This window comes from Gouania willdenowi, chromosome 21, assembly GCF_900634775.1.
Source record: "Gouania willdenowi chromosome 21, fGouWil2.1, whole genome shotgun sequence".
In the NCBI taxonomy this organism is placed as follows: domain Eukaryota; kingdom Metazoa; phylum Chordata; class Actinopteri; order Blenniiformes; family Gobiesocidae; genus Gouania; species Gouania willdenowi.
This window is the reverse complement of record NC_041064.1, coordinates 1,439,517-1,583,695: the sequence shown is the minus strand read 5'-3', so window position 1 is coordinate 1,583,695 and position 144,179 is coordinate 1,439,517. Positions and strand designations below refer to the sequence as shown.

The window sequence follows — 144,179 nt, the reverse complement described above, 5'->3', positions numbered from 1 at the left end:
GTGAAATATTACAGTAAACAATACATTTGTTCCTTCAACAAACAGTGACAAACTGTCTGTGAAGACGTACCTGTACATTTTAGTGAAAAAGCAGAAAAGGTGCGAGCATATCAATAATTGATCGTGAGAAAAAATATCGCAATATATATCGCTGTATCGAGATACCTTAGGTTGAGAATCTGTGATTTGGATCATTTAAACCTTGGATGGAAACAGTGTTTCTCTTTCAACAGGATGAAACTCAACACAACCATCAGTGATGTTGGGGCTTAAACTACATTTCTATAAAAACTTTGCAATGACAGATTATGATTAAAATTATTAGCCAAATACAGTATACATGTAATATTTCCCACCATGTCCACTGTAACTTTTCAGTGTGAAAATGACCCTGACCTTTGATGATTGACTCACAGGGAGAGAGAGGCTTCATTACATCAGATCTAGAGACAGATGACTACACAGTGTTTGTATCATTAGCCTCAGTCCCACAGGGATTGGTCCAATCAAAGGTGTGAAGAGAAACAAGTAAACACATGAAGTGAATCCCAACACTCGATACAACCAACATGTTTCACTGAGCAACCAACTTCATCAGTGACGCAACCATGTTGCTCTCCTGATAATTAAGTCTTCTCAAGTTATGATGCAAGAAGACAGTTTCATGTGTGAAATAGTAGGAATTTTCTGACTCTGACCTAATAATCTGAATTTAACACATTCCTTTGTGTCTGCCTGTCTGGAGCTATTACCATTAATATTTACTACACTGATAAATACAGTAATTAGTAGCTTTTTCTTTCAAAAATGTTCTTCCATGAAGTCCTGGAAGATTCAGGTTAAGATCTCAAAACTTTGGAGGCCCATTGATTTTTACTTCCTTTGTCAGTTTGAATGAGGGCTGGCCAGACTTGTAAGTTTTAGGGTCACATTTGGTTTTTAAAAGTGATCAGGTAGCTCCCCAGAGTCATGCAGTAATATTATACAACTATGCACAAACAGGATGTAATATTAAAGCTGTTATCCAGAGTTTGAGAAATCTATGTTTATGTATCATTCTTTTGAAATGCAAAAAAATACCTCTTTCACTATGGTCACAATTGTTCCCCCCCCCCCCCCCCCCACTACAGGGGGAGCTTTTTATTAATCAAAGATATCTGATTGGCTATCAACTGACTGTGTCCATTCACTGACACAGGGGAGTCTGATCCATAGATATTATATACTGTGGTGTAATTGTTTTACAACCCTAGAGCTGTTGTGTAGAATGTGTATATGTCTATGGCCTGCTCTGATGATTCACGTCATGTCACTCACATTGCTGCATCACGACAAAGTGAGAGCCTTAAATTCAGATGGAGAACAGGAAGTGAAGTAGCTTTGTTTTGTGTAGTTTACGGCTGCTTCTATCGTTCTAACCGAGAAAAGAAAAATTAATTTTATTGAGAACCGAAGATTGTCGTTCACAAACGTGAGAAATGTAAAAAGCTCACAGAACCCCCCCCACACTCCCCCCCCCCTTTATTTTTCTTTCCTTGTGGTGGCTCAATGAAAATGATGTAATGTGTTTATTGTTGTTGAGAGAACACTGACATATTCAAAATGTTTACATTTCTCCACTTGATTGTCCTGTTGAATTCTGAGGTGATTTCTGTTTAAAATGAGCCGAGGAACTAAATAGTAGTTGATTTTATCAGATTATGGATTTTTATTTTGTGTCTTGTCTGTGGACTTCCTCTGTGATGTTCTATCAATTCAATACATTTGTGTTGGCAATAAGTGTTGTTAAATAAATACAGGATGCTTTATTTTTTCTGAAAATGGAGGACACGTCCCTCCCTTTCTAATGTGGTGGGTCAATTTTGCCAGATTATACTAATGTGTTTTATTTTTGTAGCATCATATGTGAGTGAGTGGCTTTGACAAGAGGACTTAGTGGTGCATTCATATTCTACGAGCATTTGCACATCTGTACAACAAAATGCATTTGATGACAGTTAGATATTGGTGTATTGAGTATATTTATGTATATTACTGGAATTATTTTATTCTTTTGCCATATTATAGTAATCCTGGAGTCGTGAAAATGGGGCCCTTGAATATTGTTGCCCAGGGAACAGTGAAGGGTTAATCTGGCCCTGCTTGAATCTGTTTGTCCGAGCTCATGGAGCTCATGGAGCTCATGCAGCAATTAAAGCCGACATCCTCTGTTCCATAAGGAAATAAATATGCTGTTACAACAGGAGTTGAAGAGAGCTGTGGCGGATGACTTCCAACATTTAAAACAGGAAATTATCTCAGTTAAAACCAAAATCTCCGACAACACAAGCGCCATACACACAGAGATGGACCATGTAAAAGCTAACGCCAATGCTGTCGAGGAGGGATTGTCTACATGGTCTGAAGAAGCAGTTACAGTTCGTATTACATAGAAGACCTTAAGTAAGCAAGTAGAGTACATAAAAAACAAATATGAGAAAATGGAGGGGAGGATGAGGAGAGGAAATATTCAAATTATGGGAGTCACTGAATGTCCAAGACCAAGATTCCCCGCAGTAATTTCTAAACTGCTGAAGGAAAAAGCTGTGGTGGTTGAACGCTCACATCGAAGCCTGGCACCAAGACAACAGGAAGACAAGCCACACAATCATTGCCAAACTGAGTAACGAGGGAGAGGCCATGGATATCCTAAGAAGAGCATGTGACCACGGAGGCCAACTCAGCTACAACAGCTGCTAAATCGCTATTCTCCCAGATAGGGCTGCAGCTAACGATTATTTTAATAGTCGAGTATTCTATCGATTATTTTGGCGATTAATCCGAGTAATCCGAAAGGATTTTTTTTTTTTTTTGAGAGCTTTTACTTTCACTCTACTTTTTCAATCAAATACCTGTGCTTTCTACTTTTTTTCTGTTATACAGTTTAATGGTTAACATTTTCAAGTTTTTTTAAATATTAAACTCAAAGCTGCTCTGGGTTTTATTGAGCATTTGCACTTTTACTTGACACAATTTGTTTACAAATTGTATTTATTATGAGTGCTAAATTCTCCTGAGGTGTGTTCTATAAAGGAGGGTTAACAAACTCTGAGTCTATCCATAAACTCTGGGTCAACATACTCCGCGATGGGAAACTCTGTTTATCTGATTCCATTAAAGCTGGTATGAAGTGGATTAATCAACCCTGAGTACGTAAACCTTGGGTTACTGACGTGCACGCTCGCCACAAAAAGCCATCATCAATGGATCAGAGATTTATTCGAGCTGCCATGGCAACCACCCGGAAAATAGTGATTTATTCACCGTAATGGGTGAAATAAGCTGGTGTTTGATGAATATGATCCTGTTCTAAAGGTGTGTTCAGTCTTCAGTGACTATAGTGGCTTAAATCACCTGTAATTAGTCACTTTTTGGTCACTTCATCACTTTATTGCTTCAGTGACGTGACGAGCGGTGAATAATATGAATAAAGTGTGTCTGAGGAGACGTGTCAGCAGCATAGGATGTCCACATAGAGAGTCCTCCTGTTACACTGGATATAAACACAGTGAATGCTGCTTGATATCACATCATTTATATTGATTTTTAATGTAATATTGTCGCCAGAGTCATCTCTACGTCCTAAAAAATGTCATAAAGATATCACTGAAGCGGGACGCGAACCCGCGATCAATCGCTTTCAAGAGCAGCGTCACACTTCACTGTGACATCATACCTTCAAATATACATGATCTACAGATTTAACTGTATAACAATATAAAAAAATAATCGAGCCTTAAAAGTGGATTTATTTAAATGATCATCTCCTCCTTTATATTATCTACAGGTTTGTATTCAGAGAACTTTACTACAGACGTCAGTAGATGTTTTAATGCAGATCAACCTCTCAGTGTGTTTTACTAAATGATCTATATCTACAATGTTAGAAAGAAAATTACTGTTCACACAAAAAAAAAAAAAAAAAAAAAAACGTAAAGCAACACAACATTAGTAATGATGTGAACACGTCTGTGGTGTGTGATGTTACTAATGTGTTTCAGAGAAAAGTGTTAAGGTTTATTAAAGTGTTCAGAAACGGTGTTCAGGTGGGCGGAGCCAGGTAGAAACCCAGGGTTTCTTTCATAAACGCTGCCAGCGACCAGGTTTAGTTCACGGACAATGTTGCCATGGTAACATACTCAGAGAAGAACATACATCACGTTTAGGAATGAGATACTCAGAGTTTCCCTCATTTGAGCCTGAACATACTCAGAGTTTGAACATAACCTGTGTAGTGGCAACACACAAAAACAAAGTTTTACCACTTCCTTGCAGGACATGAAGTTTTCTGACTCGTCTGTTCCAAACATATTAATATTTAAACATAAAAATACTATGACATAATAATGATATGGCTCTAACATTCCGGCCCCTAATTGTGTTTGTGAGCCACAAAACAATTATTTTTACATAATATACAAAGAAACCATATATCTATTAACTGTATGCAACAAATAACCGAACAATGAAATTTGCATAAGTCACATCCCAGCTGGTATTTTTACGCAGACTTAATTACATTTTTAACTGAGTTTAACCTTTAAACAATAACACCAGTGGGATCCTGGTAAAAACAAAAAATGCGACTGGAGTCAGAGGTTCCAGAACATGACTCACCGTTGGAGAATAGCTTTTACCGCTTTCTCTTTGAGCAAAATGTCAATCATGGGAACCTACATATCGCTTTCAAGCAACATGCAAAGCTTAGTCACTGGCCGCAGGAAAACGCTTGAGCTTGTCTTAACCTTGGCTTGACGAACTCGTCCCCTGCTGTCTTCAAATACTTGGATCACACGAGCCATCACCCAGAAGTTCCGTGGAGCTGTGTCGTCGACAACGAGAACAACGTCACCTTCCATGATGTTTCTTGTTGGATGAGTCCATTTGTGTCTCTGCTGCAGATCCGGTAGGTATTCCCTAGTCCAACGTCTCCAAAACAAATCTGCTAAGTATTGGACTTGGCGCCATCTACGTCTGGAGTATAAGTCAGTCTTGTTGAACAAGCCTGGTGGAAGCGGAGTTTTGACCTTCATCAGAAGTAGATGGTTAGGACTTAAAGCCTCAAGATCGTTTGGATCATCAGAAACTCTCGTGATGGGGCGGCTATTGATGATCGCCTCAACCTCGCACATCAGAGTGTGCAGCCCTTCTTCATCGATTGTCTGCTGCTTCACAACAGAGTTGAGAGCCTTTCGGATCGTTCTTATCTGACGTTCCCATATGCCACCAAAATGAGATGCTGCAGGAGGGTTGAATAACCAAGTGATGCCTTTTGTCACCAAAGTACTTTGAATCTTAGCATTGTTCATTGCCTGCACCGCCTCTCGCAGCTCACGTTCTGTGCCTACAAAGTTAGTTCCATTATCGGAACGAATCAACTTAACCTGCCCTCTCCTGGCTACGAACCTATGCAGGGCATGAATACATGAATCTGTGTCCAAGGAGTTCGCCAACTCAACATGCACAGCTCTTACAGTCAGGCAAGTGAAAACGACCCCGTACCTTTTAACAATAGTCCTTCCTCTTTTGATCTCAAAAGGACCAAAATAATCCACACCAACATTTGTGAACGGTGGATCATCAGGTGTTAGTCTGTCACTTGGAAGGTCTGCCATCATTTGTCTTTCAGGTTTTCCATGCTGCCTTTTGCATGTTACACACTTTGATAGAATTGTTCGAACAGCTGCATGAGACCTTAATATCCAGTACTTCTGTCGTACCTTTGACAAAACATGGTTTCTGCCACTGTGACCGAGGTCCTCATGGGTAGATCTTAGGATGAGAGAGGTAATATGCATATCTTTAGACAGGATAGCAGGGTGTTTGGATTCTTCCTGCATAGCTGACTTATCCAGTCTGCCACCCACTCTAAGGATGCCTTCCTGTAAGGCTGGTGAGAGTTGACAGAGAGGGTTACCTTTTGGAATGACTTTTCCTTTCTGAAGCATGGCTATTTCATTTGAAAACCTTTCCTTTTGGCTGAAACGAACAATCTCCAACTCTGCCTCTGCAATATCATTTACTGAGGGAGGGTAAGTAAGCATAGACGTAAGCATAGACGCTTTGAAGTTGGCCATTAGTTTCTTAAGCTCTGTTGTTTGGCTTTCTTTGTCCATTCTTTCTTTAAGAGATGTTACCAAATCTTGTCTTTTTCGGGAATGGAGTTTCAGTATGCCTTTTAACTTAATAATCCATGCCACACCTCTTTTTAATGATTCCAACTCGAATAATGATGAATGAGCTGGGAGACGGGGCTCATGCTCTCCTCAGCATGAATTGCATAGACTGAAGCTTCTTTAACCTCCGGGTCATTGCAAAGTGGCTGGCAAAGTATGTTGCCTGGCGTTTCTGGCCACTCCGACTCTGATTTGGTGAGGAAGTCTGGACCCATTATCCACGTCTTTTCTTTAAGAAAAGCCTCAACTGTAAGCCCTCTTGAAGCAAAGTCAGCTGGGTTGATAGAAGTATTAACATATCTCCACTGAGAAATATTTGAGCTTTCTCTGATTGTGGCAACCCGATTGGCGACAAATGTACGGTATCTCGCAGTCTCATTCTTGAGGTACTGAATAACTGACGTACTGTCTGTCCAAAAGACAGAGTCTTTCAAATCCAAATCCAACTCCGTAGTCATTAATGTGTCCATCTTTACTGATACGGTTGCTGCAGTAAGCTCAAGTCGCGGAATGGTGACTGGTTTCAATGGTGTGACTCTAGCTTTTCCAATGATGAAAGCACTAAACACTTGGCCCTGATCATTCTTGGAGAGCAGATACGTAACTGTCCCATACCCTGTTTCACTTGCGTCACAGAAATGGTGGAGTTGAGCATAAGTGGTTTCACCATGGCTGGTAGGCTTCAGACACCTCTTTACCTCAAAGTTTGCAAGCTGATGTAAGGTTGCCAGCCATTTTTGCCATTGTTTGGTGAGAGCCTCTGGCATTCTATCATCCCATGCATGCTTTGTTCTACACAACTCTTGTAAAATTTGTTTCACTGGTAGTATGAGAGGAGCCAAGATTCCAAGGGGATCATATATTGCGCTCACCATCGAGAGAACGCCTCTTCTTGTTAATGGCTTACTCTGTATGACGACTCTGAACTTCAACGTGTCAGATTCCACGCACCACTGAACCCCTAACGCTCTCTCAACAGGTAATCTATCCTTCTCTAAGTCAAGCTCCTTGACTTCTTTGGCTCTGTCATCCTCATGAATAGAAGCAAGAACTTCTCCGCTGTTGGAAATCCATTTTGTGAGTTTGAAACCCCCTGTTGCACACAAAGCTATGAGTTTCTGAATGAGAATAACTGCCTCCTTTTCTGAACTTACAGACTTCAGGCAATCATCTACATAAAAGTTTTTGAGTACGGTATTTACTGCTTCTGAGCAGAACTCTGCTTGTTTGTCTTGTGCACATTTTTGTAAAGCATAGGTTGCACAGCTTGGTGACGAGGTTGCCCCAAACAGATGAACAACCATTCGATATTCTTTCAGCTCTTTATGGAGGTCTCCCTGAGGCCACCATAAAAATCTCAGCATGTTGGTGTCTTTAGCTGGAACTTTGACTTGGTGGAACATACCTTCAATATCAGACATGAAGGCTACTGGCTCTTGCCTGAATCTTGTCAGCACACCGATGAGCGAGCTGGTGAGGTCTGGCCCTTGTAACAACTCTGTATTTAGGGAGATGCCTTGATAAGTAGCGGCACAGTCAAATACCACCCTCAGTTTGTGCTTTGTTGGATGGTAGACTCCATGATGTGGTACGTACCAAATCCTGCCACAATCCTTTTGAATTTCTGGCAAGGGGATCTCTTCAGCATAGCCTTTTTCGAGTGTGTCGTTCATGAACTTTGTGTAGTCATTACGAAATTCCAGGTTCTTTAGCATTTTACGTTTAAGACTTTCTGTTCTCTGCACTGCAACAGTACGGTTGTTTGGGAAAATAATGTCTTTGTTTTTTAAAGGAAGTCCAATGCAATAGTGACCGTCGACGAGCTTTGCTGACTGCGATACAGACTCCATAAACCGCTTATCGTCTGAAGACATTTCCAACTTTTCAGTCATGTTGTGCTCAGGAAAGTCAAATTGTATCTGCTGCTGTGTAAGCTCCTCCAGCTTTGCCACGGAGATCCTGTTCACTGTCAACTGTGGCCACTCAGCGTCTTCCTCATTGGATCTACCTACTCTCAACAGAGGGCCATTGATTGTCCAACCTAAGGCGGTCCTTACAGCATAAGGACCCTTGCCTTCACTATTAACAACTTTCCATGGCTCGAGTGCCTTTGGAACATTTGTGCCTATTAACAAACCGATTTCTGCCTCGATCTGCTTGAGCTGAACCTCCTTTAAATATGGCCAGCTTTGGGGCGGTGTGTAGCTCAGTGGGTTGAGCGCCCGCCCCATGTACGGAGGCTGTAGTTCCTCACCTGCAGCGGGTCCAGGTTCGATTCCCGGCCTGGGACCCTTTCCTGCGTGTCATTCCCTGCTCTCTCTCACCCCCTTCCTGTCAAGCAACTGTCATATAAAGGCCACTAGAGCCAAAAAAATCCTTTAAAAAAAAAAAAAAAAAATATGGCCAGCTTTCCACATCGGTTTATCGTGGAATGTTGTCCTTTTTGACTGGGATCTCTGCCTGCGAGTATACTTGAGGGAGCTTCAAAAAATTGTCATTGTCCAAACTGCTCACTTCAAGCCCTGTGATAACACACGTAATGGAAGCCTCATTTCCCATTGTGCGGAGCAAAATGTTAGTCTTTTTTCCTGTCACTCTCAGTTCTTTCATCAGCTCCTCTGAGCAGAAGGTTCCTGTGCTGCCTGAGTCAAGGAAAGCGTATGTTTCAACAGTTCTATTGCTCTTCCCACACCTGACTCTCACTGGAACAATTGAAAGAGCACAAGCTGTTTCACCGGCCCCAGTGCAGCCACATGTTTCACTGTCGGTTGCTGTTGGTAAGTTGGACGATGGTGATCTGACAGCAGCGCTTTCACCAGCATGGCTAACTTCTTTGTCGTAGTGCAGAATGGTTGGATGTTTCAGTGAGCATGTATGACAGATGTGCCTTTGCTGACAGCCCTTGCTCATATGTCCTTGTGACAAACAACCAAAACATAAGCCCTGTGATTTAAGAAAATCAAGCTTTTCCTTGTGAGCCTTTTGCTTAATAAGCTTGCAAAACTCTAGATTATGTCCTCTTTTGTTACAAAAGATACACTGTCGTTTGTTTATTTTGTCTGCAGTATACATGTCCTTTTTAGCTGCCTCTGTTTGCTTTACTGCAGGTGTGACATCAATAGCAAAGATGTTTTTCTTTTCTTTATATCTTGGTGCACTTTCTTTTCTAATTGCCTGCTTGTTCACATCCTTTGATGCGACAGAGTCCTGTATGTTGCCGAACAGTGGGTGTGAAGCTATTTTGGCCTGCTTGTCCACAAATTTAACTAGATCTTTAAACCTAGCTCTCGCGCCGGTATTTTCCTGAATGTCAAAAGCAACTCCTCTCCATTTACCTCTTAACCTGAAAGGAAGCTTGGATATCACTGATCGCATATTTGTAGGACTGTCCATTTCTTCAATAAACTCCATACTGTCCACTGTATTAAAGCAGCTAGTAAGAAACACCGAAAACTCCGTAAGTGCTTCTGCGTCTTCTGACACAATTACACGCCATTTCAGTGCCTTTTCAATGTAGGCAGAAGCAATAGTGTACTCATTCCCAAAATGTTTATTTAACAGCTTCTTGGCCTCCACGTAGCCTCTGTCAGGATGCATGTGTGAACAGCTGCGCACGAGAATTTTAGGTCTGCCGTTAGTGAACTGTACGAGGAAACGTAACCTGTCCCTATTATTGTCTGTACGTTCCTCAATCCCGTGCTCAAATGCTTTCATGAAGAAATCAAACTCCAGAGGATCACCTCTGAAGACTGGGACTTCCAGTATTGGGAGAGTGAATGCTCTTTGTTGCTTGACTAAAAGCTCTGTTATGTCATTTTGTCGCTGCATAACATTCAGCAAATGTCCAATATTAGCATCACTGCCACGGCCTGTGTCCGCATTATTGCTGGCTGAAGCAGATCTGCCACCTCTTCTTGAGTTATTTTCAATTACGGAGCTCTGAGGCACATTAAGCATGTATCTTTGGGAAGGATTTTCAGGCTCCGATTTCACAGCATTGAAACTGTGCACCTTATTCTTTTGTGCAGCTTTCATTTGATCAGCCATTCTAATCTTGTGTTCGAAAGAAGTGTTTAGAGATGACTCTTTTCCGATAAACACCTCAAGTTTTGCATTAGCAGCAGCAATAGCTGTTTGCAGCTCCCATTCCTCCTTTTTAGCTTTAAGTACAGCTTCTTCTCTCTCAATTTCTTGTTTTCGCTTTAATGCTTCTATACGTGCAGCGAGAGCTGCTCGCTCAGCTTCTAACTCAAGCCGAGCAGAGGATGTAGAATTAGACACACCTGAAGCACATTGGCTGCTGCATCCCCGGTTACTATGTCTGGCTGATATCATAGAAGCACTATCTGCAGGCTCAACTTCAGCTTCAAACATTCTAGCTTCCTCTTCCTGTTGTTTCACTCTATTCAGCCACCCTTCTACTTGTAAAAGGCGTTTAATTTGGCGGATTTTGGCTCAAACCACTGTGTTTGATCTTGATAAAACTCTTCCTTAGTCATATGATCTTTTAAAGCATCATTCACCGCACAGAAATCCATGAACAAATTTGAAAAGTCAGTGGCTAATTTAGCATTGACCATCTCAGCGTTGCAGTTATCTTCCATGAGGGCATCAATTTCCTTCATTACTCCATTGAGATGACTTAACTTAGTTTTCCTTTTTCCTATTAACTGGTTAAGCCTCTCCTCAAGTACTTTAAAGGTTGGTTTTGACACTCTCTTTGCTGAAGCTCCAACATCACTTGACTCCATGCTGACTGAATTTCTTCTTACTTTAATGCAGATAAAATAACTTTATAAACTTGACTCACATGACTGAAGTTTCCACACAGCAGCTGATCACAGTTTCCCAGCAAGCAGAGCACACCTATTATTGTCCTTTTTCCTTTGAATAATATGAGTGATGCTTACGCTCCTTGACCAACTTCTTGTTCGAAAAGTCCGGAATAAATGTTGATTATCCTCAAACACAGGAATGTGCACGTCCAATTATCCAGGTGCAGCGGCAGCGTGCATCGATGTACTCCAAAGAAACAATGTCCAGTTTTCTTAGCAATGTTTCCATCCCCGGAGCAGTGTTTCTGACTTAATGTAGTGGCAACACACAAAAACGAAGTTTTACCACTTCCTTGCAGGACATGAAGTTTTCTGACTCGTCTGTTCCAAACATATTAATATTTAAACATAAAAATACTATGACATAATAATGATATGGCTCTAACAACCTGCTTTATAGAATAAACCTCAGCTCTTCAATAAATTGTTTCCTTCTTCCACAAGTTCTTAAATGAAAAAAAAGAGAAAAAGATATGAAATTTACTGGTTTAAAACCCCTGTTTTATTATTGAAGGGGCACTTGTTTTAATTTGTTACTTAAGAAAGTTTAGTAGCATGTACCTTTTTACTTTTACTCAAGTAAGGGAGCAACGTCAAAACTTCCGACTTCTACTAGAATCATTATTTTATTCAAGTATCTATACTTTTACTTGAGTTCTGAATACTAGTACTTTTGCTACCCTTGCTCAGTTTTAAATGTCATGTTTAGCCTGAAACAGGAGAAGGATGATGAGCTTAGTCCTGTCCTCCTCTCAGGATGATGTTAGCTTTGTGCTAGCTAGCTAGCTGTGGCCAACACACCCAAACTGTCGAGCAGGTCACATAAACTGTCACAATTTGGTGAGTCCTGTACGCACAATTTCAGCTGATAATGACCGAAATGACACAGAAGTCAGACACGTACGTGTCTCTATAGAAGCGTCCAGAAGAATGAACGTGACCCACGTAGAAGAAGCCGCTTCGTCCGCCATCTTGCCTGGGACTACCGCCAACATCAGCTTCTGCCCACGTAAACAAACCGCCCCACGAACAAATCCGTCACAGTAAAAGTATATTTTGTCATTTCTAACAATGTGCAAGACTTGCAACATGTCTAATAGTTTTATTTTACATGATTATGGTGTTATGATTTTTTTTTTTTTTTTTTTTAAACGAAAACTGCATCAAAACCTGTAATGTTTACAGTCGTAGATATTATATGAACATATTCGTATTTATTATACAGCATAGCTTGACATAGACTGCTTATTTAGTTTTTTTTTTATTTTTAAATATTTACTTCCTTGTAAAGTTATTATAGTTTCTTATTTAATCTATAATAATAATGATAATAATACATATTATTTAATCTATAACAATCAATAACAATCAAGATACATGTGTGTATCCTGAATTACTATAATGTATACTAATATGTTATCTACTGTATAGCACATAAAAGTGCTATATAGTAGTAAGAGTTCCGGATTACATTTACTCACAATATTGTAATTTTGTAAATGTTTTGTGTCCTTGTAGTTTTCAAATGATTTCCTTTTTTAAAATCTGTAATTTCACTTTTACTGGTTAATGTTTTTTTGCTACATTTTAATTTGCATTTGGCATAAAAAGAAAATGAAATGCGTACTCCATATATTCATTGTTTTATTTTGTTCATTATGGTCATATTTAGTGGAGTATGTATGTCTCGACTGGACAAGGTTTCATGAAGCAACGTTTATTTAGAAACCAATGTGAAAAAAGCTCAGAGCTACAAACAGCGTTACAGTGCGCAGGCTGATGGAACATTTACATAAAGACTGAAATACAATAATAATCTCCAAATATTGTCAAAAACACAGAGATGTCAGTTATTATAGGGACATGAAGACAATCAACTCATTAAGCACAATCAGGTCTAATAAAGAGACAGTGATGTTATATTTAACATATAGGCTCCGTACATCACCACCAGGAATCAAACACACCTTTAAAAAAGAGCCAGGCAGCATTTCTGATTTACTTTGGACTTTTAGAACCAGGTTGACTCATTCCTGGTTCCTGAGGGTGACTGTTCTGCATGTTCTTGATGACCCTCTGCTCCAACATAAATACATCTAAAGTGCATTCACCTAAACAGTTCAGCTGAACGTCTAAAGTTCTGTTAAAGTGTGTTAAAGCTGAGAAACACTGAAAACAAGCTGGACAGCAGCTCTCAAAAACCAGGAACAAACACTGATAATCAGTGAAGGACACATAGAAATGAGCAACATTAACCTGGTTTAGAATTAAACAATCATTGGTTTAAACTTTACTGCATTAACAAAAAAATAATAATAATAATAATTTATTTTGGCATACAAAATGCTGGAAATTGTGTCATTGTTTAAAGCATTAGGGGCCTGACTGTATACAGCCTAAATTAGAAAATAAATATGGTACATTATGCCCTTGACAAACTTAAGGAGTCAGTGTGTTTCTCCTGTAGCAACATTTGATTTGATGACACATTCATTTTTTAATGTCAAATTAAAGATGATGATGGTGAACAAAGGCTGCTTTGTCAGCGTTTCCGCTCTCTGTGCAGCAGGTTAATATCACTGGAGCCATCCTTCATTATCTGAAAGGTAACAATGAGCTTGATGGACTTTCTGAACCAGGGGTAAAACAGTGCATAGATCAGAGGGTTGAAAAGTGAGTTCAGGTAAAACAGAAACATCACGAAAGTGGAAGCATTTAAAACAGAGTCTGCTCCAGTCATAGAAACACAAAAATATGGACAGATGCACAGGAGGAAAACCACAATGACAACGCTGATTGTGCTGAAAGCTTTAAGCTCAGATTTCTTTGTGGTGAATTGGGACTCGTGTGCAGGTCTCACAGATGCAACATGAGAACGCATAGAATGAGCATGAGACAAAGCCACCACAAACACCCTCAGAGACATCAGTACGATGACAATAACAGGTCCAATAAATGACAGGATAACATCTACAATACTACCAACATAACTGACAACTACTACACACTCCCCAAGGCACGTGCTGTACTGGCCTGGTTGTTCCAGGTTATCTTTAAGAAGAAAAGATTGATAGAAAACAGAAATTATCCAGCACAGAGAAACACATACTTTCACTCTGTTTGCTGTGACTTTAGTGGGATACTGCAGAGGTTCACACACTGCCACGTAGCGATCCACTGAGAGCAGAACCATTGTTCCTATTGAAGCTGAGGTGAAGATAAAATCCAAATAATAATACACAATACACAACAGCGCCCCAAACAACCAACAACCATCAATAAGTGATAATTGGAAGATCATAAGGATGCCCACGAAGAAATCTGAGATAGCCAGAGAGAGGAGGAGGAGGTTGGTGGGAGTGTGGAGCTTCCTGAAAAGTGAGAGATAAAGAAAAGTCAGATCAGATTTTATGAAAACAGAACCTCCTAAACACTGTGAAAGAATATTTAAATACCTGAAGTGTGAGATGGAGATGATGACCAGCAGGTTGAGGTTCACAGTCATCACAGAGATGGAGGAGAGGGTGATATAAATCAGCACAGAGACTGAGTGAGGACGCACGATCCTCCTGCACGATGAGTTAAGATTTGAAAAGCAGAACTCAACGTCATCAACGGTTGCCATCTTTGACCCCTCTGCCTCTCACTCTAATGTTGCACTGATTTATAAAACCTTTTCTCTCATTGCTCCGCCCTCCTTTGATCTGGTAACTTCCTTTTTGAATGAATATTTAGATGATTTGACCTCTGGGTTGTTTTTGCTTATTCTGTAAGGTTGTTTGAAAAGACCACCCACAAATTCCAATTCCAGAGAAAAGTGACCCGAAATGAAAAGTTGCTGCTTAATCTACCTATAAATTCAAGGGAGGTCTGTGGGGATGTGGGGATTTGTGTGTGTGCAGCAAATATCTCCCCGATGCGGTGCGAGTTGGACCTGAAACTCGGTCGACGGGTTCCAAATACCCCGAGTGTGTGTATCTGTTATTTTGGAGTAATTTGGTCATTTCAAAATGTTTATTTTAATTTCATTTCACTTCTGGACGGCCCTGAAATGAAACCTATTCAGCTTTTGACCTCAGGGTGTGAGGGGGCGCTCGCGCACCATCTTCACTGCACAGCTCAAGAGTAAGCGCAAGAGTCACATGTGCGACCAGAGCCAATCGCTGCACACACAGCTAAGCAGCTGTAAACACGAGCGATAGAGAAGAAGATAGTTTAGACCGAGACACGGAGCTCTCTGAATAGAACGTTTGAAACCATCAGCCACTGGTGAGTCTTTTAGAGACACGTTTCCCAACCCGTTCAATTCTCCATCTGGAAAACTGCAGATTCTCTGTGGTGCCGTGCTTGGAAGATACGCTCTGACCACTCGGTTCAAAGGTAAAAAATGATTTTTGTTTTTTAAAAAAAGACAGCCGAATTGTAGATAATACTTTAATTTATTACTCACTCATGTAGTTTGGAACTTTACATTTGGTTTTGCGCAGTTTTGTTACTTTTCTGATTTGCACTACAATGTCTATGGAGTTTTGTAATCAGCGTCTCAAACATTCACGGGAACACACAAGGTATTTATTTATTTGATGCACGTTCACGGAGTCGGATGTAGACACACACACACACACACGGCTGATGCGCGTAAACGGAGGAGATGGATGTAGACACACACACACTCACACACACACACACAGTATTTATATTAAAAAATATACTAAATGAGTAAAATAAAACAAAAACTAAACAATATTTATACACAAAATACACAAAATAATTCCAGAATCACTACAATGGCAACAAAAACAATAATTATACAAATAATGCACAAAAACACAACAGAAAGATACAAAAATACACATTATGACTCCAAAAAACATACAATACAGAAAAATACACCAAACAAAAAAATATAAAAGTGAGTAAAAAAAAAAAAAACTACAAACACATTTATCATGCTCATATCCCACAAAATGACTCTAGAGGGGTGTTCCATAAAGGAGGGTTAACAAACTCTGAGTTTATCCATAAACTCTGGGTCAACATACCCCGCGATGGGAAACTCTGGGTATCTGATTCATTAAAGCTGGTATGAAGTGGGTTAATCAACCCTGAGTATGTAAACCTTGGGTTACTGACGGGCACGCGCGCGATAAAAAGCCATCATCAATGGATCAGAGATGACTTGAGCTGCCATGACAACCACCCGGAAAATAGTGATTTATTCACCGTAATGGGTGAAATAAGCCGGTGTTTGAGGAATATGAGCCTGTTCTAAAGGTGCGTTCAGTCTTCAGTGACTATAGTGGCTTAAATCACCTGTAATTAGTCACTTTTTGGTCACTTCATCACTTTATCGCTTCAGTGACGTGACGAGCGGTGAATAATATGAATAAAATGTGTCTGAGGAGACGTGGCAGCAGCATAGGATGGCTACATAGAAAGCCCTCCTGTTACACTGGATATTAAGACAGTGAATGCCACTTGATATTGCATAATTTATATTGATTTTTAATGTAACATTGTCTCCAGAGTCATCTCGACATCCTAAAAAATGTCATAAAAGAACACTGATGCGGGACGCAAACCCGCGACCCGTCACTTTCAAGAGCAGCGTCACAATTCACTGCACCATCATACCTTCAAAGAGTCATGAGTTACAGACTTAACTGTATAACATTATAAAAAAAAACAATCGAGCCTTAAAAATGTATTAATTTAAATCATCTCCTCCTACTTTATATTATCCACAGGTTTGTATTCAGTTAACTTTACTACAGACTCCTTAAGCGCCCACTATATGAATGCATACTTCCGACGGGCACTGTACTAGTCCTGTAAAAGACAACTTTTAGGGGAAAAAATTATAGAGTTTAAACAAATGCCAAAAGGTTTGCAGAACACAATCTGTTTGTAGTTTAATGTTGTATGTAGCAAGACTGCTAACGAGGTGAGAGTTCCGGACACAGCTCCACAGACAGAATGTTTGTTTTTGTGGCTTTTTTTGGACAAAACAAGCTATTCCACATTAGTGAGTTCTGAGAACTCCATCATGTGTCTCCTCCGCAGGAGTTTTGTGCAGACTGCCAGTCCCTCCCTGACCAGCATTTCTCGACAGATCCTCTCTAATCTATTAACTACACACATGGGGGTGTGTAGTAGAGCATCATCCGGCCAACCCAACTCCCAACTGCGATTGAGAGAAAAAGTCATCCAGAACTATCTGAGACCCCGGTCTATGGACCACTTTAAACTTAAAAGGTTGTAAAGCCACATTGGTATCCTTCATATGGAGCCAATGGAGTGGTGCATGGTCCAAGCAGAGGGTCAAAGGGCGTCTCAGGAGGTAGTAGCACAGACCTTCAATCGGCCATCGAATTGGAGATGGAAACAGAGACCTGTGGAAAGCCTGCGGTGGGACTCGTTTCCAGCTGGGGTTCCCAGTCCGACCTCATCTTTGTCCTTCCGTCCGGGGAGGACATTTTAGACTTGGACTGAGGGGACGTTACCTCTGAACTCCTCATTTCAGAGGACAAAGAGAAGGACGACATCTTTGTCATCCCGGCTTGGGCTGCAAAACCTGTTGCCTCTGACACCTCCATGGAGAGAGGTGAGGCAAGCACACCAGCTTCTCCTCTCCTCGGCTCTGACATGTTGGATGTCTGCAGATGCGCCGTTGCCCGTCATGCCATCCCCTGACCAGCCGTTGTGACCGAGGCAACCAGGTCCCGTTACAAGGGAAAGCAGCTCCCCGTGACCAGGGGTATGGCAAAGCAGCTGGTCCCTGTCTTCCCGGAGCTGCTGGACAAGGTGGTGCACTTCATCTCTTGACTGTGAGGCAATGAAGAACCTGGGCCTGCTCCGCATGATGCCCGCCAAGTCCGAACCCTTAAAGTCAACCCTGAAGGAGCACTCCTACAAGGCTGTGGCACTCTAAGCTAGAGCACTCAACGTGTTGTTGCCTCTCACGGTATACCAGGCAGAGCTGTAGAAGACCTTGCGTCCACTCCGGACTTGACCAGGTGGGAGGAGATGTTGGTGGTCACAGACTTGTGCCTCCAGATCTAGCGCTGTGCGGTCCAGGCCACAGGCAGAGCGATGGGGACCATGGTCCTCCAGGAGCGGGCTCGCTGGCTTGACCGGGTGAACCTGCTAGAGAACGAGAGGGGCGACATCCTTGACCTGACCGTCATCCCGAAGGGGATCTTCGGCTCCACGCTAGCCTCTCTGCAGAGGCGTTGCGAGGCCAAGAAGAAGGATGATGAAGCTCTCCGCTTCTGCCTTTCCAAGAAGTCCCCAATCCTGTCTCCACCTGCTCACATTCCCGGATCTTCAGGGCACGCAGTTCAAGACCCCCAAACTGTCTGCGCCCCAGCCCGCCCAAACTCAGGTCACGGTTCTTTCGGCTGGCCCAGGAAGCCTTCGGCCTCGGCTGCGACCCCGCCGGTTCCGCCTGTGCAACACAGCCAGGCCAGGAAGAAGAAAAGGGTAACCTGACGCGCTCTTCTCATCTTTCCTGGTGAAGCAGCTGGATGTTCCCCGTTCTCCAGCTCCAACTGTTTTGCTGCCAAGCATGCACCTGACACCCCCCACGCCCCCAACTCCACGACTCGGTCCGAAGGCTACCGAGAGAGAAGGACGTTTTTCCATGGAGGTTCCGGCTGTTGCCCCTCTGAAAAAGTGTCCAAAAGTACGCACCCAATAAAGTGTGCCCCGCTGACACACCCAGGTTGCTGAGAGCGCAGCAAATAAAAAATCAACAAAAAGCAGAATATGTTACCATAAGCAGCGCGGCAGCGATGTTCGCTGTTTCCTCTCGGTAGGTGGGCTGTCCTGGATTTACGTGCTCTCTTTTTTTTTTTAAACTCTTCTTACTTGTCTGCACATGCTGTCAAAGGTCAACACTACAAGAAGTCCAATCTTTTTTTAGACAGCAATGGATTTATGTGCTCTCAACAAATATCTCAGGAAATACAGGTTCAAAATGCGTACGCATGCCTCCCTGCTGTGCATGGTGCTTTAGAACGATTGGTTCATGTCTGTCGACCTGAAAGTTGCATATGTCCACATCCCAATATATCTTCCCCACAGAAAATACCACCGGTTTGCTTTCCAGGGGATTTGTTACGAGTAGCGGGTCCTCCCCTTCGGCCTCTCACTGAGTCCAAGGTTGTTTGTACGGGGCACAGAAGCAGCGGTGGCCCTGCTGAGATGGCAGGGCATCAGCTTGGCCACATATCTGAATGAGAGGTGGAGGCCAGAGCGCACACGCGTATTCTGTTGTGTCACCTAGACGACCTAGGTTTTGTGATAAACATGGAAAAGAGCATGTTGGCAGCGGTACAGGAGATAGTGTTTTTAGGTCTATCCTTGCATTCGGTGCCATTCAAGGCATGCCTTTCGGCTGCACGGGTGGAAACCTTTGCAACGTGTCTTGTGCGTTTCCAACCGGGAAGGTTCATCCAATACAGAACGTGTCTTCGGCTGCTCGGGCTAATAGCGTCAGCAATCCTTGTGACCCACCTCGGCCACCTCCACATGTGGGAATTCCAGCTGTGGATGACCACATGTTGGCTGGACCCGGTGCGTTATGGCGCATAGAAGGTATTGGTCACATCGGAGTGCGCCAGGGCTTTGCGCCACTGACGCGCCCAAATTTTTCCTGACCTAAGGAGTGCCTATGGGCATCATCACATCCAGGAAGGTGGTCACCAAGGACGCCAGCCTAGGGCGTTGTGCACGAGGGGCGATCTGTGAAAGGTTGCTGGGTTGTGAGCCTTATTTGAATGGTGCTGTTTTCTCCGCCCACTCTACTCATAGTAGGTGGGACTTCCTGTCATGGATGAATACATTTCACCCAGCCAATCAGGATTGGCGTAATGAGATAGGGCTTCTGATATATGACGCAGAGGCGTATATCTCATAGTGAGACATCTCACTCATATTACTCAGAGAACCGGGGTTATGCAAATAACCTATAGTTTTCTTTACCTGTTTAAACACCTACTGACACTGCTCCGTTCACTGGACCGGATCTGAGGCACCTTTGCGAGTAAGGTCGGTTTGGGGAACAGTCTGATATGCAAAGTTTGGAATGTACTTCTGCCATACCCAATAACCCCCAATGTCTTTTTTGGATTGGGGCCGTGGTCAGACCACAATTGCTGCAATTTTATCGACCTAAACCACAACTTAAGTGGTACCCAAGATAACCTACCGCACACTTCTTTGGGTTGGCCGTGAGCCCCGCCTGCCTTAATGCACCCAACGCGGCTGACATGCTCCTCCCAGGTGTCATCACTGTGAATTATTATGTCATTAAGGTATGTAGCAGCATAGGCAGTGTGTGAGTGCAGCACACATCAGGCGTTGGAGGGAGGCTGGAGCCCCGAACAACCCAAAAGAAAGTGTGACGAAAAAAGGCCAATTTTTCCTTGGACTCTGCAGCGGCCACTAGTCTTTGGTTAAATCCAGAGTTGTAAAAAAGCGACCACTTCCCAGCCAGTCCAGGAGTTCACCGACCCCAGGGGTAAAGGGCATGCATCAAACCGTGACACTTCATTCAACTTACGATAGTCCACACAGAAACGCACTGACCCATCCCTTATCCTTCTAAGCTACAAGAACAATTGGGCTGCTCCATGCGCTGTATGGCTGTTTTATCACTTCCTCTTCCAACATGGCCGTGAACTTATCCTGTACTACTTTGTGTTAATGCTCAGGTAACCTATAAGACAGGGAACATATCATTAATCCATGGTGCATGTCTATTTTATGTTCAATGAACGTTATACGTCCGGGCAGAGGAGAGAACACATTTGCAAATTCTGCCTGCAACTTACACACATCTGCTTTCTGCGACAGTGAGAGATGGTCATCAAGCAAAAGTGAAGCATAATTAGTAGTTTTTGGTACCTCAGGTCCCTATTCATTTTTCCCTTTAATTGCAGACACTAGGATCTATCTCACGCCTTAATTTCAGGATGTTAAGGTGGTAGATCTGTAGAGCTCCACGTCTGTCAGATCACTCAACCTCATAATCCATGTCAACCACTCGCCGTGTGACCACAAAGGGCCCCTGCCACGAAGCAAGTACTTTTGAATTGGATGTAGGGAAAAATACAACCACCTTTTCTCCCGGTGTAAAGTGACAAAGCTCCAGTCTTGTCTGATGCTGTTGGGCCTGGAGCAGATTCTCATGTGACGGGTGACCCAATGTGTGGAGTTTTGTTCTCAGGTCCTACACATGTTGTATTTTGTTTTTGCTGAAACTTGGACCTTCCTCACAGTTTTCTCTTAACAGGTCCAAGATCCCACATGGTTTCTTATTGTACAGCAGCTCAAAGGGAGAAAATCCTGTGGAGGCCTGGGTAACCTCCCTCACTGCAAAGAAGAGAGGGTCAAGCGAGTGATCCAAATTATGTTCATCATCACTAAGGAACTTACAGATCATGTTTTTCAAAATCTTATTCAGACGTTCCACAAGCCCGTCAGTCTTTGGGTGATACACACTGGTCTGAATAGTTTTAACCCCCAGTAAGTCATATAGATTTAACCCCCTGTAATCTGTACAGTTCTTTTTGTGTGCGTGACAGGAACAATGCGCCCTGGTTGGTTAAAATTTCTTTTGGAATTCCAACCCTGAAGATGCCATGAAACAGCACCTGAGCCACACTCTTTGCAGAAATGGTGTGCAGCGGCACTGCTTTGGGATATTACGTTGCATAATTTACTAACAATAATACAAAGCCATAAACCCATGCGGTCTGGTGAAATGGCCTGATGAGGTCCATTCCTCTACTTTCAAACGCTACCTCCATTAATGGTAGGTTCATACCGGCAAAACCAAAAGTGCAGGAGTACAACTTTTGATTACTTTTACTTGAGTTAAGTTTTTTTGGAAGTATTCATTGTTTTATTTTATTTGTTATTGTCATATTTAGTGGTGCATGGACAGTGGGGCAAAAAGTAATTAGTCAGACACCAATTGTGCAAGAACTCCCACTTAAAAAGATTAGAGAGACCTGTAATTTTCATCATCGGTATACCTCAACTATGAGAGACAAAATGAAAAAAAAATACAGAAAATCCCATTGTAGGATTTTTGATTAATTAATTGGTAAATCTCTCTGTAAAATAAGTATTTGGTCATCTACAAACAATCAAGATTTGTGTCTCTCACAGACCTGTAACTTCTTCTTTAAGAGGCTCCTCTGTCCTGTATTAATGGAACCTGTTTGAATTGGTTATCAGTATAAAACACACCTGTCCACAACCTCAAACAGTCGCACTCCAAACTCCACTATGGCCAAGACCAAAGAGCTGTCAAAGGACACCAGAAACTAAACTGTAGACCTGCACCAGGCTGGGAAGACTGAATCTGCAATAGGTAAGCAGCTTGGTGTGAAGAAATCAACTGTGGGAGCAATTATTAGAAAATGGAAGACATACAAGACCACTGATAATCTCCCTCCATCTGGGGCTCCATGCAAGATCTCACCGCGTGGGGTCAAAATGATCACAAGGTGAGCAAAAATCCCAGAAAGACACGGGGGGACCTAGTGAATGACCTGCAGAGAGCTGGGACCAAAGTAACAAAGGCTACGATCAGTAACACACTACACCACCAGGGACTCAAATCCTGCAGTACCAGACGTGTCCCCCTGCTTAAGCCACTACATGTCCAGGCCCGTCTGAAGTTTGATAGAGAGCATTTGGATGATCCAGAAAAGGATTGGGTGAATGTCAAATGGTCAGATGAAACCAAAATAGAACTTTTTGGTAAAACCTCAACTTGTCTTGTTTGGAGGAGAAAGAATACCATACCTACTGGAAAGCATGGTGGTGGTAACATCATGCTTTGGGGCTGTTTCTCTGCAAAGGGACCAGGATGACTGATCCATGTAAAGGAAAGAATGAATGGGGCCATGTATAGTGAGATTCTGAGTGAAAACCTCCTTCCATCAACAAGGGCATTGAAGATGAAACGTGGTTGGGTCTTTCAGCACGACAATGATCACAAACACACCGCCCTGGCAATGAAGGAGTTGCTTTGTAAGAAGCATTTCAAGGTCCTGGTCTGGCCTAGCCAGTCTCTAGATCTTAACCCCATAAAAAATCTTTGGAGGGAGTTGAAAGTCTGTGTTGCCTAGCGACAGCCCCAAAATATCACTGCTCTAGAGGAGATCTGCATGGAGGAATGAATCAACATACCAGCAACAGTGTGTGACAACCTTGTGAAGACTTACAGAAAACGTTTGACCTCTGTCATTGACAACAAAGGGTACATTACAAAGTATTGAGATTAACTTTTTATTGACCAAATACTTATTTTCCACCATAATTTGCAAATGAATTCATTAAAAGACCCTCAGCTCAAACTGACACCAACAATCAGCATCCTTTCATTTTTAAATGAAGCAATGTGACCATTGCTGGAGGAATCAGCAGGGGAGGGAGAGGTGAGAGACTGACTCTAAACATGGAGGTGGAAAGGAATTTTTCACACCTTACAGGCCTTTTCACACTCTCGCTATGGTTCAGTACTTCCGCATTAGGTCTCCAAAGTAGAAATGATGAGTTAGCTGCTAAAGCTAATGCTGCACACAAGCTAAACAGTGATCAATCAGCTAAACAGTGCTGTTTCTCTTGTCGGCCTGTCCATCTTGTGCACTTCCTTCAAATTTGTACAAAAATAAATAAAAATAATCATGGACCTGGTTAGAGAATGGTGGACCTCGTAAATTTACCTTTTCAAAGTGAGAACTCATACTGTGCTTTACACACTCGAAAATCTAGCTTTACTATCAATGCTAACAATACATTTTATAAACATTTTACAGTTGTTAAAAGAAGTAAATAAAATAAAAAACTATCGACAATAAAAGTAAATAGAGAAAATACAACAGTAGGAAGCAGAGGAGCTCTAACTATAATACTGCTTCTCACATCGGATATGAGTATCATCAACTGTAATGCAGATTTCACTTGTTTGTTGCTCAATTGTCTGACTGTGGTACAAAAATATGCATACAAACAGGGGAGTTTTGAGAGGATCGTTCATGTATAACAAGCAGAGGACTCAATTGACCAGTTTTCACATTGTCATGTAGGGTCACCACCCAGGTGTGAAATGGTCCAAATTTGCAAGCATATAGCAAGCCTATAGCTTGCTCTCAAAAGTATTCTCGTTTGAGAGCAAGCTATAGGCTATTTCTATAAATGCAGTGCAAGGTACAGTATGTTCCGACCAATGCTGAGTAAGGGAGTGAGTACTGAAATCACACATGCACACACACACACACACACACACACAGACACAAAAGCGCATGTTTTCAGCTTAGGAGAAGGTGTTAGGTAAAAACCTTCAGCTCAAGTGACCCTTCTGTGGGCTCCATAGGTACAGTATGAAGATAAAATGACCCGTCATTGGGACTTCTACTGTTAAACACAATCAGGTCTAATAAAGAGACAGTGATGTTATATTTAACATATAGGCTCCGTACATCACCACCAGGAATCAAACACACCTTTAAAAAAGAGCCAGGCAGCATTTCTGATTTACTTTGGACTTTTAGAACCAGGTTGACTCATTCCTGGTTCCTGAGGGTGACTGTTCTGCATGTTCTTGATGACCCTCTGCTCCAACATAAATACATCTAAAGTGCATTCACCTAAACAGTTCAGCTGAACGTCTAAAGTTCTGCTCAATACATTCAGGTGTGTTAAAGCTGAGAAACACTGAAAACAAGCTGGACAGCAGCTCTCAAAAACCAGGAACAAACACTGATAATCAGTGAAGGACACATAGAAATGAGCAACATTAACCTGGTTTAGAATTAAACAATCATTGATTTAAACTTTACTGCACTGATGAATGCTGGAAATTGTGTCATTGTTCAAAGCATGAGGGGCCTGACTGTAAACAATCTAAAATAGCAAATAAATACATTGTGACCTTGACAAACTTAAGGAGTCAGTGTGTTTTTCCTGTAGCAACATTTGATTTGACATTTGATGTTTTATATGAAATTAAAGATGATGATGGTGAACAAAGGCTGCTTTGTCAGCGTTTCCGCTCTCTGTGCAGCAGGTTAATATCACTGGAGCCAGGCTTCATTATCTGAAAGGTAACAATGAGCTTGATGGACTTTCTGAACCAGGGGTAAAACAGTGCATAGATCAGAGGGTTGAAAAAGGAGTTCAGGTAAAACAGACAAATCACAAAACTCAAAGCGGAAGCATTTAAAAAAGAATCTGCTCCAGTCATAGAAACACAAAAATATGGACTAATGCACAGGAGGAAAACCACAATGACAACGCTGATTGTGCTGAAAGCTTTAAGCTCAGATTTCTTTGTGGTGAATTGGGACTCGTGTGCAGGTCTCACAGATGCAACATGAGAACGCATAGAATGAGCATGAGACAAAGCCACCACAAACACCCTCAGAGACATCAGTACGATGACAATAACAGGTCCAATAAATGACAGGATAACATCTACAATGCTACCAACATAACTGACAACTACTACACACTCCCCAAGGCACGTGCTGTACTGGCCTGGTTGTTCCAGGTTATCTTTAAAAAGAAAAGATTGATAGAGAACAGAAATGATCCAGCACAGAGAAACACATACTTTCACTCTGTTTGCTGTGACTTTAGTGGGATACTGCAGAGGTTCACACACTGCCACGTAGCGATCCACTGAGAGCAGAACCATTGTTCCTATTGAAGCTGAGGTGAAGATATAATCCAAATAATAATACACAATACACAACAGCGCCCCAAACAACCAACAACCATCAATAAGTGATATTTGGAAGATCATAAGGATGCCCACAAAAAAATCTGAGATAGCCAGAGAGAGGAGGAGGAGGTTGGTGGGAGTGTGGAGCTTCCTGAAAAGTGAGAGATAAAGAAAAGTCAGATCAGATTTTATGAAAACAGAACCTCCTAAACACTGTGAAAGAATATTTAAATACCTGAAGTGTGAGATGGAGATGATGACCAGCAGGTTGAGGTACACAGTCATCACAGAGATGGAGGAGAGGGTGATATAAATCAGCACAGAGACTGAGTGAGGACGCACGATCCTCCTGCACGATGAGTTAAGATTTGAAAAGCAGAACTCAGCGTCGTCAACGGTTGCCATCTTTGACCCCTCTGCCTCTCACTCTAATGTTGCACTGATTTATAAAACCTTTTCTCTCATTGCTCCGCCCTCCTTTGATCTGGTAACTTCCTTTTTGAATGAATATTTAGATGATTTGACCTCTGGTTTGTTTTTGCTTATTCTGTAAGGTTGTTTGAAAAGACCACCCACAAATTCCAATTCCAGAGAAAAGTGACCCGAAATGAAAAGTTGCTGCTTAATCTACCTATAAATTCAAGGGAGGTCTGTGGGGATGTGGGGATTTGTGTGTGTGCAGCAAATATCTCCCCGATGCGGTGCGAGTTGGACCTGAAACTCGGTCGACGGGTTCCAAATACCCCGAGTGTGTGTATCTGTTATTTTGGAGTAATTTGGAGTCATTTCAAAATGTTTATTTTAATTTCATTTCACTTCTGGACGGCCCTGAAATGAAACCTATTCAGCTTTTGACCTCAGGGTGTGAGGGGGCGCTCGCGCACCATCTTCACTGCACAGCTCAAGAGTAAGAGCAAGAGTCACATGTGCGACCAGAGCCAATCGCTGCGCACACAGCTAAGCAGCTGTAAACACACGAGCGATAGAGAAGAAGATAGTTTAGACCGAGACACGGAGCTCTCTGAATAGAACGTTTGAAACCATCAGCCACTGGTGAGTCTTTTAGAGACACGTTTCCCAACCCGTTCAATTCTCCATCTGGAAAACTGCAGATTCTCTGTGGTGCCGTGCTTGGAAGATACGCTCTGACCACTCGGTTCAAAGGTAAAAAATGATTTTTGTTTTTTAAAAAAAGACAGCCGAATTGTAGATAATACTTTAATTTATTACTCACTCATGTAGTTTGGAACTTTACATTTGGTTTTGCGCAGTTTTGTTACTTTTCTGATTTGCACTACAATGTCTATGGAGTTTTGTAATCAGCGTCTCAAACATTCACGGGAACACACAAGGTATTTATTTATTTGATGCACGTTCACGGAGTCGGATGTAGACACACACACACACACACGGCTGATGCGCGTAAACGGAGGAGATGGATGTAGACACACACACACTCACACACACACACACAGTATTTATATTAAAAAATATACTAAATGAGTAAAATAAAACAAAAACTAAACAATATTTATACAAAAAATACACAAAATAATTCCAGAATCACTACAATGGCAACAAAAACAATAATTATACAAATAATGCACAAAAACACAACAGAAAGATACAAAAATACACATTATGACTCCAAAAAACATACAATACAGAAAAATACACCAAACAAAAAAATATAAAAGTGAGTAAAAAAAAAAAAACTACAAACACATTTATCATGCTCATATCCCACAAAATGACTCTAGAGGGGTGTTCCATAAAGGAGGGTTAACAAACTCTGAGTTTATCCATAAACTCTGGGTCAACATACCCCACGATGGGAAACTCTGGGTATCTGATTCCATTAAAGCTGGTATGAAGTGGGTTAATCAACCCTGAGTATGTAAACCTTGGGTTACTGACGGGCACGCGCGCGATAAAAAGCCATCATCAATGGATCAGAGATGACTTGAGCTGCCATGACAACCACCCGGAAAATAGTGATTTATTCACCGTAATGGGTGAAATAAGCCGGTGTTTGAGGAATATGAGCCTGTTCTAAAGGTGCGTTCAGTCTTCAGTGATTATAGTGGCTTAAATCACCTGTAATTAGTCACTTTTTGGTCACTTCATCACTTTATCGCTTCAGTGACGTGACGAGCGGTGAATAATATGAATAAAAAGTGTCTGAGGAGACGTGGCAGCAGCATAGGATGGCTACATAGAAAGCCCTCCTGTTACATTGGATATTCAGACAGTAAATGCCGCTTGATATTGCATCATTTATATTGATTTTTAATGTAATATTGTCTCCAGAGTCATCTCGACATCCTGCTAACGAGGTGAGAGTTCCGGACACAGCTCCACAGACAGAATGTTTGTTTTTGTGGCTTTTTTTGGACAAAACAAGCTATTCCACATTAGTGAGCTCTGAGAACTGCATCCTGTGTCTCCTCCGCAGGAGTTTTGTGCAGACTGCCAGTCCCTCCCTGACCTGCATTTCTCGACAGATCCTCTCTAACCTGTTAACTACACACGTGGGGGTGTGTAGTAGAGCATCATCCGGCCAACCCAACTCCCAAATGCGATTGAGAGAAAAAGTCAGCCAGAACTATCTGAGACCCCGGTCTATGGACCACTTTAAACTTAAAAGGTTGTAAAGCCACATTGTTATCCTTCATATGGAGCCAATGGAGCGGTGCATGGTCCAAACAGAGGGTCAAAGGGCGTCTCAGGAGGTAGTAGCACAGACCTTCAATCGGCCATCGAATTGGAGATGGAGACAGAGACCTGTTGAAAGCCTGCGGTGGGACTCGTTTCCAGCTGGGGTTCCCAGTCCGACCTCATCTTTGTCCTTCCGTCCGGGGAGGACATTTTAGACTTGAACTGAGGGGACGTTACCTCTGAAGTCCTCATTTCAGAGGACAAAGAGAAGGACGACATCTTTGTCATCCCGGCTTGGGCTGCAAAACCTGTTGCCTCTGACACCTCCATGGAGAGAGGTGAGGCAAGCACACCAGCTTCTCCTCTCCTCGGCTCTGACATGTTGGATGTCTGCAGATGCGCCGTTGCCCGTCTGGCCATCCCCTGACCAGCCGTTGTGACCGAGGCAACCAGGTCCCGTTACAAGGGAAAGCAGCTCCCCGTGACCAGCTAAACACGTGCTTAATATAATATCCATTTATGTTTTAATTTAGGCTGTTTTATAATTTAGGAATTAGGACTGGGCAATATATCGAGATTTAAGATGTATTGAGTTTTCTATGATATATAATAGCTTATTTTGTATTGTTACGGCTGAATTTACGGTTGACCTCATTTGGAGACATGATTCATTGCTCTGGTTGAATGATGGAGTCCAGGAGAAGCATTGATGATTTTATATAAAAAAAGTTTATTCTAAACTAAGAAAAAAGGTACAAGATGGAACAAAGTTAGCGTCCGTCCAGGCGGACGTCCGAAGGAAGTGCCGCGCCCTAACAGTTTCAGCTTAAGGTTTTATACAGATAAGAAAAGGTCCCAACAGTGAGAGACAAAAGGGAGGGAGTCAGATGCCCATAGTGGAAATGTTGGAGGATGATGAAGATGTTATGTTATGAAGAAGATGTGCGCCACTCTTATCTCCTTGATAGTGTGTGCTGCATGCGAGCAGAGACTCTGGCCTTGGCTCTGTGCACTGAGTACGCTCTGTACTGTTTAATCATGATTCAGCTGTTCAAAAGTGTAAAGAGTAATGGAGTCTTCATGTATTAAAACATGACAAATTGTACACATGAACATACATTTGAGGATATGATGATGAATATAAAAATGACCATAACAGTATCAAAATACTAGTTTTAAGAGTCACTGCTTTTACTTCTCAGAACAGAGTCCTAACTCAGAGCTTTCCCATAACAAGCCATATTACAGATTACATATCACTCACACATGCTGTCCCTTACAGGAGAAAAAAACAAAAGTGGCCCATATTCACTTCTCTCTGGTCTTCGAAGAGAGAGGACGTGTGTTCACTCGCTCCGATAACACAACCTTGTGAGATTAACAGCTTACAGCTGCAGCTGGACAGCCTGAGAAATAAAACTTGGGCCCAAGATGAAAAGAAAAATGGTAAAAAAACCGCCTGCAGGCGCTACAGAACCTGATCCAGGTTTGGAAGAGGTCAAGGAGATGATACGAAACCTCAAAGACGATCTATCTTCTATCAAAGACGATCTATCTACACGGATAACAGCCGAGATAAAGTCGTTGGAAAAGACGCTGGAAAAATCACTGGAAAACCTTCAAAGTGAAGCAAAGGTACTGAAACAACAGAATGAGAAGAATGCTGAAGAAATAAAACTGTTGAACGCGAGGGTCGAAGAGCTGGAACAAAAGGAAAGAGAGAAAGATGTCATCATTACAGGCCTAAAGATAATACCCAGGAGTTACGCGTGTGCGTTGAGACAGGCAACGGAACCGAATGACGAAGACACAAAATCGATTGAACAACAGGTCGTTGACTACTTGGAGTCGAAGGACATTGTGTTGAACCCTGACAACATCAACTCCTGCCATCTCCTGCCAAAGCGTAATGATAACAGAGCTGTAAAAATCACTTTCACGAATATGAAATTTAAAGGGCAACTACTGAAGCAAGGAAATAAACTGAAGGGAACGAAGGTGTACATCAATGAAAACCTGACTAAACAAAATGCAAGCATCGCATGGAAGGCACGCCAAATAAAAAAAGGAGGAAAAATTCTGAGGACGTGGACAAGAAACTGCAGGATTTATATCACACCACTGGGAGAAGAGAACGGGAAACCAATCCTCATCAAAACGATGGAAGACTTGGGAAAATACGAAGGATCCACCTAAACAACAACATTACTGATGGTAAACACGGACATGGATCCAGATCTATATAAACACTGGAAACAAGACTCAGACTGTGCTTACTTTACGGACAATGAATTCAATGTGGAAACCAAGAGTAAAAAAGGTCTGTCACTTATTCATTTCAATTGTCGTAGTATGTATGCAAATTTTGAAAACATTAAGGATTACATTACAACCTTGTACAAGTTTGAAATAATAGCACTGTCAGAAACTTGGTTAAATGAAGAGAAAGGTATGAATTTTACGATAAAAGGATATAAATTTGTCTGTAAAAACAGATTATATAAGCAAGGTGGTGGGGTGGCATTATACATCAAAGATAACAATGAAATGGAGATACTAGAGTCGATGAGTACAACTGTGGAAGGAGTAATGGAATGTGTAACAGTAAAAATAACGAGACCAAAGGGAGAGAACATATTAATCTGTTGTTTGTATCGAGCTCCTAATTGCAAAATAGACATATTTAATGAGAACCTAACCAAAATAATAGAAAAGGCTAAACACTAGAGCATATTGATCTGTGGAGACTTCAATATAAACATTGTAAATCCCTTAAAAAACACACACATCGAAGACTTCATTAACTACATGTACACAAATGGACTAAAACCTCTTATAACGAAACCAACTAGAATCAATAAACACAGCTCAACACTGATAGACAACATCTTCACAAACATACAAAATTCAGATCTAACCAATGGAATATTAATAAATGGCATCTCTGACCATCTACCAATATTTACAATAGTTAATACTAACGACAGCATCCACCTACAAACACTAGAACCAAAAACATACAAAAGACTGGAAGGAGAAAAACAGCTAGAAAACTTTAAACAACAGATAAGAACAGAAACGTGGAAGGAGGTTTACACAAAACAGGAGGTGAACAGAGCATATGACACATTCACTGACATAATAACTACAATATATGATAAATGCTGCCCTTTGAAACAAATAACAATCAACCATAAGACAAACACAATACCCTGGATTGATAAAAAATTAGCAAACACATCCAAAAAAAAAAAAACACTATATAAAAAATATCTTAAAGATAAAACATTGAAAACAGAACTACGATACAAAAAATACAGAAACAAAGTCAACACTCTCCTAAGAGAAAAAAAAAGAGAATATTATGAAAAACAATTAAAAGAATAAAAACAAAAACCAAAAACTTTGGGAAATTGTAAATTCCATAACTATGCGTAAAAGCAAAGAAGAAGCCACAGATCATTTTATAATAAACAACTTAAAGGAATACAATAAGAAAAAAAATCGCAGAAGAACTTAATAATTTCTTTATAAATATTGGAATGGAGACTGGGAGAGGAATCTATCAACATCCAACACTTAAATGGAACCATTTTGACAGTGAGAATATAGAGAATGATAAGTATTTAACACTTGAAGAAGTAACGGAAGCAGAGGTGAAAGCAATCATTACAAACTGTAATTCAAAAAAATCCAGAGACGTTAATAATCTAACTATGAGTCTACTAAAAACTATAACAGCTGAAATGACACCACCGCTAACATATATCAGCAATCTCTCATTCAAAAATGGTATTTTCCCAGACCAAATGAAAATCACAAAAATCAGACTGATCCACAAGAGTGGAGACAAACGAGATTTCACCAACTATCGACCTATTTCAATATTACCTCAATTATCAAAACTTCTAGAAAAACTGTTCATGAAAAGGCTGGACAAATTCATAGAAGAGAATAATATATTACATGAAGGCCAATATGGGTTCAGAAAAGGACGTTCAACAGCAATGGCTATAACTGATACCACGGGAAATATAAGAGATGCATTAGAAAACAATTTATTTGTATTCAGCATTTTTTTGGACCTTAAAAAAGCATTTGACACAATAAACCATGATATTCTGGAAGAAAAACTTCAAAACTACAGCATTAGGCACAACGCCTTAAACTGGGTTAAAAGTTATATGAGAAATAGGAACCAATATGTGGACTTTGAACAAAACATATCAATATGCCAAACCATACAATGTGGTGTACCACAGGGTTAGATTTTAGGGCCAAAACTGTTCATTCTATAAATAAACGACATTTTCAAAGTCTCAAATTGCCTTAAACTAACGCTGTTTGCAGACGACACAACCATTCTATGTTCAGGTAAAGACATTAAAACTCTAATAGAAACGACGAATGAGGAACTATCAAAAATCCAAACATGGCTCAATGTAAATAAACTAGCCCTAAACGTCAGCAAAACAAAATTCATCAGCTTTGGAAATAAAAAAATAACAGAAAATATTAGACTGAAACTAGACATGGATATAATAGAACAAGTAAAAGAATATAGAGCACTAGGAGTGTGGATAGATGAGAAACTGACCTGGAAAAAACACATACAAGTAGTTAAAAACAAAGTTGCTAAAAGCAGCTTCATCCTATGGAAATTACAACAAATACTACAAACAACATCACTGAAGACAATCTATTCTTCCCTTATTGGGTCACATTTAAATTACTGCTCAGAAATCTGGGGAAACACCTACAAAATGTATCTTGAACCTTTATTTAAACTACAAAAAAAGCAATTAGGATTTTATATAAAGCACCACACAACACACACACAAATGAACTATTTGAAAAGGCCAAATACCTAAAACTGCAAGAAATAATACACTACAACACACAAATTCTCGCATTTAGGGCCTCACTTAAAACACTCCCATATCAAATACAAAAACGTTTCACATACAAACACACTGCTTATGAACTAAGACATAATAATGTGATTATACAAGAAAGGGTTAAATCTAACATTGTAAAATACAGCACTGTCAATAGAGCTATTACCAGCTGGAATAACCTTGATGCAGAGACAAAACAAGCTGCAAACTTGGCGAGATATAAAGAAAAAACTTGGAAGACATTTTTGCAAGAATACGAGATCAACACATCAATGAGAAAGAAGATGAACTTTTCTTTTGAACTGGAGGAACACAAACAACGTCTGGGAATGAAATCTACGGGGAAGAAGGACGACACGAACAACGATGGAGAGGAAGAATAAAAAAAAAAAAAAAAGACAACACTGACTACAGATGAGAATTAAATCCTACACAAAAAAGGACAAAAAAAAAAAAAAAATGAAATCGTGTTCAGAACCAAAGAATGTTTGACCAGAGAGACGAGCTCTGATGTAAATTTTCTGTGTTCATAATAGGGGACGGGACTCGGATAAGCAACCTGCTTCTCTCGTCTCCTTTTTCGGCATGTACAAAAAAAAAAAAAATGCGAATGCAACCATGTCGGAAATAAACTGAATAAATAAAAAAAATATTTATATATTGTGCGGGTGTTTGTTAATAAATGAACATGTGTAGCATTTTGGATGAGCAAATTTAACTCAGAATTCTCTTTCTTCTCAGACTTCATTCGAAATAAAATTATCTAGATTTATATCATATATCACCATTTTGAGAAAATATATTGAGATATGAGTTTTGGTCCATATCACCCAGCCCTAATAGGAATGTTCACAGCATTTCAATGTTGATAAAGGTCGACCTACAAGATTCTAATCACATAATTGTATTTAGTAAGTGGTTGATAAGTGGATATTTTAGATTTCTTGTACATCTATATTAAAATATATATGGGATACTGGAGCTTATATTTTGACAGGTATGTACGGAAAACGTCTGACCTCTGTCATTGACAACAAAGGGTACATTACAAAGTATTGAGATTAACTTTTGTTAATGACCAAATACTTATTTTCCACCATAATTTGCAAATGAATTCATTAAAAATGTGATTTTCTAGATCTTTTTATTTTAATTGAAACCAAAATGTTAAGATAATGTTAGGTTTTTAATCATTAAAGGAGTAAAAGCTTTACATCTGTAAATATTTGATCTTCAGGGTTTATTACAAACTGTCCTTTGTCTTTTCCCTGTTCATTCCATTGTTAAATAAGATGAAAACTCTGCTGGACAAGGTTTCATGAAGCAACGTTTATTTAGAAACCAATGTGAAAAAAGCTCAGAGCTACAAACAGCGTTACAGTGCGCAGGCTGATGGAACATTTACATGGAGACTGAAATACAATAATAATCTCCAAATATTGTCAAAAACACAGAGATGTCAGTTATTATAGGGACATGAAGACAATCAACTCATTAATCACAATCAGGTCTAATAAAGAGACAGTGATGTTATATTTAACATATAGGCTCCGTACATCACCACCAGGAATCAAACACACCTTTAAAAAAGAGCCAGGCAGCATTTCTGATTTACTTTGGACTTTTAGAACCAGGTTGACTCATTCCTGGTTCCTGAGGGTGACTGTTCTGCATGTTCTTGATGACCCTCTGCTCCAACATAAATACATCTAAAGTGCATTCACCTCAACAGTTCAGCTGAACGTCTAAAGTTCTGCTCAATACATTCAGGTGTGTTAAAGCTGAGAAACACTGAAAACAAGCTGGACAGCAGCTCTCAAAAATCAGGAACAAACACTGATAATCAGTGAAGGACACATAGAAATGAGCAACATTAACCTGGTTTAGAATTAAACAATCATTGGTTTAAACTTTACTGCATTAACAAAAAAAAAATAATTTATTTTGGCATACAAAATGCTGGAAATTTTGTCATTGTTTAAAGCATGAGGGGCCTGACTGTAAACAATCTAAAATAGCAAATAAATACATTGTGACCTTGACAAACTTAAGGAGTCAGTGTGTTTCTCCTGTAGCAATATTTGATTTAATGACACATTCATTTTTTAATGTCAAATTAAAGATGATGATGGTGAACAAAGGCTGCTTTGTCAGCGTTTCCGCTCTCTGTGCAGCAGGTTAATATCACTGGAGCCAGGCTTCATTATCTGAAAGGTAACAATGAGCTTGATGGACTTTCTGAACCAGGGGTAAAACAGTGCATAGATCAGAGGGTTGAAAAGTGAGTTCAGGTAAAACAGACAAGTCACAAAAGTCAAAGCGGAAGCATTTAAAACATTGTCTGCTCCGGTCAGAGAAATGCAAAAATATGGACTAATGCACAGGAGGAAAACCACAATGACAACGCTGATTGTGCTGAAAGCTTTAAGCTCAGATTTCTTTGTGGTGAATTGGGACTCGTGTGCAGGTCTCACAGATGCAACATGAGAACGCATAGAATGAGCATGAGACAAAGCCACCACAAACACCCTCAGAGACATCAGTACGATGACAATAACAGGTCCAATAAATGACAGGATAACATCTACAATGCTACCAACATAACTGACAACTACTACACACTCCCCAAGGCACGTGCTGTACTGGCCTGGTTGTTCCAGGTTATCTTTAAGAAGAAAAGATTGACAGAAAACAGAAATGATCCAGCACAGAGAAACACATACTTTCACTCTGTTTGCTGTGACTTTAGTGGGATACTGCAGAGGTTCACACACTGCCACGTAGCGATCCACTGAGAGCAGAACCATTGTTCCTATTGAAGCTGAGGTGAAGATAAAATCCAAATAATAATACACAAAACACAACAGCGCCCCAAACAACCAACAACCATCAATAACTGATATTTGGAAGATCATAAGGATGCCCACGAAGAAATCTGAGATAGCCAGAGAGAGGAGGAGGAGGTTGGTGGGAGTGTGGAGCTTCCTGAAAAGTGAGAGATAAAGAAAAGTCAGATCAGATTTTATGAAAACAGAACCTCCTAAACACTGTGAAAGAATATTTAAATACCTGAAGTGTGAGATGGAGATGATGACCAGCAGGTTGAGGTTCACAGTCATCACAGAGATGGAGGAGAGGGTGATATAAATCAGCACAGAGACTGAGTGAGGACGCACGATCCTCCTGCACGATGAGTTAAGATTTGAAAAGCAGAACTCAGCGTCATCAACGGTTGCCATCTTTGACCCCTCTGCCTCTCACTCTAATGTTGCACTGATTTATAAAACCTTTTTTTTCATTGCTCCGCCCTCCTTTGATCTGGTAACTTCCTTTTTGAATGAATATTTAGATGATTTGACCTCTGGGTTGTTTTTGCTTATTCTGTGAGGTTTTTTGAAAAGACCACCCACAATAAAAAAAAGCTGCAAATTTAACAAAAATTCTAGTTCCAGATAAAAGTGACAATGTTGTGAGTTGAAATGCTCTGTGTAATCCTAAAAATGATCACCACAGAGTTTTTTTACCTGTTTAAACGCCTGCTTACACTGTTTTGTCCACTGGACTGGATCTCAGGCACCTTTGCGCGTAAGGTCGGTTAGGGGGACAGTCTGGTCAACAAAGTTCAGAATTAACTATAGCCATACCTTAGAACCCCTTCATGTCTTTTTTGAACTGGGGCCGTGGACAGGCCACAACCACTGCCAATTTAACTACCAAAGGCCTGTCCACAACCCAAGTGGTACCCCAGATACCGTACAGCACCCTTCTTTGGGTTGGCCGTGAGCCCCACCTGACTCAATTTACCCAACACGACTGACACGCTCCACCCTGTAAATTATCACATCATTAGCTGCTTAGGCAGTGTGTGGGTTCAGGGAGCATCAAACGTTGGAAGGTGGCGTGAGGCCTGGGGAACGTCCCCCACTGCGGAAAACAGAGGGTTAAGCCAGTGATCCAAATTACGTTCATCAACAGTAATTAATTTAGCGTTCATGTTTTTCAAAGTCTTATTCAGGATGCTCCACAAGCACATTGGTCTGTGGGTGATATACACTGGTCTGAATAGATTTGATCCTCAGTAATTTGTACAGTTATTTCAATGTGCGTGACCCTGGAGATGACAAGAAATATTCCCTGAGCCACACTCTTTGCAGCAACACTGCTTCGGAATATCACGTTGTATAATCTACTAAGAATAATACAAAGCGATTACTCGGGGCGCTCCGGTGAAATGGCCTGCTGAGGTCCATTCCTATACCTTCAAATGGGACCTCCATTAATGGCAGGCTCATACCAGCTGAAATGGCCATTTTATTGGTGTATACAAGTGTGGGTTTTAATTGAGCATATCACAGACTATATATGTGATGCCGCTTCCGTTAGTTGCTCTACGGGGTGGAGCTCAAACGGTTTCTGCTCGCAACACCACGAACACTGTTTGATGCTATACCATGTGAATTGCAGAGGTTTACAGGTGAACTGATTGTTTTAATGGACACGTTGGTTTGGAAGCAATAAAGCATAAAATAAAGAGAAAATAATTATACATCAAGAAGTTGTACATGATTTATCTCAACTTGACAGTGAAAGGTGTACACGGTGGGCGCATCAGCCACTCAGCCCTTTATCAACCTGTCAAGGTAGCCAAGTCATGGATTTGGCTAGTACGCCAGCAATACCAAAATCGCAGGAGCACATTTTTTGTTTACTTTTACTTGAGTATGTTGTTTTGGAAGTATTGTAGTTTGCTCAATTTGAACTTGTATTTGTTATTGAGTAAAAAAATAGAGCCAATATGAGGCCAGTTAAGGGTGGCACCCTTTTTCAAATTTTTTTATAGCTCAACCAGATAATGCTTAACTCTCACAGATATCATAAACTATAGGTTACTTTCGTAACCCTGCTTCTATGAGTAATATGAATGAGATGTCTCACTATGGGATGTCGCCTCTGCAATATGCTTCAGAATACCTATTTCACTTTGCCAATCCTGATTGGCCGGTGAAATGCATCAGTCCGATGGGAGAACCTCCCGCCTTTTATAAGAGGAGGGGAAGAACAGATGCGTGTCATTTTTAGTAAGCAAACCTTTTATTCTTGTTCGAGAAAAAAGGGCAGTCTGGTGAGACATCTCACTCATATTACTCATAAAACTGGGGTTACGAAAGAAATCTATGGTTCTATTTGATAATATTTTGTGAGATGGCTCACTATGGGATATGGGAACTCCAGTAGTGCAGACAAGCTTACCAAGCGTCACCAGCTCATGGGGGCAGGAACATCAGGACAGTGAGACTGCCCGCGCCACGCACAAGGCTGATACGTCCATCATGTAACAGCGGACAAAGGTGTGGGGCGAGGACTAGCTCGCCGGCGCACAGATGTCCTGGACAGACACCCCCTGAACAAGGCCCAGGATGTGGCAAGTCCTGTAGGCGGCTGCAGACTCTGATTCGAGTAAGCCAAAGCAATAGCCTCCACCACCCAGTATGACAGGCGTTACTTTGACAGAGGCTTCCCCTTATGAAAGTTGGCCCAGGAGACGAACAGCTCATTGCTCCTCCTGAGGGTCCTTGTCCTATCCATATAAGTATGGATCGCACGAACAGGACACAATAAATGAGGCCGCTGATCACCCTGTGAGGCAGAAAAGGCCAGCAGGTCAATGGGAGAACATGAGCCCACCACCTTCGGCACAAAGGTTGGGTCTCAGAATGATCCTTGCGTCACCTGAGGAAAGCTGAGTGCACGACGGGTGAACCGAGAGTGCATGGATGTCACTGATCCTCTTGGTCGAAGCCAGAGCCAGTAACAAGACAGCGTTAAGGGAGGCAAATTTCAGGTCTGTCTTCAACCATCGGTTCGAACGGGGGTCCCTTAAAACACTCCAGAACAACCGCCAGATCCCATGGCGGAACCATCAATCTGGACACGGGGAGGAACCTGCACTCACCCTTCATAAAGCTGCATATCAGCAGATGCTGATTCGCCGGTTTGTCCGCAAAGCCCATGTGACAGGCGGTGATCGCCGCCAAATACACTTTCCCCATGGAAAAGGCTTTGCACGTGTCAATCAGGCCCTGCAATAATGACAGAATCACACCCACCAGGCACTGGAAAAGAATGTGACCTCCCTGGAGACACCAGTTCTCAAATACCTTCCACTTAAAATATTTAAAAGACCTAGTAGACGAGACTCGAGCGCTCTGTATGGTAGAGATCACGACCTGTGATAACCCTACAGCCAACAGATTGTGCCACTCAGGGGCCAGGCCCACAGTACCAGACTCTCTGGGCATGGATGGAAAACCGTGCCTTCCGCCTGCGACAGCAGATCCCTGCACAGCTCCTTTGTGCAACAGAGAGGAAATTTGCGAGTGTAGAATGTGGCCCAAATCTCCCCAGGCCCGGGAGTGCACTATGCCGGCAAAACCGAGAGGGACCGATGCAAAATGCAGTCTGTAACCCTTCGATAACATCCGTAACACCCAGGACGGGGCTGCAAGAGCCTTCCATCTGTCTATTCTCAGGGAAAAAGAGGACAGGTTCTCCGGTGCCCTCACAGAGAGGCGCCGTCAGCGGAGTGGTGGCATCCTCTCAACCCATTAGGTGGCATCCTCCCAACTCATGAGGGCCGAGATGGCGCCTCCACATAGCCGCAGGCGGCTTGCCCACGCAATGGCAGAGACTCTAGCGGCGGGCCACACGACCCCAGAGGAACTGTTCCCACAGTGGAGGAGCCCCGCTGCCAGCGCAACACCCCTCGGAGCAAGCATGCACTGCTTGTTCCAGGGAACAGAGAGATCACGAGTGGAGTGCCGTCTCCGACAGGAAGAGGCTAAAGCCTCCCTTCGAGTGGAGATAATGAGTCCCGCCATCACCCTGTTTATTGTGGCAGACAACGCTTTCACATTTGGGGATGCCTCTGGCCATTGGCCCAGAGGATTGAGTTATGAGCACATCACTCTGTTTTTGACACGGGGTGGGAGAAGAAAGCGGTCAGGCCGACTTTTTCATTCTCCGTGCCTTGCACGCTGGGACTGGTGCATCAGTAGCTGGGGCCGAGGATTTCCCGGGCCAGGCAGGCGGGCCCACTGAGGTTGCAGAAGTGGAGCGAAGGGTCTCGGTGTCTTGACCAGCGGACCCTGGGTAGGAACAGGCGGAGACGCAAGCGGAGGCTTCCTAGGGAGGCACAGGCGCAGAGCCTCATCCTCCCTCTTCTTCGCTTTGCAGTGCCACTGCATTGAAAACAGGGCATCTTTCGGCGTCTGTCAGCCAAGCAAGGTCGAGCCAGCGAGCACGCTCCTGGATCACCATATTGCCCATGACTTTCCCCATAGTCTGTAGTGAGCAGGCTGGGTACAGAGGCACACATTCGTCACCATAGACATCTCCTCTATTATCGCAGGCTTGTGGGACGCAGTGAAATCCTCACAAAGTTCAGCCTGGTAGGCGGTGAGCAGGGAGAGGACATTCATGGCCCTGACCAAGAGGGCAGTGGCTGCATAAGTCCTATGGGACAGGTCCGACTGCAGACGGTCTCATCTCGACGGCATCCGTGGAGACACAGCAAGCTGGCATGGGAGAAGGTGTGCCACAACGAGCGGTTCCACCTGTGGCATCCTGAGCAGTCCGCAGTCCCCTTCATCCATCTCGGAGAGCGGTGGGTCGGAGGAGTTCCCATCAAGATATCCACAGTCAATAATGAGGACATCCTTGTCGGGGGGTAGATATCTGCCAAGTTCAGCTGGGGACCGTCTTCACTGCGTCCACCGCGATTGTGTCATGTGTGGAGGAAGAGGGGCCTTGCTCGAATCTCAGGAGCTGCATCAGTCTCCAGGGGAGGTACCGGGCACTGAATGTGGCACAGTGCTTGCAGGACGCCAGGTATTCAATAGCCATCGGGGCGTGCTCGATGCCCAGGCACCCGGAGCAGGTCTTGTGTCTGTCCTTGCTAGATATTTTTCCACCGCATGGACAAAGACGAGCCATGACGCATCCCGTTCCCTCGGTCAGAGGAGCCTCGTCTTCCATGGCTGCTGATACAGGCAGGAGAGCAGGTAGTTTAGCTTGTGCTATCACGTGGTGGCTAGCACTGGTGCGAGCAGGGATGCAGGACAGCGTGTTCCAGAGCATTCAAGATGTCGAGGACAGCGTCGCCTCTGAACAGCAGCTGGGTCGCTGGAGTTTTGCAGCTTGTACACCGTGGTATAGGAGCTGGGTCCGGGCCAGACACCAAGGTGTGGGCAAAGAAGGGAGACCAACGTGTGCAGGAGCCCAGGGGCAACGTGGGCTGTGGTCTGGAACGGCAGCTATGGTGAGCTGGGGTCTGGGAGCTCTAGTATTATGGCCCAGAGCTAGCAGCGGAGCTGTCACCGTAGTGAGAGGCCGCTTGGGTCAACGTGCACGCCGGAGCGGCAGCATTGGAGGGAACAGACAGTCGGAGCTTCACGCCTTGCTGCAGTGAAGGACAGCACCTCACCACGCAGAGGGAGGTAAGAGCTGGTAAACCTGACCTTCTGACCTGGTGTGGTCTAATGCTAGGCATTAGCCCTGCCAGAGTTTGTCGGCAAGAAAAAAGAAAATCCCACCTGCGAACAGTTAAACTGGTCAGAGCCAAAAATATGCAAGGTAGCTGAGTGGAGAAGAAGTTTAAGAATGACACGCACCTGTCCGTTCCCTCCTGCTGTAGGAGGTGGGAGGTTCTCCCATCGGACTGATGCGCTTCACCGGCCAATCAGGATTGGCAAAGTGAAATACTGTAGGTATTCTGAGGAATGTAGCAGAGGCAACATCCCATAGCAAGACATCTCACGAAATATTATGAAATAGAACTTAAATAATGTAAAGGTCAGTATGGTTAATAAAAGACTCTGTCTGTATTTATACTAAACAAACTTATTTTATGTCACTCGCCTCTTTTCCAGACCCATCAGCTGTCACTAGGACTTCCAAAAGTTCTTCAAAATCTACCCCACTGGCAATGACTACATCCCTGTCGTCATGGTTGCGCTGGCAGGCTTGAGGCAATAGTTTCCCATACCAATGAAAAGGTGGATCACGAAAAACTTAAGACTCCCACTGAGATGCCACCTTTGCTCTATTCCTATAGTGAGCTCTATGCACAGCTGCTGAATTGATTGAGTAATTGTTGACATCAGCACTTTGCTGTCATTGTGAAAGATGCAGCATCCTGAAGATTGGATACACCCTCTCTGTCCTGTGTTGTTGTCAATAAAGGGTCAGAAACTTCAGATGAACCTTGCTTCTTTATTCTTGCATGTGAGATATTGCTGGTTTTGCCTCCAGTCTCTTAATCATAATTATTAGAAGCACTGTGCTTGGTGGGCGTTACCCCGTAAGCAAAACTCTTCATCTGAACTTTTTCTTCTTACCTTGCTCCCCCCTCTCCTTATGTATCTGCCCTGCTTTCTGCTCTTTTGTCTTGTACTCTCTTATGTCAGAATGCAATAGGAGCTTCTCTCTGCATTGCTATCCAAAACTGAAATTATGGAATTGATCAGCTGGTCTCTCAATAAAATCGACCACGTTTTTTTGACAAAAAGAATGAGCAGAGGAAAGCCTGCCTGTCCTGACAGAACGTTCACAGCCGGATACACAATGGACTCCTGGCAGGAATGGCAGATCCTTTCCATTGAGGATATTTAAGACGTTTACATAATTTGATGATAACAGGTGTTCTGCTGTTTGGAGCTGGCAGTTTTCTGATTCATTGCAAAGTTCACACAATGTTGGCAGCTGTTTTGGGAAGACTGCCTGTCATGACTAATGGAGTGTGCAGGGCTCTTAACACTTAGACTCATGCAATAAAGGAACTAAAAAGCAAGCAGGATGAAACTTTTGATCTTCTACGCGGGATGGAATCTAACTTGGAGAAGTTGACAGCCCAGCTCAAAAGTTAATGGCCACCATATTGGATATATTGCTCCGAGACCCAGAGAACTCAAGGCTGACAGAAATTGTACTTAGCCTGGCCGAAAACAATTGTTATTTTCAGTGGCTCCCCCATACAACCAGCTGTGTCAAGGCTGGCTTTTCTCTCTATTCTCCAGGATGTTTGTGCCGAATGACGCTGCGTCCCCTCCTCTCTCCATCACTGCTACCACCTAGGAACTTTGTTTCTGAATCAGATCTCGCCAAGATCATTTCCATGTCATCAGACAACAGACTGTGAGAACTGTGCTGAGATGAAGGGAGCAGACAGGAGAGATTCAAGGTAGAGAAATGGAAGGGTGGGGAAGAGTTGATTATTGTAAAGTGGAGTGAGATGTGAAGTTGTATGCGTGAGGCTTAACCATAATGGTGGTTGCTGTGGACAGAGGGAAGGAGTGAGTGGTAACACCTGAAACAGGTATTTGGGATCAACGTGTCTAAAGTTAAGCCCACTACAAGTTTTATCCCACAGTCCAAGGCATGCTAGCGCATCGTAGACAGATGTATGTGCAAGAAACCGCCACTGCAAACCCAAGCGCTGCCCCGGACCCAAGGACGCAGCCAGATTAGTAGAAAGAGCAGAGGCCGGGGAGCCCAGGCAACCCCCCACTGGCCGAGCAGCCCCCCAGACACCCTCAAGACACCAAGTCGAGAGGTAGCCACTGCACCCCACATACACACCCGAGAAAGCACCTAGGCCGAAGCCGAAGAACCGGCGCACCCCGCCCCCAACCCCAAGGCGACATCCACCCCACCACCCCCACCCCCGCACCCAATCCCCCGAGGGGAGGGCCCGGAGAGCCCCCCGCCCGAGACCTGAACAGAGGGGCCAAGGCCCATGCTCAGCAAACCACCAGAGCCACGACAAACGGGCCGCCGGCGGGCACCCGTCAACGGGTTAGGGTTTGGGGGGCGAGGTTAACCCAGCCCCCCAACACACCCCAGGTCACTTTTTTTTATACCCCCAGCGCAATGCGCCTTAGTAATTGGTAAAGTTCGCACCCCCGCCCCACTCACCCCCAAGGGCCCAGCCAGACCGCCACACCAGCATGCGGCGTGCGCAAACTAGAGGCGGTAATTCGGGTACCGCCCCAGCAGGGGCCACCCCACGCCGCACCCACTGGTATGCAAGAGCGCGGCCCGCACCACCCACCCCGGGTGACCCCCGCCAGGACCGGCCAAGCCCAGTGCTCCCTGTCCAACCTTTGTGTATATATGTGTATGAGGTGCAATAGATTCGGAGGGTGGAAGTTGTGGTTGCACCCTCCGGGGGGTGGTGTGTTAAGGTGCTATTAAAATTGGAGGGATTGGTAGGGCAATTTGAGGTGGGAATGCCACCCCGTGCCACTATTTAGTAGCATAGGCGGCGGCACCCTCTACCCCCAGCCCAATCATCCAGCCCCCCAAGGGTTGGGTATGGGTGTGTGGTTCACCAAGTGAGTGAGCCAGACCAGCTGGGAGTGAAGTGAGGTGTTCATTTAGGAGGCCTGTCTGGTGCGAGCCCGGCCCGTCCACACGGCGGGCCACCGGAGAGGGTAGATGGCGCAGACAGGCACGCGGCACAGCGGACCCCAGGGACGTGCCGAGCAGCACGGCCGGAGACCCCACGGGGCATGGCGGCACCACCCCCGAGACGCGGCCAGGCACCAGCCACACCCCCCAGGAGTCCAGGGGGTGACCCCCGCCGCACGCCAGCCCGAAGCGCCCCCCCTGCCGCAACAGGGAGTGGCAGTAGAGAAGCCCGCGCCCACATCAGGGCCAGCACAGGCCCGCAGGGCACGACGATACAACGCCCTCTACAGGGAGGCGGCACTGACCCCCCCGACAAGAGAGGATGCTATTAAGCAGGGCCATCCCGCCACCCACCACCCAAAAAGCCGGCGAACCCAAGCACCACCAGCCAGGTCCCGCCACCCCACACCAAGTGCCACCAGCACAACCCCCCCTCCCCACGGAGGCCACCCCCGGCCACACACACACCAACACGAGACACCCCCCAACGCCGCCAAAGGCAGCTCGGTGCCACACCGAACCGCAACCAGCTCCCGGGTGGACGGCAGGAGAATGTGTCCCAAGACGCCTTAACCAAAGACCCACCCCTCAGGGGACCCCCGCCCCGGCACAGCGCCCACGGGGCACGGCGCACCCAACCAGCAGACCAACCACCCCCGACGCGGGGGGTTAACAATGTTAATTGGAACAAAGCAAAAAGCGATCTGAAAAAATTTGGTGAAAATAAATTTTGTGAACCACCCTACTCCCTATGTTGCAGAGCCGTTTGCTTCACCTGCAGAGCTTTGTCAACGAAGTTTGAAAAAATCATAATTTAAAAAGAAACATGACCGACACAGAGAAAAAAAGTCTGAAATCCTCAAACATGTGGGAGTATTTCACGCTTCAACAAACAAAAGAAAAAAATTTAAAAAAAAGAATGACGTGCTAGCTTTGCAAAAGTGATATAACCTGACTTGGAAGCACCACGATCATGACACAGCACCTGAAATGTAAAATATCAACAGCAGAGAAAGTCAATCCCTCATCCTACATTTCTTCCATTTCAAAGCAGGGAAATATACCACCTCTCTGGTAGTTCGCCTGATGCTAGCGTTTGCTTGTAAGTTGATTATTGAGAGTGACAGGGGGTGTGTGTGTGTGCGTGTGTGTGTGTGTGCGTGCGTGCACACACACACAGTTACTGGTGGAAAAATCTACTCGAGTAAAAGTAAAAAGTAGCTCACATGTAAAATGTAGGAGGAGCTTTACATCTGTAAATATTTGGGCTTCAGGATTTATTACAAACTGTCCTTTGTCTTTTCCCTGTTCAGTCCATTGGTAAATAAGATGAAAACTCTGCTGGACAAACTTTCATGAAGCAACGTTTATTTAGAGACCAATGTGAAAAAAGCTCAGAGCTACAAACAGCGTTACAGTGCGCAGGCTGATGGAACATTTACATAAAGACTGAAATACAATAATAATCTCCAAATATTGTCAAAAACACAGAGATGTCAGTTATTATAGGGACATGAAGACAATCAACTCATTAAACACAATCAGGTCTAATAAAGAGACAGTGATGTTATATTTAACATATAGGCTCCGTACATCACCACCAGGAATCAAACACACCTTTAAAAAAGAGCCAGGCAGCATTTCTGATTTACTTTGGACTTTTAGAACCAGGTTGACTCATTCCTGGTTCCTGAGGGTGACTGTTCTGCATGTTCTTGATGACCCTCTGCTCCAACATAAATACATCTAAAGTGCATTCACCTAAACAGTTCAGCTGAACGTCTAAAGTTCTGCTCAATAAGCCTTTTCACACTCTGGAAGTGCACATGCGCGATCAGCGGAGGTCATAGGTCAAGAGGGATATAAATGTCAACACGACGCTGTTTGTGCTATGCGCTGAGATTTTCAGCTGACTTTTGGTACAATAAAAGTAGGCCTAATCTATCTGACATTCAATATATTGCAAGTGCAACACTCAGACCGTCACACATTTAGATTGGCTTTCAACATATAAGTTTCAACAAGTATTTGTGCTTTTAATAGACGAGGAGTCGCAAAAAAAAATTTTAAAAAATGGGCAGCGTAATCTTTTGCCTTGCTCTGTTGTAATAAAACACTATGTTTGTTTCAGAATATTTTTACTGCCAAGTAGAGTTTAAAAAATACAAGGAAAGTGACTTGGTCTAATCTTAATGTTTTCATGATTAACAATTCCATATCACAGACATGTACATGTATATAAACGAACCATTATATGACACCAAGGATGTGGATCAGGCAGGTATTACAGTTCTTACTTTCAAAAAGTACATTTATGAGGTATACCATTCATTAACCAGGTCCATATGATTATTTTTTTATTAAGCTATTATATTAATTAACTTTACAAAGTTGAAGGAAATGCACGATGGACAGGTCGTTTCATTTGCACATTTAATTTGTGTCGTATTGCTCCTTTTTTCTGCGTGTGTATAATTATCATTATTTGTGTGGCTTTTTTAATACACCACTCTTTGCCATTTATACAAAACTTATACTTTATTGAACCCCTCTGTGTTTAATAAAGTATTTTCTGATTCTGATTAAGTGAAACAACACTTTCATGTCAACAGCCGATTCATGTTCACAAAATGTGACAATAACCTGAGTCACTGTTGAAACGTCAGGAAAAAACTTATTTTCAGCTCGTGTGCAGCATTAGCTTTAGCAGCATTAGCTTTAGCAGCATTAGCTTTAGCAGCATTAGCTTTAGCAGCATTAGCTTTAGCAGCATTAGCTTTAGCAGCTAAGTAGGTCTTTCTGCCTTGGAGACTGATGCCACATTTGCACAAAAACAATATTTAAGGAATCAACGCTACAATGGCAAAAAATATTTAAATCTCTGTCAGACTCGCTTCCTACACCGTCAGCCATGGCAAGTTTATCCTTCTTGACCTTTGACCTATCGCGGAAGAATTGAACCAGAGCGAGAGCGTGATAAGGCTTATACATTCAACTGTGTTAAAGCTAAGAGACACTGAAAACAAGCTGGACTGCAGCAGAATTAAACAATCATTGGTTTAAACTTTACTGCACTGATAAATGCTGGAAATTGTATCATTGTTCAAAGCATTAGGGGCCTGACTGTAAACAATCTAAATTAGAAAAAAAATCAAAGTAAATTGTCGGTAAAATTATAATATTTAGAATAAGAAAAATCCTTACGGGAACAATAGGGCATTCACATCACCTTTGGTGGTCGGGCCCTGATAAATACATGATGTCCTTGACAAACTTAAGGAGTCAGTGTGTTTCTCCTGCAGCAATATTTGATTTGATGACACATTCATTTTTTAATGTCAAATTAAAGATGATGATGGAGAACAAAGGCTGCTTTGTCAGCGTTTCCGCTCTCTGTGCAGCAGGTTAATATCACTGGAGCCAGGCTTCATTATCTGAAAGGTAACAATGAGCTTGATGGACTTTCTGAACCAGGGGTAAAACAGTGCATAGATCAGAGGGTTGAAAAAGGAGTTCAGGTAAAACAGACACATCACAAAAGCCAAAGTGGAAGCATTTAAAACAGAGTCTGCTCCAGTCATAGAAACACAAAAATATGGACAGGTGCACAGGAGGAAAACCACAATGACAACGCTGATTGTGCTGAAAGCTTTAAGCTCAGATTTCTTTGTGGTGAATTGGGACTCGTGTGCAGGTCTCACAGATGCAACATGAGAACGCATAGAATGAGCATGAGACAAAGCCACCACAAACACCCTCAGAGACATCAGTACGATGACAATAACAGGTCCAATAAATGACAGGATAACATCGACAATGCTACCAACATAACTGACAACTACTACACACTCCCCAAGGCACGTGCTGTACTGGCCTGGTTGTTCCAGGTTATCTTTAAAAAGGTAAAATTGATAGAAAACAGAAATGATCCAGCACAGAGAAACACATACTTTCACTCTGTTTGCTGTGACTTTAGTGGGATACTGCAGAGGTTCACACACTGCCACGTAGCGATCCACTGAGAGCAGAACCATTGTTCCTATTGAAGCTGAGGTGAAGATATAATCCAAATAATAATACACAATACACAACAGCGCCCCAAACAACCAACAACCATCAATAAGTAATATTTGGAAGATCATAAGGATGCCCACGAAGAAATCTGAGATAGCCAGAGAGAGGAGGAGGAGGTTGGTGGGAGTGTGGAGCTTCCTGAAAAGTGAGAGATAAAGAAAAGTCAGATCAGATTTTATGAAAACAGAACCTCCTAAACACTGTGAAAGAATATTTAAATACCTGAAGTGTGAGATGGAGATGATGACCAGAAGGTTGAGGTACACAGTCATCACAGAGATGGAGGAGAGGGTGATATAAATCAGCACAGAGACTGAGTGAGGACGCACGATCCTCCTGCACGATGAGTTAAGATTTGAAAAGCAGAACTCAGCGTCATCAACGGTTGCCATCTTTGACCCCTCTGCCTCTCACTCTAATGTTGCACTGATTTATAAAACCTTTTTTTTCATTGCTCCGCCCTCCTTTGATCTGGTAACTTCCTTTTTGAATTAATATTTAGATGATTTGACCTCTGGGTTGTTTTTGCTTATTCTGTAAGGTTGTTTGAAAATAATTTACCTGATTAAACGCCTGCTGACACTGTTTTGTCCACTAGACCGGATCTGAGGCACCTTTCTGGTCAGCAAAGTTCAGAATTAACTTCAGCCATACCTTAGAACCCCTTCACGTCTTTTTTGAACTGGGGTTAACCCAAGTGGTACCCCAGATACCGTACGGCCTGCTGAGGTCCATTCCTATACCTTCAAACGGTATACCAGCTGAAATGGCCATTTTATTGGTGTATACAAGTGTGGGTTTTAATTGAGCGTATCACAGACTATACCTGTATATGTGATGCCGCTTCCGGGACAAGGGTTGGTTGCTTGATGGGGTGGAGCTCAAACGGTTTCTGACCGCAAGACCACTACACCACGAACACTGTTTGATGCTATACCATGTGAAGTGCAGAGGTTTACAGGTGAACTGATTGTTTTAATGGACACATTAGTTTGGAAGCAATAAAGCATAAAATAAAGACAAAATAATTATACATCAAGAAGTTGTACGTGATTTATCTCAACTTGACAGTGAAAGGTGTACACCGTGGGCGCATCAGTCACTCAGCCCTTTATCAACCTGTCAAGGTAGCCAAGTCATGGATTTGGCTAGTACACCAGCAATATCAAAATCGCAGGAGCACATTTTTTGTTGACTTTAAACTGAGTATGTTGTTTTGGAAGTATTGTAGTTTGCCAAATTTGAACTTGTATTTGTTATTGAGTAAAAAAATAGAGCCAATATGAGGCCAGTTAAGGGTGGCACCCTTTTTCAAAGTTTTCATAGCTCAACCAGATAATGCTCAACTTTCACAGATATCATAAACTAACGTAACCCTGGTTCTATGAGTAATATGAGTGAAATGTCTCACTGTGGGATGTCGCCTCTGCTATATTCTTCAGAATACCTATTTCACTTTGTCAATCCTGATTGGCCGGTGAAGCGCATCAGTCAGATGGGAGAACCTCCCGCCTTCTATAAGAGGAGGGGAAGAACAGATGCGTGTCATTCTTAGTAAGCAACAAACCTTTTATCCTTGTTCGAGAAAGAAGGGCAGTCTGGTGAGACATCTCACTCATATGACTCATAAAACCGGGGTTACGAAAGTAACCTATGGTCCTATTTCAAAATATTTTTTGAGATGTCTCACTATGGGATATGGGAACTCCAGTAGTGCAAACAAGCTTACCAAGCGTCACCAGCTCAGTGGGGCAGGAACATGCTTACATCATGACAGTGTCACGCACGGGGCTGATACGTCCAGCATGTAACAGCGGACAAAGGTGTGGGGCGAGGACTAGCTCGCCGGCGCACAGATGTCCTGGGTCCTGTTTAAGCAGGCTAAGTACACACTAACCAAGGAGATCAGAGTAGCCAAGAGGTGCTACACTGAGAAGCTAAAACAAAGCTTCTGAAACAAAGTCCCTTCAGAAGTGTGGAAAGGCCTGTGTGAGGTTACTAACTACAGGAAACCCTCCCCCCACCCTGCAGGTAACAATATGACTGGCTGAAGACCTGAATAGCTTTTACTGCAGGTTTTCACACCCACCCCCCAGCTCATTAGCATCAGCCCATCACCTGGACTCAGCCCTGAAGATCAATGAAAGAGATATGTGCCAGCTATTCAAGAAACAAAAGATCAAAAAGGCTCCAGGACCAGTATCTCCCTCCTGCCTGAAATCCTGTGCTGAGCAGCTGGCTCCCATCTTCACACGGATCTTCAATACATCACTGGAGTTGTGTGAAGTACCATCCTGCTTCAAAAGTTCCAGCATCATCCCAGTCCCAAAGAAACCTGCCATCACAGGACTCATTGACTATCGACCCATTGCCCTGACGTCCGTAGTCATGAAGTCCTTTGAGAGGCTGGTATTGAGCCACCTGAAGGACATCACAAGACCCCTGCTGGACCCCCTGCAGTTTGCCTATCGGGCAAACAGGTCTGTCGAGGATGCAGTCAACATGGGACTGAACTACATCCTGCATCACCTCGACTCCCCAGGGACCTACGCTAGGATCCTGTTTGTGGATTTCAGCTCTGCGTTCAACACCATCATCCCGAACATCCTTCACCAGAAACTCACCCAGCTCACAGTGCCGGCCTCCACCTGTCAGTGGATCACCAACTTCCTGTCTGGCAGGAAGCAGCAAGTAAGGCTGGGAAGTATCACATCTAGGACCCGGTCACTCAGCACTGGCGCCCCTCAGGGGTGTGTTCCCTCCCCACTTCTATTCTCCCACTACACCAATGACTGCACCTCAGGGGACCCCTCTGTGAAACTCCTGAAGTTTGCAGACGACACCACCATCATCGGTCTCATCAGGGATGGGGACGAGTCTGCCTTCAGACAGGAGGTGGAACAGCTGGCTCTCTGGTGCAGTCAGAACCATCTGGAACTGAACCCGCTCAAGACTGTGGAGATGACAGTGGACTTCAGGAGAAATCCCACCCCCCCACCCCCTTACCATTCTGAATAGCAAAGTGGCTACCGTGGACTCCTTCAGGTTCCTGGGATCCACAATCTCACAGGACCTGAAGTTGACCTCCCACATAGACACAACCAGGAAAAAGGCACAGCAGAGGATGTACTTCCTGCGTCAGCTGAGGAAGTTCAACCTGCCCCAGGAGCTGCTGATCATGTTCTACACCTCCATCATTCAGTCTGTTGTGTGCACCTCCATCACTGTCTGGTTTGGATCTACAACCAAACTAGACAGACACAGACTACAAAGGATAATCAGGACTGCAGAAAAGATCATTGGTGTTGATCTGCCCTCCATTCAAGACCTATACCTGTCCAGGGTCAGGAAACAGGCAGGTAACATCACTGCAGATCCCTCACACCCTGCACACAATCTGTTCAAACTCCTCCCCTCCGGCAGACGCTACAGATCACTGTACGCCAAAACTACCCGCCATAAAAACAGTTTCTTCCCCCAGGCTGTCACTCTGATCAACACTAAACAGTCATAGAGTGTCAGACCTGTTTCTGTTACTGTGAAATAACCTGGAACTAAACATAACAACCCTGGATCAACCTGTCACTGAAAATGTTCATGGACATAATATTTTCATTTAAATGTTCACCTGCACTACTCATCAATGCACTACTGCAGTATTATCTTATTATTATTATTATTATTGTATTTTTATTTCATTTCATTATTATAATAATTATTATTATTATTACTATTACTATTATCATTATCTTGTTATTTTATTTAGTTTGCACATATTAGTCTAAGTACTCTATATTTATTTTAACTTTTTTTATTTATTTTTCTTTTTTCTAGTTGATTGTTCTTAGTCTAACTATTTATATTTATGTTATACTTCTTTTTTATTTATTTTTCTTTATTCTAGTTGATTGTTTTTATTTAATGTTTACACTATCAGAGAGAGCACAGGTTCACCAAGACAAATTCCTCATGTGTATTCAATACATTACTTGGTCAATAAAGTTGATTCTGATTCTGATTCTGACAGACACTCCCCTAAACAAGGCCCAGGATGTGGCAAGTCCCCAAGTCGAGTGTGCACGCAGACTCATAGGCGGCTGCAGACCCTGATTCGAGTAAGCCAAAGCAATAGCCTCCACCACCCAGTATGACAGGCGTTACTTTGACAGAGGCTTCCCCTTATGACAGTTGGCCCAGGAGACGAACAGCTGGTTTGCTCCTCCTGAGGGTCCTTGTCCTATCCATATAAGTATGGATCGCACAAACAGGACACAATAAGTGAGGCCGCTGATCACCCTGTGAGGCAGAAAAGGCCAGCAGGTCAATGGGAGAACATGAGCCCACCACCTTCGGCACAAAGGTTGGGTCTCAGAATGATCCTTGCGTCACCTGAGGAAAGCTGAGTGCACGACGGGTGAACCGAGAGCACGTGGATGTCACTGATCCTCTTGGTTGAAGCCAGAGCCAGTAACAAGACAGTTTTAAGAGAGGCGAACTTTAGGTTTGTCTCACCCATCGGTTCAAACGGGGGTCCCTTAAGACACTCCAGAACCACCGCCAGATCCCATGGTGGAACCATCAATGTGGACACGGGGAGGAGCCTGCACGCCCCCTTCATAAAGCTGCATATCAGCAGATGCTGACGCGCCGGTTTGTCCGCAAAGCCCAAATGACAGGTGGCGATCGCCGCCAAATACACTTTCCCCATGGAAAAGGCTTTGCACTTGTCAATCAGGCCCTGCAAGAATGACAGAATCACACCCACCAGGCACTGGAAAGGGACGTGGCCTCCCTGGAGACACCAGTTCTTAAATACCCTCCACTTAAAGTCATTAAAAGACCTAGTAGAGGAGGCCTGAGTGCTCTGTATGGTAGAGATAACGTCCTGTGATAACCCTATAGCCAACAGATTGTGCCACTCAGGGGCCAGGCCCACAGTACCAGACTCTGTGGTCGTGGATGGAAAACCGTGCCTTCCGCCTGCGACAGCAGATTCCGACACAGCTCCTTTGTGCAACAGAGAAGAAATTTCCTTGTGTAAAATGTGGCCCAAAACTCCCCAGGCCCGGGAGTGCACTATGCCGCCGAAACCGGGAGGGACAGATGCAAACTGCAGTTTGTAATCCTTCGATAACATCCATAACACCCAGGGCGGGACTGCAAGCCCCCTCCTGTCTATCCTCAGGGAAAGAGAGGACAGGTGCTCCGGTGCCCTCACTGAGAGAGGCACCGTCAGCAGAGTGGTGGCATCCTCTCCTGAGGGCAGGCTGCATGCAGACACAAGAGCGACAAGATGGTGCCTCCGCATAGCCGCAGGTGGCTTGCCCACGCAATGGCAGAGCCCCCTGGCAGCAGCGGGCCGCACGACCCCAGAGGTAATGTTCCCACAGATGAGGAGCCCTGCTGCCAGCGCCATACCCCTCGGAGCAAGCATGCACTGCTTGTTCTGGGGGACAAAGTGATCACAAGAGGAGCGCCGTCTCTGACAGGAAGAGGCTAAAGCCTCCCTTCGAGTAGAGATAATGTCTCCCGCTATCACCCTGTTTATTGTGGCAGACAACGCTTTCACATTTAGGGATGCCTCTGGCCATTTGCCCAGAGGCGTGAGCTATGAGCACATCACTGTTTTTGACACGAGGTGGGAGAAGAAAGAGGTCAGGCCAACTTTTTCATTCTGCGTGCCTGTGCGCGCTGGGACTGCTGCGCTGGTGCAGCAGTGCTCATCCTCCCTCTTCTTCGCTTTGCAGCGCTGCTGCATTGAAGATAGGGCGTCTTTCGGCGTCTGTCAGCCTAGCAAGATTGAGCCAGCGAGCACGCTCCTGGATCACCATATTGCCCATGAATTTCTCCATAGTCTGTAGTGAGCAGGCTTGGGTTCAGAGGCACACATTCGTCACCATAGACAACTACTCTATTATTACAGGGTTATGGGACGCAGTGAAATCCTCACAAAGTTCAGCCTTAGTAGGCGGTGAGGAGGGAGAGGACATTCATGGCCCTGACCGAGAGGCCAGCGGCTGTGTAAGTCCTACGGGACAGGTCCGACTGCAGACAGTCCCATCTCGACGGTAGCATGGGTCTCCGTGAAGACACAGAAGGCCGACATGGGAGCAGGTGCACAGCTACGAGCGGTTCCACCTGTGGCATCCTGAGCAGTCTACGGGCCTCTATCGCCTCGCAGTCAAGGATAGAGAAGCCTGCAACCGGGGCCCTCCCAGTGAACGGGCGTGTCTGCCAGAGGCGAACCACTTTCTCGAGAAGCTCGGGGAAGAAAGGGAGAGTCTGTCTCAGAGCGCCTCTGGAGAGAGGCAGCTTCTTCCCTTCGTAGCAGGACCTGGTGGTTTCCACGACAATGGCAGGCCAGAGATGAGGGGGAAGAGGGGCCTTGCTCGGGTCTCAGAAGCCGCACCAGTCTCCAGGGGAGGTACCGGGCTCTGAATGCGGCACAGTGCTTGCAGGACGCCGGGTATTCGATAGCCATCCGGGCGTGCTCAAAGCCCAGGCACCCGGAGCAGGTCTTGTGTCCGTCCTTGATAAATAATTTTCCACTGCATGGACAAAGACGAGCCACGATGCATCCCAATCCCTCGGTCAGAAGAGCCTCGTCTTTCATGGCTGCTGATACAGGCAGGAGAGCAGGTGGTTTAGCTCGCGCTAGCAAAGGTGCTTGCAAGGATGCAGGACAGCGTCGCCTCTGAACAGCAGCTGGGCCGCAGCTTGTACACCATGGTATAGGAGCTGGGTCCGGGCCAGACACCAAGTTGTGGGCCCAGGAGGGAGACCAACGTCTGCAGGAGCCCGGGGGAAATGTGTGCTGTGGTCTGGAACGGCAGCTATGGTAAGCTGGGGTCTGGGAGCTCTGGTCTTACGGCCAAGAGCTAGCAGCAGAGCTGTCACTGTAGTGAGAGGCTGCCAGCCATTAGCCCTGCCAGAGTTTGTCGGCAGGAAAAAAGAAAGGTAGCTGAAAGCAGAAGAGGTTTAAGAATGACACGCACCTGTCCGTCCCCTCCTCCTGTAGGAGGTGGGAGGTTCTCCCATCGGACCAATGCGTTTCATCAGCCAATCAAGATTGGCAAAGTGAAATAGGTATTCTGAGGAATGTAGCAGAGGCAACATCCCATAGTAAGACATCTCATGAAATATTATGAAACAGAACTTAAATAATGTAAAGGTAAGTATGGTCAATAAAAGTCTCTCTCTATTTATACTAAACAAACTTATTTTATATCACTCGCCTATTTTCCAGACCCATCAGTTGTCACTGGGACACCCAAAAGTTCTTCAAAATCTACCCCACTGGCAATGACTGCATCCCTGTCGTCATGGTTGCGCTGGCAGGCTTGAGGCAAAAGTTTCCCATACCAATGAAAAGATGGATCACGAAAAACTTAAGACTCCCACTGAGATGCCACCTTTGCTCAGTACCTATAGTGAGCTCTATGCACAGCTGCTGAATTGATTGAGTAATTGTTGACATCATGTCCCAAGCACTTTGCTGTCATTGTGAAAGATGCAGCATCCTGAAGATTGGATACACCCTCTCTGTCCTGTGTTGTTGTCAATGAAGGGTAAAGAACTTCAGATGAGCCTTGCTTCTTTATTCTTGCATGTGAGATATTGCTGGTTTTGCCTCCAGTCTCTTGATCATAATTATTAGAAGCACTGTGCTTGGTGGGTGTTGCCCCATAAGCAAAACTCTTCATCTGAACATCATCTTCTTACCTTGCTCCCCTCTGCCCTTATCAGCCCTTCTTTCTGCTCTTTTGTCTTGTACTCTCTTATGTCAGAATCTAATAGGAGCTTATCTCTGCATTGCTACCCAAAACTGAAATTATGGAATTGATCAGCTGGTCTCTCAATAGAATCAACCCCATTTTTTTGACAAAAAGAATGAGCAGAGGAAAGCCTGCCTGTCCTGACAGAACGTTCACAGCCGGATACACAATGGACTCCTGGCAGGAATGGCAGATCCTTTCCATTGAGGATATTGAAGATGTTTACATAATTTGATGATAACAGGTGTTCTGCTGTTTGGAGCTGCCAGTTTTCTGATTCATTGCAAAGTTCACACAACGTTGGCAGCTGTTTTGGGAAGACTGCCTGTCATGACTAATGGAGTGTGCAGGGCTCTTAACACTTAGACTCATGCAATAAAGGAACTAAAAAGCAAGCAGGATGAAACTTTTGATCTTCTACGCGGGATGGAATCTAACTTGGAGAAGTTGACAGCCCAGCTCAAAAGTTAATGGCCACCATATTGGATATATTACCCCGAGACCCAGAGAACTCAAGGCTGACAGAAATTGTACTTAGCCTGGCCGAAAACAATTGTTATTTTCAGTGGCTCCCCCATACAACCAGTTGTGTCAAGGCTGGCTTATCTCTCTATTCTCCAGGATGTTTGTGCCGAATGACACTGCGTCCCCTCCTCTCTCCATAACTGCTACCACCTAGGAACTTTGTTTCTGAATCAGATCTCTACAAGATCATTTCCATGTCATCAGACAACAGACTGTGAGAACTGTGCTGAGATGAAGGGAGCAGACAGGAGAGATTCAAGGTAGAGAAATGGAAGGGTGGGGAAGAGTTGATTATTGTAAAGTGGAGTGAGATGTGAAGTTGTAGGCGTGAGGCTTAACTATAATGGTGGTGGCTGTGGACAGAGGGAAGGAGTGAGTGGTAATACCTGAAATAGGTATTTGGGATCAACGTGTCTGAAGTTAAGCCCACTACAAGTTTTATTCCACAGTCCAAGGCATGCTAGCGCATCGTAGACAGATGTATGTGCAAGAAACCACCACTGCAAACCCAGGGAGCCCAGGCAACCCCCAACTGGCCGAGCCCCCCCAGACACCCTCAAGACACCAAGTCGAGAGGTAGCCACTGCCCCCACATACACACCCGAGAAAGCACCTAGGAGCCGAAGAACCGGCGCACCCCACTCCCAACCCCAAGGCGACATCCACCCCACCACCCCCGCACCCAATCCCTCAAGGGGAGGGCCCGGAGAGCCCCCTCCCCCGAGACCCCAACAGAGGGGCCAAGGCCCATGCTCAGCAAACGACCAGAGCCGCGACGAACGGGCAGCCGGCGTGCATTCGTCAGCGGGTTAGGGTTTGGGGGGCTAGGTTAACCCAGCCCCCCAGGTCACTTTTTTTTTTATACCCCCAGCGCAATGCGCCTTAGTAATTGCTAAAGTTCGCACCCCCGCCCCACTCACCCCCAAGGGCCCAGCCAGACCGCCACACCGGCATGCACAAACTAGAGGCGGTAATTCGGGTACCGCCCAAGCAGGGGCCACCCCACGCCGCACCCACTGGTATGCAAGAGCGCAGCCCGCACCACCCACCCCGGATGACCCCCGCCAGGACCGGCCAAGCCCAGTGCTCCCTGTCTAACCTCTGTGTATATATGTGTATGTGGTGCAATAGATCCGGAGGGTGGAAGTTGTGGTCGCACCCTCCGGGGGTGGTGTTTTAAGGTGCTATTAAAATTGGAGGGATTGGTAGGGCAATTTGAGGTGGGAATGCCACCCCCGTGCCACTATTTAGTAGCATAGGCGGTGGCACCCTCCACCCCCAGCCCCATCATCCAGCCCCCCAAGGGTTGGGTATGGGTGTGTGGTGCACCAAGTAAGTGAGCCAGACCAGCTGGGAGTGAAGTGAGGTGTTCATTTAGGAGGCCTGTCTGGTGCGAGCCCGGCCCGTCCACACGACGGGCCACCGGAGAGGGTAGATGGCGCAGACGGGCTCGCGGCACAGCGGACCCCAGGGACGCGCCGAGCAGCACGGCCGGAGACCCCACGGGGCACGGCGGCACTACCACCCCCCAGGCAGGGCCAGGCACCAGCCACACCCCCCAGGAGTCCAGGGGGCGACCCCCGACGCACCACAGCACGATGCTGCCCCCCCGCCGCAACAGAGAGCAGCCGGGCAGGAGAGAAGTCCGCGCCCACATCAGCCCAGCACAGGCCCGCAGAGCACGATGATGCAAAAACCCTCTACAGGGAGGCAGCCCCGGCCCCCCCGACCAGAGAGGACGCTATCAGCCGCCCAACAGGGCCATCCCGCCACCCACCAACCAATAATCGGGCGAACCCAAGCACCCCCAGCCAGGTCCCGCCAGGTTCCGCCACCCGACACTAAGTGCCACCAGCAGAGCCCCCCCCCTCCCCACGGAGGCCACACACACACCGACACGAGACACCCCCCCGAAGCTGCCAAAGGCAGTGCGGCGCCACACCGAACCGCAGCCAGCTCCCAGGCGGATGGCAGGAGAACGCGTCCCAAGACGCCCCAACCAAAGGCCCACCCCCAGGGAACCCCCGCCTCGGAACAGCGCCCACGAGGCCCGGCGCACCCAACCAGCAGACCAACCACCCCCGATGCTGGGGGTTAACAATGTTAATTGGAACAAAGCAAAAAGCGATCTGGAAAAATTTGGTGAAAATGATTTTTGTGAACCACCCTACTCCCTATGTTGCAGAGCCGTTTGCTTCACCTGCAGAGCTTTGTCAACAAAGTTTAAAAAAATCATATTTTAAAAAGAAACATGACCGACACAGAGAAAAAAAGTTTGACTGAAATCCTCAAACATGTGGGAGTATTTCACGCTTCACAAAACAAAAAACAAAACAAACTAAAAAAAGCATGACGTGCTAGCTTTGCAAAAGTGATATAACCTGACTTGGAAGCACCACGATCATGACACAGCACCTGAAATGTAAAATATCAACAGCAGAGAAAGTCAATCCCTCATCCTACATTTCTTCCATTTCAAAGCAGGGAAATATACTACCTCTCTGGTAGTTCGCCTGATGCTAGCGTTTGCTTGTAAGTTGATTATTGAGAGTGACAGGGGGTGGGTGTGTGTGTGTGTGTGCGTGCGTGCGTGCGTGCGTGCGTGTGTGTGTGTCCAGGGGTGGAGAGAGTACAGAAAAAAAATCTACTTAAGTTAAAGTATTGTTACTTTGATTAAAAATGTACTTAAAGTAAAAGTAAAGTTACTGGTGTAAAAATCTACTCGAGTAAAAGTAAAAAGTAGCTCACATGTAAAATGTAGGAGGAGCTTTACATCTGTAAATATTTGGGCTTCAGGATTTATTACAAACTGTCCTTTGTCTTTTCCCTGTTCAGTCCATTGTTAAATAAGATGAAAACTCTGCTGGACAAGGTTTCATGAAGCAACGTTTATTTAGAGACCAATGTGAAAAAAGCTCAGAGCTACAAACAGCGTTACAGTGCGCAGGCTGATGGAACATTTACATAAAGACTGAAATACAATAATAATCTCCAAATATTGTCAAAAACACAGAGATGTCAGTTATTATAGGGACATGAAGACAATCAACTCATTAAGCACAATCAGGTCTAATAAAGAGACAGTGATGTTATATTTAACATATAGGCTCCGTACATCACCACCAGGAATCAAACACACCTTTAAAAAAGAGCCAGGCAGCATTTCTGATTTACTTTGGACTTTTAGAACCAGGTTGACTCATTCCTGGTTCCTGAGGGTGACTGTTCTGCATGTTCTTGATGACCCTCTGCTCCAACATAAATACATCTAAAGTGCATTCACCTAAACAGTTCAGCTGAACGTCTAAAGTTCTGCTCAATAAGCCTTTTCACACTCTGGAAGTGCACATGCGCGATCAGCGGAGGTCATAGGTCAAGAGGGATATAAATGTCAACACGACGCTGTTTGTGCTATGCGCTGAGATTTTCAGCTGACTTTTGGTACAATAAAAGTAGGCCTAATCTATCTGACATTCAATATATTGCAAGTGCAACACTCAGACCGTCACACATTTAGATTGGCTTTCAACATATAAGTTTCAACAAGTATTTGTGCTTTTAATAGACGAGGAGTCGCAAAAAAAAATTTTAAAAAATGAGCAGCGTAATCTTTTGCCTTGCTCTGTTGTAATAATAAAACACTATGTTTGTTTCAGAATATTTTTACTGCCAAGTAGAGTTTAAAAAATACAAGGAAAGTGACTTGGTCTAATCTTAATGTTTTCATGATTAACAATTCCATATCACAGACATGTACATGTATATAAACGAACCATTATATGACACCAAGGATGTGGATCAGGCAGGTATTACAGTTCTTACTTTGAAAAAGTACATTTATGAGGTATACCATTCATTAACCAGGTCCATATGATTATTTTTTTATTAAGCTATTATATTAATTAACTTTACAAAGTTGAAGGAAATGCACGATGGACAGGTCGTTTCATTTGCACATTTAATTTGTGTCGTATTGCTCCTTTTTTCTGCGTGTGTATAATTATCATTATTTGTGTGGCTTTTTTTAATACACCACTCTTTGCCATTTATACAAAACTTATACTTTATTGAACCCCTCTGTGTTTAATAAAGTATTTTCTGATTCTGATTAAGTGAAACAACACTTTCATGTCAACAGCCGATTCATGTTCACAAAATGTGACAATAACCTGAGTCACTGTTGAAACGTCAGGAAAAAACTTATTTTCAGCTCGTGTGCAGCATTAGCTTTAGCAGCATTAGCCTTAGCAGCATTAGCTTTAGCAGCTAAGTAGGTCTTTCTGCCTTGGAGACTGATGCCACATTTGCCCAAAAACAATATTTAAGGAATCAACGCTACAATGGCAAAAAATATTTAAATCTCTGTCAGACTCGCTTCCTACACCGTCAGCCATGGCAAGTTTATCCTTCTTGACCTTTGACCTATCGCGGAAGAATTGAACCAGAGCGAGAGTGTGATAAGGCTTATACATTCAACTGTGTTAAAGCTAAGAGACACTGAAAACAAGCTGGACTGCAGCAGAATTAAACAATCATTGGTTTAAACTTTACTGCACTGATAAATGCTGGAAATTGTATCATTGTTCAAAGCATTAGGGGCCTGACTGTAAACAATCTAAATTAGAAAAAAAATCAAAGTAAATTGTCGGTAAAATTATAATATTTAGAATAAGAAAAATCCTTACGGGAACAATAGGGCATTCACATCACCTTTGGTGGTCGGGCCCTGATAAATACATGATGTCCTTGACAAACTTAAGGAGTCAGTGTGTTTCTCCTGCAGCAATATTTGATTTGATGACACATTCATTTTTTAATGTCAAATTAAAGATGATGATGGAGAACAAAGGCTGCTTTGTCAGCGTTTCCGCTCTCTGTGCAGCAGGTTAATATCACTGGAGCCAGGCTTCATTATCTGAAAGGTAACAATGAGCTTGATGGACTTTCTGAACCAGGGGTAAAACAGTGCATAGATCAGAGGGTTGAAAAAGGAGTTCAGGTAAAACAGACACATCACAAAAGCCAAAGTGGAAGCATTTAAAACAGAATCTGCTCCAGTCATAGAAACACAAAAATATGGACTAATGCACAGGAGGAAAACCACAATGACAACGCTGATTGTGCTGAAAGCTTTAAGCTCAGATTTCTTTGTTGTGAATTGGGACTCGTGTGCAGGTCTCACAGATGCAACATGAGAACGCATAGAATGAGCATGAGACAAAGCCACCACAAACACCCTCAGAGACATCAGTACGATGACAATAACAGGTCCAATAAATGACAGGATAACATCTACAATACTACCAACATAACTGACAACTACTACACACTCCCCAAGGCACGTGCTGTACTGGCCTGGTTGTTCCAGGTTATCTTTAAGAAGAAAAGACTGATGGAGAACAGAAATGATCCAGCACAGAGAAACACATACTTTCACTCTGTTTGCTGTGACTTTAGTGGGATACTGCAGAGGTTCACACACTGCCACGTAGCGATCCACTGAGAGCAGAACCATTGTTCCTATTGAAGCTGAGGTGAAGATATAATCCAAATAATAATACACACTACACAACAGCGCCCCAAACAACCAACAACCATCAATAAGTGTTATTTGGAAGATCATAAGGATGCCCACGAAGAAATCTGAGATAGCCAGAGAGAGGAGGAGGAGGTTGGTGGGAGTGTGGAGCTTCCTGAAAAGTGAGAGATAAAGAAAAGTCAGATCAGATTTTATGAAAACAGAACCTCCTAAACACTGTGAAAGAATATTTAAATACCTGAAGTGTGAGATGGAGATGATGACCAGCAGGTTGAGGTACACAGTCATCACAGAGATGGAGGAGAGGGTGATATAAATCAGCACAGAGACTGAGTGAGGACGCACGATCCTCCTGCACGATGAGTTAAGATTTGAAAAGCAGAACTCAGCGTCATCAACGGTTGCCATCTTTGACCCCTCTGCCTCTCACTCTAATGTTGCACTGATTTATAAAACCTTTTTTTTCATTGCTCCGCCCTCCTTTGATCTGGTAACTTCCTTTTTGAATGAATATTTAGATGATTTGACCTCTGGGTTGTTTTTGCCTATTCTGTAAGGTTGTTTGAAAAGACCATCCACAATAAAAAATAAAAAAAAGCTGCAACTTTTACAAAATTTCCAATTCCAGAGCAAAGTGACAATGTTGTGAGCTGAAATGCTCTGATTAATCCTGTAAAAGACAACTTTTAGAGAAAAAAAATCATAGAAGTTCAACAAATGTCAAAAAGTTTGCAGAATACAATCTGTTCGTAGTTTAATGTTGTAATAAGTCTGCTAAGTGTAGAGTTCTAGACACAGCTCCACAAACAGATTGCTTGTTTTTGTGGCTTTTGACGGACAAAAAGAGCTTTTTCCCTCATGCAAACTGCCAGTCCCTCCTTGCACAGCAAATAAAAAGCTGAAAGAGATGGGGGCTATTATTTACCAGTACAGAGAAACTCGCTTTGGTGTAAATGTAAGAAGGGACAAAGCAGCAGCAGCAAAATCCAAGAGACAGCAAGAGATCTAAAGACTGGTTCGAGAAAGAAGGCATCTGAAAAAACCATAGAATAAAGCCTCTGATGAAGAGAGATGGTATCACTACTCCATGGAGACATCAAAAGCCGGTTCGCAACCTTACATAGAGCAGAGAACTTGAGGAAACTTTGCAAGAGGAAGAAAAATCCGCAAGAACATGTTTCTATAAAAACCCTTCAAGTTTGTCAAGGATCTGTTCACTAAGGAAAAAAGTGGAACCCTGAAAATTCTAAGGCAGCAGCTGGAGGAGCATGTGGAAAAGGTTTACCATGACATAAAAATCCACAAACAGCTTGGTATCACACGTGACATCCCAATTATACAATCACCTGAATTCTAAATAGACTGACCCTCTAAAATAGAAGGAAGTAGAGAATACTGTAGGCGTGTAAGATCAGCATCATCCCCTGGGCTGAAAGGACTACCGTATAAGCTCTACAAGAATTCACCAGACATTCTAACAACTGTGGAGAAGATGGAGCGAACAATCACTTCTTACATGAAGAAATGGCTTGGGGTCCCACGCTGTCTGAAGAACATTGGTCTCTATGGTAAAGGAGTCCTTGAGTTGCCTTTCACAAGCCTCACCGAGAGTACAAGTGCTCTAAAGTGAGACTCCAGATGACCCTGGAGGTCTCCAGAGGCCAAACCATCAGCAATATGGCACCTCCCCTGAGAATGAAATGGAAACCATTAGATGCGGTGCAACATGCTACATTGCCATAAGGCACAACAATATTGTGAGGCATGTTCAACAGGGAAGAGGAGGCTTTGGCCTTACAGCAAGTAAACTAACCTGGCATAAGTCCTTAACATTAAAGAGGAGAAAATGGTGGTTAAGGAGGTATTCCGTCAGGAGGAAGCTGAAAGAAGTGGAAAGGCTGTCTCTCGTGACAAGCAGGGTCAATGGACGAGATGAGAAGGCCTGGAGAGGAGAACGCTCAGCTGGAAGTAGCTGTGGAAAATGGAAGCAAAATCAGCTTCATCATCAGAGCTACGTATGATGTGCTCCCAGCTCCCATCTCCAAATAACCTCCATCAATGGTATGGCAAGAATATTCACCTGTCCTCTCTGCCCAGCTCTAGCATCTCTCAAACACATTTTGATGTTAGGCAAAGTTTACACAAGGCTTTTACACCTGGAGGCACAACAAGGTTGAGATAGCGACCACCATCCTCAGGTCAGACTTGGTATTCTGGGCCCTCTCACAAGACTGTTTACATCATAGAGCTTACAGTCCCATGGGAGAACTTGGCTGGAGAGGCCTATGAGAGCAAGAAACTGTGCTTCACAGCACTTGCAGCAGACACTCAACAACGGGGATGGAACACAAAAGTCTATGGAGTCTATAGAACAGTGCATGGTCTCTTTCTGGCAGTTTCTGGCTAATGTAGGCCACAGGATGATCAACTCTCATTACCTGCTGGGATAAAACAACCCTCACATCACTGTTCCAACCCAGGTGTCATCACAGGCAGTGTTTGAGCGCAGCACTCATCAGGAGCACTGAACAACTCAAGAGGAAGCATGACAAATTGGTACAAACCAATGGAATCGGCAGTAGCCCATGGTTACATCCAGCATTGTAAAAAAGCGAGCAGTACCCAACTGGTACTGGTATCCACCAGGAGCTCGTCGACCCCAAGGACATAGGGTATGCATTAAACCGTGATAGTTCATTCAGTTCACAATAGTCTACACAAAAATGCAATGACCCATCCTTCTAAGCTACAAGAACAATTGGGCTGCTCCATGCGCTGTGGAACTGTTCAATTATAACCATTTGCTACATCGCCACTACTTCCTGTTAATGCTCAGGTAAACTATAAGGCAGAGAACCTATCGTTAACCCGTGGTGCATGTTTATTTTATGTTCAATGAACGTTGTACGTCCGGGTAGAGGGGAGGACACATTCGTAAATTTTGCCTGCAACTTATACACATCTGCTTTCTGTGATGGTGAGAGATGTTCATCAAGGGGAAGTGAAGCATGAGTCGTAGTTTTTGGTACCTCAGGTCCCAACTCATCTTTCCCTTTAATCGCTGACACAAGGAAAACAGGATCTGCCTTGCGCATTCATTCCAGGAGGTTGAGGTAGTAGATCTGTCGTGCTCCGCCTCTCACTCATAATCCACTTCACTCGCCGTGTGACCACAAAGGGCCCCTGCCACTAAGCAAGTAATTAAGAATTGGATGTAGCGAGTAATACAAACACCTTTTCTCCCGGTGTAAAGTGACAAAGCTCCGCCGCTCTGTCATACAGGCTCATCTGACGCTGTTGGGCCTGGAGCAGATTATCACGTGACGGGTCAGGTTAAACATGTATTGTATTTTATTTTTGCTGGAACTTGGACCTTCATCCCAGTTTTCTCTTAACAGGTCCAAGACCCTCCATGGTTTCTTGCTGTACAGCAGCTCAAAGGAAAAAAATTGGGGAGGCCTGGGGAACCTCCCTCACTGCAAATAACAGAGGGATAGGTCAGTGATCAGTCAGTGAATACATTTAACCCCCAGTAAGTCATATTTCCTGAAGTGTGTGGGATATGAACAATGTGCCCTGGTTAGTTAGAATTTCTTTTGTAATTCCAACCCGGTAAATGTCCTGAAACTGTGCCTGTGCCTCTTTGCAGAGATAGTGTGCAGTGGCACTGATTTGGAATATCTCGTTGCATAATCTACTAAGACTAAAAAAGCGATAACCCAGTGTGCTCCGGTGAAATAGCCCAATGAGGTCGTTTCCTGCCGCGGGCCCTAGCTTCGTCGGGGGTGCTGCTATCGGCTGCGGCGGCGTTGAGACATTCCTTCGTCTTCGTTGGAGATGTTCCAGCGCCACCATCGCCACAATTCTCCACTTTCCATCCGAGTCCTAGATTGTGTTGTGCTAATTTTTTTTTTACATTTGTTGAACTTCAATATTTTTAATTTTTTTAAAGTTGCCTTTTACAGGATTAAGCAGAGCATTTTAGCTCACAACATTTTCTCTTTTCTCTGGAATTGGAATTTGTGGATGGTTTTTTCAAAAACCTTACAGAATAAGCAAAAACAACCCAGAGGTCAAATCATCTAAATATTCATTCAAAAAGGAAGTTACCAGATCAAAGGAGGGCGTAGCAATAAGAAAAAAGGTTTTATAAATCAGTGCAACATTAGAGTGAGAGGCAGAGGGGTCAAAGATGGAAACCGTTGATGACGCTGAGTTCTGCTTTTCAAATCTTAACTCATCGTGCAGGAGGATCGTGCGTCCTCACTCAGTCTCTGTGCTGATTTATATCACCCTCTCCTCCATCTCTGTGATGACTGTGAACCTCAACCTTCTGGTCATCATCTCCATCTCACACTTCAGGTATTTAAATATTCTTTCACAGTGTTTAGGAGGTTCTGTTTTCATAAAATCTGATCTGACTTTTCTTTATCTCTCACTTTTCAGGAAGCTCCACACTCCCACCAACCTCCTCCTCCTCTCTCTGGCTATCTCAGATTTCTTTGTGGGCATCCTTATGATCTTCCAAATATCACTTATTGATGGTTGTTGGTTGTTTGGGGCACTGTTGTGTAGTGTGTATTATTATTTGGATTTTATCTTCACCTCAGCTTCAATAGGAACAATGGTTCTGCTCTCAGTGGATCGCTACGTGGCAGTGTGTGAACCTCTGCAGTATCCCACTAAAGTTACAGCAAACAGAGTGAAAGTATGTGTTTCTCTGTGCTGGATCATGTCTGTCATCTCTCACACTTTTCTTCTTAAAGATAACCTGGAACAACCAGGCCAGTACAGCACGTGCCTTGGGGAGTGTGTAGTAGTTATCAGTTATGTTGGTAGCATTGTAGAGATTATCCTGTCATTTATTGGACCTGTTATTGTCATCGTACTGATGTCTCTGAGGGTGTTTGTGGTGGCTTTGTCTCATGCTCATTCTATGCGTTCTCATGCTGCATCTGTGAGACCTGCACACGAGTCCCAATTCACCACAAAGAAATCTGAGCTTAAAGCTTTCAGCACAATCAGCGTTGTCATTGTGGTTTTCCTCCTGTGCACCTGTCCATATTTTTGTGTTTCTATTACTGGAGCAGACTCTGTTTTAAATGCTTCCACTTTGGCTTTTGTGATTTGTCTGTTTTACCTGAACTCCTTTTTCAACCCTCTGATCTATGCACTGTTTTACCCCTGGTTCAGAAAGTCCATCAAGCTCATTGTTACCTTTCAGATAATGAAGCCTGGCTCCAGTGATATTAACCTGCTGCACAGAGAGCGGAAACGCTGACAAAGCAGCCTTTGTTTTCCATCATCATGTTTAATTTGACAACAAAAAAAATTAATGTGTCATCAAATCAAATGTTGCTACAGGAGAAACACACTGACTCCTTAAGTTTGTCAAGGGCATAATGTACCATATTTATTTTCTAATTTAGGCTGTTTACAGTCAGGCCCCTAATGCTTTAAACAATTACAAAATTTCCAGCATTTTGTATGCCAAAATAAATAATTTTTATTTGTTAGTGCAGTAAAGTTTAAACCAATGATTGTTTAATTCTAAACCAGGTTAATGTTGCTCATTTCTATGTGTCCTTCACTGATTATCAGTGTTTGTTCCTGATTTTTGAGAGCTGCTGTCCAGCTTGTTTTCAGTGTTTCTCAGCTTTAACACACCTGAATGTATTGAGCAGAACTTTAGATGTTCAGCTGAACTGTTTAGGTGAATGCACTTTAGATGTATTTATGTTGGAGCAGAGGGTCATCAAGAACATGCAGAACAGTCACCCTCAGGAACCAGGAATGAGTCAACCTGGTTCTAAAAGTCCAGAGTAAATCAGAAATGCTGCCTGGCTCTTTTTTAAAGGTGTGTTTGATTCCTGGTGGTGATGTACGGAGCCTATATGTTAAATATAACATCACTGTCTCTTTATTAGACCTGATTGTGATTAATGAGTTGATTGTCTTGTGTTTTTATTTATCAACCTGCGCACTGTAACGCTGTTTGTAGCTCTGAGCTTATTCTCACATTGGTCTCTAAATAAACGTTGCTTCATGAAACCTTGTCCAGCAGAGTTTTTATCTTATTTAACAATGGAATGAACAGGGAAAAGACAGAGGACAGTTTGTAATAAATCCTGAAGCTCCAATATTTACAGATATAAAGCTTTTCCTTGTTTAATGATTAAAAACCTAACATTATCTTAACATTTTGGGTTGAACTAAAATAAAAATGGTAAATGTGATGCTGAGCAGTGAAGCAGTAGCTGTCCTCACATGTGGTCGAACAATGCTCATCTTTGCTCTGTAAGCCATGACTATAGTTTGATAGTGCATCACATCCCATCAGCCATGTAGCATTCAACACATACATACACCACTAAATATGACAATAATAAACAACATAAAACAGTGAATATATGGAGTACCCATTTCATTTTTGTTCATGTCAATATTTTTACTCGGTAACAGATGCAAATTAAAATGTAGTGAAATAAAATACTTCCAAAAAAACTCAACTCAAGTAAAAGTAAACAAAAGTTGTGCTCCTGTGCTTTTGGTATTGCTGTTATGAACCTACCATTAATGGAGGTCCCGTTGAAAGTATAGGAATTAATCTGATCAGGCCATTTCACCAGATCACATGGGTATATCGCTTTGTATTATTCTTAGTAGATTATGCAACCCGATATCCTAAAACAGTGCCGCTGCACACCATCTCTGCAAACATAAAATAAATCTCTGGTCTTTGGAGAGAGCAGACGTGTTTTTCATTCGCTCCGATAACACGACCTTGGCTACAGCTGGCTACAGCTGAACAGCCTGAAAAATTGGCCCAAGACTGAAGGAAAATGGTGAAAAAACCGCAGGGAAGCCCTTCAGAACCCAATTCGGGTTTGGAAGAGGTCAAGGAGATGATATGCGAGGGTCTACGAAACCTATCTGCCGAGATAAAGTCGTTGGAAAAGACGCTGGAAAACTCACTGGAAAACCTACAAAGCGAAGCAAAGGTACTGAAAGAAAAGAATGAAAGAAATGCTGAAGAGATCAAATTGTTGAACGCCAGGATTGAACAGCTGGAACAAAAGGAAAGAGAGAAAGATGTCATCATCACAGGCCTAAAGATAAAACCCAGTAGTTACGCGAGTGACAAAGAAACAAAATCGATTGAACAACAGGTCATTGACTACCTGGAGTCGAAGGACATTGTCCTGAACCCTGACAACATCAACTCCTGCCATCTCCTGCCAAAGAAAAATGATAACAGAGCTGTAAAAATCACCTTCACGAATATGAAATTCAAAGGAGAACAACTGAAGCAAGGAAATAAACTCAAGGGAACGAAGGTGTACATCAATGAAAACCTGACGAAACAAAATGCAAGCATTGCATGGAAGGCACGCCAAATAAAAAAAGGAGGACAAATTGTGAGGACGTGGACAAGGAACTGCAAAATTTACATCACACCACTCGGAGAAGAGAACGGAAAACCAATCCTCATCAAAACGATGGAAGACTTGGGAAAATACGAAGGATCCACCTAAACAACAACATTACTGATGGTAATCATGGATATGGACCCAGATCAATATAAACACTGGAAACAAAACTCATACTGTGATTATTTTACGGAGACTGAATTAATTGTGGAAACCAAGAGTAAAAAAGGTCTGTCATTTATTCATTTCAATTGCTAGGTGGTGGGGTGATTAAGGATTACATCAAATTTAAATTCAAAGTGTTTATTGTCATAAATGCAGTTAGAAACACGTTTTCCTGTACAATGAAATTACTACCTTGCTTATGAACTAAGATATAATACAATGAAATTACTACCTTGCTTGTGAACTAGGATATAATAATGTGTTTATACAAGTTGGATCTGACAGTGGAGAATACAACACTGCCAATAGAGCTGACAACAGCTGGATTAGCCTTGATGTAGAGAAAAAAACAAGCTGCAAACTTGTGTGTCCAAAAGAGACATTCCCCAGTGGTGGCATTATGGATGAAAAGGGAAAAACCTTCCAAACACCTTCGAAAGAGGAACTATTCTTGAACTGGAGGAATGCTAACAACGTCTGGCAGGGAACAAGGCCAACACGAACAACGATAGAGAGGAGGAGGAATAAAAACAAGACAACACTGACTACAGATGTGAATACACAAAAAAGGACTGTTCAGAACAACTCTAAGAATGTTTGACCAGAGAGACACGTAAACCCATGTAAATTTGCGATGGTAAAACAGGGGACGGGACCCAGATAAGCAAACTGCTTCTCTCGTCTCCTTTTTCGGCATGTACAAAAAAAAAAAAAATGTAAAAAAAAAAAAAAAAAGTGAATGTAACCATGTCGGAAATAAACTGAATAAATAAAATAAAAATAAAAGGAGTGTGGCTCAGGCACTGTTTCATGTCATCTCCAGGGTTGGAATTTTGAAAAAAATTCTAACCAACCAGGGCACGTTGTTCATGTCGGGTGCACTAAAAGAACTGTACAGACTACTAGGGGTTAAATCTATTCAAACTATTGTGTATCACCCAAAGACCGATGGGCTTGTGGAGCATTTGAATAAGACTTTGAAAAACATGATCATGTTCATTAGTGATGATGAACATAATTGGGATCACTAGCTTGACCCTCTGTTATTTGCAGTGAGGGTGTTTACCCAGGTCTCCTCCAGGAAAAGTTCCGCGAGGGAGCTGCTCAAATGCACTACGTGTCTTCCTTAAAGATTTAAAGTACCCCAAAACACTTTGGGGTTCTCCTTCAAGGAAGACTTGAGGGGAACTTTCTCCCTCGTGGACTAAGTCTCCCCCTCAGGGACTTCCACGAAGGGGTACTCTTTATTCCATGTGGGATACATTTGAACGATAGATGCAACTTCGGACAAAAGATGGCCAATTGGGCTCATTTTGGGTTAGCCCCGCTCCCGGGCCCACCCCTCCACGAGGGAGGTATTTTTCTTAAAGGGCACTTCTTCCGATTGGCCTGATCGGGGGCCATTTTGAGTTGATTATTGTAAAGTAAGGGTGAGATGTGAAGTTGCAGTTGTGCTTATTGTGTTGTGTAATCAAGCCAGTCTGGTGATAAGCATGAAGCTTAGGTATAATGATGGTGGCTGTGGACAGAGGGTAGGAGTGAGTGGTAATACCTAAAACAGGTATTTAGGATCAACGTGTCTAAAGTTAAGCCCACTGCGAGTTTTATCCCACAGTCCAAGGCATGCCAGTGCATCATAGACCAATGTATGTGCAAGAACCACCACTGCAAACCCAAGCGCTGTCCCGGACCCGAAGATGCAGCCAGGCTAGAAGAAAAAGCGGGGTCCAGGGAGCCCAGCCAACCCCCCCATGGCCTAACAGCCCTCTAGACGCCCCTAAGAGCCCAAGAGCGCCCCCGGGGACCGGGAACCCCCAAAGGTGAGCCCCCACCACAGCCCATGAACTGGCCACAGTCCAGCAGGACTGCACAGCCCCAGACAGCGAAAGGACAACAGCCCAGTCCCCGCCGCCACCGGACAGCGCGCCCCCCACTGGCGCGTGAGCGACCAGCGGCCTGCACCACGAGAAGGAGGCACTCCAACGGCACACACCCGGTGCGGAACAGCAGCCTCCAGTCAAGGGTGCACCGGACCGACCCACCGGTCCGCAGATAGCAGGACAGACCTACCAGGCGGCCGACAGTGACTGCAACCACTGGAACATCTCGCGCCACCCCCCCAGCAAATAGAAACCCTAACCCTAACCCTCATTCTTGCTCCGATCCCATCAAATGAAAGATCCAAGGAAAGGTCTCGTCACGTCAAGTACAGCCGTGGTAGAACCAACGCTCTGGCACCCTGCCCTGGGGAGCTAGAATCCCCCAAAGGTTGGGGGTTCTTGGACCATGAAATGAAATGTCACAGAGACAAGTAAAAGGTACAGTTGGAAAGGCCTAGCAGCGGTTTACAACATATGTGGACATCAGGTTCCTCTCTCAAGTTCTCCGAAATTCTCCAAAAACACCCCCATTAGGTCTTGAATCCTTAGAGGATCCTGGATTTAGGGCCCCAGGTTCACAACTTGGGCAGTTTTCATCCGATTTGCACAAATGAGACCTCTTTGGAAAGATCTTGTCCAGGCAAGTCCAGAACAGGTAGCTGCCTGCGTTTGACCACTAGAGCCCACCAATCCACTTTTTGAAGCATTCTAACTTGAGTACCCTAAATGACGGACTACATTGGGGCATCTTTGGAAAGCCCCTGGGGGGTTGTACAACATATTGAGGCCCTGTCCCTCTTGAACCTTCCCGGGCCTATCTTTGCAATGCAAGGGTGCATAGCACCAAGGGTCCTCATTCCCAAAAGTACAAGGTGAGACAAATCCAATAATGTCTTTAGTTTTGTTCTAGCACCTTCGTGTCTGTAGCGAGGACCAGCTTCCTCCCCTCCCCCATCCAATAGTTAAACAGCTGATTGCGACACAAGATCTGTAGCTAACCCCCTTTGACTTTGGAATTACACCACAAAACTCAGATTACTAACTCAGCCCCCACCCCCGATGAATTGAGTGAATTTTGAGCCTTGTAGTATAAGCCATACTCAGCCATAGCCTGACTACTCGGGCCCACTCGGATGGTCACGCGGAGAGGACGCTGGCGCTGACTATTTGCCGCTTATCTGCAAAATCCGTCCTCCCCTGACATTTTTATCAGAATGCCCATGATGATGATGACTTACCTGTCAGGTCAGAGCTGACACGACCCAGGCGGCCCCCTCCGGTCATGTGCCCCGAGCCCTTGTGCCATCGTGGGTTCGCTACTGGCTACTGTTGTTGGCCGCTGCTCTGGTGGTGGATGATCCAGCCGGGCTCTATAACCCTAACCCAACGGATTTCAATACGTGGAGTTGCATTGCTGTGGAGTCTGGGGATTATCGCCGCCTGCATGGCCGCCGTCATCAGTCTCTGCTCGCCGGCTTTATGGCTAACCGCTAGCGCCGGTGTTTCTCCGCACATCGTGAGGTCCGAAGGCCTAGCGCGGATCTGGGGGCTCTTCAACACCCAAGCTCCACTGCAATTGGGTCTGCATTACAGGCCTCGCTACATCCACCGGGGATCCGGCCGCCGGTTCACTGTGAACAGACACGGCGGTTGCGGCTCCATTGCGTCCCTCTGGTCTCCAGCACGTCCCGTCGCACAGCTGTCACGTCATCACCAGCTACGTCATCAGAACGCCGCCGCCCCAGGTACAGTTAACAGAAAACCCGGAGTGGATTTCACTCTCCTCCGCTCACTAAAAAAACTGGACTCAAAAACACATCTCACACTACAACAACTAAACGTTCAGTCTCTGTCAAATAAATCCGGACTTATGTATGACCACATCTTAGATAAAGACATAGACATTACGTGCCTCTCTGAGACCTGGCAACAGCCTGGGGTCTACTCAGTCCTCAATGAGGCATGCCCCCCTGGGTACTCGTACCTGGAAAAGGCCCGCACAACCGGACGTGGTGGGGGGCTTGCTGTAATATTCTGCGAAAATATTCACCTTTCTCCTCTGCCTGTGCCCAATGTCACTTCATTTGAAAGCTTGGTCCTTCAATGCAAACATCCCCTCTCAGCAACTATAGCCCTCATTTATCGCCCCCCCAAATCACAACCAATCTTCATCTCAGACATACATGATTTTCTCATCTCCCTATGCACATCACACAAAAACATCCTGGTTATTGGGGATTTCAATATACACATGGACTCTCACTCCTCCCGACAATCAAAGTCCCCTTATCATCCCATCTCACCAAACCAAAACAGCAGATGACTTACTGGAACACCAAGAGCATTGACTCCACCTCCTTCACCCAGCACCTTCAGCTTCTTTCACCCTCTCTGTACTCATCAGTCAGCGATCTTATAGCCTACTACAACGACAACCTCAGCTCCATCCTGGACATTCATGCCCCACAAAAAACCCGGACTGTCACTTTCACCCGTTCAGCTCCCTAGTTCACAGACAAACTCAGGGCCATGAAAAGGTTGGGCCACGTCCTGGAGCGTGCCAGCAAAACATCTAGCCTGACGGTGCATAAGTTGGCATACCGGGAACATTAACACACATACGCAAAAGCCCTCTCCACCGCCAGGTCTGAACACTATTCAACAGTCATCAATAACAACCCAGGAAACTCAAAAAAACTATTTTCCACTGTCAGCCATCTCCTCAAACCACAGATCCCATCACATCACAAACCTACAGCAATAAACTGCAACATTTTCCTTGATAGTTTTACATCCAAAATTGACAATATCCGCTCATCTCTCGCACCTCTTCAAAATTCCGTCCATGACATCCCGACCACACCCGTTAAACAACATCTCACACACTTCATACCCACAACGCAGCAGGAGGTCGAGAAGATTGTCTGCACCTCAAAATCATCCACCTGCTCCCTGGATCCCATTCCCTCTCCTCTGCTCAAAAGTCACAACCAAGTCATTAGCCCCCTCATAACCAAAATCATCAATCTCTCCCTGAAAACTGGCAACGTCCCACTTTCCCTCAAAACAGCTTGTGACAGGGCGGCATGAGCAGGAGGCGGTGAGTAATGAGAAAAAAGACCAGGGAGGCCGTCTTAGTGGTCCACTTCCTTTTTTTTTGGGCATTTATTTTTTGATGCGAAAATACAATAAAGTGCACAGTGCAAAACAAAGGTGCATCAAAGGACTGACAGGTCTCCTCCAGCAGCAGAACCTAGAGTGAGGGCATCAGGCGCCTTAAATACCCTCCCACTAAACTGGATAAAACCATAAAGCTAAGCAGGTGTAGAAAATAACATTAGCTTCTAAAACCACATTCAAATCCTCCAATAAAACCCATAGCCATAATATAAACAAAGAAAAACCCCACTACAATAAACTCCCAACCAAAATCACCTAACTGAATCAAAACTACATCCTAAAACCGGTTAAAACCTATTCAGCCACCCCCAAGCTTTTTCGCCCCTTGGTCCAGCCTGGAATGCTTTTCAGCGGCGTCTGTTTCCCTGGGGAATCTTTTGGCCAGACACCGCCACCCTGGACACAAGAGGAAACGTAAGTAGCTTGCACCCACACAGATACACATTCACCCACCCAAACATTCACCGCATGCACGCAACACCTAACGCATCAACTAATTCTTAAAACATGGCACATAGTATTGCACAATCCCAAATATCCTGTTGCCTCCGCAGGACCGGCCGCCATTACCGGAGGCGACGCATCCCGACCGGACCCACGGGCAACAACAACAAATCTTTTCAATAAACAATTTAAAACTGACCAACGTGTGCAATACTTTTATTTGTGCAAATTAGCGTGTTTCAAGTGCAGTGTGCATAAAAGTGCTAGTGAATATAAAAGTGCTGTGTGTGTAAAGTGCAAGTGCACGTAACGAACGTCCTGTTCGTTACACAGCTTTAATCAAACCACTCCTGAAAAAACCTTCTCTTGACCCTGAAAACTTATCAAATTACCGTCCCATCTCCAACCTCCCATTCATATCCAAAATCCTGGAAAAAGTAGTCTCCTCTCAGCTCCACAATCACCTCAAAACTAACAGCCTACATGAAAAATTCCAATCTGGTTTCCGCCCCTCCCACAGTACAGAAACAGCACTCATCAGAGTCACAAATGACCTGCTGATGACCTCTGACTCCGGTTCCACATCCCTCATTCTTCTCGACCTCTCTGCTGCCTTTGACACCATCGACCACAACATCCTTCTCCACCGTCTCCAGCACATTGGCCTTTCTGACACGTCCTTCACTGGTTCCGTTCCTACCTCACTGACAGGACCGAGTACGTGGTCCTGAAGAATGCTAAATCCCGCCCCAAAACTGTCACCTGTGGGGTCCCCCAGGGCTCCGTGCTCGGCCCCACCCTCTTCACTATTTACATGCTTCCCCTCGGGTGTGTCGTCGGCAGGCACGGAATTAACTTCCACTGCTATGCTGACGACACACAACTCTAACTCAAGGTCTCCCCCTCTGGGTCCCCCTCTGCCACCCTCACTCGTCTCAGCTCCTGCCTGGAGGAGATAAACGCATGGATGAGACAAAACTTCTTGCAGCTGAATAGCTCAAAAACAGAAGCCATCCAAATTGGTACCCCTCAACAACTCCGTGCCTCCCCCATCGCCTCAGTTTCAATTTTTGGCCACAGCATTCCCCTCTCTCCCACCTTTACCAACCTTGGGGTGAAGTTTGACCCCCACCTCTCCTTCGACAACCATGTCACCCACATATGCAAAACCTCTTTCTTTCACCTCCGTAACATCTCAAAACTCCGTCCTTTCCTCTCCCTTTCGGCTGCAGAGAGGCTCGTCCATGCGTTTGTCTCCTCCAGGTTGGACTACTGTAACGCACTCCTCATCGGGATCCCTGGCAGGAACATCCAAAAACTCCAGTATGTCCAAAACAGCGCTGCCAGGGTCCTGATGAGGGTGCGGAAATACGACCATATCACCCCCATACTCCGCACTCTCCACTGGCTTCCCATCTCCGCCCGCATAGAGTACAAGGTCCTCCTACACACCCACCACTGTCTGCACGGTGATGCCCCCTCCTACCTCACTGACCTCCTCACACCACACACCTCAACCAGGACCCGGTCAGGCCAACAGCACCGTCTGCTCACGCCCAGGACGCGGCTCATGACAATGGGGGACAGGGCTTTCGAAGCTGCCGCTCCTCGTCTGTGGAACGCCCTTCCTGACCACCTTAGGTCTCCACACGGTGGATGCTTTTAAAAAAGGATGAAAGACCTTCCTTTTTAAAAAAGCCTATAGCTAATTTTAACTTGTCCTGCTTTTATTGTTGTATTGTATTGTATTTTTATCCTGTTTTACTATGTAGCACTTTGATATTTTATTTGAAATGTAAAGTGCATTGTAAATAAAATTTATTATTATTATTATTATTATTATAAGCCAATTTTGAATTATGAAAATTTCTGCTCAGTGTGGAGGAGGGGCAGTTCAGTTTCCATTTGGAGGCATGTCTTCCGATTAAGATGAAATTTGGGCAGTGGAGTCTAAAGCCAATTTCAAGAATGCCTGCCTTCAAAAATAAAGGTTGCCACGAGGACGGGGCTTTTGAGGTCCCCCTCATGGAATCACCTCTGTCAACTTGCATGACCTTTACTTGACTTGCATTGGGCCGCTTTTAGGTAGCCTTTATGGAAGTCTTCCACATGGGAGACTTTTGAGGTCCCCCTCGTGGAAGGACCTTTATCAACTAGCATGACCTTCAGATCCTGCTTATGGATGTTTTCCACGAGGGTGACCTAAACCAGCGTGAACCTGTATTTCCTGAGATACCTGTTCAGAGCACGTAGATCCAGGATAGGGCAAATACCGCTCCCCTCCCACTTGGGGACTGGAATAAAACCTGCTCTGAAACAGTCCAGGAGAGACAACAGAAATTGCTCATTTGTTTAACAGTGGCAAAATTTCCTCCTGTAAAAAAACGGGCTGACTCTCCCTGAGCCCGTGAGTGTATTATACCGGTTGAAACGAGGAGGAACAGCGGCAAACTGCAGCCTGTATCCTTTCAATATTGTCCGTAACACTGCAAGCGCGGCTGACTTCTGGCATCTGAGGGAGAGGGCGGGCATATGCTGCAGTCCGTCATCCATGAGAGGCTCAATCCATGGTGCGGTGGCACCCTTTTTTGGTGGAACGGCAACATCAGTGTGATGACAGAGGCCCTGCTGCTTCCGAGCCAGGAGGGGCCCAAGGCCGCCTACCGGAGGGGAACAGCGGGTGCCGTCACCGCGCTGCTTATTGTGACAAGTTCTGCTTTTATTTGCTGCGCTATTGGCTCGGGGCAACAGCTGTACACACTTTATTCTTTTTAATAAATCTTGTGTGTGTGCGTGCTTGTGGACATGGCCAAAGCAGCAGGACAGGGGACGGCTAGCCGGGCAGTTGCACGTTTGCACATGTCAAGCATGTCCAAGCCAGGGAGAGGAGAAGCTGGTGTGCTTCCCTCTTCTCCCTCACAAGAAGCAGCAGAGGCAGCAGACTGTGCAGCCAGAGCCGGAATCATGAAGACGTCATCCTCATCTTCCTCTTCTGTGATGAGGAGTTCAGAGGCGGCATCTTTATCCTCCCCAAAGTCCAGCTCGAGGACGTCATCCTTGTGCAGAGGGACAGCGGACAGGTCGAGCTGGGAGCCCCAGCTGGTATCTGGTACCGCCGTGGCGGCCCCCGCCTCCTCTCTTGTTGTAACGGCAGCGCCATGTGAAGGGAGAAGACCTGGTGTGTGTCTTTGCCTGATATCTTATTGCCGCATTGGTAGAGTCGGGCAACAGAGTCTCTGAACCCTCTGGTGTGAGGAACTTTGGCCTCCATCTCTCACGAGTGTGGGCAGGGAGACGAGGCTGCTAGCTAGCGCAAACACGTGGCAGCTAGCTGGCGTGCTAATCGAAAAGAAAACCAAACAGGCCCGACAGTCATGGTGGGGCGTCTAGGCAGTCAAACCGAGCTATTAACTGGTGTGTTAATTGTCAGGAAGCTTGACAGCCATGGTGGGGCATCGAGGGCAGTGCGAAACTGAGAGTGGATGCAAGATAAGCACTGGTCAGTATGAAACAAGCTTCCTACCAGCAACGCCTGGCAACGAAGGCTAGAAAAGATGCATTTGCGGACAGTTGGGCCACTAGTGGATGTGAGATATGCTTCGAGTGAGAAGAGGTGTTTGAATGGTGTAGTACCGTCAGCCTGCGCTATTTATGGTAGGTGGGAGTACCTGCGGCGGACAGATACTTTTCAATAGCAAATCAGAATTAGTGTAATGAGATAGGGCTTCTGAGATATGACGCAGAGGCATATATCCCACAGTGAAACATCTCACTCATATTACTCAGAGAACCGGGTTATGTAAATAACCTATAGTTTTCTTTACTTGTTTAAACACCTGCTGACACTGCTCCGTTCACTGGACCGGATCTGAGGCACCTTTGCAAGTAAGGTCGGTTTGGGGGACAGTCTGGTCAGCAAAGTTTGGAATGTACTTCTGCCATATCCAAGAACCCCTAATGTCTTTTTTGGACTGGGGCCGTGGACAGACCACAATCACTTCTGAGGTCTGCAGCAGGGATGTGCATCCCATAGTGAGACATCAAACAAAGATTAAGAAAGAAAACTACTACCTCAATGTCCTGATATTAAGGCGGGAGGCAAGTGCCGTGTTGGGTGCATTAAGACAGGTGGGGCTCACAGCCAACCCAAAGAAGTGTGCGGTACGGTGTCTGGGGTACCACTTGGGTTGTGGACAGACTTTAAGTAGATAAAACTACCGCAGCGATTGCGGCCTGTCCACGGCCCCAAACCAAAAAAAGACATTGGGGGTTCTTGGGTATGGCAGAAATACATTCAAAACTTTGCTTATCAGACTGCCCCCCTAACCCATACGCGCAAAGGTGCCTCAAATCCGGTCCACTGGACGGAGCAATGCCAGCAGGCATTTAAACAGGTAAAGAAAACTCTCTGTGGTGAACCACTTCTTGACACACCTGATTTCTCTCTGACTTTTATCTTACAAACACATGGGTCGAACAGAGGTGTGGGGGTTGATTTGTCTCAGGAGGTAACGGGAGTCAATCGTCCAGTGGCCTACATCAGACAAAAACTGTCGGAAAAGAAAGTAAGTACAGCACAGTTAAAAACAAGAGTGTCTTGCAATTCGGTGGGCGATCAATGGCCTGCGCTACTACCTCCTGGGAATGCCCTTTGACCACTGTTTGGACCATGCACTGCTCCACCATTTGAACGACACAAATTAGCAGATCAATCTGTAGTATCTGGCTTTACATTCTTTTAAGTTTAGAGTGATCCATAGACCAGGGTTTCAGATGGTTCTGGCTGACTTTCTCACTTAATCGCGGTTGAGAATTTGGTTGACCAGATGATGCTCTACTACACACCGCCACATGTGTAGTTAACAGGTTAGAGATGATCTGTGGAGAAATGTAGGTCAGGGAGGGACTGGCAGTCTGCACAAAACTCCTGCGGAGGAGACACAGGATGCAGTTCTCAGAGCTCAATAAAGTGGAATGGCTTGTTTTGCCCAAAAAAAGCCACAAAAACAAGCAGTCTTGCTACAACATTAAACTACTAACAGACGTAGTTCTGCAAACATTTTTACATTTGTTGAACTTCTATAATTTTTTTCCCCTAAAAGTCGTGTGTTGAGCAGAGCATTTCAGGTCACTTTTCTCTGGAATTGGAATTTGTCTTAAAGTTGCGTTTTAAATGTGGATGGCCTTTTCAAACAAATTCAAACAGATTAAGCAAAAACAACCCAGAGGTCAAATCATCTAAATATTCATTCAAAAAGGAAGTTACCAGATCAAAGGAGGGCGGAGCAATAAGAGAAAAGGTTTTATAAATCAGTGCAACATTAGAGTGAGAGGCAGAGGGGTCAAAGATGGCAACCGTTGACGACGCTGAGTTCTGCTTTTCAAATCTTAACTCATCGTGCAGGAGGATCGTGCGTCCTCACTCAGTCTCTGTGCTGATTTATATCACCCTCTCCTCCATCTCTGTGATGACTGTGAACCTCAACCTGCTGGTCATCATCTCCATCTCACACTTCAGGTATTTAAATATTCTTTCACAGTGTTTAGGAGGTTCTGTTTTCATAAAATCTGATCTGACTTTTCTTTATCTCTCACTTTTCAGGAAGCTCCACACTCCCACCAACCTCCTCCTCCTCTCTCTGGCTATCTCAGATTTCTTCGTGGGCATCCTTATGATCTTCCAAATATCACTTATTGATGGTTGTTGGTTGTTTGGGGCGCTGTTGTGTTTTGTGTATTATTATTTGGAATATATCTTCACCTCAGCTTCAATAGGAACAATGGTTCTGCTCTCAGTGGATCGCTACGTGGCAGTGTGTGAACCTCTGCAGTATCCCACTAAAGTCACAGCAAACAGAGTGAAAGTATGTGTTTCTCTGTGCTGGATCATTTCTGTTTTCTATCAATTTTACCTTTTTAAAGATAACCTGGAACAACCAGGCCAGTACAGCACGTGCCTTGGGGAGTGTGTAGTAGTTGTCAGTTATGTTGGTAGCATTGTAGATGTTATCCTGTCATTTATTGGACCTGTTATTGTCATCGTACTGATGTCTCTGAGGGTGTTTGTGGTGGCTTTGTCTCATGCTCATTCTATGCGTTCTCATGTTGCATCTGTGAGACCTGCACACGAGTCCCAATTCACCACAAAGAAATCTGAGCTTAAAGCTTTCAGCACAATCAGCGTTGTCATTGTGGTTTTTCTCCTGTGCACCTGTCCATATTTTTGTGTTTCTATGACTGGAGCAGACTCTGTTTTAAATGCTTCCACTTTGGCTTTTGTGATGTGTCTGTTTTACCTGAACTCCTTTTTCAACCCTCTGATCTATGCACTGTTTTACCCCTGGTTCAGAAAGTCCATCAAGCTCATTGGTACCTTTCAGATAATGAAGCCTGGCTCCAGTGATATTAACCTGCTGCACAGAGAGCGGAAACGCTGACAAAGCAGCCCCTAATGCTTTGAACAATAACACAATTTCCAGCATTTATCAGTACAGTAAAGTTTAAACCAATGATTGTTTAATTCTAACCCTAATCCTAACATTTTGTTTTTCTTTTTCATCAATTTTCTTTTTTTTATAAATTAATTTTCAAACAACAAAAAACACTAACATACACAAGTCCATGGCAACAAGAACACTACATGATGAAACGCAATCTGCACTCAAACAAAAATGTAACTTCAAGAAAAGATGACTTTTGATTGCACTGTCCCACATATTGGTGGTGCTCTCCTTTGCACCATGTGTCTGTGCCGTGGAGAGCTCTAGGTAAGCAATGTCAATACATGTCATGACCCACTGTCAGTGAGACAGAGAGTGAGGGGCTTCCACCTTGTGGCGACCATCATTTTGGCAGCTGTAAGTCCTGCCTAAAGGACTCTTTGTTTCACCCTGTTTAGTCCGAGGGTTAAATATCTATGTTAAATATAATATCACTGTCTCTTTATTAGACCTGATTGTGTTTAATGAGTTGATTGTCTTCATGTCCCTATAATAACTGACATCTCTGTGTTTTTGACAATATTTGGAGATTATTATTGTATTTCAGTCTTTATGTAAATGTTCTATCAGCCTGCGCACTGTAACGCTGTTTGTAGCTCTGAGCTTTTTCTCACATTGGTCTCTAAATAAACGTTGCTTCATGAAACCTTGTCCAGCAGAGTTTTCATCTTATTTAACAATGGAATTAACAGGGAAAAGACAAAGGACAGTTTGTAATAAATCCTGAAGATCAAATATTTACAGATGTAAAGCTTTTCCTCCTTTAATGATTAAAAACCTAACATTATCTTAACATTTTGGGTTGAATTCAAATAAAAATGGTAAATGTGAAGCTGAGCAGGTAAAGCAGCAGCTGTCTTCACATGTGATTGAACAATGCTCATCTTTGCTCTGTAAGCCATGACTTTAGTTTGATAGTGCATCACATCCCAAACAGCCACGTAGCATTCAACACATACATACACCACTAAATATGACAATAATAAACAACATTTTTACTCAGTGACAGATGCAAATTAAAATGTAGAGAAAACTTCCAAAAAAAATTAACTGAAGTAAAATTATAATTTTTTTTATGAAAACTAAAAATTGACTAAATTACAGCAACACAAGTAAATGTAATATGTAACTTTTACTACAAAATAGCACTATTATGATCTATAATAGGTAAGATATTAGTTTATATTATAGTGGTGTCAATCTAATTTATTAGTGACTTTGTAATTTATTAATCTCAATTAATCTAAATAAATGTTGAAACATTATTTGACACAAGTGAACAATAAACAATCTTAAACAGTTAAATATTGTTTATTATTTCCATTACTGAGTGATAACATAATGTGTAATATGAATAAAAATATTTTGATTGCATTGTTCACAAAGCACTAATATAAATTTAATCAAACTATATTTATGATTTTCTGGAATTTCTGTAAACTTTCTAAAACAAGTGTGTTTTTGTTTATAAAAACATAAATAAATAAAAAACAGAGGTTAGTACAGAACATTCAATGAACAGTGCATGAAATAAACTATAGCATATTTGCAGGATGGATCAAAATGTACAGACTTATAGGATCCTTAAGAAACACAGAAAAAAGTCTCTTGAAACCATATTTGAAAACACACAGAAGTCTTTTAATCCAATTTAATAGATTCATCATTTTAGCTTCTAGCTCCAAGAGGAATCATCACAGAGGCCTGAAACCTGTGCACATCACTGAAGAACTGATGACAAGTCAATAGGTCTTAATCGTATTTCCATATCTCACACAGTGTGGGCGTGGCTAGACTTCAACTCTGGTCGAGAACGCCATTTTAATCCCTGAAACAGTAAATATGTAATATGATATCTCTGCTGAATCTGGTCTTATCGATCTGAAACTTCACACAATTTATCACTAACACATACAATAAAAATAACTGTAGACAGTGCCAAAAAAAACACATGAAAAGCATTAATAACTAATTTTTACTGTTACTGAATCAAGTTTATTTTATATCTGATAATGAGTTACTGTACATAAAGCTACGATTGATAAATATCTCTGATTTATTATAATTACACCAGATCAGGCTGATGACGTGTACTTTTTAATTGGTCTATTCCTTAAATGGAGTGGTTAGCATTAGCTCTGAGTCTGAGCCTAGTCTGTGTGTTGGTGGATTAGCTTAGTTTAGTTAGCTTTACTTACCAGTTCATAATTGTTCTCTGTCACCGTGTTGGTGGGAACTTTGGGAGGATCTGGAGGAGGAACTTGACTGGTTCCCTTTGTTGGAGGGTTGTCTGGACCTTCAGCAAGTAACGGTCAATGACGTACTGCAGCACAGCAGCTTCAGGTAAGTATGGGGGGTGGATCGTTTCTAAATTCATACACACCAGTCTAACACACGTATACCTGTCTAAGTTTCACTAAACTTACCTAATGTCAGTAGTTAGGTGTAGTGGCAGGTGTGGTGTGAGTGAAGCTATAGTGATCAGGTGACCTTCACGATGTAGCGCCGTCTGCGTGACATGTAAACACTTAATTGTTAGGCATGCAGGCGTGTCAGTAAAGCCTGGTTTAAGGTTCAGCGTCAGGACCTACACGGGGGTATGCCGTCAACGTGACACGGAGGCTGGCCCTTAGGTGAAGGGAACGCCTCACTATGCAATTGGCCGCCCTGCCGCTGGGGGGTGTGGCTGTGTGTTGTTACAAATAAGCAAAAGGTGAGTGTAAAAAGAAAAGTGATTTACTGCGTTGGGTCGGACAGATGATGTCCAGGCCTAAGCCAGGGCAGTGGTGAGTCTGGTAGAAAGGATCAGACTGAGCGGCTGGAGGACACAACCAGTACTGACTGCACATGGAACACGATTCCTCTGCACAGGATAATAAAGACTATGGGAACCTGCCTCAACCTTGAGCGACCATAGTATAAATGATGCAAGTCTGGTGCTGATCCTGGGCTTTGGTTTTTCCATATCATAAAAGTCATTCTGGAGGTGGTGAGATTAGAGAATGAACTCTGTAAACCGTGACCTGTTCTTACAATGCTTCTTCCCTTTTTATTCAGAGTGACCTTAAGGTCCTATGAAATCTGTGGTGAAAAACTATGGTCAAGTGAAGACTTTCCTATAGTTTAGTAACTTTAATCTGCAACTCTACACCCTCAACCCTGTGAGAGACCAAGTACCAGAAGATTTGTGGTGAAGCTACACAACCTGTTTCTGTGTTTGTCTGTGTGAATCCGATCCACAAACCACAATGTTCTATATTTAGCCCTCGCTTTGGACAAAAATGACAAAATCTACAGAAAAAGTCAATTATACTCATTTTATTTTTTTAAATTCCATTAAAGCTGCAATAGGTGAATAAGGGCCCAAAGCATTACATCATCTTTACAATGAAACATAAAGAATTTAAGTGCAAACATTTAGATTAGCAATAAACACAATGAACCAGTTCACCCACCCACATCCCCTCCAATGTGGCCATGATAAAAGCTACTGCAACATTCATACGTTCATCTGTAGTCACGTCTCGTGTGGTTGGTTTGGACTCTTTTACAGTCAGACATTCATTCATTCATTTTCAGACCCACTGATCAGGGTCGCGGGGGTCTGCCGGTGTCAATCTCTGGCTCTCATTGGGCGCTGGGCGGGGGTACACCAGTCCATTACAGGGCAACACAGACCACTCACTCTCATTCACTCCTATGGGCCGGAGTACCTGGAGGAAGCCCACGCAGCACGGGGAGAACATGCAAACTCCACACAGAAAGGACCCAGGTGTCCACCCCAGGGCTTGAACCCAGAACCTTCTTGCTGTGAGGCAGACGTACTAACCACTACCCACAGTCGTTTGTTTTTTACGTCTATAAAACCCAGACTTCCATAAAACTAGCGAGAAATATATTTTGATAACATTGTAATGCAAAGGGTCAACACACAATTGTGCGAAATTACCAGATTTTGAATAGAATAAAAAGACTTTACTTTATTGTTATATATTTTCGGGTACACGCACGAAATTAGTTCTTTGCATTTAACCCCTCCCTGAGGAGCAGCCATGGTTAAGCTTCATATAAGGAAGTGATCAATGTCCCACAGTGACGGAGCAGAAAGATTAGAACCAATGACCCTCTGATTACAAGCCCACTTCCTTAACCACTGAAAAAAACTTCCTCTAAATGTTTTGGGGTGAAGTTGGTTCGATAATGATGGATGTCCTGTGATGACAAATGTCTGGTATTAATATTTAAATAGGGCTGGGCTATCATGGTGATATAGAAAATTCCAATATTACCTATATCGATATATATATATATATATATATATATATACATATATTACATCTTATTTTGATCATTCTCAAAGGGGTCGCCATAATGAACAATTCAAAATGGCGTCCACCCAAAAACAGGTTTTTTCAGTTCCTAGCCAACCAAAAGTCACATTATTAGAATTAAAAACACATTTCTAAGGTTCTGGACCTAAATATCTAAATATGATGCTTATTTGACAGAAACCTTGACTGGCCCATATGGCCACCTGTTAATATTTAATATTGAAAATGTACAATCAAAAATGTCTTTATCTTACAACATAGACACTTGACATCCCACATCAAGTTATCTGTAATTAATCAACCAAAACTCCTGTTTTTTAATCTTCCTGTGTTTGCATCAACAAATTTAACCCTGAACTGTTTTTCTGGTTGAACGTCATTTGATTTAAAATGATCAACATTTATATCGTTTATCGCTGTTTGGAGGAAATATACTGAGATATGTGTTTTTGTCTATGTCGCCCAGCCCTATGTTTAATAATCAATATGTGTCATCAGGCCTGATGACACATATTGTTCTGATAAAGGTTGGAATGAGGAACAAGGTGAAACTGAAGCGTAAATCAAGGCAGGTTCTGTTTCTCACGGGTCGGCTCAGTGAACCAGGAGAGGAGGCGGGACCAACTGCAGGTGGAGGCCACGCAGCTCAGAGAACGGAGGGACGTCCTCGTATCCCAGCAACTGACGAGTGAACGCCTCCCAGCTCAGAGCCAACTCCAGCCGGCTGTAGATACTGGGATACTGCCAGTCCGCCCAGCGCACCCAGTCTGCTGCCTTCTTCACCACCTCCCACCTCTCCACCCTGCTACAAAATAAAAGCCTTTTACACTTCAGAATAAAACAACCACACGCAGTTAATCAACCTTTAAACCTTTGACTCTTTACTACGTCTACTGACCATACAGACTGTTAAACTACAGACTGTTAAACCACAGACTGTTAAACTACAGACTGTTGAACCACAGACTGTTAAACTACAGACTGTTAAACCACAGACTGTTAAACTACAGACTGTTGAACCACAGACTGTTAAACTACAGACTGTTGAACCACAGACTGTTAAACTACAGACTGTTAAACCACAGACTGTTAAACTACAGACTGTTGAACCACAGACTGTTGAACCACAGACTGTTAAACCACAGACTGTTAAACTACAGACTGTTAAACTACAGACTGTTAAACCACAGACTGTTAAACCACAGACTGTTAAACTACAGACTGTAAACGTAGGGGTCCCTGACCCAGATTTTGATCCCCTACAAGTGTTTGTTGAACTATTTTGGCTCTAGTCCCCCTTTCTCTTATTTCTGAATCCAAGTCCCCCCTTTGTTTGACTATAATAATAATAACAATAATTATGTAACCATTATTGATCACCGTATAAAATTCTTCCCTGCATTTTTACCCATTTTCCCTGAGGGGTACCAGTGGGGTGCCAAACTACAGGGACTTGCTCAGCATCCCACAGTGATGGGTCAGACTTGAACTAAATAAACAGTATTTAGTCCAATGGCTCCCAACCTTTTTTGGATCGTGACCCCTGTTCCATATCAATAATCTCTGGTGACCCCAAAATACACTTTTTCAGAATTAGTTTTTAATCATGTTTGATCTCAGATTTGTATTTATTTTTAATGCATTTTAGTTGAACTAAATTCACAAAGTGAAAGTATAGAAATATAGTTGTTTAAGATTGTCTTTTGTTTTAATAATAATTAAAAAAAAATCTATTTTCATTTTACAGGAATTTCAGGTCACTTTTTAAGCATCTGTATTTTGTGACATGTGTCATAAATCAACTTATTTTGTTAAGTAAATCTGTGGGTCTTATATTTTAGGTGTGATTAAAGCTCTACTGTGTTCAAACAATAAACAATAATCACCTCTAATATAAACAGTGTGCGTCACAAAAATACATCTATTAAATAAAACAATAGAAAAATATTAAATGAATTTTTTTTTTTTGTGGGGGGGCGCATCCATAACAGTCCCAATATTACTGCAGGTCCTACATAATAATAATAATAATAATAATAATAATAACTCTTTGCACAGGAACAGCTGGAGAATGGAGAACAATGGAATCAACACCTGTTTGTGTGTCTCTGGTTATATTAATGGTTACATGATGTTTTTTAATTCAGAATTAGTTATTCCTAATTACATTATTCAAAATGAAAGTGTTCTGGTTCGTGTTTACATGAAAAGGTTTATTCACCTTTATTAAATTCCTCTTTAGGTTGGAAAGGTTCTGATTATACAGGAGAACGTGACATATCACTAATATTGGGAAAAACACAACAAACCTTTTCTTTTCAGGTACAACATAGAAAACCACATGATAAGAACTGTAGTCACTTTTATTTTGAAAGTAGTTTTGAAGCAGCAGCTTGACAATAACATTTCAGCTGAGCAGGAGAAGATGATAGAAGACGTACTTTGGTCAACCAAAGCCAGCTGTTAATAGAACATCTGTTCTACCTCCAATATACAAGACGTTGAGTGAAAAATGACTTTATAATGATCCACGTGTCATTAGTGAAGCCGATGTCCATGTGTAATAAGTCTGTCCTTGTGTTTATTCTTCTGTCCATCCACTCTACATTATATCCATGTCTTTTAAGGTTCTTATTAAATAAATAGTATCAGCTCTAGACCAGGCGGCCATCTTGGATTGTGTCGTCACCAGCGTGTAATTGCGGCAAGTCGCGCATGTTCAGAACGACCGGAATTAACTTAAAGCGGAATAAGACAAAATCATTTAATTCAGAATTCAAATCAGAATAAACCAGCCACTTAATTCAGATTAAACTTTAATAATAAGAATTATTAGGAAGTGTTTACAAGGTCAGTTTAAAAAATTCACTTTTAATCTGTTTTAAAGGGGACATATCATGGTTTTAAATCCTTCCTTTTTACATATAAATCATACAGTTGTGTCTATATAAAGTGTTACTGCAATGTTTGGGTCTGAATTCCTCATTATTATAGCTCCACCCCTTTTCTACCCCTTTTCTGATGTGCTTCTGAGAGCAACTCGTTTTGGTGCTGTCTCTTTAAATGCAAATGAGACACTCCATACCCCGCCCCCTCTTCAGGTGACACTCGGTTCAACTCCACCCTGCTCGGCCATTTTTGTAGTTTGATAGTAGAGATACGGCTATGTAGCGGAGCATAAACTTTTTATTCACACGTTATTTACACAATGTCAACAACGTTAGACTTGTCCATCCAGCCTTACATGTTCCAGCCAGAGTCTGACCCAGTGGAGCGAGATGAAAATGAAGATGATGAACCTGCAGAACCCTAACAAGTGAGCTAACACAAGCACCGAGCTAACGCTAGCGCCAAGCTAACGTCACGAAATGCATTTTAATACAGTCTTTTCAAAGACAAAAACGTCAAAATGAAATGACTAATGAAAACTTTAGACTTAAATTAAATCACGTAGGCCATATCATCAAGGATCTAAAACGAGCACACAGCGCTAACATATGAAGACGGTGCTAATGCTAATGCTAACAAAACAATGACAGGGACGTCTTATCATCACTTTTTAGCGTTATTTACAGCTTACCGAAGTGCTCTGTTCATCGTCTCCAAAGATAGAAGGAATTGAACCCTCAATCAGACAAAGTCTTTCTGTAAATCCTTCTTTATACTGGTGGAGGTTGATGAAGCAGTCATCATTGAAGTGCTTCACACACACAAAAATGACCTTATCCACAGATGTGGGTACATTTCTATAAAAAATAAAACTCAACCAGACACTTTGAAAAGGTTCTGATGCTGGGAGACGGTGTAATGAAGCGTGTGGGTTACTACATCCAACAACCCAACATTTTGACTTATCCTCTCGTAACTTCTGCATCCTGGAGCTTGGACTACAAAATAAAAGCCTGAAATAAAAATGGCGGATTGCTCGAAGTGTTGGACCTGGAGTTGATGAACTAATTTAGCAGTTCTGCTGACGTTATTGTTCAAAAAACGTAATAGAGAATCGAAAAATCGAAACAGATTGAAAAATATGAGCAAAACAGAATATAAAGATATCTACGGAGCATCTGAAGAGACTAATTTGATTTTTTCTGTACTTCTAAACACTCTAAATATACAACAAAATGCATTTAAGGGCTAAAAAAGTGGATTTAGCATCATATGTCCCCTTTAAAAAGGAATTAAAGCTCCCATGTAAACATGACCATTGTGTCAGAGGATGGAATCCACACCCGTGTACTGTATACGTGAGTCACATGACACTCATTGACCAATCACTAGGAGGTCTAAGCATGGGAGTTTTAAAGCTGAAGCTCGTCTTTGAATCTAATGTTATTTATTGTCTCTACAGTGTTTATTAGTGGAGGAACTATACCAGCATGAGTAACTATATAACTACATTCATTATCACTAAATCAACTCATTACTTGATATATAATGAATCTTTGATATATAACAAAGATTAAAGAAACTTTACTTCACAAAATGTTGCCACCAAAATGCAGGCAATAGTGATTCAGAGGGTTTGACATGTCAAACATTTAGTTATTGTTAGTTGAAGCAGGAGTTCACATGTTTTTTTTTAACCTCTTCAAAATAAGAACCAATAGAAAAAAGGCCAAATTCAAATATTTTTATTTTAAACATAATCTTTAATATTTAAAAAGAAGTCAACAAAACGGAAATAAAGTTAAAGAAACGTCAATTCCAAAAAAAACTGTTCAATGTACAAATATAGACATGAAATAAATACTTAATCAAACAAAATGTACAACACGTTTAGTAAATAATAAATCAGTGATAAACACCTGACGTAGAACCAACATGAAAAGGAAAAATAACTCCAATAGTGTTTTTACTGCTGCTGAATCTAATTTAGTTTATATCTGATAATGAGTTACATAAAGTTATGGTTGATAAATATTTCACTGATATCCTTTAATTAAACTGGATCAGATGTGATGGTTTCCTGGTTTATCACAGTTTCTATTGATATTGATTAAATCTCTATCGCGATATATATTGTTATAGTTTTATCGCCCAGGCTTAGTCAAAGATGAAACTTTTCACATTTGGTAACAATGTGATAATATTTCAATGAGAAATGGTGCTCCAGCACTAATTAATGACTGATTTGATCATGTGACCAGCTGTGTGTGAGCGCTCAGTGATCCACTGACCTCGGCTCCGTCGCCTCCTTCAGGGAAAAAAGCCCCCTCAGCAGTTTTCCTTCCTCCAGCTCCTCCAACTTCATCAGCTGCAGCACCAGGAGCGTCGCCAGCAGCCGCAGGATGTCAGTACGAGCCTTCAACCCTGCAGCACAGAGGACAGGATTAGATGATGACACCATGAATGAAGCAGCCTGTGAAGTAATCAACTTTATTCATACTGTCATTGTTCTGTAATTTATCATTTTTACAGATGACACAAATATTTTATGTTGTGGGGAGAACCTGCAGCAGCAACAAAAGAGGTGAATGAAGACTTACAGAAACTTAAATGTTGGTTTGACAGAAGTCAGTTAATTTAGATCAGATTAAAGTAATGCTGTTTGGAAACTGTAAAACAGATGGAGATTTGAATTTGGAATTTGATATTGTAAAGATTGACAACATTTGGGTGTCTCAATAGATCACAAGCTCAGCTGAAAACATACATAAAATGTTTGTGTACAAAGATCTCAAGAAGCATTAAAATAGTGAACTAAACCAGAAACGTTACATGTTATACTGTGTATTCATTCTACCATATCTGTCTTATTGTGTTGAAATCTGGGAAAACACAAACAAAAGCCACCTATAAAAGTTATAAGTTGAGTATTTGAAAAGAATCCGTGTTGAAACGATAGCTTAGCCACTCCCACGCTAACGGCTAAAACACTCCCACGCTAACGGCTAAAACACAGAGCAGACATGGAGCTCACCAAGGGAATAGATTCCTTTCTTCGTCAGGAAGTCGTTGGTCAGAAGCTCCACGTTGATGTTGATCAGCTGACCCAGGGCAGAGGTGAAGTCCCAGAAGCCCTCCTTCAAAAGGACCACAATGACACATCAGCAGATCCATCCATCCACATCCCACCATGACCTCACAAATTCAAATGTAGATCCAAGTGCTTCACACAGAAGTCATTTAATAAAAGATGATAAAATATAAAACATGTTTTCTCAGAGAGAAGTGGTCATGTGACCATGTACGTCACAGGACAGGATGTACCTGGTCACATGATCACTCCTGAAAAAACATGACGTGGTACGTGTGGACAGAAGAGGAGACCCAGACATTATACTTATTATTATTAAATGATTACTGCCACATTAGACGTGAAACAACAAAGGAATACCGAGTGTTCTAAGGTTTAGAACGTTCGTCTTTCTGCAGCAAAGTCTCACGGGATGAGATTTCACGGGATTTACGCATCTCCAGCTCCTTATACTTGTCGACATTAAGAAATATAACTTTTGTTTTTGCGAAAATCTGTGATGGAAACCCAGCTAGAGTTGATATGATTTAGGCTTCTTATCCAGGACGTTTAATGTTTACGTTAACGTTTATAGAGCGTTTACAGCGTACTGTGAGAAATGTGTTGACAGAAGCATCTTTGCAGTGATAAGAGGAGTGAAGATTTTGTGCACAACTCGTAAATAAAAAGAAAGAAAAAGGCTCTCACTGAATTCTGCATTTGGAAAATCTTCGTCCATTTGAGCTCGGAGGCGGCTGATGCTGACTCAGCAGAAACGTCCCTGGAACGACACCAAAACTGAACCTTCAGCAGTTTATGTGGTTAAGATTTTGCTTTAAACAAAGTCTTTAAATTCTGAACGTATCAGAGAATAAAAACTGAGTGAAGACAAACTTTTAATAATGTAATTCCTAACTGGTTAGCTCTTCTAAAAGTAGCATTAGCATGTTAGCTCTTTGTTTAGATTCAAAAGTTTGCACCAAAATACCCCATAAACACCTTTAATGTATTTTATAATTTAACAAAAAGTGATTCACTCAAAGAACAAAGATTCCAATCGGCTGATTTATTTGTTGTTTTGTTTAGAACAAATGTTTCATTATCATTTCTGTCCTACGTGCACTATTATCTATGTTGGTATTTATTTTAGATTCTTACTGTCTGCTCCTTTTTGTCATGTTGCTGCTGAATTTCCCTTTCAAGGATCAATAAAGGTATATTCTATTCTATTCTAAATGCTGCTATTTTCCACTAAAACCATCCTGTTGTTGTCTGCAGTGGACAGGTCATAAAGTTAACATATAAACCTTAATTTAATAATACGTGAGCTGGTTTGGAGGTGACCTTTTAAAAAGAAAGTTTCACAGTTGTGTGAGAGCACTGCTGTTTGATCATCTAAAGATGTTTGTTTTATTATCATAAGTGCAACATCTGCTCCTGAGAGGAGAGAACATGAACATCATGTTGTTTTATTGGTGGGTGTGAAGGATGAAAGGCTTACATAACGACGTTCCTCACGCACTCCTGTTTGGCCCTCAAACCTCTAAAGGACGTCTTTAGACAATTTCTTCTGGCTCTGATGAACGCTGTCTTCTCAACACCGTCGAACTGTATTGCTTTAGGTGATTCTGAACCCTGGAGCTCCACAACGGTTTCTTTTTGATCAACTTGTTTGCAGCTCAACCTTGTCTTTGTTAATGGACTATTTACCGACATCGGTTGGTATGCATTGCTTTGACGGAAGAATTCAGAGACAGATCTTAAACGCTGAGGCAAACTCTTACTGGTAGGTGGAAGTGGTGGAGGAGTGGCTCCAAAAAGAAGACCAGGTGTAGATAGAGGCAGAGCGCTTCCAAAACCTTCACCAGATCCAAAGGAGAACCCGGTAGGTGGAAGTGGTGGAGGAGTGGCTCCAAAAAGAAGACCAGGTGTAGATAGAGGCAGAGCGCTTCCAAAACCTTCACCAGATCCAAAGGAGAACCCGGTAGGTGGAGGTGGTGGAGGAGTGGCTCCAAAAAGAAGACCAGGTGTAGATAGAGGCAGAGCGCTTCCAAAACCTTCACCAGATCCAAAGGAGAACCCGGTGGGTGGAGGTGGTAGAGGAGCACCTCCAAAAGGAAAACAAGGTGGAGCCAGAGCACTTCCAAAAGGAGGACAAGGTGGAGCCAGAGCGCTTCCAAAACCTCTGCCAGATCCAAAGGAGAACCCAGTGGGTGGAGGTGGTGGAGGAGCACCTCCAAGAGGAGGACAAGGTGGAGGCAGAATGCCTCCAAAAGCTTTGCCTGATCCAATGGAGACCCAGGTGGGTGAAGGTGGATCAGCAAAATCTTGATCTATAGATGAAGTCACTGAACTATCAAACGAACATTTCTGTAGAATGTTACAGCTCGATGACTGTGGGAGAAGACGAGGTGGAGATGCAGGTGGAGCAGCAGAATGTAAAACTCCTAGATCTTTTAGCTTCCTCCTCGTACGGCGAATGGAAGATTCAGTAGTGGAGATTGCATTAGATACTTCAAGGTGAGAGTTGCTATGATCCTCTGTAGGAAAAAGTAAAGTGGTATCATCATAATCCATGTCCACGTCCTCCTCTGGTGCTTCAAAGACTGCCAAGCTTTCAGCCATTAGAAGAGGAGGAGCAATGTAGTCTTCACCAGGATCCCTTATAGAGCTGCCCAAAGACTCACTCTCATCTTCCCGACATTGATCTGACAATCTCAAATCTTCAGAAGGTTTACGTATTGACAGACTGTGACTCCTCATCTTGGGTTCATGGAGAAAAGGAGAGAATTGACTCTAAAGAAACAGAAAAAACAGAAAATAAGTTTAACAGTGAAAAGATGAGGACGAACTAGCTCTGCAGTCACTGCTTCTTTGGTCTGTTTGAAACGTGTGAAGAGACACTCTGCCCTCATCAGAGGAAGCTTTAGGTTAGAAGAGCTGAACTCACCTTGACAGAACAGTTTGAATAAAAGCTCACATCCAAACCAAACTGCAACACACAAGCAAAAAGGACACAATTCACCAACGATTTCAATCAATTATGGCAACACATTGATCACTTTTACACACGGCTCTGTCTGTACTCCAAAGCCTGCGACCCCCAAAATAAAGGTTCCATAGAGCAGGGACCCCCACTGTAGCTGAAGGTGGTTGAACACAGACATGAACATTGAAGAACAGTCATGTGGAGACAGGACCATCTATAAGGGGGAATAAAGGAGAGATTTTTGGGGCCCATCCATAAAGTCAGTAAAATGATGGTCCATTGTTCTATGAATCTGTGATAACCACATTTATTTATTCATCTGAATAATATCCACTGTTATCCAGGAACGTTTATTATTATTATTATAGTCATCTTAAAGATGGAAATCCTGGTTTTAATCACTAATAAAATGGTTCAAAATGACCAAAAATGGTGGTAAAAGTTGGTGAAATGGGATTAAAACCACAGAAATTAGTTAAAAGTTTTAAGTTAGAGTGAAAAGAAACAGACAGAAAAAGTGGTAAAAAGGTTTAAAGTGTCAATCTTGTAACAATTAGTTTAAACTGGCAAATAATGGGAATGAGAAATGGTGAATGTGGTTAAATTGGCAAAAAATAAGCATGAAATATGGTGAAAAGAAGTTAAAAGTGATGAGTCAACATATGTGACATTAGGTGTAAAAGTGGTGAAAAGGGTTTAAATAAGTGCTGAAAATTAAGTTTAGCTAAAGTCAATTTAAATTTCTTACACTTTGTAACAAATTTCTATTTAATTAAGGGAAACATTTTGTAATAATTTGAGGAATATCTTTTTTCATCTTTACTTCATCCTGCAGGCCAAATTGGATGCCCCTAAGGGCCGGATTTGGCCCCCGTGCTATGAGTTGTTCTTTAAGGTGACTCAGCATGAGCACAAACCCACGGGAGCGACTTTCCTCTGTAAGGATCCACTTCTTTTTCTGACCTGATTTAAAGTGTACCTATAATGAAAATGCATATAACAAAAAATGTGTTTATTGTATTACCAATAAACAAAATATGTGCACCTTAAAAAAAAACATGTGAAAATGGCTTTTTAGAATGATTTTATACCTTGAATCATAAAATATGGCGAGCCACCATTTTAGTCTAAATATGATATGATTCCTGTTAGTTGTTGCTAGGCAACAGTGTGTCATTGGTCTACAGTTTCTGAACAATGGAGGAGTGTAAAGCTAATGGTTGATTTAACAACAGAAACATTTATTTAGCGTCTGAGCCAAATAAACGACACTAAGTCGCTAAGTTATCCAGACGTTGGCTCCATATCGGTAAACCAGGATAAACCAGGATCCACTGCTCTGAGCAGCAGTGGATCCTGGTTTCCTGCCACCGGAGCTCTTCTTCTCTTCTTCATGATGTCGACAAAACAGCAGCGTTGGAACTGTCGCCCGCTGCGGTCACAGATTTTTTTGGTTCACGGATTTTGTTTTATCAAATTTTGATAAACAAAAGACGTTTACATCGACTTTTTTTTAATTTTGACTGATTTTTAGAGCAACCCAAAGTAGCACAAGTTGTTATTTTGACTGAAAAAGCTGCTAAATGATCCTGAATGCTTCACCTCATATAGAACTCCATTTAAAAAAGTTAATAAAATGAATATGGTGCAAAACAATGCGTTTTGTTAGGCATAGATCTTCTAATAAGGACATTTCAATAGTTTTGACCACATTTGTAAAAACAGTGGAGAATTCCTTTAAACACATTTTTTGTGATATACATTTTCACTACAGGAACCCTTTAAACCAGTGGTGCTCAACGCGTTTATCGCAGAGGCATTTTGTGTTGATTGCACTCGTGGACCACATATCTTCATAAATTAATGAGAACACAGTCTTGTATACTAATAATGAAACCTAACAATTCCGCTTCTGACCTCAATTTGAGGGGGCGCTAGTGCACTAATTTGTTTATTTACAACCTGAATCATAACATAATCTAACCACTAGAGCGGACATGGATTCGTCTGTGAACGGTCACTGTTATCTTACCAACAAACAGGAAGAGATTGATCATCTTTATAATAAGTGCTGACTAGGCACTGGGAGTGAGCCCCAAGGCCAACACAGGATGACTTGATAATAATGTATCATATTTTTCTGCAGTCAGTGTCTTCTCCTCATTCTTCTCTCTCTGCTCTGTTTCAGGTGTCGTGAAGCTGATGATGTCACTTCCTGATCTGTGGTTCACGGCTCAACTAGTCTGAGACACTCTGATGTTCTATCTCTCTATCCTGTTCTGTTGGTCCTTCTGTTTATTAACCACAACCAGTTGTTTCTTCCCACTGTCACTAAATGCTTGTTCATGTGGATCTTGTTGGGTTTTTTCTTTCTTATTATCAATTTTATATTTTGATAAGCTCATTGAGATGACTTTGTTGTAACTTGTGCTATACAAATAAAGTTGAATTGAAATGAATTCAAGTTCACTTCAGTTATTTTTTACTGTCAGTACATGGTGGGAACAACTGAGGGCGGGGACAAAAACAACAAAAACTTATCGGAGCGCTGATATCAATTTTAGATGCAATACCGATGAAATACGATATTCATTTCCTTGCTGTTATCGGACCGATGTGCGACATCAATATCGGATCGGGACACCCCTAGCCACACTTTTTTTACTCTGTATATTTTACAAACTTTATTTTGATAATAATACTATATTTATTGATTGTATTTAAATTTTTAAAATACATTTCAATCTAACTCAGTTTTTAAGTGTTACTGCTTTAATATTAATATTGTATTTTAATATTATACAAATATTTAATAATAATTTAATAATTGTAATAGTTCAAATATTAAAATCTGATTATTTACAATTATAACTCCCCCAAAAAAGTAGACTGCAAAGAGTAGTCCGTGGTAGAATTAGCTTGTGAGTGCAGAGCCTGGTGCTTCGTTGCTTCTGTGTGGACACACCCCTACTCCACCCCATCACAATAGTTGTGTGTAGAAAACAAACTCACATCATCGTCTGAATCACTCGTTTCATGAATTTCTGCTTCTTCTTCTTCTTCTTCTTCTTCCCCCAAGGGAGGAATCCAGCTGATGTAGGGGAGGAAGTCCACGTCCTCGGCTGCAACCAGCTGTAGGATGTCTGTGAAGAGCTCCTCCACTCGCTCTGGATCCTGACGCACAGAAAAGGTCAGACTTACTCACCAACCAATCAGCTTTAGAGCAGGATGTTGATGGACCAACCCGCTCCTCCACCGCCACAAAGCTGGTGAACTGTGACAGGATGGAGAACTCTTTGCTCAGCTCAACGATGAAAGACCTCAACTCAGCTTTTTTACCCTGAAACACACACAATACTCCTCAAACTCTGCATCAAAACACTAGGGGGCGCTAATCTGGTCCTGGAGGGCTAATGCCCTGCAGGCTTCTCTGTAGAGCTGCATGATGACATCATCATTACCAATAAACTATGGTTCGATTATTACACTCAACGATTACATAAGTAGCATCATGGAGAAGTCATTCCTGTGTGAAACAGAAACAGACCTCGTGCTCTGCCTCGCTGATGTCCAGGTTTCCATCTTCATAGTCCCTGATGAGGGCCCTCGCCGTCAGCTTGTGAAGGAACTGCCAACACATAAAGAAAGAAACAGGCGTGGTGAGGCCTGCAGGGCCGCAGACAGGGGGTGGGGAGGGGTGGGGTACCGTGCTCGTACCGTGCCAGTGCTTTTCTGCAGCTCGGTGGTCGACACCATAGTTTCCAACTCCTGACCCCCCAGGTTTCCTGTCAGCGTGGCCTGTGGGAGCCACGAGAAACTTTAGTAAACCCAGTAATTACCCAAACTTTATCGCCCCATGTACCCCTGAGCTCATGTTATACATCATTAGTGTCTGCAGGCTCGTCTAAACTCTTTCCTGTGTCTCGTCCAACATTAACCTTGAATTTAGGCCTTTTTTATTCATTTATTTCTGATGTTTTGCTCGTTTTAGAACTTCAACTTTTGGTGCATTTTAAAGAGTTGTACAACAGATTATTATTGATGGATGAGAAAAAAAAGTCTGTGTGCATGTAAAAAAAAATCTATAATGTTAAAAAATAAACTGACAAATATTTCTGTGTACCTCCTGAGAGGTGGTAAAGTTCCCCTAGGGGTACACGTACCCCAGTTTGGGAATCACTGCCCTGCAACAGACGACACAAGCACAATGGGCATTGAGCCAAATGTCGAATGATGTCCCTTCATGTAGTCCAGGGGCTACTGAGCAGTTTGATCTCAAGTGGGCCACAGATTTTATGCAGAAAACAATTAGTTTCAATATTATTGCCCTAGTTTACACTTCTACATTTACATAAAGCACAAAATATGTAAAAAACTGACAAAATCCAAGCAATAAGTGGCATATCAGTCCTAACAAAGTCTGCAATAATAAAATGCCTAAAATGAAAAATCACTTATTCCAGAACATTCCAGAGAAATATAAACTGAACAGTGTAAAATATTTATAATATCTGTGGATATCATGAAATAAACAGAACAACTGATGAAGATGATGAATTTAGTTTGAAATAGTTTTTCTACATAACAGTTGATAAGTTGGATCAGACGATGCTATCTGTAGCAGCGCTTCTAGCCCCGCCCACATCCTCTACCACAGAGTGGTCGACTGTCACTACAATCATTTATCACTGACTTTGTTCATTTGTTACTCATGGATTTATTATTGGTTCTGAACCCTGTCTGAGTGTCAGTGTAGATTGGAGACACTGTCTGCTCCACTAGGACCATTGTCCCTGCTAGCTGCTACATGTTAGCATTGAGGTACTAGCTGCTACATGTTAGCACTGAGGTGTTAGCTGCAACATGTTAGCATTGAGGTGTTAGCTGCAACATGTTAGCATTGAGGTGCTAGCTGCTACATGTTAGCACTGAGGTGTTAGCTGCAACATGTTAGCCTTGAGGTGTTAGCTGCTACATGTTAGCATTGAGGTGCTAGCTGCTAAATGTTTAACATTGAGGTGCTAGCTGCAACGTGGTTAGCATTGAGCTACTAGCTGCTAAATATTTAGCTTTGAGGTGCTAGCTGCTATATATTTCGCATTGAGGTGCTAGTTGCTACATGTTTAGCATTGAGGTGCTAGTTGCTACATCTTTAGCATTGAGGTGCTGGCTGCTTCATGTTTAACATTAAGGTGCTAGCTGCTAGCGGCTAAATATTTAGCTTTGAGGTGCGAGCTGCTACATGTTTAGCATTGAGGTGCAAGCTGCAACATGTTTAGCATTGAGGTGCTAGCTGAGGCTAACAGAGCTCTGATTCACGAACTCTTTCTCTAACAATTTTCACACAGATGGGCTTTAGTTTTCCATCCAGTGTTTTTATTTAAAATAAAATTAACGCCCACAAAACACAGCAACGACTTCTCCTCTGGTTCTCCTGTTTCTTGTGTTGTGGTCTGTGCATCAGTATTATGGGTATACCGGGAACTCGTGCAATAAGAAAAGTTCTGCTCTGTTTGGAGTGGAAAAAAATGCGTTTTTTTGTTTAGTACGTTAATTTTCTGTAATTAATTAATTATAATTAACGTGTTAAAGGCCCAGCCCTAGTACTAACCCATGTTTGTAGTGTAGGAGGCGTACCTGAGTGCAGTGCGGCACAAAGCCATACACCAGCGTGTGGGAGTCGTTGAACAGCGCCTGCAGAGCACTGGGAGCTTGGAGAGGAGGAGCTGCCTCAGAGTTGAACTGTTGCCACTTCACTGACACTGAGCTACAACCCACGGATGCCATGCGCTCCACCTGAGCACTCACCTGCACACAGACGCCCAACCACGGCTTTCACACCAACGCTTCATAGAGATCGTATAATAAATATTCGTATGAGCAGAAGGTGGAATGTGCATTATTAGAAGAAAAAGCTTTGCACCTGAATTCTTTTAGATTTGGAATTCAGTTCATTTATGGCTAAATGTTTGGCAGTAGAATTGGGGTCAATTTTAATTGTAATTGGTAATTAATTACAATTATGGAGTAATTAATGAGGATGCAGGAGGCAACAAGTTTGGTGTCAAAATGCTCAAATAATTTCTGGACATTGTGCTATGTATTAGCTATTTCTAACTTTCTAACTTTTTCAATTATTTAACTTTTTAATTTTTCATTTCCCCATTCACATTTTCAACTTTTTAAACAGATTTCAACCTTCAACATGTTTAGCTGTCTGAACACTTTCAGCTAAAACCTTTTTAAACCTTATTACTCATGTTCAGCTAATACTAGGTTGGTGCTAATGCTAGGTTGGTGCTAATGCTAGGTTAGGTTAGTGCTAATGCTAAGTTAGTGGTAATGCTAGGTTGGCACTAATGCTAGGTTGGCGCTTATACTATTGGCATTGTTAGGCTAAAGCTACCGTTAGGCTAATGATATGCTAAAGCTACCGTTAGGCTAATGATATGCTAATGCTACCGTTAGGCTAATGATATGCTAATGCTAGGTTAGAGCTAAAGCTAGATTATGTTATTGCTAGGATAATGCTAATGCTAACCTATGCTAACGTTAATGCTAACACTTATGCTAATGCTGTTATCAGGCCAATGCTAATGCTAGGCTAATGTAAATGCTAGCTAGATACTAATGTTAATGTTAACACTAATGCCAATTTATGCTAACGTTATTGCTAGGTTAATGCTAATGCTAACTTTAATGCTAACTTATTCTAATGCTAAAACGAGCTAATGCTAAAACGAGCTAATGCTAACGTATATTAATGTTAATGCTAGCCAATGCTAACTTATGCTAAAATAATGTTGTTTTGAGCAAGTGGGTCGCCAAATTGATGAATATGATTAATAGTGTATTTTATAGCCCATTTAGAATCACAAAGGTTTTTATTTGCCAAGTACAGTTTAAAAACAGCATAAGGAGTGTTGTTGTAGTGTTGACCTTTGACAGTGAGAGCAGACAAAGTAAAAAAAAAAAGAAAAAGAGAAAAAAAAAAGAAAGGAAAAAAAAAACAGCACAAGGAAAATAACTCTCACCTTCTCCTTCCAGTTGTGTTCAGCTTTTGTGTCGAAGAACTCACAGGCCCCGCCCCCCGCCTGTGCCAGCGCCCTCAGCATGTGCCGGTTGGCCGTGGGGCTGAAAGAACATCAGAAGTGAGACCGCGGGCGTCCTGCAGGTAGAGCTGTGGCTGAGGTGTGTGTGCTGACCTGAGGCCGCAGCAGAACAGGCGACTGTGCCTCTGGTTTTCTCTGACCAGCCTCAGCGTGAGCTCAGAGCTCTGGATGTGTCCGTCCGACAGCAGCAGCAAGTTTCTGACCCCGCGGGACAGAGGGAGCAGGCTGAGGGCCCGCAGAGGCCGCCACAGCTCAGTGCTGTCCAATGAGAGTACAGGATGCTGACAGCAGAGAGAAACATAACTTAATGAGCTACAGGACACAAAACAGGAGGAAAACTATGGAAAACTGTCAAATATTTTAAATCCATCAAGCTAGGGCTGGGCCATGTAAGGACATTAACTGACCCATGGTCCCTCTCCCTCAGGGTAACTGCATCACAACACGCTGACAATAGCTGTGTTTCCATTACCCTTGAAAATGCACAAAATCTAAATATCTCAATAAAAACTAGTAATGTAAACACCTGAATTTAAAATAAATCAGAATCAGAAAAAACGTTAATTAGCCCCATGGGGCAATTGGAAAACACTCAAATATCGGCAAAAACTTTTTACGCTTTCATAAGGAGGTTTTTCAGACGTTTCGATATTGCAATGTTACGCAAAAGCGCCATGGAAACACTTTTTACACAAATACACGTCACAAAACTGACAAACCTTCTCTCCAAGAAAACATGGAACGGTACGTGTGGACAGAAGAGGAGACCCAGACATTTCTTATTACACCTAATAATTATTACTGCCACAATAGACGTGAAACAACAAAGGAATGCAGAGTATTCTAAGGAGGTTTGGAGCGTTTGTCTTTATGCAGCAAAGTCAGCAAAGATGAGATTTTACCAGAGTTACCAGGCTCCACAACAACCTGCAATGGAAAGACGTTCAAAGCACAATATATGTTGACATTCAGAAAAATCGCTTTTATTTTGCTAAAATCTGTGATGAAAACCCAGCTCGTTTGCCTTCAATGCTGAAAAACAGTTATTTTCAAAGTTGGAGAACCAACAGCAGCATGCGCTACATTACAAAGGCTACAAACTCAAATGAGAATCCACATGAGAAAAGCCCTTAGGTTGGGATAGAGTCAGGAACACTTGAGTAACCATTTGGTTGTGAGGTTTGTCGGAACCATTTAGTCAAAATTATCTGAACGCTCACATGAGGATCCTGAAGTATTAGCTTAATTAGCTTAAATTAGCTTAAACTGGAAAACAATGAGCATGACTAATAGTGAATGTGGTTAAATTGGCCAAAAAGAATCATAAAATATGGTGAAAAAAGGTTAAAACTGACAATAATGGTTCAACATATGTGACATAGGTGGAAAAGTCACTGAGCCACAACCTACACCAGGCACGAGTATCTAATAAAGCCATTCCTCTGTTCACAGCCACCACCATTATTCCTAAGCCGCACACTGGTCACCAAACTGGCTTGATAACGATAAGCACAATATACACAACCACAATTTCACATCGCATCACTTGAAACCTATCGACTACTCCCCACCCATTCCATTTCCTATCTTGTATTCCTCTTCCCTGTTAACTTCCCCACCCCCCTCCACCCCCTCACCTTGGTGTAACACTGCCCTCTCTTTTTTTACATCCTCCCTTTAATAAAGTATTTCTTACCCTTCCCTAGGGAGGGCTGGTGATGGTCACAATTATGCAATGAAATAAATAAATTTATTTAATTGCAATAACAAAATATGCATTGCTGTTAAAAGATTGCACTTCTTGTAGTGTTAACCTTCGACAGAATGTGCAGACAAGAGAAAAAAAAAAAAACAAAAAAAAAAAAAAAAAATAATAATAAAGCCATTTTAATGAATTGTAGAGATCAAAATAAAGTCCAAATAAGTAGAAACAAGCTGAGAGAAGTTCAAACTCAAACCAACAAAGAACACATCCAGACAGAAACCAACAACACTGTCCAAGCACGTTTTTAAATGCTGAAGGAAGGTAATCTGAAGATAGGCACACCTGAGTGGAAACAGGAGGGCGGCTGATCCCTCTCAGCACAGACATACTGACAACATGTGTTAAAACAAAGAGGAATCACAAACCCACAGTCAGAGTAGCTCAGAAGTCCAACGATGAAGGTAACTTCATCAACCAATAGGAGGAGCCCTGACTCACCCTGATGAAGCGCTCCGCTTTCTGACGGGCCTCTGCTATTGGTCGAGTTGTCAGGAAGGCTTCTCTGTAGACTTAAAGGAAAGCAAAGACAAAAGGAGCTCATTTGGACAGTGTTCGAAACCAGAGGAGATCATAAGTGACAAATCCACCCAAACGAGAAAGAAGAACATTTACAGCATATTAACATCTTAAAGGATCCCTTAACATTTCTACAAGTTTTGCCTAAAATCTTCTAAATGTCCCTATTAGTAGATCTATGTCTAACAAAACACATTATTATGTACCCTATTAATTTAATTTCCTTAAAAATGGGACTACTTTACAGTTTTAGAGCCTGTGTTCCTCCATCTTAAAATCATGTGACTGATGATGTCACACGACCCCACTGCCTGTAAACATCCCATTGTTTTCTATTGGAGTGAAACATTCAGCCTGATTTATAGATCATTTAGCAGATTTATAGATCATTTAGTAGATTTTTCAGTCACAATAATAACTTGTGCTGCTTTTGGTTGCTCTAAATAATCAGGAAAAGTTAAATATGTTGTTGTAAACCTTTTGTTTATAGAAAGAGGATAAAAACAGTTGTGACCACAGGGCGCGGCAGTTGCAACTCTGAGGTTTGGTAGTAGACAATGAAACAGAAGAAAAGCTCTCCTAAGGGGCCTTTAATCTCCCTTAAACAGTACGCTGACACGCTCTGGTGGCGCAAGTTAATGAGTAATCACGACTCCCACTCAAAAGGACTTCTATCCCCAGGGTTTGTGTGTCTTCAACAGGCTGTGATTACTTTTTTTAGAGCAATTAAACGCAGCACAAGTTGTGATTGAAGAAGCTTCTAAATGATCTAAAAAGTTGTTAAATGATCTATAAATCAGGCTGAATGTTTCAGTCCAATAAAAAACAATGGGATGTTTACAGGCAGTGAGGCTGTGTGACATCATCAATCATGTGATTCCAGGATGGAGGAACACAGGCTCTAAAACTGTAAAGTAGTCCTATTTTTAATACACAATAATGTGTTTAGTTAGAAACAGATCTTTAAGCTCTGATTGATTCATCACTAAATCAAACCAATCACAACATCTTTGTTCCTGAGCAGAGAATGCAACGGTGATCATTTGAGACAGGGTCGTTAATAATTCACATTCCTTCAAGCTGGTTTAATGCCTGGTCAGCAGAATGTGAGGTTCTATTTTTAAAAGAAAATTTAAATTAATTTGGTGCATAATAATGTGTTTTGTTAGACATAGGTAAGTACATAAGAACATTGAGAAGATTTTAGGCCAAACTAGTAAACAAAGTGGAGGATCCCTTTAAACGAACAATAGTTCATAAATAATCTCCAACACTTTAGAATGCTTTTTAGAATTATCCTTAAACTTCCTTATGTGTCAATGTGTTGCACAAGTGACGTGACTTTCTGTCACTGCAAACAATAAAGATTTTCTTTCTTTCATTTTAAAAACAATAGCTTTTTAAAAACCAGCATTACAGTCTGAGTACAGACTCCTGGTCGCCCCCTACCTGTGCTGAACTGGATGACGTTGACTCTGGTGTTGTGGTGGAGGTTGTTGAGCACGAGCAGAGCAACTCTCTGAGCGGTTCTTAGAGGTTCTCCTCTCATGGACTGAGACACGTCCAACAGGAGAACCACCTCACTGCTGTCTGCGCTGGAACTGGACTCAAAGTCTGGGTAGAACACCAACATGCAGGCCTACGGGGGGGGAGACAGGATGAATCAGAACACAGGGTGGGCTCTGAGAGGAAGATGAGGAGGAAGAGGAGGCTCAGACCTGGCTGTCCTTCTCTGGGTGTTTCTCCACCCACATCCTAGGAAGGTGGACATCTGACAGAGTGATGGACAGCTGGAAACCGTCGGGGCCGAGGACGGCTCCAGGAAGCACGCTGAGCACCGCCTTACAGTCCGTCCTCTAATAATAATAATAATACATTTTATTGGTCGTCCGAGGACATGCAGGAGAAAAAACAGCTCAAACCATTTCAGTTTCTCTGCTCACATGTGAACACACTATGCAATGATTCTCAATAACATAATAAACCGTTCAGTACGGCCTCCACGGTTCAATACAGACACGTGAACTGCAGTTTTTACAGTTTAGGCTCAAGGGCTGTCACTTTAACACGTTAATTGTGATTAATTAATTACAGGAAAAAATAACGCGCTAAAAATATAATGCTGTTAATCAATTTTTTTTAACACTCTTAACAGCGCAGAACCTTTTTCATTTCAAGAGTTCCCGGTATACCCATTATACTGATGCACAGACAGAAGACTACCAAGCTTCTCAGCTTTGTTTGCGTTAATTTTGGCTTATAAAAACATTGGATGGAAAACACAGGCCTCGTTGTGTGCAAATCAAGCAAGTACAAGTTTGTCAACGACCGAGGCTTTGCAGCCTCCGCAAGCACCTCAATGCTAAATATGTAGCAGCTAGCACCTCAATGCTAAATATGTAGCAGCTAGCACCTCAATGCTAAATATGGCGCAGCTAGCACCTCAATGCTAAACATGTAGCAGCTAACACCTCAATGCTAAACTTGTAGCAGATAGCACCTCAATGCTAAACATGTAGCAGCTAGCACCTCAATGCTAAACATGTAGCAGCTAGCACCTCAATGCTAAACATGTAGCAGCTAGCACCTCAATGCTAAACATGTACCAGCTATCACCTCAATGCTAAACATGCAGCAGATAGCACCTCAATGCTAAACATGTAGCAGCTAGCATGGACAGCTCGGTAGTGCTAACTCCAACATGCTCCAAGCACGCCGTGTTGCCAAACTTGACAAGATGACAGGGTTCAGAGCAAAAATGAATAAGTCCTGATGTTTTATTTCATTTGTATACTGTATTCTATTATGTGTAGATTGACTAAAGTACACAAATAATTCCCTGATGGTCTGAACTAAAGACGTCAGCAGCCCTCGGGACGAGTCTCACATTCAGAGGAACTTTGTTAAAAACAATAAATTACTTCATAAAGCCACTTTGTTATATACCAATCTTTTTATCTGCCACAATAATGTAATTTAAATGAATACCTCAAGTTGAGGGCGTTTCTCTGCAATATTTAGGTGCGATTAAAGAATAGATTAGTTAATTACAGAGCGTAATTAATTAATCGTACCAATTTTTTAATCTCTTGACAGCACTAATAGTGTCACCAACCTTTCTGAAACTGCGAGCTACTTCAAACGTACTGAATTATTACTATTACTTTTTTTTTCTTCATTCAAGAAATTGTTTTACTTTCATTAAATTTCAAAGGAAATCATTGTCCCTATTTTACTAGCCACTAACAACTTTTTAACCACTCGTAAAGCATGTAACATTTGTACATTAAATTATTGTGTAATATTTCACAAAAATCTGCAGCTTCTTAAATAAAATCCTCTCTGCAACACTTACTGTACATTTGTCTCAATGTTTCAGTGAAAATAAACATTTAAAGATGGTTCATTTAATACCAAAAGTTATCAAGTGAAGCAGTATTTAACTCTACATGTGTCACCTGTATTTATCTCTGTGAGTTTCAAGCCTGGCAAGTAAATGAGATTTTAGGCAAAGCTCATTGGTTACTACTGCTCAGCCAGGGTAAGGAAAACCCACCAAGTGAGTTAATAAGCCAATCACAACGCGCTAAAGTTTGGTGACGCTCACAACATTATGTACTTTTGGTATGGCACTGGATCCATGTTACTAAATAAATGGCCAGGTTTACTGAAGTACAGGTTTATTTATTTAAAGTAGTGAATTTTTTGTTTGTTTTTTATTTTATTTTTTAATGAATATTTCCTTAGTTTGTATATGGACTGCCAGGGTTAAGCACTTGTCCTTTGGAAGTGTTATTTTATATGTATTTTATGAAGTTGTGTTTGTTTTATATCATAAAATACACTATATACAGGAATGTGTATGAATTTGATTTTGCTTCAACGTAAAATAAAACGGTTTAAATGGGACAAATGTTATTTTTTACCCATCTCCATTTGTTCTAAGAACCCCAACAACCTAGTATTTGAGGTTTATTTTCCCAAACTCACCTGTTTTCCAGAGTTTTAGTCTCTGAAAAGTCACTTTCTGACCACTTTTAAAACCGGACTGTTTGAGTGGGCGTGTCTATAGACGTGGACTCCACACAGCAGTTGATCACTAGCGACTTTCTTTTGCTATTCACACACTCGTTGTTTTCAGCCAAAAAACTACACTTCACAGTAAAACACATGGATATTTAAGCAGAGATTGAGTCAGAAAAACACAGTTTTATGAAGTGTATGCACCGTGCAGCAACAGCATCTTCAACAGCAAAAGCAGCTGAGTCAGCTGCTTCAAACACTTACCGGAAGTGCTACGTTGCTTTATTGTCATCATCTCATGTAGAGATTACAGGAATAGTCCATTCAATAGTCCGCTGTTTTGGGAAACCACTTCGTCGCATTGTGTAACAAACACAAGTGTTGCCAGATTCGTGGTTCGTGTTTGGGCTGTTTTTATTGGAATGGGCGGGTTCTAAGATCTGATCTGGCAACAATGATTCCCAATTTTACTTGTGACGTCACAAATGTAGAAAATTTTAAATGTAGCACAATGATGGTTTTATTTCACTGCAAACACTGTAACGGCCTGGACCATCAGAGCCAAACCGTGACCAAAAAACGAGGTACATATTGAACCGTGGGCTGACTGCATTGTTGCATCCCTAGAACGCACACGCGCACACTACGGGGGATGGATCGCTTCTAAATTCATGTGCACCAGTCCAACACGCGTACCTGCCTGCCTAACTTTCACTAAACTTACCTAATTTACGTGGTTAGGTGTAGTGGCAGGTGTGGCATGAGTGAAGCTATAGTGATCAGGTGACCTTCACTATGTAGCACCGTCTACATGACATGTAAACACTAAGAAATCATTGTTACGCACTTACACACATGCACGTCAGTAAGTGTTGTATTCTGTCCAATCACAGCAATGATCTGACTCAGAGCGTAGCACTACAGTCACTACCACTCTATGAACGGGTGTAGTGACACAGACTGTAACCAGACTAAATGGTGATCTGTTATATACTCACACACACACTTACATACCTGCACACGTGTACACGCCTGCACGCTTAAGTGCGTAACAATTTTTTCCAAGTGTTTACATGTCACGTAGACGGTTATTGATAGTGAAGGTCACCTGATCGCTATAGCTTCACTCACGCCACACCTGTGTCTACGTGTGACTGATATATTTATGTTTATTAGGTGTACATCCATTTGTGCCCAGTGTGGCGTATGTGTGGGCACGTCTGCAAGCATGTTAACATGTCTGCAAGCACACATGCTTGTGCATTGTGCCCGTCTACCCATTCTAAGTCTATGGGAAATGTAAATCAGACGTGCAGGACCACGGGTACGAGTTCGCTGGACTGGTGCGCATGAATTTAGAAGCGCCACACACACACACGCACACACACTCTTACCTTCATCTTGACTTTGTGAGTGATGCACTGCAGGCTGGAGACGACACACGGCATCTCCACCGACATGTCCAAGCTGAACTCTCTGAGAAAAGAGAGACGTTCTTAGGAAGTGGTGATTTTAGCCATGCTTGGGTTTGAATAACGGCCCCTAAAGTTAAATGTCACTAATGTAAGGAACACACTTTCACTGAGCGGAGCTGGGAAAACTGATCAAATCTGTTACACTGTATGCTCGCTTAATTAAATAAACCATACCAGTCTGTCATATGATCTGGTTAGATCTGTGAAGCTAAGCAGGTCTGGTCCTGGTTAGTAGTTAGATGGAGACCACTGAGAACAGTCACTGCAGTGGTATCTGTCATTGTGTCCTTGGGCAAGGCACTTCACCCACATTGCCTAGTATGAATGTAGTGTGTGAGTGAGTGTTGGTGGTGGTGGGAGGGGACGATTGCGCAATATGGCAGCCTCACTTCCTTCAGTCTGCCCCAAGGCAGCTGTGGCTACAATAGTAGTTTACCACCACTAAGTGTGGAGTGAAAGAATAATGCCCTAATTCTGTAAAGCGTCTTTGAGTGTCTATGATAAAGCGCTATTTAAAATGCAATGCATTATTATTATTATTATTATTATTATAATAAATACCTCCACATCAGTAGGGGGCGGTATTCAGTGACACTCGTCTCCTTCCACTGTTTTTACAAATTTGGCCTAAAATCTTCTAAATGTCCTCATTAGCATATCTCTGTCTAATAAAACACATTATGTATCATATTCATTTCTTTGCCTTTTAAAGTAGGACTACAGTTTTACAGCCTGTGTTCCTCCATCTTGAAATCATGTGATTGATGATGTCACACGGCCCTGCCTGTAAACATCCCATGTTTTCTACTGAAGTGAAACATTCAGCCTGATTTTTAGATCATTTAGTAGATTTTTCAGCCACATTAACAACTTGTGCTGCTTTTGGTTGCTCTAAAAAACAGGAAAAGTTAAAGATGTCAATGTAAACCTATTTTGTTTACAGAAACAGGATAAAAACAGTTGTGACCCAAAAGAAATATGTGATGCAGGGGGTGGTAGTTCCAACTCTGAGGTTTGGTAGTAAACAATGATGCAGAGAGGAAGAGCTTTCCTAAGGGACCTTTACTCTTCCTTAAACAGTGGGCTGACACGCTGTGGTGGCTGAAGTTAGAGAGTAAATCACAGACTGTTAAAGACAGGCAAACCCAGAGGATAGAAGGACTTTTGGGTGGAAGTCCTTCACAGTTCTCCAATAGAAAACAATGGGATGTTTACAGGCAGTGGGGCCATGTGACATCGTCAACCACATGATTCCAAGATGGAGGAACACAGGCTCTACAACTGTAAAGTAGTCCTATTTTTAATACATAATAATGTGTTTAGTTAAACACAGATCTTTAAGCTTTGATTGATTCATCACTAAATCAAACCAATCACAACATCTTTGTTCCTGAGCAGAGAATGCAACGATGATCGTTAATAATTCACATTCCTTCAAGCTGGTTTAATGCCTGGTCAGCAGAATGTGACGGAGGTTCTGTACCTGGTACTGGCTGACTCAGCGCTCACATGCAGCTTCTTCACCGTGTCCTGTAGAGGGACAAACAAAACTCCTGTTACAAACCTATTGTCTAGCTTCTCACTGGGCCGTTCTGACCACGCCCCCTTGACCACACCCCTTTGACCTGTGTGTTCTGGTTGAGCGCCGCGGTCTCTTGCCACGGAGCCACCGAGCCAGGTAGGGAGAAGAGGATGCTGCCGCTCCTACAGACCACCAGCTCACACACAAAGGTCACCTTGATGAGGACGGAGGCGGCGGGCGGCAGGTTCCCCACGCTGATGGTGAACACATCCTGTGGAGGAGGAGCCACTCAGTGTGTGTGTGTGTGTGTGTGTGTGTGTGTGTGTGTGTGTGTGTGTGTGTGTGTGTGTGTGTTGCTACCGCAGCCTCCTGGTCCATCAGATAAGCTCCATGGCCACTCTGCACCGCCTGCCTGTACTCCCTACGGGCCGCCTCCTTCTCTTTCACCTGTGTTCAAACACAAAAGAAGAAGATGATGATGAAGATGAAAACTACAAAAAAGACTATGAAGAAGAAAAAGAAGAAGACTACGTAGAAGACTACAACAAAAAATACTACTACGAAGAACAGGGATACTACAAAGAAGAAGAGAATGGTCTGAGGGTGGGAACCTAGATTATAATTAAGTATTGATTCTGATAAGGAAATACCATGGGAATATTTCATTCTCATAGGGTATTGTAAGTGTACGCTAAGAGCCAATCACGGTGGAGGTCAAAGGGCAGTAAAGTGAGAGGACCTAGAAGTTGATATTTTAAGGTTTCATTTATTCAGACAACCTTTTTTGATCTCCTGACATGTTCCGACTGTCAACTGTCAGTCTTCCTCAGAGGCATCTGTTGATCATTTTGATGTGTCCTTATAAGTTGTTACTGGGCGTGGCCAAACTGAGAGTTCTGTCAGGCTGACCACGCCCCTGCCACCTGGTGGATTTCAGTGTTGTATTGTGAACAAATGTTATTATGAAGTTTTTCTTGTCGTCGTCTTGTCATTGTCACAGAAAAAAACCAGAAAACCCTGATTATTACTTTAGGTAAATGCAGAGTTGGGATTTAAAGATGATGGAATAAGAAAAAGAATTACCACCTTACCTTTCCCACCACATGTTTCCCATTAATAAAGGCTTCGAACCCACACACTGCTGCAGAATCCTCCAATGGGAACACGTACTTGGCTTCAATGGGCACCGCGCTGTGATTGGTGTATTTCTGAAAAATTATCACCTGGAGGAAAAAAGCTGATGATTAATGAGAAAGTTTCAAGCTGAAGGTGAACAGGTTCTATTTCCTCACCTGACCGAGCAGATCCATCAGTTTACACTTCACATGAACCGCCTCCAGAGGGAGCTGCTGACCACTGCTGTCCAGGAGTCCAGATGCAACAGAGTCCAGAGGGTTGGTTGGGTTTAGACCGCTGTCCTCCTGGAAGGGCTCACCTGTGAACGCACGCACGCGCACGCACACACAACACACACATACACACACACACACACACACACACACACACACACACAAATTGATGCTGGAAGGTGCAGCTAAAGCTGTGGTGTTATGAGGGGTGGATCACTTCTAAATTCATGCGCATTAGTCCAACGAACGCATAAACGAACGCGTACCCTGCGCGCCTGCACGTCTGATCTACATTTTCCAATGACTTAGAATGGGTAGACGGGCACATGCACAAGTCACGTCCGCATGTGTGCTTTAATGTACATACACATTCAAGTGTATGCACACCTACGCCACACCTGGATGTACACCTAACAAACATAAACATATCAGTCACACGAAGACGCAGGTGTGGCGTGAGTGAAGTTATAGTGATCAGGTGACCTTCACTATCAACAAACCCACCATATTGAAATGGTAACTGTGTTATTTCTTTACCAAATATTGCGTTACAGTACTAGTTACTGTCAAAAGTAATGTTGGGGCTGTAACGTGTTACATGTAACATACATTACCGCCTAACACTGCCTACTACTGAAATTACCGTATTTTTCGGACTTATAATCAGGTGCGCCTTATGCATGTATTAATATGTCAAAATGTTTTAGTACAACTTTGGTCAAGTATGAAGCTGCACGCTTCAGGGCTACCGTAGTCAGGCGCCTCGAGGAGTGATATGTATGAGTACTGTGCTTCAACAAACTGGTAATACCGGTGTTATTGTGTGTATAAGGACCCCAAAATGACACCTGTTAAGAGACATGCTTACGAAGCGGATTTCAAACTCAAGGCTATCAGTCACGCTTTAGAGCATGGGAATAGAGCAGGTGCAAGAGAATTCAATGTTAATGAATCAATGGTGCAGAAGTGAGAGAAGCAAGAAGACAACCTGCGCCAATTAAAAAAGACCAAACAGAGTTTCCGAGGGAACAAAGCAAAATGGCCACGGTTAGAGAACAAAATTGAACAGTGGGTTATTGAACAGAGAACAGCAGGTAGAAACGTCTCTACAGTCTCTATTTGACTCAAAGCCGCAGCGGTAACACTTGATATAAAGATCAACGACTTCCGAGGAGGTCCTTCTTGGCGCTTCCTGTTTGTCTGGAATCATCACCGAACAGCTGAGTGACAGCAACGGGACTGACTCGGATAATGACGAGAGGGATCCAGGCATGCTTGATGCTGCAATCGCACAACTGTTTAACTCAGATACTGAAGATGAAGAATTTGGTGGATTTGTGGAAGACGACTGAACTGTAAAAGTGTGTATTGTTCTGTATTTTATGTGTTAAACCTGAACAGTGCTGAGAGTTATTGTTAGAGTTTGACTTATCAGACTATTTTGTTTCACTTAATGTCTTTAATAATAATAATAATAATAATAATAATAAACCGGTGCACTTTATGTATGATAATAGACCCGGTCAGACTTGTTTATTGGTAGTGCGCTTTATAATCCGGTGCGCCTTATACTCTGAAAAATAAGGTAGGTAAATTTAGTGTAAATTAGGCAGGCAGATAGATGTGTGATGGACTGGTGCACATGAATTTAGAAGTGATCCACCCCTCATAGTGGTGTGTGTTTGTGTGTGCTGACCTGGTGATATAGTCTCCACTGACATGTTGATGTCAGGGTTAAAATCCTTCCATTTGTCTCCGTGAGTGAGGAACTGAACCAGGTACTTCAGTTTGACCTGATCAGGACTGTAGACCACGTACTCATCATCCTGCAAAAAACACACACACACACACACACACACACACAGCTGATCAATGAGCCTTAAAGAGGCAGTGTTATGAATAAATCACTTTCTAATAGGGATGTAACGACTCATTCAACTCCGAATACGATTCGATTTACGATACGATTCTCTCACAATTTATTTTACAAAATGGAACTGTAGACAAATGAAAATGAAAATACTATACTATTTTCCTTTTATTTTTCATTGTCAAAAGTATCCCTTGATAAACTATTCAAAACAATGCCATTTAACTAAAAATAAATCTTGAATGAAATAAATAAAGGAATAATACAAATGAAGAAGAAGCCTATTAATTTAAATTCTGGTTCTATAGTAAACAATGCAAAACTACATAATGGTTCCTTTTCTTTTTAAAAGTGCAACTGAAAATTTATTTTGTGCCTTAACAATTGCTTTAAAAAAAAAAAGTCATTGCACTGTATTTATGTCAGATATTTGTTTGGACCAGCAGAGGGCGCTGGTAACCCAGTGGTCAGTTGGCATGCAGCTAATCTAGCAGTGAAGAAGAGATGCTATGCTAGCAGACAGCGCTAATAGAAAAACGTGACTTTTACAGATATTCAAGTAATATTACAGATATTCTTTTGGTGCTAAAGGGGTAAGGAATCATTTATGAACATGTTTAAGAGTAGAAGGCGGCCAGAAAGTGAGTAGTAGCAGATTCCGCCCGCCGCCTACACTTCTGGACAAGAGAAGGATAAATAGATACCGCCCTCTGCTGTTTAAAAAAAGTACTGTGATTCAATTTTCAGAGTATCGACGTGAACCGTGGTACCTTTGAATCGGTTTTTAACTGCCTTACAATTAATCGTTACATCCCTACTTTCTAATGGTTTTGGTACAGTGATATACATTCCTTTAGCCTTATTCAGTGGGTCAAAGTGTAAATAGTTGTGTTTCCTCCCTCCCTTGTCAGCTCCAAATGGGACGTCACATCGCAGGAACTCCTTCTCCTGACAATCCTGGTTTCTCCTACCTTATAATAATGTGAACTCCTTCCTCTCAAACAAACATGTCGAAGACAGGTTGATATTACAGTTAATATTTTTACGTTCAGTATATAGATTATCCAGTATATAGATAATCCGAAATGCAGCGTGTGCACTCACAATCAGTTTCATTTTTAGTAGCCGTTATATCGCCTCGTATCACCTTTATGGGATGATCTGACGTGTTTGTGACCCAATGTGATGCAGCGCTCAGACTAAACAATGAACTGTCATCTTAAATGGATTATTCCTGTGGTTAGAAGAGGTGCAGAGGAGAAGACAGTGACTTAGCAGCTCTGGTGAGTGTTTGAAACAGCTAATGCTTTACTTTTATATATCCATGTGTTTCACTGTAATGTGCAGTTTTTTTTCATCTAATAACAATATCAAGAGTGTGTGGATAGCAAAAGACAATTGCTATGGTGATCAGCTGTTTAAATCCCACACATCAAACACAGACGCAGTGTAATAAGTGCAAGCCACGCCCTCTCAAAAAACAGCCTGTTTTTGAAAGCGTCGTGAAAGTGACTTTTCAGAGGCTAAAACTCTGTAAATCCTCAAATACTATTTTTGGGGTTCTTAGAACAAATGCAGATGGATGAAAAACAGCAGAATACTGGACCTTAAACCTTGAGAAATACATCAGGCAATGATTCAAATCAAATTTCTTTTTTAAAGGATATTCCTGGAGAACTCTGTTGGTTTGGTCCTAAATCCTGGTCTTTGTCTCTCACTCCTACCTGAAAGTGTGGCGTGGCGTTGGTGTTGGGGCCCTTCATCCCGATCACGCTGTGGAACCCGTCAGGAGCTTTGGTCCGAGTCACGTCTTCTCTAAACACCTTCATTGATTCTCCCAGGGCCACGTCACACACCAGCATGAGGCGGGATCCGTCTGTGCTGCTGGGGCTGGAGTACTGCAGGCTGGCCCTGGGGTCATGATGGAGGTGGTCATGTGACACTAAGAATGATCATGTGACTGTATACCAGGGATGTCAAACTCATTTTAGTTCAGGGGCCAAACAAGGACCATTTAGATCTTAAGTGGATGATTTAGGTGGGACATTATGGTGCTCGAGTTTTTAATATCTGTCCCTGCATGATCTTCTCTTCAAAAATGTGTGGATTTTGTAACCAATTTTTGAGTAATTTAGTTCAATTATTGGTGAGAAATTGCAAGATTTTTTGAAAAACTTATTTCTTTCCAAAATTTGCTAATTTGTGAAGTTTCATTGAAATTATGAATTTGAGATATCTACAGCTGAATTATTTGATAATATACACAATAATAATGTTTTCTTTATCATTTTTACAGTGTTCTGTGGGCAGAATTGGATGTTCTAAGGCAGTGGTTCTCAAACTTTTTGGTTCTAGTCCCCCCTTTGTCCGACTACAACATTTTGCTTAGAAAACTATTCAAAAACAACTATAGATCATAACGATGGAATGAACGAGTGAAAACACAGTATGTAGTGAAGTGGTTCGTGACCCCATTGAAGAATTTCTCATGAATTTTTTACTGCATTTTAGTTGAACTAGATTTATATTTCACAAAGTGAAAGTATAGAAATAAAGGGTAACACATTAGTTTATGGAACACCTATTTACTATTAATAAGTTGCTTATTTACATGCAATGTAGCAACATATTGACTCTGAATTAGTTCTTATTAATGCCTTATTCTGCATGGCCTTATTATACAACCAGTAAGCCATTAACTAAGAGTTTTTCCTCAATAACCTCAGAATTATTATTTATTAGTAGTAAGTAAGGAAGTTGTTGAATTAATTATGATCTCAAAATACTAGGGTTAACGTTAATCCTAATCCTAAACCTGTTTGGACTGCGAGACTGTCATTAAGTGTATAATAAGGCATCATTAAGAATAAGCCATTAATGAGGCATTAATAAGTAATAAGCAACTAATTAATGGTTAATAAATGTTCCCTAAACTAAAGTGTTACCAAATAAAGTTGTTTAAGATTTTGTGATGTTTTAGTTTCTAAAAAAAAGAATATAATTCAAAAATCCATTAAAATTTTTCTGCAGTTTCAGGGTACCCCACATGGGGTCCCGACCCCAAGGTTGAAAAACATTGATTTAGTGGCTCTGAATACATTTTCCACTCTCTCTCTCTCAAGTACCCCCTGTAGTGCCATCGCGTACCCTGAGGGGTACACGTAACCAAATTTAACAAACACTGCTCGAAAGGGCCGGACTTGGCCCCCGGGCCTTGCGTTGGACACAGGTGATCTGTACAAACCTCATGTCTGCACTGAAGTAGATCCCTGCGCCCAGTTTACCCACGTCCGTCCTCTGGATGCCATGAGCCTCCTCGGCCACACGGGGCAGCAGCAGACCCCTGCACAACATTTACACTATCAAACACAGATTTCTGAGCTTTTGTTTGAGTTCAGTAGTTTTTTAGATACAAACCAAATTCCTTCCGTACTAGCTGGTACCAATTCACGTAAAATCAAACGGTACCATGTTTGGGTACCTAAATGCATCCTTGTGACTGTGAGGGAGTGGAAGAGTTGGAGATTTCCCGAACAGTACCTGAACATAACATTGCACGCACAAGAGCGTAATAACTAGGCTGTTATCTCTGCTCTATAATCAGACTCTCCTTCACCTTGTGGGTGAATGGACCAAATAAACTAAACATGCTCCTCCCACAAACAGCTCTGAGGATAAATAGGATTAGACCCAATTACGCTCTGGTACTCACAATAGCACCGAACAAAGTGGTAACAGAGACGTGCACAGAGGTTTTCACCTATTTTTTCAGACGTTTTCACCTGTGCACAAATGCAAAAAAGTTCAATTCTCACATTATAGAGCTGCTTTTTAATTTATGCATTATTAAAAAATAAATAAAAAGATCTAGTTGTAACCGTTTTCATGATGAAGAAATTTGTGAAGCAAATGTTGCTACAACACAAACAGTTGGATGTTGATTTGATATATTTATTAAAGTTTATTATTTTAATATTATTATGAGAAATAAATGTGGTAAATTGGAAAATTTGGGGACTTATTATTTACCATTTATTATTACAACACAAAAGTACAGAAAATTGGTCTAGTTGAGTACTGATACTGATTCACAGGTAGCAAGTATGTGTTCAAAGGTACACATCCCTATTGAGAAGTGCAACTTAAAAATGTCATTTTTTTCCCTAAATCATTGTGAAAATATTTACAAACAATAAATGGTCCAATCAGTGCAGAGAATGGTAAGTGAGCGTGACCTCACCGAGACAGGATGCCCACAAAGTTCCTGGGACTGGACGAGTGCAGGAGAGGTTTGATGTTCCCGATGTCGCTCCTGAACGTCTGAAGCTCTGAGCCTCGCGCCACGAGCACAATCTGCTGAACCTGCACTTCTCTGCACAGAAGGAAACAAACATATATAAACCAAAGAATTAGTAATCATGGAATGATGAGCATGGAGGAACTGGGATGAATGGGATGTTCTGATGAGTGTTTCCCAGCATGCAACGCAGTAGGACCGTGAGTGCCCTGTGGGTCCCTCAGACCCCAGACACTGACCTGAGGTCCAGCAGGTTGACAACCGCCTGGTACTCAGAGGAGTCGACAGGAAGTGGTTCCATGCTGCATCTCAGGGCCCGGAACTTCCCCAAAGAGAAGGAGGAGGGGGAGGGGCTCCTCCAAGCCGTCTCACTCAGACTCAGCACGTCTCGGATCACCTTACAGACGCACACACAGTTCAGTGTTCACTGAGAAAACAACCAACGCTCTTTCTGTCAGCTTTAAAACAGAGGAGGTCAAATTAAATCACTCATCAGTAACACAGGGTTCTCTCCAGCACTGTTGAACGTTGGGGCTCCCTATATTGTGATGTTGATCGCCTACGCTGTGATGTTGATCCGCTACGCTGTGATGTTGATCCCCTATATTGTGATGTTGATCGCCTATATTGTGATGTTGATCGCCTATATTGTGATGTTGATCCGCTACGCTGTAATGTTGATCGCCTACGCTGTGATGTTGATCCGCTACGCTGTGATGTTGATCCCCTATACTGTGATGTTCCTTTTTTAATCAGTACTGTCATAATAATTGTTGCACAATTGGACACAAAAGAAACTTCCAGGCGTGCATGGTTTGTTTTAACTCTTAATAATCTAAATAACCCAAAAACACAAACACCATCTATTTAATACATTAATACTATTTAATTGGATGCTTCCATCTTTACCTGAGGAGTTCATCCTACACTTTGTAACTCATAATCACCATCCAATATAAACAGTGTGCTTTATAATCTAAAAATGTATGAGTTTCGTTTCAATAACAGTCCCAATATTACTGCAGGTCCCTAATAATACTGAACCTCATTTAAATCTGAAAATAGCGTCTATGAATCAAATGTAATTTGATGTCAGAACAGTGTGTGTGTGTATTTAATAGTGCATGACTGACTACACTCATCATCATCTTCACCTATTCAACAAATAACTTCTGATTTTAAAGTAAGGCTGGAACAAAGATAAAAAAGAAAACAAACTTTAGCTTCACTTTACAAAATTATACATTTCAAACACTCGCTCTTATACCTCGCAACCCCCCTACGCTGTCAATAGTTCCTGGTGAGAACCCTACTAACAGTTACCTGACACAGGTCCAGTTTCTCAGAGAGCAGCTTGGTAGAGGCACCAGCAGGGGGCGCTCTGTGGGGGACCAGAGAGTAAAACTCAGCCAGGAGCGCCATCACGTCACCACCACCCAGCTTCCTCTGAGCCTGCAGCAGCAAACCCTCAGCCCTGCTGACCTGCACACACACATTAACACACTGGATTCACATTGGTTTTATACAAATATTCAAACTGAATATTTGTATAAAACCAAAGTGAAACCAGTTTTTAATTTTTATAAAAAAAAAAAACAATGTGAAACCACCTCTTGTTCAATAATATCGTCATAAAATGTCATCGCCACCTGATCTTATTTGTATTTTTGATTTTGAATTGCATTGCAATAATAATTTATGGGATTACTTGTGCAATAACATGTCCATCTTTATATGCACTGTGTGCATGATAGTGTTCATACAGTGTATACAGACTTACATGTTGATGTTACTGACTCTTTTCAACATTTTTTATGCATATTTTTTTTTCTTTTTTAAACTTTTATATTTTTATCTAATCTAATTTAGCACAGAATGAGTTTCTTGTGTTATCCTGCTTTGCTGCTGTAACACTGTAAATTTCTCCACTGTGAGATGAATAAAGGATTTTCTTATCTTTTGTGAAACCAGTTTCAATATTTATATAAAACCTTGTAAAAATTTGAAATGGTTTTTAAGCTTCTAGAATACATGTTGTTTTATGCGTGCGTAAGTGCGTTACTATGCATGTGTGTACATTGCGTGCGTGTGTGTGCGTGTTACTGTGTGTGCGTGTGTGTGTGTGTTACTGTGTGTGCGTCTCACATCGCTGAGGCTCAGCGTGTGGATGGGAACACTGAGCACGGCGTCCAGGCAGCCCAGAGCCTCGGTCCACAGCGTCTCCACCAGCACGCACACCTCCTTCTGTGGGACGCTGTGTGTCAGCTTCTCCTCCAGCAGTAGCTGCCAATCACAATCAATCACCAGATCCATCAATATTTAACACAAACACACTAAGAAATTATCAAACAACTTTCATAACTATTCAAATTAACCACAATAAACAGGCTTTCATCTCTTTACTCTGACTTCATCAACTGCAACAGAAAAGAGGCTAAAAAACTAGTCAACCCTTAACTTTCTCAGCATTTAATACAAACCACCATCAGGCCTTTAAATATCTGAGCATCGTCAGGAAACAAATCAACATAAAAAAGAATGAGTTGAATGAGGAGTGTTTGGAAGTTTGTCAAGAAACAACAAAGGTTTAAAGTCGCGTTCACACCAAACGTGACTTCAGCGACTGGATTAGATTCTAAACCAATATAAATGATGTGACGTCAAGTGACACGACTCACGCAATTCCAGCGACTTTGTTGCGTGTCCTAAGTCGCTCAAAGTGGAAAATTTTGAACTTTTCAAGCGACTTCTCCTGACGCTGTCACGACATCCAATCAGCAACGAGTTTCTCTCTCCGTCACTTCCTGGTAGTGGCTGTACACTTCCTCTACGTACTGGGTTAGGGTTAATAAAAAGTTTTTAAAAAAGTAACAGTAGATTTTTCTGAACTCTTTCCACCCCTGAGAATAAGTGATCAGCCCTCTGTGCTGCACACACATACTATTCACACTAATCACACTAGAGCTGTCACGATACCAAAATGATTAACCACGATATATACCAGACAAAGGATCACGGTTCTGGGTAATATCTCGATACTGAAGCCTTTTTTACAATGATTATTTTTATGAACTGTAATAAATTTGTACAAGTTAGAAATACTTATTAATTACTTATAGTGTTGTTTGGTGCATGAACAAAAGCATATAAGCAATAAAAAACTTATAAATGAAGATTTCTATGGTTGAAATTAAAAAAGTTTCCTTTGCACATCAATTTATGTTTAACTAATATAAAAAAATCAACTTATAATAACAAATCCACTGTCTTTTAAAAAAAATCTATTTGACAATAATTGTTCTTCTCCAACATAATAAACCATAGAGAATAAAATGCAAGAAACAGGAACTGATTCTCTGAGAAAACTATATATGTATGTATTTTCTGGATGACGTCACCAGTGTTTTATGAGATTGGATGTGATCCTCCTTTGCATGTATATAATATGTAAATATTGTACGCCGCCGCTGCAGACTCGCCGCTCAGGCTTCTGCCATGTGTCGTCTGGTGTTTGTGACTGTAAGCCGTACACGCTAACAGCTTGTTGTTTGTTTTTAAGTGAGTTTCTGTTGAAGCGGAGCTGTCTTCAGTTCCTTCATGACGGCAGAAACACACGAACAGCCAATCAGCTAACAGATGGGCGGACCCAGCGTGAGGAAACAGCTAATCATATCTCAGTACATCACCAGTAACAGGCAAACAGCCAATCATTCAGCAGCTGTGTAGTTTGGTTGCCATGTTGGTTGGTTTTCAGTGAGTGGCAGTGAGTTTAGACTGTGCAGTGAGGAGCCAGGAGGAGAGTAGAGGCAGTACTGGCACCGCGGGGTACCGTGTGTATCGTGCAACTACAATTCATACTATTCATATTATTCCCTGGTCTTCACGTCACTAGAGAGATGAAGTGATAAAGCGACCAAAATAAGTGACAATGTTCAAGCGACTCATCACGGGAGATTTAAGCGACTATAGTCGATGTTAATGCACATTAGTAGTTCTATTCCTAAATAATCAGGTCAGTTAGTATCACAGAGGCTGAAAGGGTCCATGACAGACCTGATGAAGAGTTGATGAGCCCAGGTCCAGGTCCAGGTCCAGGTCCTCTGAAGAATGGAGGTGTCGCTGCAAACCAGAACTGACCAAAGCCTGGCTCATCTTTACGTAGAGCTGCAGCGCCTCCTCAGACGTGGAGGGGAACACCATGTCACACTGCTAACAGCAACAAAAGCAGTTAGCACGTTAGCATGTCCACATATTTACATGGTTTATTAGTAGAATAAGATGTGTAGTGTGATTAAAAGGATGTGAACGCAGCACGTTCTTTGACCTCCAGTGGCGCTCACCTTTCCTGTAGCTCCGCCCCTCCACTGAGTAAGCACACGGTACGTCTGCGTAGCCGACGCCCTGCAGCTGTGCAGCTCCAACACACAGCACGGCTCAGCCTGCGCCTGCACACAAGGTTACACACATCTACAAACACAGCTACACATATCTACACCTAGCTACACACAACTACACACAGTTACACATATCTACACCTAGCTACACACAACTACACACAGTTACACATATCTACACGTAGTTACACACAACTACACACAGTTACACAAATATACACAAGGTTACACACATCTACAACTAGTTCAATACAACTACACAAAGTTACACACATCTACACACAGCTAAAAACCGTTACACACAATTACACACCATTACACAATTTTAAACACATCTACACAAGGTTACACACAACTACACACAGTTAAATACCGTTACACACATCTACCCAGTGTTACAAACATCTATACAGATTTACACACATCTATACATGGTTACACAGTTACACACAACTACAAAGTTAAACACAGCTACACACTTACACACACATCTAAACACCGTTACAAAAATCTACACATTGTTACACAAGGTTACACACACATCTACACAGTGTTACACACACATCTACACAGTGTTACACACACATCTACACAGTGTTACCCTCTTGCTGTAGAAGGAATATTTGGCCACGTTGAAGTTTTCTGGGAACTCTGGAACGTCTGAGTCACTGATGCTGTAAACTCTGAGAAACAAAAAACAGAACTGTGAACTGGTTCCATCAGTGGATCCACTGGGATGGAACAGGTCGTTGTTCCTCAAATGTTTCCTGGAACACTCGTTCCTACCTGAACTTTCCCAGGATCTTCACTCCCATCGTTGTTGTCATGTCCATTCGTTCAACCACCTGCAAATCTGCACGCACACACAAATTTCTTCTGGTTTAGCACCCGATTTAAAATAGTTTCAAACTGATATGAAGCTGGTTTCACACTGGTTCAACAATCACTTTAACTTGGTTTAACACAGGTATAAATCTGGTTTCACACTTGTTTTAAACTGGTTTCACACCGTTTTTAAGCTGCTTTCATACTGGTATCAAAGTGGTTCAACACTTATTTTAAATTGGTTTAACAATGATTTTAAAATAGTTTCACATTAGTATTTGGAGTGGTTTCACACTGGTAATAAACTGGTTTTATACTGTTTCACACTGATATAAAACTGGATTAACACTGTTATGGAAATGTTTTTAACACTGGTATTAAACTGGCTTATCACTTGTTTAAACTGGTTTCACACTGATATAAAACAAAGATGAACCTATGGTTCTATGAACCCTGAATGACTGCCAGAGCACTGAATATTCCCCTTCGCACATGCGCAGTGCGAGTATGTATACCAACAATGTCACCCATGACCCCTGGATGATCTGGAGGAAGCTTATATTTTCAGGTGTCACTCCAGGACACTTTCCTACAGAATCTTCTCGCGAGCACACATGGAGCTCTGGCGGTCATTTGGGATTCATGGAACCATTGTTACATTTGTAACTCTTTGCAATATTTCATCCCCGCTGACCTCCAGAGGCAGTGCTTTAAGCACTGAATGACTTATACCAGAAAAGTCATGAAGGATCCTGCTTACCACACCTCAGTGTGTAGGGTCAGGGGACTCTGGCCGAAGGACCACAGGCAATGGATGGGGTGTGGCCACCTTTACCGAGTAGAATCTGGAGAAAGTGCCCGGCGATGCCATGAGGCCGCTGGGCTTCACTTTTACGTGGTGATGGAAAATGGAGAGCGGTAAGGAGAGAGTCTGGCTGTGTTTGTGTGTGGAAAGGAGGAGCTGCTGCTGGTTCTGCAGCAACGTACGAACTTTTTTGACTCTAAATCACTGCACGTTGTTTGCATCATTGCGTCACACGCTACTATATGGCTTTGATTTTAACTCATTCCACCGAAGGCCGAATGTTGCTTTTTTTGCAATGTTCGATGTACTAAATATTTGGTGCATCCTTACCAACAGAGATTGCTAATGGGCGAAGCTAACACTAACCATACACTCACCGCTGTAGCTCCTGGAGGGCGAATGCTCGCGGCTCCGACCTACCAGCAGTGGTAGCTGTAGCAGTAGCTGTAAGCACAATCTTCCAGCAAACTTAGCGCGAGCAGAAAAAAAGGAAAGTGCCCTGGAGTGACACCGGAAGATATAAGCTTCCTCCGGGTCATCCAGGGGTCACGAACAACATTGCTGGTATACACACTTGCACTGCGCATGCGCGATGGGGAATATTCAGTGCTTAAAGCACTGACTCTGACAGTCAGCAGGGATGAAACAGAACTGGTTTCACACTGGAATTAAACTGGTTTAATACCTGTTTTAAAATGGTTGTTTTCTAGTTCGACACTGTTATTACAATGGTTCAACACTTTTTTTTTAATTATTTTAACCTAGTTTCACACTACTATTTAGAGGGGTTTCTCATTGGTGATAAACTGGTTTCACACTGGAATTAAACTGGTTTAGCACCTGTTTTAAAATGTGTCACAGTGATTTAACACTCACTTTAAACTGGTATCACACCATTTTCACTCTGGTATTTGGAGTGTGAACTGTTCACACTGAGGTGCACTAACATCAGAGGTCAAAGTTCAGAGGTCATCTAAGCATTCGACCTCTGAGGGACCTGAGAGTAGTTGATATCTCACCTTGTTCTGTGGGCGGAGCCTGTCTGGGTGGAGGCGGAGCAGGAACAACTGAGTGAGGCGAGGACGTGTCCAACTTGAACCCGTCCACAGAGAGCAGCTGTCCGCTCTCCAAACAGCGGTGCAGGTACTCCGGGCTCACCACGGGCACCTGGTGCCTCTGGACGCTGCGTAGCCGCGTGGAACTGAGCTGGGACACGTCAGAGACCACGACCAAAGAACACTGTAGGACACATGAGACCATCAGAGACCACTGTAGGGGACACTAGACCACCAGAGACCACTGTAGGAGACACTAGACCACCAGAGACCACTGTAGGAGACACTAGACCACCAGAGACCACTGTAGGAGACACTAGACCACCAGAGACCACTGTAGGAGACACTAGACCACCAGAGACCACTGATGGAGACACGAGACCACCAGAGACCACTGATGGAGACACGAGACCACCACTTTGACAGGACCAGATCTATTGTGTATCTATCTGTACCTGTGCTGTGATGATGAAGGTGATGCTTCCTCCGTTCTCCGTCACCGCTGATCTCAGCTTCTTCTTCTCGCTGAGGGACAAGTTCCTTAGCTCCAGAAACACGGAGCAGTTCTCAAAAACCAACATGTTGACCTGAGGAAGCAAAGGATTCAGGAGGGAAAGCGAAGACGATCAATGTCTGGATTAGTGACAAAAAACTGGTGAGAAAGGAATGGAAGAGGGAAGACATCACATTACATAATCATCATCACCTGCCCTTCAGAAGAAATTATAATACATTACATATTATTATTGGTGGGAATCAAATAAAAAAGTTATCTAATTAATTAGAGACTTGCAAATAATTAACCTAAATTAAGGGTCATTGGAGTTTGGCATCATATAATTGGGAGGTTTTTCTCTCAGTGTGATTGGTACCATTATATATATATATATATATATATATATATATATCTTTACTTTGCACATTGTCTCCTCCTGCTGGTTTCTATCAGTACTACAGGGAACAAGACACGCGGAAGTAAAGTGTCAACTCAGCCAAACAAACGTTTAAAGTCAGTGTGAATCAACACCTACACACACATCTACACACACACACACACACACGCTATGGATAACACACTCACAAAAGCACGTTTTTAATCACACACTGAACCAGGAAGCAGGAAAACCGGAAGTGTTGGACAAAAATAAAGAATTTCTCACACGTTTGTGTGTGTAAGGTAAATAAAGAGGAGATACCTTACAGCTGTGCAGCAGCTGGAGCCGCTCAGTGACTGGCAAAGGTTGACTGTTTGATTCCCACCGCCGTGAGCCCGTGGGCAGGGGGTCAAGCTGCCTGTGTGCGCTCGTTTTGACGCGCGCATGCGCATCCACCTGAATACGGCAGACTTTCAAAATAAAAGTTTCACCCTCATGATTTGAGCTTCACAAATGATCAGCAATATAAACAGAACTAAAGTTAATAGTTATTTATTTCTTTGTCTTCTAAGCAGCAAAAACAGGCCAATGGCCCTCAAGGTGGCGCTACAGCAAACCTCTACATTTCACACCATGTCTGCTACAGATTTGTTACTTTCACCAAACTGTTGAACCCAACACTGAATAAACCTTTGTGCCTTTAAACCTTTTTGCAAATTAGGATTCAATGTGATTATTATTATTATTATTATTATTATTATTATTATTATTATTATTATTATTATTATTATTATTATTATTATTATTGCTTTGATTTATATAGCACTTTCTTCAAAGACACAAAGTGTGCACAGAAACCAATTTACTCACAACAGTCATACCGGTGGTGGTAAGCTACAATGTAGCCACAGCTGCCCTGGGGCTGACTGACAAAAGTGCAGTTGCTATTTTGCGCCTACGGCCCCTCTGACCCCACCAAGTAAGTAAATAAGTAAGTAATTTATTTATAAAGTGCTTTTTGCAGATAAAATCACAAAGTGCTGTACAGAACAAAGGAGAAAATAAAACAACAGGAACAACATCATAAAAGGATAATTAATTAATTCCATTTAACTAAAAGCTTTTCTGAAAAGTGAAGTCTTCAACAGTTTCTTAACGTGACCACACAGTTGAGCTCCCTGAGAAACTGGTGAAGGTCATTCCAGAGTCTGGGGGCCACAGCCTGGAACACCAGGTCAAAAACGACAACAAAACTGCATAAAATAAGAGAAAAATACATTGAATAATAAAAAACATCAGACAAACAACAAGAAAACACACATAAATGATGGTGATTAGAACATGAAGTGAAAATACAAAGGTCAGTGTTGGTCCCACATCAGGACGGAGATGACTGGAAATAATAAAAAATATGAGGAGATTTTGCCATTGATTTATGTTTAGGATTTTTTATCTTTCCAATTCCAAAGAGGTCTTGGAGATGGATAATTCTGCTCTCTTCCCATGTTTTTAGATAGAGCAGTGTTTTTCTATTTCCAAAGTCAGGGATGTGCCGGCTTGGAGACAGGATGCTAGTTTTTAACTGAACATTTGTAATGTCCAGGGCTTTCCACCACGCAGTCAGGGTGGAGGCAATCAGTGGGTTTTTAAAGCAGTTATGATGTTTGAGGGTCGCAGAGATAAAAGGGAGATCAGAGAGTTTAATATGTTTACAGTCTAACTGTTCTATTTCTAGTCAGGTGTTGTGGTATTCTTTTGGTTTTAGCCATTCTGTTAAATATAGAATTTGGTTTGCTAGGTAATAATGCATGAAATTAGGAGCTTCCAACCCACCCTCGCTTTTATTGTTTTGAAGGGTTGAAAGGCTTATTTTAGGTTTTTTATTCCTAGCATAGAATTTTGTAATTGCAGAATCTAATCTTTTGAACCATTGTGTTGGTGGTTTCAGTGGATCATAGAGAACAGATAGTTTATTTTAGGTAAGATTTTCATTTTAACTGAGGCTATTCTGCCAAGGAGTGAGATGTGGAGATTGTTCCATCTCCGCAGATCTTCTGTGACTTTATCCAACAGTGGATCCAGGTTCAGTTTAATTAATTCATTTAGGTTTGGTGATATATTTAAGCCTAGATATTTAATTGTATTTGTGGGGGAGGGGTATTGTGGGTTATGGCTTACTGGGTTCCATGATTTTTTTGTTAAAGGAAGGATTGATGATTTTGACCAGTTAATGGAATAGTCTGATAATTTAGAGAAGCTGTTTATTAGTTTAAATAATTCTTCTAATGAGGATTGGGGTTCTTCTAAATAAAGTAAAATATCATCCGCATAAAGATTAATTTTGTGTTCTGAGATGGATGAGTGGATTCCTTTAATAACAGAGTTCTGACGTACAACTGCTGCGAGAGGTTCAACAAATATTGCAAAAAGCAAAGGTGAGAGTGGACAACCTTGTCTGGTTCCCCTCTGCAGTGAGAAGCTTTGGGATGTTATTTTGTTTGTGGTTACTAAGGCCTTAGGTTTAGTGTAGAGGGTGGAGATCCATTGTATGAATGATTCTCCAAAGCCAAATTTGCCAAGGACAGTTAGGAGGAATGACCAGTTGACTCTATCGAATGCTTTTTCTGCATGTATGATATAATCTTCCCTCTGATGACAGCCTTGCCAGTTTCCCAGAGTAAGGACGGTGACACTTCCGGGGAGTCGTTTGTTCATAGAAAGTCCTCCCATTCTTTTCTTATCATTTTTCCAAATTCACAGTTATTAAGTAATGAAGTATTAAAGCGCCATAGAGAGGATAATTTCTAATTAAAGTCACACTTCAGGGTGAGGGATATCGGCGCATGATTGCTAATGATTATAGGATTTTTTGAGAGGAAATCTTATGTACGATGGAATTATTTGAGAGAAAGAAATCAATTCGGGAGAAGGATTTATGCACAGGGGAGAAGAAGGTGTATTCTTTTTTTAGTTGAGTTGTTCAGTCTCCATACGTCTCCTATTCCATGATCATCCATGTAATTCATTAATACTTTAGCAGATCGGGATGGTTTTGTATTTGGGCACTTACTGGATCTGTCTAATGATGTGTTGAGTGTCAGATTGAAGTCACCTCCGATGATTAATGATGAGTCAGCAGAAAGGTCTGATAGCTCCGAAAAAACTTTATGGATGAATTCAGGGTCGTCATTATTGGGGGCATAGAGGTTTAGAATTATGAAACATTTATTATAGATTACCACTTTGATAATAATATATCTACGCTCTGGGTCTATGGTGGAGTTGATTATGTTAAAGAGCAACCTTTTGTTGAAAAGAATCAAGACTCCTCTTTGTCTGGAATTGTAACACGAATTATATATCTAAAACTATCTATATATCTAAATTTGAGTCTGTCAGAGATTTTTCTTCTGATTTAAGTCAGTGAGTTTATTAAAAGAGGACATCTGCATTTAATCTCGATACATAATTAAATATCTTAATCTTTTTAGCCTGCGAGCGAATGCCACGCACATTCCAGAATGTTACTGTAAAGTGAGACATGGAGAGTAGTGGTGTTTAGTCCATACAGATGTGAGCATAACCCTGAGTCTGAGCATTGGTGCACAGCTGTGTCATAGAAAGCTTGGATGCAAGAAAAAAAGAGGAGAAATACTTATCATGCGATATCACTACAACAACAACAAACACTATAAAAAGAGTAAGACAAGCAAGAGGTGGTTATATGAAGTGTTGGGGGGGGTTGGAGAGTAAAGTGTTGACATGGGGGTAGAGAGTGTCCTGTGAGAGTGTACGCGCCTATACGTGTTTACCAACATCTGTGCAAATATATAGCATACATACATATGTAGGAGGATGAGTTAATAATAGGTTATATAACTAAGAATATTAATTATGATTATTAATATTACTTCAACTTTTGCGGCGTGCCACTCCTGTTAACAGGAGAATTATGTCTAAGTTTTTAGACTAAACCCATTAATTTGAAACCAGGGAAAAGTGAATTCTAACAGCAAATCTACACCATAATCACAGCTTTAATGAATCAGAGGAATCAAAGATTACGTTTAGCCTTTATTCAAAATTCAACAATTAACACAGTCAAAATATCAATTGAAATGGGATAATTAAATCATGATAAAATGCATTTCTCGGCTAATAAAAGTGAGGATTATATGTAATAAAGTGAAACCACTATTCTAGGTGAATGCTAATCTACTAAGTATTGAATAAAAATGCAGGATACATCCATCCATCCATTTTCATACCCGCTTATTCCCGTTTAACAGGGTCGCGGGGGTCTGCCGGTGCCAATTTCTGGCTCTCATAGGGCGCTTGGCGGGGGTACACCCTGGACAGGGCGCCAGTCCATCACAGGGCAATGCAGGATACATATTCAAATAATAAGATCATGAAATCGAAGAATAAAATCATAAAGAGAGCTCATAAAACAAAGGGCAGAAGACAGACGGGGAGAACGAACAAACATGAATGAGATGAACTGTGTGGAACATGTGCGTGTAGGTATGTGTGCAGTTATAGAAGTATGTATGTGAACTATAGTGGATCAAGTTTGCTGATGCAAGTTCGTTCAGGTACCTTGAAGATGATGTCAGGGTTGGACCTGGAGGTTCTGTATTGTAGAAATGCAGCGGGACGTGTATAGCCCCTTCAGCCGATCCAAGCGGTTCTGGCCTTCACAGCTGGGTTAGAGAGTGGCTCGTGGCATACCACAGTGGGTCGCGAGCCGGGCTTCTTTCGGCTGTTATGCATGTCACTAGATGCTGGATTCGTCCGAACCAAGCAAGCTGTTGTTCCAAAAACTGTTTCAACTAAAAATAAAATAAAATAAATGAAAAGATGGGGAAGGGAAACGCGTTGAGTATGAATCACCAGCGTCCCAAAACTAAAGTTTGGAGCGGCTTTCTTCCTTTTAAAAGATTGTCTTTGAGACTTGCCTCCCAAGAGGAAAGGCTTTGTTGATTGGTTTAAAGTTGCCAACATCTCAGCTGACTGCCTGTGGGTGTGTCTGGGGTGTGTGTGTAAAGTGGAATGACAGACAACAGAGGGAATTCCTAAACATAGAAAAATGCCTGATAATTAATTCCACATATTTCAAAACATCTTTTCAACATCAAATCATATCATGTATTATGAAACATTTTGATACCAGACACGACTGGAAAATAGCCTAGTATTACTTTAGGAACCGGTTAATGAATTTTACTTGTGATTACTCGTAAACATAAATGTAAAAAATCATGTGATGCCTCTTCTGTACTATATGGTTGCAGTAGATACCTTAAACTAACTTTTGTGATGTTTTCTGGTATTTTAAGCACTTTTTAAATGATGAAACATTTAAAATAGCATTCTGTGGGTACAAAATTATCTGAAAAGAGTGGAATAGGACAGACAATATTTGCAATTTCAATTTCTGCAGAAACCATTCCAATAATGTTTTTGTTTGTAACTTTTCAAACATAATACAATTTGTTTGTTCTCCTTTTTCACTGGGACACATCTCAGAGAAGGCCTGGAAAGTGTCCTTCTGTGACAGCTCACCACAGGGGGTCAGGGGTCAGTGGGACAGTTCTGTGATCTTACAGCATCCCAAAGGTATCTGTTTGTAAAGGAGGGAGAAGACGGATGTTCTTCCCCCGTGTGGAGTCGTAAAAAGAGTTCATACTGAACTCTTCAAAGTGTTGGGCCAGTCTTTTCGGCTACGTTATTGGGTTCAAAAGGCCGCATAGTGGGGTTAGCTATGCACCTCAAAGTTACTGGGGCAGTTATTTTGTAATAAAAAACAGTTTGTGATAAAGAAACAGGCTCCTTTGTTAATTCCTGTTAGGAAGAGGGTCTTTAGGCTTGATGTGGTTTGGTTCCCTACACATACATACATACACACACATCCACTTACGTATATAGACATTTTTTTTCACTTTTTAATTCTTTTTATTTTTTTTCTAATTATTATTGTTTTATTTCATTTATATATATATATATATATATATATATATATATATATATATATATATATATATATATATATATATATATATATATATATATATGTGTGTGTGTATGTGTATGTGTGTATGTGTGTATGTGTATGCATATATATATGCATATACTTATACATACACATACACACACATAGAGCACATACATTTATTTTACCTTTAAAATAGTGCTACCTTAGCTTCAACATGAGTGGAGAATTATCCTTTGAATGTTGACTCACCTGTTTTTGTTTTTTTTTTCTTAGTAGAGTCAGGTGATGATGTTCGAATTCCTAAAAAGTTGGCCATCTAAGTAAAGCTCGTCTACGACCAGTTTTTAATTTTTGCCTCTCTGTCGGTTTTCTTTGAAAATAAGATACAGGGTTTTTTGACCTTTTTCAAATGTTATAAAACATCATGTTTTATCACATTTGGCACATCTGTAGATTAGATTTCAGGCAGTGATGCTGCACACAGAGACAGTGTTACATGTAACTCTCCTATTCTGATTGTTTTTACTGTTATGAAAGGAATAATGCAGTGAGGTTCAGGCCTTAAAGTGTTTGTGCACATTTGTCTGAGGATTTTTCATTTAAAGATCATCAATTTATCCTGCTTGTAAAGTTAAAGTTAAACGCCTGAGTTCATGTCAAGACCCTGATTTGGTTTCATCACTACATAATAACATTCATTTGTTTCCTCACCTCAAAGTATTTCTCACCACTTATCCCAATCATTGGATCAAATCATCATTAGTGTGCAGATCATCCACATTTTATTTCAAGGGCAACTCCCAAATATCATCAACACAAACTTTGCATGTGAGCAGCTGCTCTCTACAATCATCACAGTTTGAGAAGAAGATTTTCAGACATCAACAGCACAGTGTGATACAATTACACATCAGCAGTCTCTCTCTCTCTCTCTTTACAGTATGTTGGCCTCACTGGAACCAGACTTCAGAATCTGAAGAGAAAAAATACATTTCACACATTTCCTGAACCAAGGATACAGAAATGCATAGATCACAGGGTTTAGTAAGGAGTTGATAAAAAACACACATGAAAAAACAACATAAGATGATGCCTTTAACCCTGCAAACCCTGCTGAAAGTGTAGCAATATAAAGTGGAGATAAACACATTATAGACACAACAACCACTACACCCAGAGCTCTGGCTGCTTTCAGCTCTGATCTGTTAACCTTCAGTGATCCATGAAGTGTCACCACTGTAACATGAGAGCGCATGGCCCGGGCCTGAGACACAGCCACTGCAAACACTCTCACATACAAGACCACTATGATACTCACTGGAATGAGGAATTTCAGAAGGAGACTCACAATTCCTGCAACAGGAGGTAAATAAACTACACACTCTCCTACACAGGTATTAAACCCACCTGGATGTTCAATATTGTCTTTGAGCATTGTAGTGTAACAGACCACAGAACAAAACCAACATAAGACAACACTCATCTTTGCTGTGTTTGGAGTAACTTTGGTAGAATAGTGCATTGGATCACAAACAGCCACATAACGATCAACTGATATCAGCACAACAGTTCCTACTGAAGCAGCAGTTGAAATAGAAGTTAAGAATGCATTAAAGACACACCAGCCATCACTGAAATACCAGCAGCCGTCTAAGAGCAGGATCTGAAAAATCCAAACAAATCCCACAGAGAAATCTGACAGAGCGAGAGAGAGGAGGAGGAAGTTGGTGGGAGTGTGCAGCTTCCTGCAGGAGTTAGAGAGCAACACACTGATCATTATATTATACGACAGTTCTGATCAAAGCAGATAACAGCAGGAGTCAAACACAGAAACATTCAACAATGTAACAACAGTTCATTAAACAACAGAACATGTCATTACTTGAAGTGTGAGATAGAGATGATGACCAGCAGGTTGAGGGTCACAGTGAGCACAGAGATGGAGGACAGGATGATGGAAATGAGCACAGACACTGAGTGAGAGCGCATGATCCTCCTGCACGAGGAGTTTCCCAGGTGTGGATAGCAGAGCTCAGCTTCATCAGGTGTGCTCATAGTGAGGAGGAGAACCTGCTGAGCTCTGCAGCGTTCTGCCTCAGGCTCTCTGATGTACAACTGATATATTATTCCTGCTCAAACACAGGGATGTGGAGGTTGGACCTGAGGATGGAACCTCCCTCAGAGACCTATGGCTCTACAAGTTACGTAATGATAAAAACAGAATGTATTCTTGCTCCTGTGAGGGCGTCTATTCTTGATGACATCATACAGTTTGCTTTACACCATCCAGATGCCATTTCTATTAATTTGATAACACCAAATTGTCCAGGTTTCAGGTGTTCTTAGGGGAGTGGTGGCCTAGTGGTTAAGGACGCTGTGCTTGTAATCGGAGGGTTGCCTGTTCAAGCCTCACCTGGGCCATAACTGTGGGATGTTGAGCAAGTCCCTTAACCCCGAACTGCTCCCCAGGCGCCGCAAAATGGCTGCCCACTGCTCCTCAGGGATGGGTTAAATGCAGAGGACAAATTCCATTAACAATACATGGCCAATTAAAGGCGAAAGCCCCGATTTAATCTTTAATCTTTAATCTTATACTTGTGTGACAAATCACTTGCTCAGTTAAGGGTCCTTTAGACACTAGAACAGATTCAGATGATGATTCTACTTTACTCACATTTATTAAGATCTCCCTCAGAGACGGCCTGCACACACACTTTTTCCACAAGACTGATGTTTACATGTTAAGCTTAATAAAACGGGGTGTGATGCACAACGTGAAAGAGCCAGACCAGCTGGAAATTAAGTGAATTGTCTGTGTAGGAGGCCTGTTTGCTGTGAGCACGGCCCGTCCAGACAGCAAGCAACCGGAGAGCAAGCGGCGCCGCGAGGCCCCAGGGACCACGCGGCACCCCTAGAACCATACAGGCCCCAAAGAGCACGCCGGCAACCTCTACCCCCCAGGCACAGTAGGGTACCAGTCTCCACCACCCAGGGGGACAGGCGCTGCTTTGTGACAGGTTTTCCCTTATGAAGATTAGCCCAGAAGACGAACAGTTGAAGCTCCCCATCATGTCCATGCACTGTAAGCGTGCACTGCAAAAATCGGATACAACATATGAGGCCGCTGCTCACCCTATAAGATAGAGAAGGCCATGAGGTCAATTGGAGAACATGAGCCAAACACCTTCAGTACAAAGGCCAAGTTCGTCTTCAAAATCAGCCTTACATTGCCCGGGAAGAGCTGAGCGGATGACGGGTGTACCAAAAACGCATGGATGTCACTGACCCACCAGAGCCAGTGACAAAACTGTTTTCAGAGAGACAAACTTGAAGCCTGTCTCCCTTAGCGGTTCAAAAGAAAGACATTTTTGTCCCTCCACTGCCAGATCCCACGGTGGCACGAGCGGTCTGGACACGGGGAGGAGCCTGCATGCTCCTTTCACAAAATGGCAAATCACTGGGTGTTGGCTTGCTGTTTTCTTCCCAAAGCCCACGTGACAAGTGGCAATCACTGCCAAACACACTGTCACAGTCTTTCCGTTCATTAATCAGATCCTGCAGAAATGACAAAATCATTCCTACCGGACACTAAAAAGGGGTATGTCCCTCCTGGTGACACCATCCCCAAACGCTCGGGCAATCTGTATAGTAGAGATCACACTGTGAGAATCCCACAGCTGAAAGATTGAACCACTCAGGGGTGAAACCCACAGCGCCAAGCACTCCGGGTTTGGGTGGAAAACCGTGCCCTTTCCCTGCGAAAGCAAGTCCCTGCGCAGCGGGAGCTGCCAGGGGCGAGCGCGCAGTAACTGGTAAATCTCTACCAGCCAGTGCATCGCAGGCCAATGTGGAGCCACCAGGATCAGTGGTTTCATGCTCCCTCACCCTGGTCAGAATAGGGGGCAACAGAGCCAACTGGGGGAATAACATAAAGAAACACGCACGGCCAAATGTGCGCTAGTGCTCCTATGCCGAGGGGAGCGCCCGTGCTGCGCAGGGAGTTAAACAGCGTACACTGTGCATCTCCTGCCTCGGTGAACAGAACTCGGAACGGGTCAGTAACTGTTGCACTACATACGGGTGTAACATCAGCACCCTGTACAGCAGCGCGTCCTTGGACAACAGGTCAGCGTCCGTGTTCAGGACTCTCTGGATGTGTGTGAAAGAGGAAGCAAACACAACTCCACAGAATCAGTTTGCGTGCCAACATATGCAACCGACAGAGCAATCCACCCTGGCATTGATATACGCAATTGTATTATCCATCTTCACCAGGACATGGTGTCCCATGAGAGATGGGAGGATACTTTTCAGCGAGAGTAAAACCTCTGAAAGCTCCAAATAATTTATGCGAGAGTGCTGGAGGTCCACACTTCAGTGGCCCCTCAGAGACCGGCCCTCGTGAATCCCACCCCAGCCTGTCAGGCTGGTGTCCATGATGACCACCTTCCTGGACACGACAGCACCCGGTAGAGACTCTGCATAAAGCCTCGGCACACTCCGGCTTGACCAGTACCCTCCGTGTGCCATTCTGTATGTGGTCCAGCCCGCACGAGTTCACCCACAGCTGGAATTCTGGAGGCGACCGAGGCAGAGTACGAGGATGACAGATGCCATCAGCCCGAATACCCGAAGACATAATCTGAATTGAACAGATTTGCACAGTTGGAAAAGTGTGAGGCATGCCCTGAACGCTTTCACCTGTTCCACTGAGAGGTGCGTCGTGAAAGACACTGAATGCAGGGATAGTACCAGGAAGGCCATTTCCTATGCTGGGGACAACATGCTCTTTTCCGAGTTTATCACAAAACCCAGGTAGGACAGGTAACGTAATAGAATACCAGGAAAAACCTCTCAGCAAGAAAAACACAAATAAGATAACACACAGTCACAGTATAGCACATGGGATGTTGGGCGTTGGACGTGGGTCAGGGCGAAGAGGGGGAGGGAATATCCAGCCGCTGGGGTAGGGGGGTTGCAGCGTGCTGTCAGTAGTAGGCGCTGCTCCACACACTTCCATGAGCTGGAGGGGAAGGTGGGGGGTAGAGGGCCGGCGAAAACCAAAGCAGAGAAGACATAGACTCAATAAACTTTGCTCTCCTCTGATACAGTCGGATGTTATGGTTCAGAGCCGAGAGTTCAGCTGGGATGAGGACAGAGAGTCACATCTGTAAACATCCCAGTGAAATTGGACACATCCTTAAGCATGTTGGTGGAGGTCAATCGGTGATAGTGAATTGTTTTTGTTACAGGCTAGCATTCTTTCCAGGATCCTTGAAAGTCTCTGGTCACAGTAATCTAATATTGTGGGATCAAACATCCTCTCCATTCTTTCCAAGATCGATTCCTTATAGTCAGAGTTCAAAGCCCTCCCCAAACCTTCAGTGTTGACTGGCAGCCTTCCCAAAATGGCTGCCAACGTAATACAGACTTTGCGATAGATCAGATAGCCGCCAGCTCCAATTAGCAGCATCCCTGCTAACATGATTCCATTCATGTATATATCCTCGATGTTCTCAATGGAAAATAGCGACAGACAGATGACCTTCCAGGAATTCATTGTGTATCCAGCTCAAAAAGAGCCATCAGGGCATGCAGGCTCACCTCGGCCTGGTCTTTTCATTGAAAAAACTTTATAAATAACATTAAATGACCAGCAGACCAATTTCATAGTTTCGGTTTTGAATGAATACAAAGAGAGTCTCCTAATAGCAGCAGACAAAACAAGCAGCAAGGGTAGATAGGGAGGAGAGCAGGAGAAGAAAAATGCGACTGCCTTTGTCCCTTTATCAAGAAGCAGAAGAGAGTGAGCACGCGGTATATGTAACCTATCCCCCGGAAAGCTTTTCAGATACTTTCTGTGGGGAGGATATATTGAGATGTGGAAATACGCGTCCTTCAGATCGACAGACGTGAACCAATTGTTCTGTCGCACAAGACGCAGCAGGGAGGTGTGCGTAAGCAGCCTGAACCTGTATCTGTTCAGTGCACATAGATCCAAGATAGAGCAAATACCGCAGGGCGAGCATCGTCTCCTCACCCGAGGGGAAACAAAGGGAGCTGTCACCGTGCTGCTTATTGTGACAGATTTTGCTTTCATTTCCTGCGCCCTCGGCCCTTGGCTTGGGTGCAACAGCGAGACACATGTTATTATTTTAAATAAATCGTGTGTGTGTGTGTGTGCATGCTTGTGGACATGAAAGAGGGGAAACCGCTGAGTCCTTCATCGTAACATGTCCATCTTTCAAGGCGACCTCCGGTCTGAGGCGTGGTAGCAGGGAGACAGGGGCATGGGGGACCCACGAGTGCAAGCTTGAAAGCAAAATAGGTGGAGCTGGAAAATGAGGGACTTCCAGCTGTGTTACTGTCAGGCTGCTCTCTTCTTCTTCCTGGCCTGGGCATGCTGCGCAGGCTGTGCCAGCGGAGCTGTAGCCGAGGCCGAAGGCTTATTGGACCAGCCAGAAAGACTGTTTTGAGACGGCAGGACGGGCCAGGGCACAGACAGTTTAGACATTTTAAACTGCAAGCCCTGAGATGCAGCTGGGGTTTTACAAGAGAAACAGAGGCGGGGTGCCTCGTCATCCTTCTTGTTTGCTTCACATCACCATTGCGGATCCAAAAACCCCCTCTGGGACTAATGGCATGTCCAGGACATCACCCATTTCTCTGTCCGACAGGTTTCCCGCAGCACCATAGCTCCATCACTCTCCCTGTCGCCTGGACTGCTTAGCGTTAAAGACACAGGTCGGTGACAACTGACATCTCCTCCCACCTGCCGGGTCCTGAGTTGGCCCAAAAACCTTGCAGAGCTCAGCCTGATAGGCAGTGTGCAGGGAGAGGACGTTGAACACTCTTACAGTAAGCGCCACTGCCTTGTAAGCCTTCTCAGTCAGGGCTGACTGGAGACGGTCAGACTTGGATGGCAGGCTCGGCATCCGGGAGGACACTGCTGACAGTTGCTTAACGAGTGGCTCTACCGGAAGAAAGTGGAGCAATACCCAGGCATTCCAGGGGTGCCTGGGTCTGCTTCACAGTTGAGGGATCAATCAATCAATCAATCAATCAATCTTTTATTTGTATAGCGCCAAATCATAACCAATGGTATCTCAAGACACTTTACAGTAGAGCAGTCTTAAGGACGGACTCTTCATTTTATGGATACACACATATGCATATATACGTATATACACATACATATGTATCCCACACCCAACATGAATTCATCATGGCGGCAAGGAAAACCTTCTGTTAAGCAGCAGGAACCTTGTGTGGATCCCATTCCTATGATGAACAGCCATCCACGTTATGCTGTGTTGGGTGTGGGGATGAGGCACCGGGCAGCGCGCTTCTGCTGCTAATGGGGCGGTCCTTCCATGAATGCGCCACTTCGAGCAGCTCCGGAAGACGGGAAAAAATGCCTTGGTGCACCCTTGGCTGTGGGAATTCTTTTCCGACAGAGGATGGCTTGCCGGGCAGCACACATCGAGTGCGTTTGCACACATCGAGCATATTCGTGCCATTGAGAATTGCAGCTGGTGTGCTTCCCTCATCTCCATTCCGAGAGGCAACGGAGGGCTGGAGTGATGAAGACAGTGTCTTCCTCTTCATTCTCTGATATGAGGGGTTCAGAGGCGGCATCTTAATCCTGCCCACAGTCCAGTTCAAGGATGTCTTTCACCGATCCCCAGCCCAGACAAGCTAGCATGGCGTCTGTGGAGACTCTTCACTGTGAACACCGCACAGTGTCAACAGGAGCCGGGAACATTGACCGCCAGCCAGGCATGTTCCAGCCCCAAGCAGCTCGAGCAGACCCGGTGTGTGTATTGGCTCGATATTTTATTCTTGCATCGAAAGAGTTGGGCTCTGGAGTCTCCGAATCCTCTGGTGTGAGGGGCTTTGGCCTCTATCCCTTGTGAGTGGGTGCACAGGCAGGGAGTTGAGGTTGTTAGCTAGAGGCTAACACTGACAGCTAGCTGGTCACTATAGCCTTGACAAGATGACGCTAGCGTCTGCTCTGCTGAAACTATTGTTTGTTGCTGCATTGTTCGGTATTTTGTGCCAAAATATCACTGCATTGATAGTGTATGACCGTCAGGCACTTATTAATCTTAACTAATCTTATGAGGTGTGTCTAAACTACAACTTTGAGGATCAAGTATCTGGACTTCTTCCACACTTGGCTTTAGTACCTGCTGATCTGCTGCGCTCACCTGTCCCGCGGAGGAAGCCTGCCAAAAAATGGGGTCGACGCGGTGGACTCCGGCACCGTGGTGTGGATTAGGGATCCCTTCGGCCGCTGCACCACAGCTCTCCATGGGCTTACGAGGAAGTGTCTACGCTGGTGCCAGTAGAATGCTAGATCACTAGCCAACAAAGCACATCTCCTGAAGGACTTTTTCATGTCCCGCGAGCTGGATGTTTTGTGCCTCATGGAGACCTGGCAGCGGGAGAATGAGTTTGTTCATCTTATTGAACTGTGCCCTCCGGACTGCTTCCTGGTTGGGACTCCTCAACTCACGCGTCATGGAGGCAGTTTGGGGCTAGTATACCGTGACTTTCTTGGCTGCAGACTGATGGACACGAACACGTACAACTCCTTCAAGTTTCAGACGTGTAAGGTTGGAAACGAACACCCTTTTAACTTTGTTTTAGTCTACCAACCTCCTGGTCGTGCTCAATAATTTCTTGATGAATTCACTTCTTAAAGAAATGATAATGGAGCTAAATGAAATAAAAGTTGCTTGCTCAGCTTCTTTCTCAAATCTTGTTTTGCGTAACAAGAGAACCCCAAAAGTCTTATTTGACACTATTGAAAATCTTGTTGCGCCCCCATCCCCCCATGTGCCTGTGCACACAAAGGATGACTCCAATAATTTTCTAAACTTATTTGTGAACAAAGTGCAAGACATTAGGGCCAGTATCACTCCTCCCTTGGTTAGCTTGTGCACTGCATCAGCCCCTGTGTGCTCAAGGTCCTCCTTCACTCCTGTCAGCCTACTGGATGTTCAGGTTTTAGTGGGAAAGATGAACCCTCATTGCGTGTTAGATGGTAAATTTGATAAACCTTTCACTTCAATCTGGCTCAGTCCCCAGCTTCTTTAAACATGCTATTGTGAATCCCATTCTTAAAAAGCCTCATATTGATCCCGGGGAGCCTATAAATTACCGGCCCATATCTAAACTTCTCCTCATGTCAAAAATAAGGGAAAAAGTTGTGGATAAGCAGCTAACCACATTCTTGAAACAGCATGATTTTCATGATAAATATATATCTGGCTTCAGGTCAATCCACTCCACTGAAACTGCTCTTGTCAAAGTTTCCAGTGACGTGGTGACGGCTGCTGACTCTGGTCACGACACAGTTTTGGTTTTACTTCATTTAACATCTGCCTTTGACTCTGTAGATCACAGTATACTGGTTGATCGACTCAAATCTGAGATGAGGTTTTCTGGAGCTTTTCTCCAGTGGTTTATTTCTTATAAAAATGGAAGAACTTTTGTTACTATTAACGATGTAATGTCCAATGTGTCCAACCTGTCATGTGGAGTAGCCCAGGGCTCTGTTCTGGGGCCTGTTTTGTTTTTATTGTACCTGATGCCTCTTGGTTGGTTTATCCGTGGTTTTGAAAATGTGTCTTATTTCTATGCAGATGATATTCAGCTATATTGCTCCTTTTATGACAAAGAGTTTCACTGTTTATCTGAGTTCTTGGATTGTGTGTCTTTAATCAAAAACTGGTTGTCATCAAATTATCTTCAAATAAACTCCAACAAATCGACACTCTGATCATCGCTCCTGATAAAAAGATCCCCCTGATTAAGAACTCCCTTGGTGCTCTGGACTCATCTGTGAAAACCAACCTCAGAAACCTTGTGGTTGTGTTTGATCAGTCAATGTATTTGGAAGGGCACTGTTGTCAACTGACCGAAAACTGATTTTACCCCCTGAGAAATATCTTTAAAGTGAGAAATCTCTTGTCATAATCAGATCTCGAAATGATCATCCACGCGTTTATATCGTCTTGCATTGATTATTGTAATTTTGTTTTTACTTGTTTTAACAAGTCGACTGAGCAGACTTCAGATCGTACAGAATGATGCTGCAAGCCCAAATTACCCCGATTCTTACAAGTCTTCATTGGCTACCGGTCAAATTTTGCATATTGTTTAAAATTGCAGTCCTGACTTTCAGTGCTTTGCATGGTCAGGCCCCTCAGTATATCGCAGACTTGTTGTACCCCTCCACTTCAGGGCGCAGCCTTTGGTCTTCAGGCCAGGGTCTCCTAAAGATCCCAAAAGCTAATTTTAAAACCCAGGGAGACCTGGAGTTCTAGGCTGTGGCCCCCAGACTCTGGAATGACCTTCACCAGTCCCTCCGGAAGCTTGACTGTGTGAACTCTTAAGAATCACCTGAAGACTTCACTTTTCAGTAAAGCTTTTGGTTAAACATTTTTTTTTTCAACTTTTATTATTCTTTAATAAATGCTCCTGTTGTTGTAAATTCACTTACATTTTATTATGCTTTTATGATGTTGCTCCAGTTGTTTTAACTTATCCTCTATTTTGTACAGCCCTTTGTGATTTTTATCTGCAAAAAGCACTTTATAAATAAAAATGTACATACTTACTTACTTCTACATTACTTAGACATCGAACCAGATTATGAAAGAGAACTACATTTACTGATTTGGTCAT

The 144,179-nt window shown here is 42.7% G+C and overlaps 9 protein-coding genes across 15 annotated transcripts; 2 read left to right on the top strand and 7 right to left on the bottom strand.

The window, feature by feature from the left end:
• Positions 1-13,592: 13,592 nt before the first annotated feature.
• Positions 13,593-14,675, bottom strand: LOC114455063 (trace amine-associated receptor 13c-like). Its single transcript, XM_028436071.1, has 2 exons — positions 14,506-14,675; positions 13,593-14,421 (listed from the first exon to the last, which is right to left on the bottom strand). The coding sequence occupies exons 1-2, from the start codon at positions 14,673-14,675 to the stop codon at positions 13,593-13,595; spliced, it is 999 nt and encodes a 332-aa protein (XP_028291872.1).
• Positions 14,676-25,109: 10,434 nt separating this feature from the next.
• Positions 25,110-26,198, bottom strand: LOC114455062 (trace amine-associated receptor 13c-like). The gene is made up of 2 exons (XM_028436070.1): positions 26,029-26,198; positions 25,110-25,944 (listed from the first exon to the last, which is right to left on the bottom strand). Exons 1-2 carry the CDS (start codon positions 26,196-26,198, stop codon positions 25,110-25,112), a joined length of 1,005 nt encoding a protein of 334 aa, XP_028291871.1.
• Positions 26,199-35,499: 9,301 nt separating this feature from the next.
• LOC114455061 (trace amine-associated receptor 13c-like) lies at positions 35,500-36,588 on the bottom strand. Its single transcript, XM_028436068.1, has 2 exons — positions 36,419-36,588; positions 35,500-36,334 (listed from the first exon to the last, which is right to left on the bottom strand). Exons 1-2 carry the CDS (start codon positions 36,586-36,588, stop codon positions 35,500-35,502), a joined length of 1,005 nt encoding a protein of 334 aa, XP_028291869.1.
• Positions 36,589-48,192: 11,604 nt separating this feature from the next.
• LOC114455060 (trace amine-associated receptor 13c-like) lies at positions 48,193-49,281 on the bottom strand. Its single transcript, XM_028436067.1, has 2 exons — positions 49,112-49,281; positions 48,193-49,027 (listed from the first exon to the last, which is right to left on the bottom strand). Exons 1-2 carry the CDS (start codon positions 49,279-49,281, stop codon positions 48,193-48,195), a joined length of 1,005 nt encoding a protein of 334 aa, XP_028291868.1.
• Positions 49,282-62,047: 12,766 nt separating this feature from the next.
• LOC114455059 (trace amine-associated receptor 13c-like) lies at positions 62,048-63,136 on the bottom strand. Its single transcript, XM_028436066.1, has 2 exons — positions 62,967-63,136; positions 62,048-62,882 (listed from the first exon to the last, which is right to left on the bottom strand). Exons 1-2 carry the CDS (start codon positions 63,134-63,136, stop codon positions 62,048-62,050), a joined length of 1,005 nt encoding a protein of 334 aa, XP_028291867.1.
• A 3,784-nt stretch (positions 63,137-66,920) lies between these two features.
• LOC114455058 (trace amine-associated receptor 13c-like) lies at positions 66,921-68,009 on the top strand. Its single transcript, XM_028436065.1, has 2 exons — positions 66,921-67,090; positions 67,175-68,009. The coding sequence occupies exons 1-2, from the start codon at positions 66,921-66,923 to the stop codon at positions 68,007-68,009; spliced, it is 1,005 nt and encodes a 334-aa protein (XP_028291866.1).
• A 13,166-nt stretch (positions 68,010-81,175) lies between these two features.
• LOC114455057 (trace amine-associated receptor 13c-like) lies at positions 81,176-82,264 on the top strand. Its single transcript, XM_028436064.1, has 2 exons — positions 81,176-81,345; positions 81,430-82,264. Exons 1-2 carry the CDS (start codon positions 81,176-81,178, stop codon positions 82,262-82,264), a joined length of 1,005 nt encoding a protein of 334 aa, XP_028291865.1.
• Positions 82,265-86,023: 3,759 nt separating this feature from the next.
• parp4 (poly (ADP-ribose) polymerase family, member 4) lies at positions 86,024-127,933 on the bottom strand. 7 transcript variants are annotated; one of them, XM_028435453.1, is made up of 36 exons: positions 127,811-127,933; positions 127,070-127,201; positions 126,579-126,798; positions 124,716-124,782; positions 124,531-124,612; positions 123,876-123,980; positions 123,589-123,744; positions 121,681-121,818; positions 120,859-121,017; positions 119,775-119,932; positions 119,479-119,610; positions 118,483-118,581; positions 116,963-117,149; positions 115,065-115,194; positions 113,312-113,454; positions 113,111-113,242; positions 112,380-112,466; positions 112,123-112,290; positions 111,981-112,027; positions 110,417-110,498; positions 106,718-106,855; positions 106,449-106,638; positions 104,922-104,992; positions 102,812-102,999; positions 102,641-102,740; positions 101,244-101,414; positions 99,324-99,404; positions 99,154-99,234; positions 98,851-98,946; positions 98,619-98,780; positions 95,568-95,609; positions 94,119-95,413; positions 93,326-93,398; positions 92,582-92,684; positions 91,839-91,971; positions 86,024-87,463 (listed from the first exon to the last, which is right to left on the bottom strand). In XM_028435453.1, the coding sequence occupies exons 2-36, from the start codon at positions 127,193-127,195 to the stop codon at positions 87,253-87,255; spliced, it is 5,553 nt and encodes a 1,850-aa protein (XP_028291254.1). In that variant the 5' UTR covers positions 127,196-127,201; positions 127,811-127,933; the 3' UTR covers positions 86,024-87,252. The 7 variants fall into 7 exon arrangements, 6 of the variants coding, with proteins under 6 accessions (XP_028291254.1, XP_028291260.1, XP_028291259.1 ...); XM_028435459.1 differs by having other exon boundaries at positions 86,024-87,460; XM_028435458.1 differs by having other exon boundaries at positions 123,589-123,741.
• Positions 127,934-134,418: 6,485 nt separating this feature from the next.
• On the bottom strand, positions 134,419-135,640 carry LOC114455056 (trace amine-associated receptor 8a-like). The gene is made up of 2 exons (XM_028436063.1): positions 135,367-135,640; positions 134,419-135,229 (listed from the first exon to the last, which is right to left on the bottom strand). Exons 1-2 carry the CDS (start codon positions 135,537-135,539, stop codon positions 134,419-134,421), a joined length of 984 nt encoding a protein of 327 aa, XP_028291864.1. The 5' UTR covers positions 135,540-135,640.
• Between the last annotated feature and the right edge of the window lie 8,539 nt (positions 135,641-144,179).

Bases quoted from the DNA above. Each gene is read 5' to 3' on its own strand.
- LOC114455061 (XM_028436068.1), bottom strand. From the start codon at position 36,588: ATGGCAACCGTTGATGACGCTGAGTTCTGCTTTTCAAATCTTAACTCA. The intron at 36,335-36,418 runs GTATTTAAATAT...CTCACTTTTCAG, and splicing joins ATCTCCATCTCACACTTCAG to GAAGCTCCACACTCCCACCA.
- LOC114455056 (XM_028436063.1), bottom strand. From the start codon at position 135,539: ATGAGCACACCTGATGAAGCTGAGCTCTGCTATCCACACCTGGGAAAC. The intron at 135,230-135,366 runs GTAATGACATGT...TAACTCCTGCAG, and splicing joins ATCTCTATCTCACACTTCAA to GAAGCTGCACACTCCCACCA.
- LOC114455059 (XM_028436066.1), bottom strand. From the start codon at position 63,136: ATGGCAACCGTTGATGACGCTGAGTTCTGCTTTTCAAATCTTAACTCA. The intron at 62,883-62,966 runs GTATTTAAATAT...CTCACTTTTCAG, and splicing joins ATCTCCATCTCACACTTCAG to GAAGCTCCACACTCCCACCA.
- LOC114455058 (XM_028436065.1), top strand. From the start codon at position 66,921: ATGGAAACCGTTGATGACGCTGAGTTCTGCTTTTCAAATCTTAACTCA. The intron at 67,091-67,174 runs GTATTTAAATAT...CTCACTTTTCAG, and splicing joins ATCTCCATCTCACACTTCAG to GAAGCTCCACACTCCCACCA.
- LOC114455062 (XM_028436070.1), bottom strand. From the start codon at position 26,198: ATGGCAACCGTTGACGACGCTGAGTTCTGCTTTTCAAATCTTAACTCA. The intron at 25,945-26,028 runs GTATTTAAATAT...CTCACTTTTCAG, and splicing joins ATCTCCATCTCACACTTCAG to GAAGCTCCACACTCCCACCA.
- parp4 (XM_028435453.1), bottom strand. From the start codon at position 127,195: ATGTTGGTTTTTGAGAACTGCTCCGTGTTTCTGGAGCTAAGGAACTTG. The intron at 124,613-124,715 runs GTAGGAACGAGT...TTTGTTTCTCAG, and splicing joins AAGATCCTGGGAAAGTTCAG to AGTTTACAGCATCAGTGACT. The intron at 112,291-112,379 runs GTAGCAACACAC...CCTCCTCCACAG, and splicing joins TGATGGACCAGGAGGCTGCG to GATGTGTTCACCATCAGCGT.
- LOC114455057 (XM_028436064.1), top strand. From the start codon at position 81,176: ATGGCAACCGTTGACGACGCTGAGTTCTGCTTTTCAAATCTTAACTCA. The intron at 81,346-81,429 runs GTATTTAAATAT...CTCACTTTTCAG, and splicing joins ATCTCCATCTCACACTTCAG to GAAGCTCCACACTCCCACCA.
- LOC114455060 (XM_028436067.1), bottom strand. From the start codon at position 49,281: ATGGCAACCGTTGATGACGCTGAGTTCTGCTTTTCAAATCTTAACTCA. The intron at 49,028-49,111 runs GTATTTAAATAT...CTCACTTTTCAG, and splicing joins ATCTCCATCTCACACTTCAG to GAAGCTCCACACTCCCACCA.
- LOC114455063 (XM_028436071.1), bottom strand. From the start codon at position 14,675: ATGGCAACCGTTGATGACGTTGAGTTCTGCTTTTCAAATCTTAACTCA. The intron at 14,422-14,505 runs GTATTTAAATAT...CTCACTTTTCAG, and splicing joins ATCTCCATCTCACACTTCAG to GAAGCTCCACACTCCCACCA.